General features: G+C 37.0%; 3 protein-coding genes across 6 annotated transcripts; all 3 read right to left on the minus strand.

Annotated features, from left to right (window-relative positions):
- Positions 1 to 1,508: 1,508 nt before the first annotated feature.
- Positions 1,509 to 18,078, minus strand: SLC35E3 (solute carrier family 35 member E3). Of its 2 annotated transcripts, none has more exons than XM_045829918.1 (5): positions 17,472 to 18,078; positions 16,490 to 16,600; positions 12,534 to 12,692; positions 8,108 to 8,190; positions 1,509 to 4,269 (listed from the first exon to the last, which is right to left on the minus strand). In XM_045829918.1, the coding sequence occupies exons 1-5, from the start codon at positions 17,871 to 17,873 to the stop codon at positions 4,239 to 4,241; spliced, it is 786 nt and encodes a 261-aa protein (XP_045685874.1). In that variant the 5' UTR covers positions 17,874 to 18,078; the 3' UTR covers positions 1,509 to 4,238. The 2 variants fall into 2 exon arrangements, with proteins under 2 accessions (XP_045685874.1, XP_045685873.1); XM_045829917.1 differs by having other exon boundaries at positions 1,511 to 4,478.
- A 5,719-nt stretch (positions 18,079 to 23,797) lies between these two features.
- Positions 23,798 to 63,428, minus strand: NUP107 (nucleoporin 107). Of its 2 annotated transcripts, XM_045829380.1 has the most exons (28): positions 63,324 to 63,428; positions 61,605 to 61,696; positions 61,019 to 61,105; positions 60,263 to 60,378; positions 57,983 to 58,127; positions 56,484 to 56,587; positions 53,831 to 53,958; positions 52,920 to 52,968; positions 47,469 to 47,540; positions 46,995 to 47,083; positions 45,054 to 45,132; positions 43,493 to 43,606; positions 40,626 to 40,716; positions 40,406 to 40,482; positions 38,531 to 38,590; positions 37,535 to 37,680; positions 36,704 to 36,752; positions 31,150 to 31,219; positions 30,724 to 30,842; positions 29,966 to 30,004; positions 29,315 to 29,465; positions 28,684 to 28,796; positions 27,978 to 28,080; positions 27,364 to 27,524; positions 26,474 to 26,599; positions 25,300 to 25,413; positions 24,470 to 24,637; positions 23,798 to 24,153 (listed from the first exon to the last, which is right to left on the minus strand). In XM_045829380.1, the coding sequence occupies exons 1-28, from the start codon at positions 63,329 to 63,331 to the stop codon at positions 24,046 to 24,048; spliced, it is 2,778 nt and encodes a 925-aa protein (XP_045685336.1). In that variant the 5' UTR covers positions 63,332 to 63,428; the 3' UTR covers positions 23,798 to 24,045. The 2 variants fall into 2 exon arrangements, with proteins under 2 accessions (XP_045685336.1, XP_045685337.1); XM_045829381.1 differs by lacking the exons at positions 61,605 to 61,696; positions 63,324 to 63,428 and having other exon boundaries at positions 60,263 to 60,405; positions 61,018 to 61,090.
- A 19,794-nt stretch (positions 63,429 to 83,222) lies between these two features.
- On the minus strand, positions 83,223 to 121,465 carry RAP1B (RAP1B, member of RAS oncogene family). 2 transcript variants are annotated; one of them, XM_045829550.1, is made up of 8 exons: positions 121,301 to 121,465; positions 93,196 to 93,278; positions 91,793 to 91,861; positions 90,528 to 90,584; positions 89,809 to 89,949; positions 87,964 to 88,107; positions 87,189 to 87,305; positions 83,223 to 84,544 (listed from the first exon to the last, which is right to left on the minus strand). In XM_045829550.1, exons 2-7 carry the CDS (start codon positions 93,250 to 93,252, stop codon positions 87,219 to 87,221), a joined length of 555 nt encoding a protein of 184 aa, XP_045685506.1. In that variant the 5' UTR covers positions 93,253 to 93,278; positions 121,301 to 121,465; the 3' UTR covers positions 83,223 to 84,544; positions 87,189 to 87,218. The 2 variants fall into 2 exon arrangements, with proteins under 2 accessions (XP_045685506.1, XP_045685507.1); XM_045829551.1 differs by lacking the exon at positions 121,301 to 121,465 and adding an exon at positions 107,283 to 107,309.
- Between the last annotated feature and the right edge of the window lie 22,714 nt (positions 121,466 to 144,179).

A 144,179-nucleotide genomic window follows, 5' to 3' on the forward strand; every position in this document is an offset into this window, starting at 1 on the left:
CATTAGCACCAGAAGTGTCTATACTCTTGGATGCCGCGGCCCACCTCTCACGCAGACAACTCAACCCACTCGAATGCGCTTTTCGCTGTACTAAGGTCAACAGTAAACTGTCAATACAATGGCTATTTTTCTGTCCATCTACTATGGTCTCTCGACAATATTATCACATTTGTCCACTCTTGCTTCCAATATCATCATCCTCATTTTTCTCCTACCCTTTTTGCAGAATTATCTTCCTCTACCAGTATATGCTGGAGCTCCTCCAGGTTGTTATACAATAGACTGTCTTTTTGCTTTATACCAAGCTCATCCTGGTCTGTTTCCATCCTTATTGAGTACACTCCAGTAATTCCCCAAGTTTTATCTCCACTCTAAGTCAAGTTTCCTAACTCCTAGACTTGTACGGTTGTTTGGTGAACGTCTTTAATTGGATGCCTCAAATCAAGATGGCTATGTATGAACTCATCTTCCTTCTCCCTTGTGTTTCCAGAGAGAATGGCATCATTCTCTATCATGCTGTACAACCCAGACACGTGATCGTTGACTTCACCCTGTCTCCTGTGCCTTTCATTTCCAGTCCCTTTCAAGTCCGATGGAGTCCATCTACTAAATTCTCTTCAATGTACCACTTCTTCTGTCACACCACCAGCCTTCCAAAAAATCATATCTCACTACAGTCATTTCCCAGCTGGTCTCCTGGCACCCATCTGGTTCTCCTCCATTTGTTTCAAAACACTGGGGTTGACTGTGACATTGCTCACCACACACCCTCTTGCTCTTCCTAGATTTCTAACATAGCCGACAGGATGGTCTATGGTCCAAAGCCAGTCTGCTTTTCCTGGCTCATGCCATACCCTATCTCCCTGTCCCCTATATCCATTCTTTTTGCATTATTTACACTAGTAATTCCTCCAACCAATGGGCCTTTGTATATGCTACTCCTTTTTACCAGAAATGCAATCCCCTCCTTTTGCTTAGCTCACTTCCACGCTTTCATCAGATTTCAGCCCAACCATCCTTTCCTGATAGACACCTTCACTGACGGCCAGCACTGGGCCAGAGTATTTGGTTATGTGCTCCAGATAACCATGTTCCCTTATTTTATATTTTATTTATTCATTTTTAGAGAGAGGGGAAGGAGAGAGGGAGAGAAACATCAATGTGTGGTTGCCTCTCGCACACCCTCTCCCTGGCCCACAACCCAAGCATGTGCCTTGAGAATTGAATTTGGTTTGCAGGCAACCATGTTCCTTTTAGCATAATAAACTTACTTTGTTTTTATTTAATTAATGTCTATCTCCTGGCTGGCGTAGCTCAGTGGATCGAGCATGGGCTGCGAACCAAAGTGTCGCAGGTTCGATTCCCAGTCAGGGTACATGCCTGGGTTGCAGGCCATGACCCCCAGCAACCGCACATGGATGTTTCTCTCTCTCTTTCTCCCTCCCTTCCCTCTCTAAAAATAAACAAATAAAATCTTTAAAAAATGTCTATCTTTTCTGTTAGACAGATGTCTCTCGGAAACACAGGATTGTCTTGGCACAGTGCCTAGCACAGCACCTGGCACGTAATACACATACAGTAAGCCTCTGCTGGTGAGTGAAATTACTGCATTCCTATTGTTAGCAAGCATAACCCAGTTCCAGTCTGGAAACAGAAATGCAGAACAGGATACTTCTAATACACCTGACCTCCATGCTCTTTATTAGACTTTCGCGTCTGACCATCCTGCACACTCGTTCCCCCGACTACTCACCACTGGGGTCCATGTGGCATGATGGATTAATGCTGCTGCTCTTAAATTTTTTTACAAAGGTGACTAATAACTTACATACAGCGATGTTGAAACAGTATTTTAAAAAATGAAACAGAAGAAAGCTTGGTTCATTTCAGAGAGAGATTTCATTTTTCTGATATTTTAAAAAGGAAACCAGGATTTTGTTTCACTGGATTCCACATATTTAGGAGCTAGACAGGCCAGCGTTTCCCACTGCACGTACACAGAGATGCTACCGTTCTTCCACTGGTCCCCACACAGTACGGAAGTAAAAACATCAGGGTCTCTTTATTTGTAACAGGTAAACACTGAAGTCCAGTCATTTAACATTGGGTGAAAAACGAGTGCAGCTCCTCCTGCAGCAAGTGCAGCTCCTCCAGGCACCGGGCTGGTCGCTGTGGCAGGTCCCGGTCATCTGGCACGTTCTCCTCCAGGAATTTCCTTTTCCCTGGGAAGCTGTCTTCAGGGCCAAGTAGGTTTGTCAGCCTCTAGTTCCAGCAGCACGTATTTTATTCACATACATACATGTATATATATGTATGTATCCCACCCTGTCTTGTTCCAACTTTCTCACTGCCTTCCTACTGATATCAGTCCCTTATTCTAACCCACCCCCCAAGTGGTATTTATAGTCAATGAGCATTTGTACATGGCACAAATTAACTCAGCTGTTGGCGCACAGAAGTCACATAATTCTCACTGTGTTGAAATACTTTTCTCCAGCTTTGGGGAAATAATTACATGTTCATTTAGACACACACACAGAATGCTGTAGACAAACAATGCCTGAGGCCCATCTGTAAGACAAATAAATCATCTTGTACTTCTTAGCACAACAAAATATACTTTTGGAAACTGAGAAGAACCAAAGAATATTTAAAACACAAATAGAAAATGACATATATTAATCATACAACAGAGTGACCAATACAAAATACTGTCAAAATAGATTTTCTTGGAGGCTTTCATTTCAAATAGGTCAGGGAAAAAATCCTACAAAATCCACATGGCTCTTCATCCTCTTAAAAGTTGTTTTCTCATTTAAAGTTTAAAAATAATTTTAGAAAAAGAATTATTTATTACAAGAGGGTTCATCTAATTTATGAGAGGTTATTGACAACTGATTTTGAAGCTCTAATGTCAAGAAGTTGGAAGGCAGAAATAAATTTTGCAATTAAGTATGTGGTACTATTTATTTCCTTAGGTGGGACTCATGTGTTCCCCCTATACCCTAACTTAAAAAAAATTATTCCTTTCAAAATTCATAGAAATAGTTAATTATTAACCATTTTTCTACTTCTCTTTCAAATCTTTCCTAACATTTTCACCAAGTTTCTGCTCCGTGTTTGGACAACATTTGCCCTGACTTGTTGTGTAAGAATTTTCCTCAGCCACCTTAGGGCAGCTGGACACAGTTCACTCCAAGTCCTCAGCGCCAGAGAAGGCTCCACGGATGCCTCAAATGGGGCAGGGGTGGGCAGTGGGAGTAAGAGCAGAGATGGGGAACTAGAAATTACCAGCATGGGCTCAAAGAGGCCAGGAGAACAGTTACCAAGATAATGAGAAACCTTATTTCATCTATAGTCTTTCCTTTGGGACATTTGAATGTGGAGTTAATTTGTTTTTTAAGTAAATGTAGTTTCTAGAATTCACTGAGAGTCTCCTAAAAACTTAGCTTTTTTGGATAACATAAAACTTCTTTTTTTATAGAAAAATCTTAAAAGATTTTATTTTTCTTTATTTTTTGAGAGAGGGGAAAGGAGGGAAAAAGAACGGGAGAGAAACATGGATCATGCCTCTCGCACGCCCCCAGCTGGCATGTGTCCTGACTGGGAATCAAGCCTGCAACCTTCCAGTGTGTGGGACGTCCCAGTCACCCCACCCACTGAACCACACCAGTCGGGGCTGCATCATTTCTGACGTCAATTTTCCATTAGGAGAACGTTACTTTTGGAATTAAATTTTGTTTTATGGTCTTTTGTACTACACTTTGCTTTTTATAAATTATATTTCACTTTCTTGAAATGAAATAAGCAGAAAGTTTTACTAAACCAACTAAGATAGAAATGCTAGATTTAAATTCTGACTTGAACGCTGGCTGAAATCATAATAGAGTTCACACTGAGGACCACCTACCAGTAGGTAGAGGAATCTTCTGCATCCTTCTTTGAACAGTCTGAACACTTAAAGCCTTGACACATTTGTAGTTCAGTGATATGAAGTCCTTTGTCACTACTATGGAACTTTAATTTTATGTACTTCATTTGGTATAAACAAACCATCCTATATAATTCATACCATCATCATCTTTGAAAAGAAGCATGAATTAAGTTTTTGAAAAAAAGGTACACTAAAAAAGTCATTATTTATAAATAAAATTTCCTTTGTGTTACTTCTTGTAAACCATCATTCAATGAATTTTGCAATGTAATTTTTTTCCTTCTTTGAAAGCATCTTGTACATTTCACATTTCATAATCTTCTTGGGGTGACTTTCTTTTCTCCACAAAAAACCCAGTTAAGGTCGTTGTACCAATTTACTTTTACTTCCTTCCTGTTCACTGAGTTTAAAATGGGTATAGGCGAGAATGCCGAATAATGTACACAACATGCCAAGACCCTGGTTAACTGACAGTGGGTCCTTAAATAAAACATAGCCGCCGAACAGAGTAATGCAGAACTTGAAGTGTCCGAACATGTTATAGCTGATGTTTTGGATAAGGATAAAAAGGAGTAACAAGTCAGATGTTACATTCATACTCACAATGCATGCGCGCGCACGCACACACACAGCCATGGCTCCCCGGGGCTGGAAAGAGCTGCATGACGCACTGACTGAAGGCAGGGTCTCCTCCCCCAACGTAAAGAACAACAGGAACTTCAGTGAAGCGCTGGGTCAATCCCACTTTCCACAGGTAGGTTTTAGCAAGTAATAAGTGACAGGAGACTGCTTCAAGTCTCCCCACTGGTCTCTCCAAAGAAGAGGAAAGGCGCTACAATATAAGGCAGGGAAAGGAGTTCAGAGGGAGGTACAGGGAAGATACTTTGCACAGCAATGTATGGTTCTGTTTTAGACTGCCAATTCTAATAATAACTCCCCTTGGCAAGTGAGGTGAGATGTGTAAGGCACCAGAGAGCTGACTCAAGGTAAGCACACCCAGTATGCTTACATTTAGGAGGGAAGGAGGAAGGGGGAGAAAGTAATAGTGTGCACCAATGACACGCCAGGCACTAAGCACCACGTGTATCAGCTCTAATAATAGTTATCAATACCAGTATTTACGCCTAATAAACATCTGCCAGGTGCTTGACACATATTCTCTCAAACACTCGTAACAACCAACATCGTAGGTACTATTTCCCCCATTTCATAACTGATGAGAGTCGGGGCCGAGCTCACAGGTAGGGAGGCAGAGTGGGCATGCGCACCTGGATCTGCCTGATGCAAAGCCTGGGCTCTTTCCTCGGCTCTGAGGCCGACTGCGCAGCCTGGAAGAGCCTTCTGGGCAGGAAAGCGCGGGCCCTGTACAGGGGGCCCTGAGCTTGGCTGACCTGACGGAGGTCATTTCCTGAGAGACAGAGGATCTTCCCAAGGATGTTCAATAGAACCATAACCAAAAGTGCTTTATTTTCAATTGTGAGCTATCTTCAAGTGCACTGGCTCTAACACTCCGGCACTTCTTTACTCCTCAGCCTCTTTCAAGTAGCTCATGATGTGTTAAAGATATTTACACCAGAGGGAAGGCACATGTAAAGAAATTCTAGAAAAGGAGCGGTCTATACTTGGTACGTACAATTCTCTTTAAATTTCTACCATTCCAGTTAAACTTTCACTTCAACACTTTGAAACCTCCTGTCAAAACCACCAGCACCCCCACCTTGTGAAACCCCTTCATCCATGACCAGTCTTCTCGCACCTGGCCTGGCAGTGGTATTCCCCCACATTCGGCTCCTGCGCCACTCTCCTTCCTTTCTGTCTGATTGCTGCTTTCCTGCCTCTTCTGCCTGGCTCCTCTCATCTCTCCGATCTCCAAACACTGAATGACCCAGGACTCAATCTTTGGGCCTCTTTTCTTCTACTTGTTCGCTTAGCTATTTCAACCAGTCTCTCTGCTTTCAATACCTACGCACCACTGATTCTCTCAGGACTGCCCCAGCTGAGACCCTGAGCTCTCAGACTTGTCACCCAAAACTGAGCACGTGCTCTTCCTCCCCACCCCTAAACCTCAGCCTCAGGGCTGTCCCACCCCCGCTGATGGCAACTCCATTCTCCCAGGTACTCAGGCAAAAACCATCTGAGTTGCCCTCTCATATTCTCCACAACCAATTTGTCAGAAAAACCTGTTGGCTCTACTTGAAAATATATCCAGAATCCAATCCCTTCTCACTATGTCTGCTGCTACCATCCTGGTTCCAAATCACCATTATTTCTAAATTAGAATAGTACAATGGCCTCTTGACGGTTTCCCTTCCTGCCTTGCCTCATTCAGTCCAGTGGTTCTCAAACAGGGTTTACTTTGCCACCTGGGCAAGATCTAGACACACTGTTGGTTTTCATGATTGGGGAAAGGGAGAGCTACTGGATCTAATGGGTGGAGGCCAGGGATGCTGCTGAATATACTACAAGGTACAGGACAGGCCCCTGCAACAAAGAATCGTCTGGCCAAAAATGTCAATTGCATGGATTTGGGAAAGCTCTTAACACAGTAGACCGAGTGACCTTATTAGGACTTAAGTAAAATCACACCATTTTTCTGCTCGAAACTCCAATGGTTTCCCTGCTCACTCGGAGTCATCAATCACCCTTAAGTGAGGGCTCTGCTCTGCCGGCCCCCTGTCGGCACTCAAGAGCCCATGGCGCCCCACCCTCAGTGCTCTGCTCCAACCACACTGGCTCCCTGCAGTCCCCCAGGGCCCCTCACCCACCCTTCCCTCGCCCACCCGGAATGCCGTCCACCCCGATCTGCATGGAGTAACCTCTTTTTCTTCGGGTTTTTACTCAAAAGTCTTCTTACAGAGAGGACTTCCTGCCTTCTCTCCCTAAAATTTCGACTCTGTCCCCAACATTTCATATCCTCTTCCCTGCTTTATTTTTTTCTCCTTGGCAATTAACACTATCTAATGCTAATATGTATATTATCTATTTTTTTGTTTATAGTCTGTTTAAGCCTGTGAGAGCAAAGATTTTTGTCTATTTCACTAGATCTCCAGTGTTTGACATATAGCAGATATTCAATATGTAAGTACTAAGTCAATGAACAGTTTATATTGCGTGTTCAGTGTCTGTTGAATGGATCAATGTTAGTAAGGGCACACACTTGGATGCCCTGACTTGGCAGCATGGTGCAGAAGTTTTGGGATCATACTGCATGGTTTGAAATCTGGATACAACCCTTCTCAGCTGCACAACCTTGAGTTATTCAAACTCTCTGCACCTCCATTTCCTCCTCTGGAAAGTAAAGTAATAAAGTGTTCCTCGCAGAGCTGCTGTGGGGATTAAATGCCTAATATACCAGGTGATTCAAAGAGTGCCTGGCACAAAATAAATATTAAGTGTTATTATGTAAAAATAACTATTATCATTGTTATTTGTTGATAGTTGTCAAATATGCTGCATTCTTAGCCTTTGATGACATCAGTGTTCACTCATTTGTATAAATCAGAACCCTATGACATCACACTGCTGAACTACCTCTCTGATTTGCAGAAATCCATTCTCTGCATTTGCCTAAGAGTGGAGCAAAGTGAAATGAGAAGAGAAACAGAATGATGAGCAGAATGTTAAGAACAGACACTTGAGTTTGATTCAGGCCTTCATTGTATGACTTCATTTTGTGAAGTAATACTGAAAAAAACAGGCACACCCACCTTCACATAAGTACAAAAACATCCTAAAATTCAGAGGTCACTTAGGTCAATTTCAGAGGTCTGATCATCTTCTGCTGTGTGGATAACCACACCTCTATTAATACAGATAACTGAGAACTGACTGACAACCCAAGCACCCATCCCATTATTCACTCTACAAATATTCATCAGACCCCACTATGTGCAAGAAATGGTTCTCTATGTTCATTCTGATAAGGAAGATGACCATCTATCACTTAAAAAATTCAAAACGGTTCATGATATAAAAAGCTAATTCTTTCCGAGTTCATATTTCTTCAAATTTTTATAGACTCTAGTGTGGAATGAGATGACTAAATATTAAAAACAGCTCACTCTACTTAATTTAGGCCATGCAGTAGTAATTGTGAGACTCAAGGAATTGATGTGATGGACTTTTAGAAAATATGAAAGAGCATGCATTCGTAAGCCATCAGGAAAAGGATACGTGACTGGTGAAGTGTTCCCAATGATCCAGTAAATCGACAAGTTCACCATGAAAGCTGTTACTCCAGACAGCAGCACCATGAACTACGAGTGAACCAAAAGAATCATTAACGCAGCTTCAATCAGTACAATCAAGTACAAATACATTTCATTAGGCATTTCTAAAAACTCGAATATCAACCATTAGGAACAAGATTTTAAAAAGAATCAATTTGAAAGACAACAAAATTTGAGAGTAAAGGGCAGAATAAATAATATTCTGAAATGTAATTTTGTCTACAAAACTCAAAGAAAAATTCCCCAATAATATCCTGCCTCTGAATGTGCATTTCCAGTTTTACTTTTCTTATTTATCTGAAAAACTACTTTTTAAATAAAACACATGTTCATTATAGAAAAATCAGAAAATAAAGATAAGCAAACAGAATATAAGAACTTCCTATAATCTCAACCACCCACCACTATTAATATCTTAGCGTATATCCTTCAAGATCTTTCTTCTATTGAATTTCCCATATTTGTTCTTATTTAAATTGAATCAATGCGTAGTCATTGGATATCTACAAAAGCAGGCCACGCCACGTGAGGAACACGACACGTTCTTGCCCTCGAAGAGCTTAGATACCACTTACAGACGTAATCAAAGTCATGATAATCACAGCTGACACTTCCATAGTACTTATTATGTACCAAGGATTGTTCTAAAGCTTTCCATATATTACTTTATTTAATCCTCACAAGCACCATGAGGTAGTACATACTATCCCACTTTACAGATGAGAAAACAGAGCACAGTGAAGCAGAGTGACTTGCCCGAGATCACACAGCCAGGAAGCAGCAGGGCGGAGATTAAAACCGAGCAATCTGGTTCTGGAGTCCCTGCTCCTAACCCGCTCGGTTACACTACCTCTCAACACACGAAAGTGAGAGTGCAATGCACGATTTCTGGCTCAGGCAATAAAGGAAAATGAGCTCCTTCATTTACAGGCAAACAAACAATAAGTTCTGTATGAATGTCTAGGCAGGACATGTCATTTTGGGCTGGGATAGTGAAAAAAGTCTTTGGATTTCAAATGTAAACATTAAGGGAAAAGGAGGGGGCAGGATTCCAAGCAGAGGGAACTACGGGCCAAAGCACGGAGGCGTGAGAACACGGAGTGGGCACACGGACAGTGAACAAGAGGACCTGGCCGAGGAAGGGGCGACAAAGTGGGCTGCACCACGGTATACACACGCCACACTCTCTTCAAACCCACCTCACAATTATTATCTAAAAAGTTATGATGTCATTTTCTACTTCTAAAGTGAGAGTTAAGATAAAATATTAGCTATGATCTGAATTAATGATAAGTTTAAATTCCAAAGAGATCGGTAAGTCACATTTCAAGATTCTTTCTGTCCCATGTGAGTTTTATCGGTTTTTGGATCAGTGCAGTTACAAGTTGGAGTTGTGTCCTATTTAGGTGAAAAGAGTAACATGTCATTTGTTTTATAAAAGTCAGGCCCATTAAATGTTCAACGAAAAGAAACTTGCTCCTTAAAGATTTTTAAAAACTGTTTCCAGCCCTGGACAGTGTGGCTCAGTTGGTTGGGCATCGTCCTGCAAAGTGAAAGGTCACCGGTTCTATTCCCGGTCGGGCACAGGCCTGGGTTGTGGGTTCACTCCCTGGTTCGGGTGTACGAGAGGCAACCGATGTTTCTCTTTCACATCGGTATTTCTCTCCCTCCATCTCTCCCTCCATCTCTCCCTCCCTTCCTCTCTCTAAAATAAATAAAAAATAAAAGAAAAATTTAAAAAAAATTTAAATTGTTTCTAGAAATATATCATTACTAATTTTGAGTTCACAGAATATTACATACCAATTTCTTGATGACTTAGCATTACAAATACAATTACAAGCTCTACTTTGAGACAATGATGCCCCCTAGGGAAATTAAAGGGACTTTCCCTTATTTAAATGGCCTCAGATAGCTGGGCACTAAGTTTCTTCGATTTTTTTTTAACGAGCTTTCTGCTGCTCACCTTTTTCAAATCTGTCAGGGGTCCTATCACAAAAAACTTCTTCCTTTCCAATTTAAGTAAGGCGTCTAAGCTGCAATGGTTTGAAAACCGGACAACCAAGATAACTATAACTTTTGTAAAATTAGAGGAAATATCATCTAACAGTTGGCCCAGTGGTTTCTACTTTGGAAAAAAAAGGCTTATGTCAAAGCATGTGAACTTGAAACAGCTATCGACCTGTTCATAGGCAGCACAGTGGGGTGTTTGAGGATATGGACCTCACGGCCAGAATGCATGGGTCCCACCTCCAGCTCTGCCTGCTAGCGGTGGGATCTTCAGTCAGCTACTTAACTCTCCCTGTCCTCGTCAGTAAGTACAGGGAGAAGAATAGTATGTACCCACACAATGAAGCTGTTATTGGGATTAAGTAAGTTAATATTTGCAAAGCACTTAGAACAGTGCCTAGAACAGACCAAGAGCTATGTAAATTTGATAAGTTACCAGCAACAGAAAAGACATCCCCACTGACTGTGTTCCAAAGGTTACAGTTACGGGAAGCAGACATTCCTTCCCTATGTTGGCGATTACACTTTGTATCTTAAAATGTCCCCCAAATACATAGCCCTTTGGTCTGGCAATTCCATTCTTAGGATTCTACTTCACAGAAAAAAGTACCGGTTCATGAGGACACACATACAGAATGCTTATTGCAACACTGGTCATAGTGGTCAAGAACCAGAACTAGTATTTACATATACAGGCATTGAAAAGAACGACATAAAAAGACTTTCATGAGATATTAAGTGAGAAAAGCCAGATACAGAAAATCATGTGATATGATCCCATTTTTCTAACAGAATCAACCGTTTACCTTATGTCTATATTCACATGTGTGTCATCTATGTTGGTATATGGGCATGTGCACCATGGAGAGAATATGGAAGAACAAACACTAAAATGCTGACATGACTGACTTTAAAGGGCAGGGAAGGGGTAACGAGATGTGGAAATGTGTGGGAGTAGGAGGGCTGGGGAAAAGGAACCCATGATAAAAACAGCATTTACAATAACACTCCATGTAAATAAAATTACACATACATACAAACCACATGCATGCATGGATCTGTGTATCTGAAAAAGAGATCCATGAAAGAATCACAAAAATGATAAAGGTGATTGTCTTAGTTTGGCAGGATTCTGGGAGGCCGTCACTTTCTTTATATTTTTTTTTTTTAAAGGACTCTTATTTTTTTTAAGATTTTTTATTTATTTATTTTTAGGGAGGGATGGGAGGGGGGGAGAGAGAGGGAGAGAGGGGGAGAGAGAGAGAGAGAGAGAGAGAGAGAGAGAGAGAGAGAGAGACAGACATTAATGTGCGGTTGCTGGGGGTTATGGCCTGCAACCCAGGAATGTACCCTGGCTGGGAATCGAACCTGGGACACTTTGGTTCCCAGCCCGCGCTCAATCCACTGAGCTACGCCAGCCAGGGCTAACTTTCTTTATATTTTTATGTATGTTCAAAATCTCTACAATGACCATGTACTATTTATATTATTAAAACAAAATTGAGCACCAGGAGAGACAGTTACCTATAAAAGGGAGCTACCATAAGACTGTTGGCTGATTTCTCAACAGAAACACTACAGGCCAGAAGAGATTGGCACCCAATTTTCAAAGTGACGAAAAGCAAGGAGCTACAATCAAGATTACTCTATCCGCCTGGCTGGCGTAGCTCAGTGGATTGAGCACGGGCTGTGAACCAAAGTGTTGCAGGTTCGATTCCCAGTCAGGGTACATGCCTGGGTTACAGGCCATGACCCTCAGCAACCACACATTGATGTTTCTCTCTCTCTCTCTCTCTTCCTCCCTTCCCTCTCTAAAAATAAAGAAATAAAATCTTAAAAAAAAAAGATTACTCTATCCTTCAAGGCTCTCACTTAAAACTGGAGAAGTAAAGAGCTTCCCAGAAGAAAAACTAAAGGAGTTCATTACCATCAAACCAGCATTACAAGAAATGTTAATGGGACTTCTTTAAGAAGAAAGAAGGAAATAAACCCCAAAACAAAACAAAACATGTAAGCCTGTATTTTTATTGTAAAAAAGTAAAGCAAAAATAAATGCCCAAATTATCTGTGAGCTGTAGCTTGGAATGGTCGGAGCAGTAACTGGGCATCAGCAGACCTGAATTTTAGGCCTGGTTTTGCCACTGACTACCTGCCTGACTTTAGGTGAGTCCCTTAACCTTTCTGTGCCTCAGTTTCCTTATCTAAAAAAAAATAACCCTTACCCTGCCTCCCTTACAGGCTAATTATGAGTATTAACTGTGAGACTAGATCTGAAATAGTGCTCTGCAAGTTCAAACTGCATTAATAATGGAGGGATTAATATTATTTTGTTTCTTGACACTGAAACAATTAGAACTCACCAGAGCAGAAACTGACCAGGGACCAAACAGTCCTCCTTCTTCAAACAGGGGCTCAAAGAAGGGCACAGCGACCAGCAGCATGGCGGATGACATTGGAGCCTGGTAGTACAGCAGCTGCATTGAGTTAACTTGCAATTCATGCTGTTTGGCTCCTACCCACTGAAAATCAGGAGATGAAACCAGTTAGGCAGACAACAAACAGCATTGCTTACTAAAGGAATGATGCAATTCTAGCCACAGAGGTGGGAATGTGGGGCCCAGGGCTGGGGGAAGCCGATATGTCTAATTATTCTACAGGATTTCAGATATCAACAATATGTACAAATGTTCTTTAAGCACTTTGGATGAAAAAAGTTTTATATAGTCAATGCCTGATCATATGTTGTTTTCTGAGTTATAAAGACGGAGAAAAAAAAATCCATTCTTCCCTCTTGGTCCTAGTAAATGGAGGAAGTCCATGCATACATGAGCCCACAAGCATAAGAGATCTCAGGAAAATATGGCAGGAATGGAAATTTCGATCATTAGGAGGAACACAGATGCTGTGTCAGACTTCATTTCTTTCTAAAAATGCGCCCCCACAAAAGACTGGGTGGGGGGCAGGGCACCCTAGTTAGAGACTGACAGGAACCTCAGTTGTCCCAGGTGGCTACCAATGTATGTGGCTAGAAAGTTATGTGAGGTCTTCTCATTCACTTAAAACAACCCAGTCAATGGTAAAAGGAATTTTCCTCTTTATGGATGACTTTTCTGTGGGTAATTTCCCACCAATACACCTCAACAAATCGGATGATCACCCTAAACAACTATACAACTATAGTTGTATAGTTAAACCCTAAACAACTATATCATCTAGTAAAACCAATACCTCAAAGCCTCCAATCCCATCAGCCCTCAAAATGCTTCACCAGTCTGTTTAAAGAAAGCTCAATAGGACTGTTTGCATAAAATCTGGCAAGAACAGCCAGGCCTTTGAATCACTGCTCCTCCATAATTTTCTTTCCTGTAGGTCTGGGTGTCCTGTTACACATACTCCAAGTCTACAGACATTCACCAAGACAGAAATAGAAGAGCAGGAAATCTGACACATGCTCCTACCAGCCTTAACCAAGGGTCTTCTGTCAATATGAAGGACAAAGAATTGATTCTTCTGCTGCTGGCTCCTTGGGCACTGCAGTGAGCAAGACGAATGCAGAGAGTACTCCTGCTCTTCTGCCCCTTTAGCGGCCTCCCCCGGCAGCTGCGTTTCTCCGACACAGAACCACCTGGAGTCGTGGTGAGACAGGGCCTCCACCTTCCCTTCCTGCAGTGCAGCCTGGCTTCTGCCCACCACCCCTCTAAGGAAACTGCTCCCCCAAAGGGCACCATCACCTCCGAGAGTCCCACCTGAAGGGCTCCCTCCACCCTCCTCCTGCTGGAGATTTCTGCACAATCTGCAATTTCCCTTGGGAGCACTTGACCTCTGGTGTGCACTGTTTCCTCGCTCACCTCTTCCTTCGCTTACTATTTTTAAGGCAGATATCCGGCCTTCCTCATTATCCTCGTAACTGATTTCTTTTACTATCCGCTGACGTCGATAGCTCTGACCTCTTTCCTCGAGCATCCTTAAACTCACATCTTTAACAGTCTACTGGCCATCTTCACTGAGATAATCTATAGGGACTTGTTCAAAATCAAGCTCATTACTTCCATCCCAAATTAATTCCTCCTGTGTTGTTCCAGTGATTGATAAAATCTCCTTCAAGGATCAGACTCCTTACTTTTCTCACTCCCACATTTAGTCAAATCCCATGAATTCTTTCTCCAATAGGTTTCCGGAGTGTTTTTCCTTACCTGCTTCACTACCTCTGTCCTTGGTCAGCGCCTTCCTGTCTTCCCCTGGGACCACGGAGAGCTTCCTAACTGCGCTGCCTGTTACCCTTTCTTCCCTCTCCCATTCACTCTTCATTGCCACCCAAGTCTACACTCCTTTCCTGGTGCCTGCAGGATGGAGAGCATACTTCCCCAGCATGATGTTTAAGACTCTGCCATCTGGTCTCACCCAGCCCAAAGCCTTGTCCTTCCAGAATGCCACTCTAGTCTCACCAAACAAATCAAGTTCTCCGAAAATCCTGCATACACCAATGCAAAGAAAGACCTCTGCTATATTTCTATGCTAAGCAAATTCATGTGCGTCCTTCAATTTAAATTGCTAACTTTTTCAGGAAGGCTTATCTCACCACCCTCTGGTAGGGTGACACTTCCTCCCTGGTGTACCACAGAACTTCCTTATACCCTGAGCTATCCTGCTAATGATTAGCTGTTTACATGTGTTTTTGCACTACTGGACTGTAGCTGCTTTTCCTCTTTGTAACCTCAAGCCTGAGCATGAAGCAGAAATGTCTGCTGACTGAATGAATGAGTCCACACTCTTTCTACAACTAACTCTAATACCTGATCACTCATCTTTTAACTCCTTTTAATGCCCCAGCAGAAATAACTTAGAAATTATACCTGCATCCAATGGGAAATACAACTTTTTTTAAAACGAATTTTTGTGGAATATACCTATTTTGTAACATTACTTTTACCATTTGCTAATAATGGAGAACTCTGTGAGTTTGCTAGTCTATGATCATTCATTGGTCAATATCATTTCAAATATTTACCTGAGGGATATAGAATCCTTTGATTCTAATTTGTAACAGTGTTGAGACTTGTGTGAACAAAAATGGTCACACTGGCATGAACAATGAGTACTCTGAATTTAAATTATATAAAATGAATACAAGAAAGTCTCATGTTCAACAAATAAAATTTCTTGCTATATTTAATAAATATTTAATCCATACTGGGAAAGAAAAAGTTCATTTAGCAAAAAAGAATGTTCACTTACTAGTAACAAAATTTAAATTCACTGAAGTACACCCAAATATAATTTCCTGAAGCTCAGAGCTGAGCTTCCTCCGATTACTCTCTGCAGTAAAGGACAGTGTCTGGGAATCAAGTGACAAGAGTGAGTGAGTGCTCCATCCTCTCGTGCCACTGTCTTTTTTAGACTGCTTCTCTGCCACTAAAATAGGTCTTCAACCTCAGAATTTTCACATAACAATGTTTCTAAAATGACCAGTATTATGAAGTTTAAGATGTTAAGGCTGTATGACTAAACTCCTAACACTTAACAAGAAAGTCTCAGTTTACAACCAGTGGATGTTAGCAAAAAAAGTAAAATTGGTTACACATTTGGACTCTAATTTCCCCATGCAGGCACACCCAGAATTTTCAGTCCAAGGTTTTCAGTATAGAGAAAATACTGTTTCATTGTACCCTACCAAGTTACTTTTCCCAACTATATAAAACACAAAATATATACTTGTCCAGATTTTATGGTAATGAAGTAAGTGGATCCATGAACAAATTTTTAATCAATGCCTGCTATATAGACAAGGCACTGTGCTAGTGCAAGAAGTGAAACACCCATTTTATTCAAATATAAAATATTCATATAGACATAGTATTCAAAGCCAATGTATAAGTTGTAACACCAGAATATTTTTTAAGGTAAAGGTTTAGAAATCTGTAATATTCCTTTTCCACCCAAATTTTTGAAAGTGTACTCACTCTTTCACAATACTGTTATAATTGAAGAGTAAAGGACAAACATAACCAATGAACTCAGTTCTCAAGTAAAAAGTCTTACTACTCATTTTGTGAAGACTTCCCCAAAAATCATAACACCACCCCACACTCAGACTGTTAAGCATGGGTGTTATACACTTACGAACAGGGAGGGAGGCATTTGCTGGGCATGAAGTTTGTCTCCTTTCTTCTCTTCAGCTTGAGTCAGCCAATTTAGTCAATTATGTTTTCTTCCTAACAGTTTATTGTCTCTATACTGTATTTTCTAAACCTTGGGATACAGCTTCAAAATTTATGAACTCTGCTAAAAAGGCAAATAAAGAAAAAAAATTACCAACCACTTGATAAAGGGATGTAACTAAAACACCAAGAGCGGCAAACACCATTCCAAGGAAATTAAACTTCACATCGTAATAAGAATTTAGGATTACACCTAAAGTTATAGGAATCTGTAAAGAAAAAGAGGTAAATGTTGTTCAGATTAAATTCAAGAGTATGCCATTACAGGGTTAATTAAAAAAAATCACTGGGAAACAATGAACCTCTATAAATTTTTCTTCTTTTCTATTTGAAAACAGTTAATCCTGTTTCCTCAAAGTTAAATATGATAGTCCTAATTATGTTCATTTAATGAACATAAGTATTTAATTCTCATTTAATTGTATTTAAGATAGAATTAATTCCATTTAAAATTTGGGGTAAAGTAATGAGCCAATGCACTACACTTTGCAAGAAATGAATACCACGTACATGGACACAGGAGTAAAAGAACCCCAAAACTAGTGGCTAAACAACATACAAACATATAATGAAAGCATTCGGATCTTTAATATTGTAAGTTATTAACTGCTAAAATTATTTGTTTATATCCTCATATTTAAAGATACAGAAACATCCACAAAATGTCACTGCTGACATAGTCTGAAACATATTTTACCATAGACCTTTAAAGTTTATATTACAAGTTTGGTTCCCCTGGGGGAGGCGGGCTTTTTTCAGTTTGAGATTTTGCAGATAATCTGATAGACTGAATTGCACCACCCAATATAGCTTTCTTTTCTTACAGATCACAGCATTAAAGGCTATCTAACAGCAGTTATTAAAAACACGCAAGTACACTCTTGGGGTAAGAACCCAATGGAGTGCCAGGGTGGTTTTTTTCCATATCCCCCAAATAAGCCTGAAGTTCACATGCTAACAGGTGACACAAGTGTGGATTTTAAGATGATGGGAAGGAGTATGCAGCAAGGTTAAACATTCAAATTTCCCGGTGAAAAAGACGGTCCGGGAGGTGCGTCTTGCGAAGCTGAAGCTACTCACCAGCGTGAGCTGTATTTTGATAGAAATGGTTTTCTTGTAGCAGAGGGTCTGGATAACTATGATCACCGGCGTGGTCATGGCCTTGGCCAGCTGATAGGTACCTATGGTGTTGTTCTGCAGAGAAAGATTGGTGAAGACCACGAAGCCACAGAAGCTGAGAGCCAGGAGGAGGAGCTTAGAAGGCGGCAGACTTTTGGGGGCAAAGATGTTCAGCTTCTGGCAGAGGAACAAGCCCAGCCAGGTAACCACAAAGTGCACCAGGGTCAGGCTCATGTTGGGGAAGCCATGGTGCACATAGATCCATTTGTTGAGGAACACGATGCAGATGGACACCAGCAGGTTGACCAGAAGCCCGGCGGCGATGCGCCCATTGCCCCGCACTCGGTCTACCAGCGATGCCATGACCCGCACGAGGACAAGGCCGTTCAGCTTCGGAGAGGGACGCCCGACCTGTCTCCGGCCGTCCTTGCCCTCCTCCTCCTCCTCTGCTGCGGTGTTGGCGCAAGGGCTAGTTTCAGCTCCTGTCGCAGCAGAGGGTCCCAGGCGAGTAACAGCCGCGTACACATGCTCTGCCACCGCCCATTGAGTCCGCGACTACGCGGCAGCGTCCCTTGCGCCCCGCCTCCTGACACGTGACTCGGGGCGCCGGCGATTCCGCCAGCAGCTGGTAGCAGAGCCGCCTTTATCCTGCGCAGGCGCATTGGGCTTTATCTGCGGAAAGCTACTTCCTAGGTCCCTTCCCCTTAGTCGCCTAACCTCTACCTTGGCGGGGCCCTTCTGGGACCCTTTTCATGTTTGACGTTTCCTTTGTTACTCGACTTACTAGACTGCTGCTCTCAAGCTGATGGAATGGGCTGTGCAAACACTGTTGGTCAATTTTACGTACGAGGGGGGTACTGAGCATTTTTAGTCTTCCAAACATACAGAAGAGTAGAAATAATGATGGACTTTTATGTACTTATGGTTAGTAAACTATTCAGATTTTCTTTTTGAATTGATGTTTGACCTTTTATTGTTCTAGAAGTGTCCATTTTACTTAAATGTTCTAATATACTTGGTTAGAGTGGGACATAGTGTTCTATGATGTTTTAAATTTATTTCATCTGTTTACCACTTTATATTCTAAACATTATGCATTTGGGCTGTCTTTGTTCCTTGCTTAGCCTTACCAGTAATTTTTCTATTTTATGGGGCTTTTCAAAGATCACTTCTACTGATTTTCATTACTTTTTTCCTTCCGACTTTTACCCCTAATTTCTTGAATACAATGTTCAGTTTGTTTATTTAAAGGATTTAAAGCTGTGAGTTTCCTCCCTGAGAATAGCTTTGCCCATGGTCCTGAAGACAGTGTAATTCTCATTGTCCTTAATTGCTAAGTAGTCTGAGAGTTTTAATTTCCTCTTTGATGCAAATATTGTTTAAATATTGAGTACCTGCTTTGTGCAAGGCACTGTATTTGGCACCTGGTAAATAATGGAGAATAAAACCATCTGGACCCTCTCTCATAGAACTTAGAGAAGACTGGTACTAAACAATTATAAACCATAACAAAATAAATGTTCTGAAGCAACAAAATATGGTCCTGTGAATGAGAGAATAAGAGAACCTGATCTAAACTTGGGGACAGGAGGTTAAGAGCTTCCCCAAGAAATGACTCAAACTAACATTTGAATGACTGACTATAAGTTTGTTTTTTTGAAGGTTTAAATCAGCCTTTTAAAAAAGTAATCTTTATTATATTTTTTTTCATTACCATTTAGTCCCCTTATACCTGCCTCCCCCCAGCAATCATCACACTGTTGTCCATGTCCGTGAGTCCTTTTTCCTTTTGGCTCAACCTCTCCTCTCATGAACCCCTCCCCCACCTTTAGCTGTCATCTGCTCTCTGAGTCTGTGTTCTGCTTGTTACTTCAGTTTGTTCATTAGATTCCACATGAATGGAATCATATGGTATTTGTCTTTCTTTGACTGGCTTACTTCACTTAGCATAATGCTCCCCAGGTCCATCCATACTGTTGCAAAGGGTAAAATTTCCTTTAGGGACAAGTAGTATTCCATTGTAAATGTCCTGTAGTTGTTTTATCCACCGTCTACAGATGGGCACTTGGGCTGCTTCCATATCTTGGTGATTGTAAATAACGCTGCAATGAACCTGGGGGTGCTTATGTTCTTTCGAATTAAGTGTTTTGGGTTCCTTTGGATATATTCCCAGAAATGGGATCACTGGGTGAAAAGGCTGTTCCATTTTTAATTTTTTGAGGTATCTCCACACTGCTTTTCACAGGGGCTGCACCAGTCTGCATTCCCACCAACAGTGCAAAAGGGTTCCCCTTTCTCCACAACCTTGTCAGCACTTCGTTTTTTACTAATTGATGATAGCCATTCTGACAGGTGTGAGATGGTATCTCATTGTGGTTTTAATTTGCATTTCTTTGATGATTAGAGATATTGAGCATCTTTTCATATTGGCCATCTGCCTGTCTTCTTTGCAGGAAGTGTCTGTTCAGGTCCTTTGCCCATTTTTTACTTGGGTTGTTTGTTTTTTTGGTGTTGAGTTTTTTTAAAGTATTTTATAAATTTTGTATATTAACCCCTTATCAGATGTACCAGCAAACATGTTCTCCTGTTCTGTGAAGGTTTTTTTTTATTTTGTTGATTTGTCTTTGCTATGCAAAAACTATTTAGTTTAATGAAGTCCCATTTGTTTATTTTTTATTTTATATCCAATAAAAAATTTCTACAAGCAACGCCCAAGATTTTGCTGCTGTTTTCTTCTAGGATTTTTATGGTTGTGGGCCTAACATTTAAGTCTTTCATCCATTTTGAATTTATTCTTTTTTTAAAAAAAGATTTTATTTATTTATTTTTAGAGAGAAGGGAAGGGAAGGAGAGAAGGCAACCCAAGCATGTGCCCTGACTGGAAATCGAACCAGCAGCTCTTTGGTTAGCAGGCCTGTACTCAATCTACTGAGCTACACCAGTCAGGGCTGAACTTACTCTTGTGTGTGGTATAAGAAGGTGGTCTAGTTTCATTTTTCTGCGCATATCTGCTCAATTTTCCCAAAACCATTTATTGAATAAACTATTTTAGCCCATTGTATGTGTTTTCTTCCTCTTTTGAATGTTAATTGACTATAAAGCCGTGGGTTTATTTCTGGGCTCCCTTAATCTGTTCCATTGATCTGTGTGTCTGTTATTAGGCAAAGTCTAGCTTTCTTAACATGCTCTTTCTGATACGCTTTTCTTCTGTCATGCCACCAAACCCTACCATTGTACTGTACTGTGTGCCTTTTCCATTGTGTATTTATATTGCCATCCTCCCTTCCAGTTTCGAGCTACAGAACCCTACCTGCTCAAAACTTGATGTTTACTCTCACTACTCCCCAGTTAAGAGCATGTTTTCATTAGCCTATCTTCATTGTCTCCTTGTGATTACAGATTTGGACTGATAATCTCAGCAAGGATAAGTTCTATTTTTACTATTCCTCTATTTCTCTTTATATTTGAAAATATTTAACATATGAACTCAAATTTGGGTTAAAAGTTAAAAATATCCAGCTAACCCATTTTAACACATTCAACAAGTTCCATGCCCTTCTCACACCCCAAGTAAATGCTAGTTTATAAGAACCAGTGTGTTTCGCAGCAAAGTCCTCTGTGTCATCAGGCTAAAAATAATAATAAATTTAAAAGTCCACTTATTTGTTCTGCTCTTAGTGCAATATTATTGTATGTTTCTAAGTTATCTATTAACAATATATGTAACTTGATATCATAAAAAAAAGTTAAAGCCCTGGCTAGGTAGCTCAGTTGGTTAGAGTGTTGTCCTGATATGCCAAGGTTGCAGGTTTGATCCTTGGTCAGGGCACATATGAGAAGCAACCGATGAATGCAGAAATAAGTGGAACAACAAATTGATGTTTCTCTCCCATGCCCCCACTCCCTTCCTGTCATTCAAGGCCTCCCTCAGTCTGACCCCATCTTTGACATCCATCCAGTTTCCTACTGTTCCAGAACCTGTACTGGCCATGCTGCTTTAGTTGAAGTAGCTTCTGTACCCCCTTCAACAAAGCACAGGAGCCTTAACCCTTACTCTTCCTGAAATGTAATTATCTTACTCTCATTTTCACATGTTGAAAATAGAGGTGCACCGGTGTTATACAGCTAAAATGGATGAAAATAAGATTCAAACCCAAATTTCTCCAACTCCCTAGCCCATTTCCTTCCTTTTCATTATGGAAAAAATGCAAAGTTAAAAAAAAAACAGTATGGTAAACCCTCTTGTACTCATCACCTGGTTTCATCAACTGCCATTCTCGTTTCATGTATACCCACTGTCCACCCTTCCACTCAATTTTCAGAAGCTAAATTTATAAATAAGCCCTATATAACCCACACCCCTGTTAAGATACATTTCTATCACCCCACAAAATTCCCTAGGAAAGCCCGCCTACCTCCAAGAGGAAGCCACTGTTCTAATTTTTTTCACCATGTAGTTCTAGAACTTTATATAAATGGATCACACTGTATGTACTCTTTGTGTGTGTAAATTCTTGTTGAGTAGATAATTCTTTCCTCTTTATACTGCCAGGTAGTAATGTTTTGTATGAGCATTCCAGTTTGTTTAACCACTTATATTGACAGTATATGGTATAAAGAGGGGGTTGTTTATCTTCCATATAGATATTCTGTTGTTCTGTCACAATTTATCAAACTCCACCCAAATATTTTATTTTGAAAAAGTTTAAATCTATAGAAAAGTGGAGAGACTAGTATAATAAATACTCTGTGCTCTTTCTATAGATTCACTAGTTAATATTTTGCCATACTTGCTTATCTTTGTAGACTTTTATTTTAAAAGCTGAACCATTTCAAAATAAAGTGCAGATTTCATGACGGTTTGTTTCAAGTATTTCATGCATCTTCTAAGAATAAGGACATTCTCCTACCTAGCCACAATACCATTATCATACCTAAGAAAATTAATATTAATTCAGTCATCCCAACTAATATGCAATCCATTTTTCTGCTGAAACATTGATAGGAATGGTGTTAAACATGAATATCAATTTGAGAAGGGACATCTTTACCATGTTGTCTTCCAGTTAATGAACAAGGCGTGTCTCTCCATTTATTTTACTCTTCTTTGGTTTCTTTCATCAGTATTTTGTAGTTTTCAACATACAAATCCCATACATGTTTTGTTAGATTTACTCTTATCAGTTCATATGGCTCTACCTCACTTTAAAATGGATACATGGGAAGAGATAAAAATTAAAGAGGTTTTGATGAAAAATTACTTCATCTTTGATCACTTTAGCCAGAATAAAAACAAGGCAGAGTCCATTGTCTCTACACCTCTTCCTGTTTGATGCCAAGAAGACTGCATTATGATCAACTACTGCTATCTGCTTTAGGTACAGGAGGAGTACCAATACCCATCTCTGATTTAAGCCAGAATGGCTCAAATTTAGCTATTCAGAAATTATCCATTGCTTCTTCTATTTAAAAATACAAATTCTATGACCCCATTCCAGGCCTCCTGAGCATAACATCTCTAGAGGTGGCATCTGTAAATACATATATTTAACAAATTCCTCGGGAGATCCAGAAGCTAGTTTCAGTAGTTACTAACCTAGACCATGTTTTCTATTAGACTCACATTCTCTCTCCACTTTTTCCATTTATAAATCCTACACTCTAGTCAGTGTGGTATATTGGTTGAATCATAAATATGCAGTTCTATTTCTCGGCCTTAATCACACTGATTTCCTAATCTGTAGTGCCTCACCCTTCTTCTTTGTGCTTTATCTTTGCCTTTGCAAATTTAGTGCATTATTCAAACCCCAGCCCAAATGCTACTTCCTCAGAGACCTTTTAGCTGGAAATAGCTTCTTCCTGCTTAAGATTGCTTGTATTTTGTAATGGCATTTATAATATATATTTATTGTATTTCCCCTGCCAGAAGGGCTGCATTAGATTTTACTCACTTTGTATTCAGAGTTCACTGTGTTCCAGGTCCTACACTATGTCTTTACATGCTACATTTTAGTAGCAGGTTTGCCGAATGAGTTAATAAACTAGAAATGTCTTCAAAATAAAGAAAATAATAGCTTAATATTATTTTAGATAACATTCTTCCTAAATTTACCTTATCTGTAATGTTTAAAAAATACTAAGTTTTACAATGAGAAATTACATACCTGGCTTAAATCTACTTTCCACCCTCTTCATAATTTTAAGATACCAGAGCACTTATGATCATAGGAAAAATGTAGAATAAGAATTTTAATTTCTTACTACACAACAGAGAAACAAGCCTGGAATTTGTAGGAAAAGAAAATTTTTATTTTTATATAATTTTATTAATAAACACAGGGAAATAGTCATATAATACACTATAATTTCAGTATCACCATAATATTCTGAAAAGTATAAAATTCAAATGTCTAAGTTTTAAAAAAATTTTTCCCCACAATAATTCAAAAGAAAAACCCAGTAATTACAAATATGTATATTTTACAAAAGACTCCATTTATCATGGAAATTAGTGAAATTACAAAGAACAGGTGATTTATGACTGAATTTCATACCCTAACGGATCAAGTCCCTGGTCTAGGAGCATCAGAGAGGATTCTCTTAACTTCTGTAGCAATTTCCTTAGTTCCTCCTTAGAAAACACCTGATTTTTGAAAGAGAAAAAAGTTGAAAATGAGAACAAAGAAGAGTAAGAACTTATATTCACATAATCAACCTGATCAGCTTAACGTAAGAAAAAAATGCCCTCTTAATATTTATGTAGCCAGAGGCCAGTGTGTTAGCATGGCTAGGATTTCTCTGAGCCAATCTATATACTTCTAACTGCTTAGGAAGCACGTATATATTTTTGGGGGGAATGGGGGGCCACAATCATTAAAATGGGATTATTACTTCGAGAAAATCTAAGTAGAGCTTACCAAATCACTAAAATCTAACAGTGCAAATGCTCCAGAACTTACCAGATACAGTTTGTGGCGCTCAGAGGACACCATGTCTGCTAACTGCAGGCATTCCTGGTACTGACCGGTGCTGTGCAGTATGGTGTGAAGCAGAAAACACAACATTGGCAGACAAAGCTTTCTCAGTAAAACCATTTGATGTGTTCTTTCAGGGTCTTCTTCAGCATCCTACAGAGAGACATCAGGTGGTTATCAAATTGTTAAAATGACTACCTTTCAAGCATCCTGTCCGCATCTCTTCTAGAAAGAGCAACCTTTCTATTTCTTGAACTTACAGAATTCTTAATTTGTGTGTTTCTTATGGTATTTAGTACTTTCGTAACTGCTGTTCAAACCAGCCTATACATTAAAGCTCTCTAGGCAATTAAAAAAAGGACAGCCAAGCAAGCGCCCTCCCTGAGACTAATTAAACTAGACACTCTGGGGGTGGAACCCAGTATTTTTTAAACGCTTTCCAGGTCTTTTAAGTGGAGACCTAGAGGCAAGAGTTACTGCTTTACATATCTCATTCATACTACTAAGACTTATCTTTGTATCTTTTAAACTGAGTTGAATATATGTATAATTTTTTTTTTAAATTTAGGTCCAGAATTAAAAAAAAAAGATTTTAGTATTCTGAGTGAACATACTAAATCTAAAGAAATAGTTTACCCAAGTAGAATATTCCCATTCCTAGCTGGTATTTTTACTTTAGTCTTAAATTAAGGGATGTTCAGTTGTAAGTATAAAGGTTATATAAGAACTACACATGCTCCTATTCAGAGCAAAACAAAACAGATTATTTTGTTGGTATTTTTTGCTTGTAACTCTAAATAATACACACAGCTTACCTCTCTAACATCTACCATCCAGCCTCCATCAACAAACAACAAGACATTATACATTTTCTCCTTCACATCAGCAGTTAAGGCATCCAAATGCCCTTTCCAAATACTATAATCCATCTGCAAAACAAACATAAGGGAGATATCATAGATGAAAACCAATAAATAATGTATTTGTAAAGTACAGTCAGGAATATATATATGGAACATCATTCTAAAACAGCAATTTCTACCCTGGCCAGTGTGGCTCAGTTGGTTGGAGCATTGTCCTGTAAACCAAGTTTGCAGGTTCGATTCCCAGTCAGGGTACATACCTAGGTTCACTAGGGTGTGTATGAGAAGCAACTGATGTATATTTCTCTCTCACATCAATGTTTCTGTCTCTCCCTCCCTTCTCCTCTCTCTAAAAATCAATAAGCATGTCCTCAGGTGAGGATTAACAAACAAAGCAAGCCAGCTTTAAAAAAAAGGCAACATTTTTTAACCCTGTTCATCTCATGGCACACATAAACTAATTACTAACATTCTGCATCACACCAAAAAATATATTTTTTGTTGATCGGATACATAGGTATAACTTTGACTGTCTTACAAAAAAACAAAAAATAACTGCCTACACCTTTTTGCTCCAAAGTGACCTATAATTAACCAATCAGATGCAATCTTATTATGTGACGTGACCAATATGGTACACTATTATATGACCTATACATTTATGGTTCAAGACAAGGCATTCACACTGCAGGGCTATTGTTATGTTGGCTGTTGTCATGTTTTTATTTGGCAATACAAGGAAAAAGAGGTCAGTGCCTCTTACTAAATAGTCAGGCATTGCATGTTTTAAAAATTCTTGCAGCAAACCAGTTGAAAACGGCTGTTCTCAAGTGCTGACATTCAGTCAGCCAAAATAAACATAAACATCAACAGACTGCAGTTAAACAAAACACCAAAATAATAGCTTTGTAAGTGAATACTACTATCATCTGAAGGTATGTTTCAGGTCTAGTTAATTATCTATAGAACAATAACTTAACAGAAGGCTTCCTACCCCTGCAAAGTAGAACATTAACAGCAAGATCACCTATTATAATAGGAATATAGTTATTAAAAAATGACCTTTTATGAATACAGCATGTATTATTAAAATGCAATAGACAGGTTTCATCTATATTCAACTTACTTCATATTTCTTTTCTTTGTGTTCATGAGCCACTTTCTCAGTAAAAGTTGGTTGAGGTATCAAACTAGGTTTTTGTGGAGCTGAATTCATATGCTTAAACCACTCATTAAAGGTTTCATGGGCTTCCTAATATATAAAAGGAAATAGAAAAATACAGAACAAGAAATAAAACTTCACATATGAGTTTTTAAAATTCAGTTCTTAGACATAATTTTGCAGCATCAAAAAATAAAATTTTAATACTTCGCTTTTATGCAAAAAAAAAAAAAAATCATTGTGAATAAATGTTTTGCAAGTGACAAACACCAGCAAAGTTCATACTATTGTGTTTTCTGGCACCTACTCCTTGCTTAGCGCCCTGATCAGACGTGTATCTTCACATTTATCACTGTAATGTCATCACTCTGTGTAGTACACGTGTTTGCCTATCTGTTTTCTTAACTGGTCTACTGGTTTCTAGAAGGGCAGAAAGCCCCCCACAGATTTAGCCCTAGAACCTAGCCCACTGTAATCATTTCATTATTTGTTGAATGGATTTTGAATGATATGTTATTTTAGTCATAACTAATAGAGAATATATTGCTTTTCTCAGTTATTAAAAGCAGAAATTAAAGTTGAGACAAGCATTCAAAGAATCTTAAGAAAACCCAAGTTTCAGACATCACATACACTGTCTGCCATGTGAGATGTTCTTGGTTGGTTGGCATTAAATGGAGGCTCAGCTAATGAGAACCAGGTCATGACTTAGTGCCCTTGGGTCCGTCAGTACCAGAGTCACCAGCGAGATTAGATAATGAGCCAGTCACCGCTTTTGGAAACAGTTTAGAGTCTGAGAGTGAATCAGAAAAATCATCATGAAGGCAGAACATTTGTTTTCTTTACAAACTCACCAAATAAGCTCTAATGCACAAATGTTCTCTGATAGCATTATCATCTTCAGGAGGAAGTGGACTTTCCATTCCTTGTTCTTCCCACTGATTATAGATTTCTGCTATGGAATCCTGAGGAATTTTCACAAATACTTCTTTTGCAGCTTCATGCTTTTTTGATGCTGTGAAAAAGATATAAATTTTTTTAATCTATGTGGATTTCTGTGTAATGGTTTCTAATGGAGTCTAATCACTGGTGTCCAACTTTTACAGCTAGTGGTAACCATTTCAGGTCCCATGTACTTCTGTTAAAGGTCTGGGTGACCTTTCTGCCTGATGGCTGGGCTTTTTCCTTATTTCAATGATATAGTCACAAAAGGATTCACTAAATGCAGTTACTTTTACATACTTCTGCATCTTAAAAAAAGGATTACCTTTTTCTATGCAAAATTAAGTAGGACATGAAAGTTCACTGTAAATATATTTTATTTCATAACATCAAAGTTTGATATAGGAGTGGCTATTTTGTACCCTCCCTTATTGGAAGGGTTAGAAAAACAAACACAAAAAACAAAGTTCAAGAATATATGGACTTGAACAAAAACTTTAAGAAAGAATATAAAAATACAGCATACCCAAGAATTTTCTCATTATAGCATTGCCTTGTTTTAATGCTTCTGCCCTCTGTGCTGGGTCAAACACCAACCAGTCAATTACATCAATTTTCAAACGGTCCTCCTATTCATTTAATTGAAAAATTAAAGAAAAATAACCATCAATTTTATTATTTTCTAAGATATTCTGTAAATTAGTAGAATTGACTTACATTGTCATTTTAGTGAACATCATTTTCCTTCAAGTTATACAAAACTGTGAAAGAATCTAGCTTTCCTGAGTTTATTTTCACATTTGATAGCTTTCCATTAAATTACAGAAAAACTTACTGAACTGTGAATCTGGAATTACATATTCTATGTCCTACCAATTTAATCATTGATTCCTTTAAATGTTACTCTAACATTTTTTCTTTCCCGGATAAAACTTTCATTCCTTTCTGAAAATAGGAATAAATAAACCACATAAGAGTTAGTGACTGACCAAGTATATAGAATAATCTGATGAGCAAAAATCCAATACTCAGGAATTTTTCTACAAAAGAAGTTTTCTTTAACTTAATACTACTGTAAGTAAACCTTTACATGAGACCTTAAGTTTGCTCCCAATTTTTATAATTTAAAAGGTTTGGCTGACAAAGGAAGATTCTTAAAAAAAAGAAGAAGCCAGAGCATTTTAAGGCAGAAGTTCACGAAAGCCCAACATTCCCTCTTCCCCTCATATTACCTCGGTAGTGCCCGTATCTAGGGCTGGGGCCAGGTCATGATGACTGAATTCACCATTATCTCTCTTTCGAATATTCTCAACTACAGTTTTTGTTATAGTAGCAATATCCAAATCTAAAGAATTTTTTGAAGAGACAAAAGCAAGAAGTAATCGTTCACACTAATATTCTCTAAACTGTCACAATAATTTGGTATATTTGAGATCATTTTAATTTATTTATTTAATTTTATTTACTTATTTTTAGAGAGAGAGGAAGGGAGGGTAAGAAAGAGAGGGAGAGAAACATCAATGTGCGAGAGATACATCAGTTGCCTTCTGCATGCCCCCAACTGGCCTGCAACTCAGCCAAGTGCCTTGACTAGGAATTGAACCAAAGACCTTTTGGTTTGCAGGCTGGCACTCAATTTCACTGAGCCACACCAGCTAGGACAGGGATAATAATTTTTAAAAAGTATAACGAAGTATGAAAGACATTGTTTTAAAAATGACAAAATTAAAAGTTACATGAGTGAAAGTACATTTTATTCCTAAAACAGAATTTCACTGAAATTCCCTCAAGAGAAATAAGATTTAAAACTAGAAAGATAAATTTTACTTAAGCCCAATAGATGAAGTTCTTAATCATTTTTACCTGCTTCTTTAGCCAGCTCCAGGCAATGGTGACGCTGTTCAAATTCCGTAACACCTTCCAAAAATAATGCATACTGGGCAACAGCTAGGTCTTGAGGTAAATGACAGGTATAAAATGCTACAAGATTTGTATGTTTCTCATTTATTAAAAGCTAGAAAATAGAAAAAGATCACAGAGTGTCAATAATAAAGTACTTCAAGAATGAGTGGTACTTTTTAAGTTTATTCAAAATTTCAAACATATTTAGAAGAAATTCATACAAACAGATTTGTGCTGCTAAACAGAATAATTTTACACTCTAAAATATGAACTTATGAAATTAAAAGATCTCAGCCCTGGCTGGTGTGGTTCAGTGGATTGAGCACCAGCCTGCAAATTAAGGGTCAGTGGTTCGATTCCCAGTCAGGGCACATGCCTGGGACATGGCCTGGGTCCCCAATAGGGGGTGTGCCAGAAGTAACCACACAATGATGTTTCACTCCCTCTCTTTCTCCTTCCCTTCCCCTCTTTAAACAATAAATAAAATCTTAAAAAAAAAAAAAAAAAAAGAATCTCTGATGAACTTCCTTCTGTTGGGTATTAAAATTATGACCATTCTTTTTCATTAAAATAGTAAAAAAAAAAATTAAATTGTGAATTCTTAACATTTACCTGTATGTATGTCTTTAAAACCTCAATGGAAACTTCTTCCTTCATAGGGAAAAAAGATATAATTCAATTATAAACACAACTGCTTATGTGTACCAGCACTATATCTAATAAAAATTCTACTATTAAATTATTTAATGATTGAAATTCAACATTGAGCAATAACTATATGACAGGCTAAGTGCATAGCACAGCATGCACTATCTGATTTAACCACACCATATTCTTTGTGGATAGTTACTACTATTGTTCACATATTACAGGGGAAGAAACTAAGACCTATGGAGGTTTTATTTACCCAGAATTACGAATTAGAAGTTGTTGGGTAAGGCTGTGAACCAGGAGTCTTACTCTAAAACCCAAGTTTGTAACTATTGTATCATTCTGCCTTCTACATGAATTCTAACCAAAATGATATTCATCACTTAGGGAAAAAAGAAAAAGAAAACAAAGGTTTAAAATCTCACGCAGAATGTAGTGTGGTTCAGTTAGCTTAGCTGGTTGATTCCAAGTTGGGTACTAATAAGGATTAAAGTTACAAATTTACCAGAAACCAGAAAAACATAAGCATTCTGCAGCCACAGATTAGAACTTTAACAAGTTACCCACAGTGAGTTACCATTGAGTGAGCATGTGAGACTGTATACAAGAGTTCTGCACCCCATCAACTACTAGAAAACAACAAACAAGCAGTGTGTTCCTGATGACAGGTATAAAGCATCTGCCTTGCAGAGAAGAGTAAATGGTTCATTTTTGCTTACTTTGGTCTGTAGTCCCAGTGTGCGAAAAAACAAAATGAGATGAGTCATGAAACGGAGGAGGTGTCCAGGTAGATTATTTCTGCTTTTGGAAAGCCATTTGCTAAACTCATCCATCAAACCTACAAGCCATCAAAGCAAAGATGCAATAATAGGGATAAAAATCAAAAGGAGATAAATATACATTACCAGGAACATTTAACCACATCCCTGTAGTGCTATTTAGTTGCTATCTCATTGTTAACAACCATCACAGAAAACAGACTCTGGATGAAATTCAAACTTCAGAACAAGTAGATAGTTGTGTTCAAATAGGCTAATATTTATAAGGATTAAAAGAAATCATATGCATTGCTTTGACAACTTTTTACAAAATTACTGTAAGAAAACCAGGAACTCATATAAAGTAAAATAAAATTATAATTTTACCATCAATATCTCCCAGGATAAGGAATTTTTGAACTGTATGATAATGTTCTTGATTCTCTTCCAGAACTCTCTGAAAAAAATTTTACATTTTCCATAAATCTTCTAGTGGTCATTGTATAGTATGTACTCATTGTTAAACTAAAAATGTCAAGCTTTTGAAGACATATACCTAAAGAAAAAGTTGGAAAGGAAGGATCACAGGAAATCAAAACAAAATAAAATATGGGAAGGATACTGCCTTCGGAATATGCTTAAGCTTACAAATCCAGGACTGAATGCTATCTTTGAAAGCAGAGAACTGTGATAAAACAATTTAGTCTCTATGAATGTTACCAAACTTTAATTTCTTATATTTTACTACTGTTTTCCTTACTACTAATTAGATGAGACAATGAAGATTTCTTTTTTTTTTTAAGATTTTATTTATTTATTTTTTAGAGAGGGAAGGGAGGGAGATAGAGAGAAAGAGAGAAACATCAATGTGCGGTTGCTGGGGGTCATGGCCTGCAACCCAGGCATGTACCCTGGCTGGGAATCGAACCTGCGACACTTCGGTTCGCAGCCCGCGCTCAATCCACTGAGCTATGCCAGCCAGGGCGACAATGAAAATTTCCATCAACATGAACAGCTGTGCTTAAAAGCATGCTCTAAGTATCCTCTTCTGAACATGGCACTGAGAATAATAAAAACGGCATCAAACTAGTGATTAGGCACAGAGTTGAAAAAACCATTTAGAGTAACCTGCAGCTGGACTTCTTGCAGCAAATACCGTATTTTGGACTATAAGACACCCCCCCCCCAAAATCTGGGTGGAAATGAGGGTGCATCTTATAGTCCAACTGTAGCTTACCTGGCTTACTGTGGAGGGATGGAGTGCTGGCCTGTGTTATTTATGTTATTAAATATTGTACCACATCTTCTGCTTCAAAAACTTTTTCCCCTATTTTGCTCCTCTAAAACCTAAGTGCATCTTATGGTCTGTTGCATCTTACAGTCCCCAAAAATTGGTAGTTTATTTTTTGTCCAATGTTTAAAATTTTTATTTAGTTGTCTAAATCTTCCTTTAGCATTTATACTTTTTACATTTGAACCATTGCTTTATCTGGAATTTCTTGTAATACATGGCATGAGGTAGGGATCTAGCTTTGCTTTCTTTCCGGATGAAAAGTCAATTATGCTCACGCCTTGTATCTAACTAAACCATCCCTTTCCCTCTAATAGGAAAGGTTACCTCTTTCATCTAGTAAGTTCTCATCTATTTGGATCTCATATGAACTTTTGAACTTCACTGATCTATTTATTCCTGTGCCAATTCCATACTGTTCTACTGTATTTCTATATTAAAGTTTTATTGTGAAGACAACAATCCCATAACTATCGTTCTTTTACAAATTTTCTTGCCATTCATTTTTACTTATTCTTCTATTTGGAAATTTTCTGTCTAGAAATAATCTAAAGCACTAGGATTTTCTGTTAATTTTGCAATGAATGACATTTACATTCAGTTCTCAGATCTGGGAACGTGGTATATCTATTTACTCATGTTTTCTTTGGGAAGGCTCTCAAACCTTTGGTTAATTTTTATTCCTAGGTATCTTAGTCAATAATTTAAATGGCACTTTTGGGGAGGGCTGTATCTTTTTATAACTAGTGACAAGTATAGAAAGGCTATTGAATAGATTCTTATTAATTCTAGTAATTTACTGAATTTTGAGGTTCTAGATTACACTTCTATCATATGAAAATGTTCCCTCTTTTCTAATTACCTATTCCTTGACTTTCTTGATTTACTTGCATTAACTGGAATCTCCAAAATAATAAACTGGCAATAAACCCTTGACAGAAAAAGCATTAATTTTCTTATTATACAAAGAACTCATTATACAATAAGAAAAATATGAAACTCAAGAGAAAATTGGGTAAAAGATCTGAACAGGGACATTCACAGATGGTCAATAAACAAAGGAGAATTTGCTCAGCCTTATGAATACACAGAAAAATGTGACCAGAACAATGCAGTCCTATTTTCCATTTACTCTGATGGACTGGCAAAAAATTAAAAAGGGTGATATCTGGGACCAGTGAGAATGCAGGGAATTAACACATTAATAAACTTGTGGGAACTCCCGGGCAAAATGGAGGCTTGGTAAACATGGCTCGCCTCCTAGCACCATCACAGCAAAATTTACAACTAAACTACAAAACAACTATCATCCATAATCCTCAGAAAATCGAGCTGTATGGAAGTCCAACAACTAAGGAATTAAAGAAGTCACATTCATCCTGATGGATAGGAGGGGCGGAGATGTGGTGACGTGGAGACATAGAAGGGATAGTCCCACAACCATGTGTGGTGGATAAAAATCGGGAGGGATACCTCCGACGCAAAGATTTCAGCCACAACCCAGACCACCCAGCCTAGGGTTCCAGTGCCAGGAAGGTAAGTCCCCATAACTTCTGGCTATAAAATGCAGTGGGGGGTGGGGCAGCAGAAGAAACTGTGAGATTCTCAGGGGCCTCCTCTTAAAGGCCCACAACAGACTTAGGACTTATACATACTCATCCCCTTTGGGTCTAGCACCAGGGCAGCAGTTGGAAGGGCACCAATGGCATATGGGGAGAAGCTAAAATGTCTGGCATCAGAGCAAGAGTGGGAAGACAGGTCCCTCTCTGACAGAACACCAGAGGCCAGGCAGCAGCACTGTCCCCTTTCTGAGTCCTCCCCGACACAGAGCAACAGGGTGATGACACTATATTAGAGACTCCATCAACCTAGTTTACACAGGTCTGAGGTTCCGCCACATCCCACTTACCAGTGCGCTTTTCTACAATAGGCCAAACTATAAGATGGAGTCCAAGCAGCTCTCCCTAACACACAGAAACAAGCACAGGGAGGCTGCCAAAATGAGAAGACATAGAAACATGGCCCAAATGAAAGGACAGAACTCCAGAAAAAGAACTAAACAAAATGAAGATAAACAATTTATCAGATGCAGAGTTCAAAACACTGGTTATTAGGATGCTCAAGGAACTCACTGAGTACTTCAACAGCATAAAACAAGACCCAGGCAGAAATGAAGAGTAAACTAATTGAAATAAAGAAAAAATTACAGGGAGCCAACAGTGGAATGGATGAAGCCGAAAATCAATGATTTGGAACATACGGAAGAAAAAAAAAAACATTCAATCAGAACAGCAAGAAGAAAAAACAATCAAAATAAAATAAGGATAGGCTAAGGGGCCCCTGGGACAACTCAAATGTACCAGTATTCGAATCATAGTGGTGTCAGAAGGAGAAGAGAAAGAGCAAGAAATTGAAAACTCAATTGAAAAAACTAATGAAACAAAACTTCCCAAATTTGGTGAAGGAAATAGACACACAAGTTCAGGAAGCACAGTGAGTCCAAAACAAGATGCACAAAAGAGGACCATACCAAGACACATAATGATTAAAATGCTAAAGGTTAAAGATAAAGAAAGAATTTTAAAAGCAACAAGAGAAAAGCAGAGTTACCTACAAAGGAAATCCCTAAGACTATCAGCTGATTTCTCAAAAGAAACTTTGTAGGCTAGAAAGGACTGAAAATAAGTATTCAAAGTGCTGAAAAGCAAGGACCTACAACCAAGATTACTCTATCCAGCAAAGCTATCATTTAGAATGGAAGGGTAGATAAAGTGCTTCCTAGACAAGGTAAAGGAGTTCATCACCACTAAGCCATTATTACAGAAAATGTTCATGGGATTTAACAAAAAGAAGATGAAAACTATGAACATTAAAATGGCAACAAATTCATAATGATCAACAACTGAATCAAACTAAGTAAACAAGCAGAAACAGAAATAGAATCACAGATATGAGGATAATTTGGAGGCTTATTAGTTGGGAGCGGGGTAGGTGGAGAATGGTGGAAAAGGCGCAGGGATTAAGAAGTACAAATTGGTAGGTATAGAAGAGATAGGGGGAGTTTAGAACAGTATAGGAAATGGAGTAGCCAAAGAACTTATGTGAAAGACCTGAGGACATGACCAAAGGGGGGACTGCAGGGGGAATGGGGGGTACCAGGTGGAGGGGAGCAAAGGGGGAAAATTGGGACAACTGTAATAGCATAATCAATAAATATATTAAAATAAATAAATAAGTTACTTGTGGGAGTATAAAATAATTGCTATAGCCAGTTAATTAATTTAATATTCATATACCCCTTTACCAGCAACCTCACTTTCAGGAAACCTATCCTAAAGAAAAAGGACTAATAGATGTGTATATGCACCCCCCACCCTGCATTTTTCAGACAATTAGATGCACCCAGGTTTTAAAGAAAAATAGGTAAAAATTTTTTGAAGCAAAAAATGTGGTAAAATATTTACTAACATAAATAACACAGTATTTCACCAATGTAAATGTAAACAGAACTCAACAGCAGCATTAACAACCATTATTCCTCCCAAATTTGGGGGAGAGGAGGGGGGGCAAGTACATCTTCTAGTCCAAAAAAAGGTAAGTATATACATGAAAAATGTTCATTATAGTGCTAGAAACAACCTAGATATCACTAAAAGTGGGATAATTTAAAAATTTTATCTCATTCTACTGAACATTATATACCTTTTAAAAAGAATATCTTAGGATGTTAATTTAACTCTATATCCACTAACTTCGAGTATCATTAAATGAAGACAAAATCCAAGTATATTAGTATGAGGAAAACAAAACCCAAAATCCTACAAAAGAGTATCTATATTATTCCTACAATATTTGCAAGAGTATGGAGAAAGATATGGAAGGGTACTTTTCAATATGCTTTACCATCTCAGGGGAATGAGAATAACCATAAGGTGTTGAGAGGAAATTATTATAAAGGTTTTATTATTGGGTTACTGTATTCCAGGGACATATGCTATTACTTTGGTCATTTAAAAATTTTTAAAGCATACTACTTTTTTTTTTAAAAGATTTTATTTATTTTTAGAGAGGGAAGGGGGGAGGGGGGGAGAGGGGGAGAGAGAGAGAGAGAGAGAGAGAGAGAGAGAGAGAGAGAGAGAGAGAGGGAGGGAGGGAGGGAGGGAGGGAGAGAAACATCAATGTGTGGTTGCTGGGGGTTATGGCCTGCGACCCATGAATGTACCCTGGCTGGGAATCGAACCTGGGACACTTTGGTTCCCAGCCCGTGCTCAATCCACTGAGCTACGCCAGCCAGGGCTTAAAGCATACTACTTTAAGAAACGATAGATTATTTTGAGATCTAGGAAGTCTTTATTATTTTTCATTATGTGTTTTTATTTTTCAAAAGGAAAGGGATAAATTAGGTTATATGCATAACATATATTTAGATGAAACCAATCCTAAACCAAAGAAACAGAAATAATGTATTACTTAAATATGCGATTAGGTTTTTCTTTTCACAGAATGTCTCTTATTCAGATAATAGGTGAGGAAAAGAAGGGAAAGAATAACATGGTTTCACTTTTTTTTGCCTCCCAGCTACAGTGCACAGCGGCATAACATTTACTGTTTACTATTCAGTTATTGTAAAATATTCATATTAATATTTACCTTTTTATCAGTAGCTTGAAGTTCTTCAAAAACCTTTTCTAAGGTCCAACTTCAAAAGAAAGACAGGAAAGGGATAATATTAATAATATGAACAATGAATATAAAATAAAACTTTAGAGTAGGAGGTCCGTCCAGAAGGTATCCAGCCATGTAATATAAAATAGAGACATTTACTGAAGAAGACACAAGATACAAGAAACATTGTACATAGGACACTGATGCCTCAGGCCCCTTCAAAGCAGGCACCTTGGGACCTCACACAGTTCTCCCAATCGCCATCAGCTGCCCCATCATCTTTTCCTGAATCTCATCAATGGTCTGAAATATCTTCCCTTTCAAAGGTGATTTTAGTTTTGGGAACAGCCAGGAGTCACAGGGTGCCAAATCTGAGTCACATGGGTGACTTGATGTTTCGCCAAAAAACCTTGCACAAGATGCAATGGATGTGCATGATGCATGTGTTGTCATGGTGAAGCTGCCAAGCACCACTTGCCCACAGCTATGGCCTTCTGAATCACCAAAATCATGTCCTTGGAGGAATGTTCAGCCTTAACACAAAATTTGATGCAGATTCATTGCTCTACTCGCTCAGTCATTTTGAATGTGATAGCCATGCAGTACACACGATCACTCACCGGTGTCTACTGCCCCTACTGACTAGTACAGTGAAATCATCATCGTTCACACATGTGCATTCCAGTCTAATCTCCACGGCTGCCAGGTCACACGGATGTTGTGTAAACCATTCTCGTTATATTAACAATGGCTAGATTTTTTTCTGGACACACCTTATATACTAAAAATCCCCAAAACTAAAACCAACAAACTCACTTTGCTTCCAAATATTCTCTAGGGAGTTCTTCAGTTTCATCCAGAGTTATTACTGACGTCCGGATCTCCTGTTCTACCAGACTGTCCACCATCACTCGAAAGTAGGCCCACACTGTGTCTTCCCAGGTGTCACAGACAGGAAGAAGCTTTTCGCCATTCCAAAACAGAAACACACAAACATAGTCAACAAAAAAGAAAGTGAAAGCAGTTACATCCATTGATTTGGACTATAAAGTCACTATAATCACAAAATATTGTGGATTATAATGTAAAATATCAAATAACTGACCTACTCCCTGACAAACCACACCTTCTAAGTTTTAACTATTAAGGTTTTTCCATACTGAGTACACAATAACATCAATTTTCCATGCTGATTTATTATGCAGTTTCAACTAATTACTGTAACATACCTCAAAATAGCTGTAAACGGCTGTTAGACAATCCAAACAGTGCTGTGCCTCAGTGATACACTTCTGCATAAAGCTATGCACACCACAGTCATCAATAAATGTATGTTGTAATTAAATTTACAATTCTTAGAAATTAAGTCTGATTTCATGTATTAAATCATCATTTGGTGTATGGGATACATCATATTAAGCAGCTCAAGTCACTATTCTATTTCATGATGATCTTTATCATTGCTACTTCTTTTTTTAAAGATTTTGTTTACTTTTAGAGAGGGGGAGGAGAAGGAGAAAGAGAGGGAGAGAAACAGCAATGTGTAAGAGATAAAACAATTGGTCACCTCCCGCAGGCCCACAAACAAGGACTTGGCCTACAACCCAGGCATGTGCTGTGACTGGGAATTGAACCCATGACCCTTTGGCTCGCAGACCAACAGTCAGTCCCCTGAGCCACACAAGCCAGGGCTCATTGCTACTCTTAAAAAGTAACTTAAGTTTATAAAATTTATTATATACAGTTATTAGAATATTTTATGTTTCAGATCGTTTCACGGGGAATAAAGAATTATTAAAATAGACTGCATACCTGTTTGAGATTCCCACTTAAAGCAGCATAAATTGCTCTCTCATATCTATTAAAAAGTTCCTGAAATACAATAAATATAAATTTGGAAAATCATTTTTCTTAGTATGTCAATTTTTTCCCATCACCTAAAATTTTGCAATGTCTGCTAAACTGAACTTATTTATTTGATAGTTTCTAAACTTAGCAAAAGATCTAGTGGGGTAGTAAGAAGAAAAGATCCCACGGTTTGATGATATATTCCATGCTGAAATCTTCAGGAGAAGTCAAACATCTGAATTTCAAATACAGGGTGAAAGCGGATAGAAGTGTAATGGATTCTTTATTTATAAAAGTCAAATTTTATTTTAGATAGAATTTATACAAGTTTTTTCAGTTACAAAGTTTCTAAATATCTAACACTACCTGATACTGACTTTAAAACATCAAAACAAAGCACTTGGAACCTGTCAGGCATCAGTTTGCATCAAAATCCTAAGTAAAATTAATTATATTCATTAAATTATTCCATTTTACTTCCTGCATCTATAAATGGCACTTTCAGTTTTCTTATCATCCACACACATGACCTAGGGGACTCTTACTGTCCGAGTCCTCATCTACCTTCTCTCTTCAAGTACTTGTCCTGACCGTTCTTGCTCCCTTCCTTTTCACTCTCAATATCACTCTAGGACAGGCCCTTAATTACTTAGTGTCTGAATAATTCTGACAAGCTCCTAACTAGTTTCTTGGCCTTTAGTCCGTTCAATTTTAAGCCTATTTTCTACTGCCAAGCTAATCTTAAAATACTGCTGTCATGTGCCCTGGAGGTTTCAATGGTCACCACCATTAAAAAAAAAAAAACAAAAAAATCCAACCACTTCTCATTCTGTAGAGCAGCACTTGAGGACCACCTCTGTCTGTTCATAATTTACCTCTTTCAATCACCTTTTCCATTAGTCAGTTCTGTTACAGTGTTTATTTTGAAAATGTGAATTTGTTCCAATGCAACTGGTATGTCAAGGAACAATCTGAACATAATGCAAATTTCCCACCTGCTTGTGCATAATTACATCCTCAAGAAACACTAAGTGAATGCAGAAAACTACACCCAGCTGAACTGGTCACTGGAAAATATACAAAGGTAACACACCTCAAACATCTACCAGCTACTTCAATTCATCAGGAGTGTTATAAGCTAAATGAATGCATAGCAAGTATTATAATTTTCTATTTGATCTCAGATAACCTTTTACCACTTCACAGTAATTCATAAGCTGGAACCCTCTGACACCCAATTCCACAAACAAACTTCAGGTCTCTTTCAAGGTAAAGTGCCACACTTATAGTATTTATGCATTTGCTAAGCATTTAACTGTGAAACTGCTGTTTCCATTGTTTTTATCTTTTTATGTATCTCTGATGGTTTGTGAGTCTTGCGCTCTTAACTCCTTTCCCCCCAAAAGTCCTGTGGGTTTTTGTACAATTTTGCATGCTGCAGTGATTTTTAGGAATGCACAAGTTGCATCATAACCTGTGATCCCACCTAGAATTCTTTATTTGCATGCCCAATAGCCCAAATCCTACTAATTTTTAAAAGTTCAATTTAATTCTCTTTCCTGGGAACCAGTTTTAGCCCAATGCTTATTCTCAGAATTCATTGGTACTTCCTTTACATTTTTGCCTTATATTAATGTTTAATTCTGACTACTTAGTGTCTACAGAGTGATTCTGATTAGTCACTAAGTCTGCCAATTCCTATTCCTCAATTTGACTGCAAGTTCTTTGAAAGCAGGGAATTTAGTCTTATACTACTCTGAACATTTCATAGCACCTTCTGCAGGCCTTCAATTAATTAGAATAAAAATCAGTATCAGTAAATATTTCATTTTATCTTACATCTTCTGCCATTCTCCAACAACTTATTTTCCAAATGCATCTATACGGATTCCCTTCAACAGGCTCTAATTCTGTTCCTATAAAACAGTTAAAGAAATAAAATATATAGTTTAAAATGAGATCTTTTATTGATTTTTAAACACAAAAGCTATACCGCACAAACACTGGCATTTAGAGCTAAATATATCCCCAACTCTCAGAATAAAATCTACTAAAATACCTCCATTAACATTAGGGTCGTGATAGAGCTTCCAGCCTTCAAGTGTCGCAGCTCTCCAAGCCTGCCCACAACGTTTACAGAGCCGCTGTGCCTTCGGAAACAAGAAAGAGCAGGTAGTCATATGACGAGTGCAGCGCTGGAAACTTATAGGAAAGTTTAAACAACGTATGACAGGAGCAGATAACTTATGACGCGTTATAAAGAATGATGGCGACAACTAGTAATGACATTTCATTTTATCACCATGTGCATGTCTTACTGTGATCTCCGTCTTTCTTTTCCTAATAATCCCTTTGCTGTGATTTTGGGCTTAACAGGTTCTCATAGAGCCCACAGGCATTTAATTCTGCTAGAGACAAATGGGGTTGAAGAAGTTGAGGACCCTTAATTTATGTAAAAGTATTACAAAACATTGTTAGTTACTAGAATGACAGGGTGCCTCTGCTCATTCACTCTATTTACAGTATTTCTTTATGTTAAGTGTGGCCAATCAAAAAAACTTACTGGGCTAGTAAGACATAAAGATGTCTATTGTTCCATCATCTCTTCAGGAACCATCTCTTCCCCAATGAGTCCATAAGGTTTGTGCAGGCCTAATGCCATCTCTGAACCCTAAGGTTAGGCATGTGGTCTAACAAGAATCACTCCAGGACTCTTGCTGAAGATACTGAGAAAGAGATATAATCCTTTTGCTGGGATTATACTACTACCAAATCCTACTAATTTTAGTGGAAGATGTAAACTGCTGGTGGCCTTTACAGACACAAGGAATGGCTTCTTGAGAATGAAGCCAGAAAAGAAGGCAGAACCAAGCATTTGGGAGAGAGGCAGTAGCCTACTGACACCTTCTGAGTCTCAGGATCCTGCTTAAAGCCGATTTAACCCTCTATACCTCCCTGTTCCATGAGCCAATCAATTCCCTTCTTGTAAGTAACCTGAGCTCAGTTTCTTGAACCAAGAAAACCTAATACATACAATCAGGTATAGACTATCTCAAACACCATTCTGGATTGATGGCTTAAAAAAATTATGAAATAAATAAATTATGAAAGCTATGTAAAAACAGGGAAAATGTTTTGATATGCTATATAAAAAGAGGATAAAAATGGAATGTAGAACCTTGAAAACATTCTAAGTAAAATAAGCCAAACACATAACGACAAATATTGTATGATTCCACTTATATGACATCTAGATGAGGCAAATTCATAGAAAGTGGGTTAGAGGTTACCAGGAGCTGGGGGAAGAGGGAAATGGGGAGTTATTGCGTAATGGGTACAGAGTATCTGTTTGGGGTGATGAAAAGTTTTGGATATAGAGGCAATGGTTTCACAATGTTGTGAATGTTATTAATGCCACTGAAATATACACCTAAAAAGTTAAAATGACCAATTTTGTTATATACATTTTGCTTACATACATAAGAAAAAGTTAATAATACACCGAAATCATTTAAGTGTGTGTGTGTGTGTGTGTATATATATATATATAGTAGTTCCTCAGTACTCAATGTTAATTTGTTCTGGAACTTGTGACAAGTGGGGAGATTGATGAGTACCAAACAATGAAGCATTTTCTCTTCCTGGACAGCATCGTGACTCACACAAATTCTAGTAAGTGCGCCCGTGCCAAGAGCTGAAACATTTTTTCTTATCAACATACAATGAGCACAGGGTTTGACGAGTTCCATTGCTGACAAGTAGTGAGGTATGACTGTACTTTAAATGGGTGAATTGTATGATTATGTGAATTATATGTCAATAAAGATGTTAAAAGAAAAACAAACCCTGAATGTATACTATGATTACAATTATGTTAAAAAGTTATAAAACAAAAAGAGCTTTAAGTAAATAAAAAAGCCCCATTATCTGCAGCAATGTAAAGGTAGCAGGACCTGGAAGTTCTTGGTTTTCGTGCCTTCAGGAATGAGATAATTTTTTGTTTTCTGTTTTAAAAAAATAGAACCTCATTTGTCACTGCAATTCCTAGTATCTTGCACATCACCTGGCAGAGTGGCTGGGACTTAAATATTTTCTGAGTAAATGAATATATATCAACTTCTATTCTTAATTAAAAAGTAAGAATGAGGCTTAGTAACCCAAGACTTACTACTGTAAGAAATTACTTAATACATGCTAATGGTTTTTAAAAAACAGAACAGGTAACAATTTGAATTAATTCTAAAAGAACTGTCACCAAGAGTACAGCACAAGAGGTACAACAGAATACCCAAAGCTTGAGGCTCCTATGCATCAGACTGCCTCATCACAAAAGTCAACAAAACCATCCAGTATAAGCTGTCTGATCAGATACTAAACATTCTGCAGGCAGACCTCACTTTATTGTGCTTCACAGATGTTTACAAATTGAAGGCAAGACGCTCTACCCACAAAAGATTACCTCTCGCTTTATTGCAGTTTTCTGGAAGTGAACCTGAATCTCTCAGAGGCATGTCTGTAGATATAACAGCTTAACTATCACAAAGGAGATCACATCTTAAAGAGGTGAGGTTAAAAGGAAGAAGTCTGAGGGCCATGGTGGTCTTCAAATGCATAGTGTCATCTGAAAGAGCAATCTGGGTCAGATTTAGTCTCAACTCTTAAAAATTGGAACTGGTAATAAGGGAAATATGCCTAGGGTACACAGTGCATAGGGAGGAAAAGTCTGACTTCTTAAAAATTTTTTCTATTAGGTTTGTGCAAACTAGGGTGCACTGCTTTCTGAGGCAACGTGTTTCTTATCAGTGGAAATGGCAGTTAGAGCTCGACACACTGTGAAAGAAGTCACTGCACTGAGAAGGCTTATGAGGTGGGTCATGAAGAGTCTGTGATTTTTTAAAATTGGACAAGCAGGGTGTACATGTTTACCTCTTCTGTCATCCCAGCACGGATTAGAGTGAAAAGATATTTGAGTAATCTAACTTCATCTTCTCTATCCAGATCATCAAGGGGCATTTTCTGTCTTATGGGAGCATCAGGGTCCTATAAAAAAAATCAACTATAAGTCCTTTGTACCCACATACATTTAAATATCAGTAAAAGATGATAAATCTCTCCTGAGTATATTACTGAAACAAATTCATTTACAATTTGGTTAATTAATAAGGGGAACAGAAGTGTCTCAAGCATTCCAAATAGCCACACAACTGCTTGCTGTCCATTCAAAATAGACTCCTTTAGCCCACACAGGTGCATGCCTAGGTCAGGAAAGGTGGAAACACCAGTAGCCCAGCCCAGCGAGGGTAACTCTAGAAATGCTACTCATAATTCAAGATGACTTGATCTTCACCTTGATGTAACAGCAACTGTATGGCCAAGTTAATACTATACAGAATTAGGCCTAGATGAAAAATGAGTACAGAGGAGAAAAGAATCTCAATCTATTCTGTGACTAGAAAGGACTAGTTAGTAGTTTCTGAAACCTATGAGAAGAGAGCCCATTATGGGGTTGATGCTAGATAAAACATACCAACTCCCAATAAAATTCTGTATTTTAAAAACAGATTTTTAATAAATAATGACCTCCTCTCCAAAACAAACAAAACCCAGTTATTCCTACCTACTACCTTTCACAGATAGAAAGAAATATGCTTTTAAACATTTGGGATAACATACTGTTCTTACTTTTCAGCAAAGAGCACACATGATCTGCATGTTGAATTTCAAATGAAAATCTATTTTAATGTGATTTAAGAAAGGAAGTAATTCTTATTCCAATGTTACTGTGTATGGCAATATCAGTATCAGTCCATAAAATGGAATGCACAATAAGTTTGGCTATTTTCACAAATATTTTGCAACAGATACAATCATTCAATTTTGGAACATGATCTCTTTCTGGAAGAAGGAAACGACCACTTTCCAGATGATAAGAGGAAATGACTTTCAGTTGCCTGCTACTGAGCAGTTTATCTACAATGTATTTCAAGCTCTTCTTCCAGTAGTTTCCAAAAATTTTTCATCAAAAACCACTTTTGTTACCAAATGGAATTCTAGTAATTTTTTCAGTTACTTGTTTCCCCCTCTTGTTAAATAAACATTTAAATTACATGCTGCCACCTGTCACAAAGCTCTATGCCTTTATTTACAATTAGACTCCTGTTCTTAGTAAATCCATTGTTACTCATACCCTAGAATGTCCTTCCAACATTAAGAGTCAAATCTTGCTGTAAGACCAAAATTAATTTGTTTTTAATGCTAGCAAATCAGGAACACTTTCTATAACTTCTTTTAAAAATTGTAATTTATGTTACAGATATGTTCAAATACATTGAATCAAATTCAAATACAACCTAGTAGTTTTACAGTATGAGAAAATCTTCAGAAAACAAAAAGAAGCCTTTTTAAAACATCATGTAACTTGGAGAACAGCTGCCCTTAATTTTCTTCTTTTTTTGAAGACAACTTTCATTTCAAAGAGAACACGTACCAATTCAGTGACAAGAGTACGGACGCTTCCTATATAAGAAGACAGCTGCCGCTGTTTCAAGGTATGCAGAGTATTTTCCCTGAAAGAAAAGGTACAATTTATTTTTAAAGGAGCAATTTTAATAGGTTTATTTTAAAAAATAATTATGTTAGCCTTGGCTGGTATGGCTCAGTGGATGGAGTGCCAGCCTGAAAACCAAAGGGTGGCCAGTTCTATCCCAGTCAGGGCACATGCCTGGGGTGGGGGCCAGGTCCCCAGATGGGGGTGTGCAAGAGGGAACCACACATTGATGCTTCTCTCCCTCTCTTTCTCCCTGCCTTCTCCTCTCTGAAAATAAATAAATAAATAAATAAATAAATAAATAAATAAATAAATAAAAATATTTAAAAAGAATTACGTCAAAGTAAAAGGTATGAACTCAGAAAAAAACATGCAGAAATGCTAAGTATAGCATTTCACATAAGAGAACTTCACATTTTAGCACAGATGGCTAATAATGAGCACATTTTCATGTCCTCATTGGCCATTCACTTGTACGCTTTGTGATATTACAAATATGTAACAAATATGTTGAATCTGTGAGCTTTTTATTGGGTTATCTTTTTTTTTTTACTGAATTGTAGTTCTTTCTGAACTTTGGGTTGTATGTTTCTTCCAGCCTGTAGCTCACCACTAATTCATTTTCTTAATGATGTCTTTTAATGAAAAGTTTTTAATTTTGATAGTCACATCAACTTTTATCCTGATTATTGCTTTCTGTGACCTAAGAAAGAATCACTTGCCTATCCTGTAGTGATAAAGATGCCCTCCTTTTTTTCCTGTGAAAGCCTTTTGGTTTAGCTTTTACATTTAGGACTAGGATCCATCTTGAAAAATTGTTGGGTATGATGTAAAAGAGGTGTCAAGATCAATCTTTTTTTTCACATTCCTTTCCTTATTTGATTGCTTTGAATGCTTTGTTGAAAACCAAATGACTATATAAGTGTGGGTCTATTTGGCGGTTCTCTATTTTGTATTCATAAAAAACTTGCAAAAATCTTCACAAGGCATTTTAACTAAAATTCTTTTTTTCTGAAGATGAAAATTCATTTTTTTGCTCAGAAAAACCACAACTATTAAAGATTTAATTTTTAAGAAGATTTCATTTATTTATTTTTAGAGAGAGGGGAAGGGAAGGAGAAAGAGAGGGAGAGAAACATCAATATGTGGCTGCCTCTCGCACGCCCCTTACTGAGGGCCTGGCCTGCAACTCAGGAATCGAACCAGCAACCTTTCAGTCTGCAGGAAGATCCCCAACCCATTGAGCCACACCAGTCAGGGCTGAAGATTTAATTTTTTGTTTCATTTTGAAGATTTAATTTTTAATAAACATTTAGTAACACTAATTTCCTAGTTAAGCAGAGAAAAAATATAATTGACTTGCAGACTTTGTACACGTAATATACTGAATTCAAAGGTGATCTGAATTTCTTCAAGTCTTGAAATAAATTTGTCTCTTTAACCTAGGGGTGCTTTCTGGTTTCAAAGGCTGGGACCTGGCCTACAACCCAGGGATGGTCCTACACTGAGAACTGAACCAGTGACTCTTTGGTTCACAGGTTGGAGTTCAGTCCACAGAGCTACACCAGCCAGGGCAAAAGCCTCTTATTCGTAACTACCTGTTACTTCCTTCAAGAGGCCATCCCTGAGCACCCCTTCTACTTAAAACTGCACTCACTATCATCCTCTATCTAGCAATTCTGATTGTTTTTGCTTAAAGCTGTTAATACCTAATAGGATACATATTTGTTTTTCCTCTCCTAAACAACTGTAACTTCCATAAAGGCAGAGTTTTTATTTGTTTTGCTCACAGACTGAATAAGAAGAAGGGGATAAGTATTTGCTGAAAGATGAATAAACAAAACCAATTTAAGTTTTTGGAATAAAAGTTTAATGACTTACCAATATACTGATTTTGCATAAAACTCAATATTATCAGAAAAATCTCCAATCTCATCTTTGGCAATGCTCTCTAACCAATCTACCACCAGCTAGGAGAGTTAAAAAAAAAAGAGTATTAACTAAAAAATCTGTTAGCATTTTATTTGCAGTACTCCTATACTTAATTTCAAAAAAGTTTCTAGTGTAAAAATACCAAGTAATAATTTTTCCAACCCCTATTTTTTACTTTTTAAAGATATATAAAGATTATGGCAAAAGAACAAAATTTTCTATAGGAATAATACAATTTTCAACAGGCTATTCCTGGAAATACTAGGGCTATTATTTGAAAACCAAAAATAAGGTTCTTAATTCCTTTTAATTACATATAGAAAAAATTAAGGAAAAAATTTTAAATGAAAACAACTTAAGTTCTTTTATTTTATCTTTTCTTTCCATGTTTCATAGAAAGAAATTTAAAAACTCTAGCCATACCTGACTTTGTCGGACAAGTGAATCTCTCTGAAATAACGCCTCCACAACTGCTTTTTCACTAGCATTAAGAGCCTATTAAAAAATATAAATGGAAGGAAAGAAAAAAGATGCTCTAAGAATATTTCAACAGAATGGTAAAAGCAAATCTGAAATAGGTATATTTAGTCACCCATAAACATTTTATCACACAGCAAATTGGTGTATTCATCTAAGAAAATTTTTATAAATAAATTTCAAACTGTTGTATCAATGTGTGGCTGCATTTACTTGATATTTTAATTCTATGGCTACACTTGGAATTTAAAATATCTATTTTCCCAGAGATGTTGTTTTAGGGAAAAATAAGACACAAAACAAAAAAATCATAATAAAGAGATAAATGCAGTCATGTGATATATTAGAAAATTAACATTAAAAACTTTAAAATCTATTTATTTTAAACACAGCAGAAAGTGATAAAACTTAACAATCCAAGGCTCTTAAGACCAACTTTAAGGACAACTTCATAAAATATTAGCAAGTGATATTAAAAGAATAATATGGTAATGGAACCTAATTAATCTATCTTATTCACAGAGTAAGAAAAGCCACAGGAACATCTGGATAGATGCCAAAATGTCATTTGTAGTTATCTTCATAAATTATAAACAGGAAATTATTTTGCTAATATGATACACTATCTAGCTAAAGCCTGTAACAAATATTTCACTTAACTCTAAAAGCAAACAAACAAGCAAAAAAACCCCCCAAACAAAAAACTAAATAGTAATAAATATGGAGAAAGAGTCAAAGTTGTCACTATTTTTAGATAATAGAATTGTCCACCAGAAAACCCAATCAACTGAGAACTATTAAAACCAGTAAGTTCAATAAACAGCCAAATGTAAGATAAATAATCTTCCTAGACATGCATATCACTTGGTTGGAATGATATAAGTATTTGCAGAACAAATATATTAACAGATTGAGAAAGCAATAAATGAATAAACAAGAAAAAAACACAATAACTCATGGACACAGTGTAGTGGTTACCAGGGGAAGGGGGAGGGGGCAGTGAAAGGTACAGGGGGTCAAATACATGGTGACAGGAAAGATGATTTGGAGTGGTGGGGATACAATGCAGTATACAGATGATGTATTACAGAAATATATACTTTAAACCTATAGAATTCTTATTAACCAATGTCACCCCAATAATTATAAATTAAAAAATTAAAAACAAATTGTAAAACCTTAAAAAATAAAAAAATAATAAAAGTGCTGCTGGAAAGCCAAAAAACAATTTTTTTAAAATAAAAGATTGAAAAGACAGTAAAAAGTATTTTAGGTGAAAAAGCAGATTAACAGTCATGTGTGGCTGAAATAATTTATTATAAAAATGTACAATTATTTTTTCCTTTGTTCACTACAGTTGCTTCAAACATGAATTACTTTAGTAATTAGAAAATAAGAAGTAATTAAACTCCAAAGAGCATCTGGTCTTTATGATTCCAAAGGGGTATTTTTACCAAGACTTCAAAGAACAGGTAATTTCTATGTTCTTCAAACAAAGCACAGAAAAATGATGCAAGATTTATGAACTTGTTCTGGAGAGTTAGACAACAGAACTGGACGAGGGTAACTCACACAAAGAAAATGTTTTGAAAAGTTCTAAATAACATTAGTTAAGAAAATTTAGTAGTATATTTAGGAATACATCACAACTCAAGCATTTATTCCATTTGAGGATTATTCAACATTAGGAAAATTGTTAATGCAAGCTATTACAGTAATAAATTAAAGCAGATATCTATAGAAGCTAAAAAAAATCAAAACAAAACATAGAGCTGCATTCAATATCCGTCCCAACTCTCAGCTAGTTAGGAGAAAAAAAAATTCTTAATCTGCAGTAAAACAAAAGCATTCTCAACAAAAGTCAGGAACATGAAAAGAATGCCTACTAACTGATATAACTGTGTGGGTGCCCCTAGTCAATGACATAAGGAAGTAAAAGAAATGAGAGATTAAGAAAGATTAAGGGAATTTATTACTTGAAAATTACTGCCACTACAGAAAATCCAATAAAATCACTGAAAAACTTATTAGAGCTAATAAAAGTTCCAAAAGATGGCAAATGTGAGCTTTACACATAAATCATTAACTTATTTGATAGTAATAGATAATTATAAAATACAATAGGAAAGAGAATCCATTTACAATAGGATTTACAGGGACTTTTATAAAAATTACGAATCTTATTAAACTATAAAAGATCTAAATAATCAAAATAATAAAGATCTAAAAGATATGTTATGATCACAAACAGGAAAATTAAACATAAAAAAGTCATTCCTCCTTATATTAATTTACAAATTCAATATTACTGTCATAAATATCTCAATTAACTTTTTAATAATGGAAATTATAAAGTTCATCTGGAAAACAAAAGTATGCAAAAATAACTAAAACACTTACTATATTCATAGCAGTCCTAAGTGCCCATCAGTGAATAAGTGAATCAAAAAACTGTGGTAGATTTACACAATGGAATACTATGCAGCATAAAGAATAGAAGGAACTTCTACCCTTTGTGATAGTGTGGACTGAACTGGAGAGCATTATGCTAAGCAAAATAAGCCAGTGAAATTTGGTGAAAGACAAATACCATATGATCTCACCTAGAAGAGGAGCCTAATGAACAAAAATAAAGTAACAAACAAAATAGTACCAGAGGCACAGAAACATGGAATAGACTGACAGTGACCAGAAGGTTTGTGGGGAGATAATGTTAGAAAGAAGGCAAGGGATGTTCAAAGAAATGTATGAATGACCCATGGGAATGGACAACAGTGTGCGGACTGACTGGGAGCAGGGGTGGGCTGGGTGGAGGAGGGCAAAGGGGGAAAACTGGGATGACTATAATAGAATAATAGTAAAAAAAAATTGTTAAATAAAAAGAAAGAAAATAAGCTTTAGATTTAGAAGAAAACACTGCAGAATATTTTCTAAATAGTTAGGAAAGGCCTTCCTTAAAAAAAAACAGGAGATCACGAATGACAAAGGAAAACATGACAGATGTGACCTTATATATGGAAATGTCAGCTTTAAAAAGACCCCTTAAACAAAGCTGAAAGACAAGTGACAGAAGATTATCTCTAACACATATGAGGAAAGAATTAAATGGAAAATGAGCAAAAGAAATGAATATAGAATTTATATAAATGCTTAAGAATGACAAATACTCCACCTCACTGACAGTTAATAATAAGCATATTAAAACAATGAGGTACCTTCCTTCCAAACGGCAAATTCAAATGATTAATGTCAGAGTAAACATTTTCACATACTATGAGACTGTATATAAACTGGCACATTCCATTATGAAGGTAATATAAAAATCTCTACCAAACTCTGAACCAACAATTTCACTTCTAGAAATATAGGAAGTACTCAAATATGTAAATAAGTATGAAGAAGAATGCTCCTTGCATTATTGATTGCTACAGTAAAAATACTGGAAACAATCTAAATATATCCAGCCGAATATCTGAAAAAATGACGGTACATTTATGCTCTGGCATACTATGAAAAAATAAGGTAAAATTAAGTAAACTGACATTACAAAACTAAGGAATGCTGATGAATAAAAAACGCTCAGCATAATGTATAAATGAAATTATACCATATGTTAAAAGAAAAAAAACAACTGTGTGTGTACAGAGCCAGGGAGACTAGATGAAAGCCACTGCCATAATCCCTGCAAAAGATGATGATGACGGCTTCATCTGAAGTGGTGGCAACAGAAACAGAGATGAGTGGTCAGAGCTGGGACTGAAGAGACAGGAGAGGGTCAACAAGACTTGATGATGGATTACATTTTGGAGATGAAATGGAGATCAGAGTCTATACCCTTAATACTCAAAGTGTAATATACAGACCAACAGCATCAGCATCACCTGGCAGCTTGTTAAGAAGCACTTAGGCCCCACCCCAGAACTAGTGAATCAGTCTACATTTTAACAAGATCACCAGGTGACTCAGGTGCACCAAATAGATGTGAAGCCCTCCAATACGGTTGTAAACACAAGAGGACAGGTCAAGCTGTGTGATTTTGGAGTTAGCACTTAGCTGGTGAATTCTACAGTTAAGACATGTTGGAATAAATGCTTATATGGCAGTAATCTGAAAAAATATATATTAACCTCTGAAATCATCATATCTGTTTTTATAAAACTTAATCACCCTCCCGATTCTACCTGGTTAGCTGAGATTGCTGAGTCACCTTTGTAATGAACAAAACCCTGCAAAATGTCACAATTTTAGTCTTTGAAAGACTATGAACACTGTGATAAAAAAAACTATAAATGAAACAACTTCCAAACTATCCATCATGTTTTTAGTAGTTTTAAATTGCTCTAGTAATTAACTTGTATTATTAAAGAAATTATTTTTTAAAAAATCTACATTTTAACAAGATCTCCCAGTGACTCATGTGCACAAAAGTTAGAGAAGTCCTGATTTACAGAATGTTCAGGTTCCTGGGAAAGCTGGCTGTGGTGCTATCCAGCAAAAGACAAAATTGGGTTTGGCTTTTGCAGGTTGGAGTTATGGTACTTTAAAGTTATTTTGAGTAGAACAGACTACACTAGACTAGAATAGAATAAAAAACAAAAATAAAAGGTGCTAGCTCTTGAAGTCAGTGAGTTTCCCTGAGTCTGCTAGGAAGGAAGAAAAGAAAAATATGGGAAGAGCATTTACAAAATGAGACAGAGCCAGGGGACACACTCCTTTCAGGTTCTATCTTCTGTTTGGAGTTTCTAGGGGACAAAGACATACATTCCAGCGCTACTGAGACGGCTGCATGATTCAACAACTTTACTGGCATCCGTGCTAAGAACCAAGTCAGAATCCTTCAACACTGTACCCAGGCTGCATAAAAAATTAAGCCCTTGGGCTTCTGCTGAACTGCCTAAGAACCACCCCCTTAAATTTTCTAGAAGTTCAATGTTTTATACAGTAGGGAGTGAAGCATACCACTCTTCACATCTGAGGGCCTCTGTGTGAAGGAAGAGATCTCTAGAGCATCACAGCAGCTCTCTCCGAGGTTTTACCAAGCATTTCACAGTGAAATTCTCATCTTCGTCTTTAAAACTAAACCCCAAAACAGTAACAACAAAAAAGGAAACTATGTGTATATGCATGTATAAAGATGTATAGAAAAATGTCTGGTAGGATACAATACCAAATTGTCAGACTGAACAGTAAGAGATAAAGTGGATTTTTACCTTTTGTTCTACAATGTAAATCAGAATTTGATTTTTTTATCTTTTACTGTATCTTCTACTTGTAAAATTTTAAAGATAAAAAAATTCATGATTGAGGAGCTTCTTCGTTCTTCAAAAATCCAATTCTACTATTAAAAACATTTTAAATTTTGAGCATTTGACCAAAAAATTAATATAAAAAACTTACAGTAACTGCAAACATATTTTCATCTTCTAAGGCAGACTGTATCCTGTCTCTGAGGGAAAATAACACAAAATTAAAAAGCCTTATTTCATATAAAATATAAAATCACCTTTGAAGCTATATGCAAGCACAAACCTACAATCTCAAAAATGAGTTTTAATTAACTTAGCCATCCTGCTTTAAAAACAAGATACAAATTGTAAATGCCTTCTGAATCTGTTACTGACATCTGAACAAAACTGATATTTAAAAAAATTCCAAAGTCTTTAACAGCTACCTGCTAATGCATACACCTTTAATTTTTTGAGAGATGGGAAGGGAAGGAGAAAGAGAGGAAGAGAAACATCATGTGTGGGTGCCTTTCACATGGCCCCCACTAGGGACCTGGCTTGCAACCCAGACATGTACCCTGACTGGGAATTGAACCAGCGACCCTTTGGTTTACAGCCTGTACTCAATCCACTGAGTTACACCAGCCAGGGCACACCTAACTTTTTAATATAACTTTCCACATGGCAAAATTAAAAGCTTATGATTTTCTCATGAGGATGAGAAAGCAACAGAATGAGTCAAAACCACTGAGCATCCGAGAGAAGGAAAACTTGGTTAACTTCTTTTAAACTTCCACATCACATAAATTCTACCTTTCATTTGTTTTTTCTTAATCTATCCTCTCCTAAGTATTGTAGGATTTTTAGCACTTTCCTTATATCTTTTACATATTCAATTTTTGGTAGCTACCAGCTTTAAGACCTCCTCCTAACTCACTCCCAACAACTAAGGAATTAGGAATGATAAGCATCAAAAACAGCAGAACCTATTTCTAAACACATCCTACCCTAACTTTTAAATCAATTTGCCTATTGGCTTGTTACCTTGTGTCTATTTCATTTATGACATCTACACAACTTTACCTATACAAAGAAGCCAGCAGCCTCCATGTGACCATCTCCTGTTGAAGAAGCCAGAGCATGCTGGCTGTTTTTGAAAACTTCTGAAGTCCAGGTGTTGCTCGGTTCACTATTTTACTCAGTATATTCACCTGAATTATAAACACAGATGGAAGGAGATTATCTATAATTTTGAGTAACAACTTTGTATTTGTCAAGTACATTGTACTAAAACTAATTACACATGCATGGGTGGGCAAAGGTAGGTTTACAGTTGTGAGTAGGCAAAAGACCTTCTGGTATCATTATTCATTTATTAATTATTATATATTTTTATTTGTATTATTTGTTGTCTTATTATTATTTCATATCCTTATTTATGATTTACCTTTTAGGTAATGATGATTGACAGCTAAACCAATGACCAACCTACATGTCTTTCTCCATACAAACAACTATAAACCTACTTTTGCCCATCCCTGTATATGTACATATTTATATTATAAATTTGTCCTGCCTATCTCTTGTCTTTTTAAATTGAATGTAATATAACATTCCCACTAGAAATGGCCTTAATTTAAAGTAAGGTGTGTTTGTGTGAGTATACATGTAAAAGTTTAACATAACTTAGACTCAATAGTAACAGCCTTGGGTACATTTTTTCCTCCATGTATATATACCCGGAAGATAAACTAAATCTAACCTATACCTGACAAAACCATAACACAAACCTACAGAGTAGCAATGAAAACTAAAAATATCTTCAAATTATGTCTGAAAAATTTATACCATATTAACAAATCAAGAAAAATATTTTCCTAAGTTAGGGACCAAAACAATGCCATTTCTAGCCAAAACTTCAAAGTCAGTCCCCCCTTGTTCTAAAATAGTTCTTAACCTTTTTGGGACTGGAGCACATGTGAAAATCTAGTGAAAGGTATGCATTTTCTCCCCAGAAACACACATAAAATTGTTTATCAGGAGGTTTACGGACTCAGGTTAAGGGAAACCTTTTTCAAAGGTTATGAATAATAGTACCTCCTTATCTTATCAAAGGGAATAAAGAAACATGATTATTCTCATTCAGAACTTGAAGAATCACCAGCACAACAGGTCTTCCCTCCCTTTGAAAAGCCACGAAGCAATTTTACTTCCATCCTAAGGCCAGTTTTTAATAAAATTGTTATCTGTACTCTCATTCATTTATTAAATTCTCCACTAGAATCCTAACTCTAGTGATTCACTGAAGTGATTATTATTCCTTTTGTTATTTAATGAAGCCAGTACTTTTTATAATGGAATAATCCAGAGACTGATTATTGAAATAATATTAAATGCTCAAAAAATGTTGGCTATTATTTCAACTATTCTTTAATGCAAGTGTCTTGAAGCCCCTTTCCTTCTAATAGACTAATTTATAGTGGTTTTAGGTTCACAGCAGAATCAAGCAGAAAGTGCAGAATTCTCATTACTCTCTGCTCCCACACACCCATAACCTCACCTTCTACTATCAGTGTCCTGCACCAGTGTAGTACCATTGTTATAATCATAGAACCTACCCTGACACATCATTATCGCCCCAAGTCTACAGTTTACATAAGGATTCACTCTTGATTTTGTACATTCTGAGTTTTCACAGATGTATAATGACATGTACCTAACATTATAATACACAAAATAATTTCATCCTCCTAAAAACCCACTGTGTTCCACTTTTCACCCCTCCCTCCTAACCCCTGGCAACAACTGATCTTTCTACGCTCTCCAAGTTTTGCCTTTTCCAGGATGCTTGGATTCATACAGCATGTAGCCTCTTCAGATTGGCTTCTTTCACTTAGTTAACATGCATTTAGGGCACATTCTTGTCTCTTCATAGCATAATAGCTTATTTCTTTTTGGCACTGAATAATATTCCATTGTCTGGATGTACCACAATTGATTTATCCATTCTCCTACTGAGGGAAGGACATCTTGGTTGCTTCCAAGTTAAGCTAATTATGAATAAAGCTGCTACAAATATCTATGTGCAGGTTTTTATGTAAATATAAATTTTTAACTTATGTGAGTAAATACCAAGGAGTATGAATGTTGGATTATATGCTAACGGTATACTTAGATTTGTAAAAAACTGAGAGACTGTATTCCAAAGTGACTACACCATTTTGCATTCCCACCAGCAATGAATGCGAGTTCCGGCTCCTCTACATCCTTACCAGCTTTACCAGCATTTGGTGGTGTCAGCATTTTGGATTTTTGCCATTCCAATAGTATAGTGGCATCACACTGTTTTAATTTGTAATTCCCTAATGATATCTGATGTTGAGTATCTTATCATATGCTTATCTGACATATGTGTATCTTATTTTAGTGAAGCGTCTATTAATATGTTTTGTCCATTTTTAATTGTTCATTTTCTTATTGTTGAGTTTCAAGAGTTCTTTGCATATTTAAAATTTTCATATTTTCAAGCAGAATCCTTTTGTTCCCCAAATAAATCTTACATGGACCCTCCGTATGTAAAAAGCAGAGCTACTCTGGCTGCCCTCCCAACCATGCCACCACTGCCATTATACCTAAGACATCTCCCTTAAATACTGTTCAGAAATTCTCACAGGTTGAAGCCATTCAAATAAACTAAGTACTGATGTTTAACCAACAATGGGGTGAATTAACTTACCTGAACACTACAAATGTTTTCATACTCTTCTACAAGGTCAAAAACTGTAGTTGAAGAGTGCTTCAGAAAAGATTGCAGGAAATCACAAAACATACTCATAGATGCTAGAACACATTAAAAAGAAAAGGAATAAAACATACTAAATGACATACTTCTAGGTAATTGGAAACTTAAAAACATAGCTATGAGCATTCATTTTACTCCTCTAGTTTTTTAAAAAATTGTAACTGTGGTAAAATACACATAACAAAATTTCCCATCATAATCATTTTTAAATGTACAGTTCAGTGGCACTAAGTACATTCACACTGTTGTGCTACCATCATCACCATCCAACTGCAGAAATCTTTTCATCTTGCAAAACTAAAACTCAGGATAGCCAAAGCAACCCTGGGGAAGAAGAACAAAGCTGGAGGCATCACTTCCTGATTTAAAAATATTCTACAAAGTTCTAGTAATCAAAACAGTATGGTACTGGCTTAAAAATGGACACAGACCAATGGAACAGACTAGAGACTCTAGAAATAAACCTCCACATATAAAATCAACTAATATTTGACAAGGGAGCCAAGAATACTCAATGGGGAAAGAAGAGTCTTCTCAATAAATGGTATTGGGAAACTTGGATATCCACATGCAGAAAAATTAAATGTTTACACTCCTACTTTACACCACTCATACAAATGATTTAAAATTAAGGTCTTAAACATAAGACCTGAAAATGTAAAACTTCTAGGAAAAAAATAGGGAAAAAGCTTCTTCTCATTGGTCTTGGCAATGTTTTGGATATGACACAAAAACCATAAGCAACAAAAGCAAAAATCAATAACTGAGGCTCTATCAAACAAAAAAGTCCTACACAGCAAAAGAAATAATCAACAAAATGAAAAGGCAACCTATGAAATGGAGAAAATGTTTATAAACCATATACTTGATAAGGGGTTAATCTCCAAATATATATAGCACCCATGTTAACTCATAATGATGATAAAATAATAAAGAACTTATGTGATAATGTGTAGGTACAGAGATACTAAAAGCAAAATCTTTCTTCCCCCAAAAGAAAATGGTAACAACCAACCTAAAATTAGAAAGATCTCAATACTATTTGAAAACATAGCATCAGCAAACAGGCCAAAGAAAGACAAGTCAACGGTGTTAGATAAAAACTAAATCTAAAGAAAAAGAGAAGCTCTTTCAGCAGCACAGATATGAAAATAATAAAAATATTAGAGACCTGTCTACTAAAAACCTAACAGGTTGCTATTTACACTAAAGGACAAACGGCAACGTGTTCCCCCAACTGAGAACTAAGATGAAGTTCTAAACTTCCAGAGCTACTACCTCAAATGGCTTAGCCACTACCAAGGCTAATTAGCTTAACAACAACAATAACAACAAATTTAATGATGACATTCAAGAACAGGAAGAGGTAGTTTCCCTGACCTTAGTAAAGTGACAACCTCCTCTGTTACAAACAAAGCTCAAAGCCATTTTACCAGCTTCTCCAGGATCATCCTCACGTAACATAACAGCACTGAGAGTTACGTCTTCGGTCACACCGTGGGGCTCTGTGTGTGTGAAGAGCCCTGAACGCTGTGCTGAGAATGCAGCGGTCCAATTACTGTCATCCAAATTAGTTACCTTACAAAAAAGGAACATACAGAAAAGGAATGGAGTTATTGCCATTGAGTGAATAAAGACATTAATACTGTTAAGTTATTTTAACCTTACGTATGTTTTCCATTTTCAAGAGAGAGCCACAGGGGCTATTTTGTTAAAAAAAAAAAAAAAAGTAGGGCTTTTGTGATTGTTTTCTTCTTTGTACTACCTAACCTATTCCATATTAAAAAAAAAGCCAATAAGGATCACATTTTGCAATATTTAAGCTGATATTATTAGGTAAATAAGGAAGTCCTGCTGTTCTAATTTCACATCAGTTTTTCCCTTTGAGGAAATTGTACTGGACTAATGGCCTGGTTTCTTCAATAAATGATAATTTAAAAAGGATGAGGGAGGAACTTAAAAAATATATCAAGCAAATGCAATGTGTTGACCCTGTTTAGTTCCTGATTTGAACCAACTTAAAAAATTTGACAGAACTGAGGAAATATAAACACTTAATGAAATAGATAATAAGAAATACAGTGGATATGTGAAATATTAAAGGGGTTACAGTCTGTGTGTGTATAAGGGTATTTTAAATGTGCTAATAGTTTAACAGAGATACTGTGGGTTTGGTTCCAGACTACCACAATAAAGCAAATATAGTCATAAAGTGAGTCACATGAATTTTGGGGTGTCCCAGTATATATAAAAGTTATGTCTGCACTATGCTGTAGTCTATTAAGTGTGCAATGGCATTATGTCTAAAAAAAAATGCCATATACCTTAGTAAAAAATACTTTATTGCTAAAAATGCTCACCATTATCTGAGCTTTCAGTGAGTCATACTTTTTTTGCTGGTGGAAGGCCTTCAATTTGTATAAAAAAATGCAATTATCTGCAAAGTGCAATAAAACAATGCCTGTACTATGCTTATGTTACAGAAAGTGTCCCTATATCTCAAAGGTATGTACTGAAATATTTATGGATGAAATGGTTATGAAACCTGAAAGTTGTAAAGTAATATAGGGGAAATGCTGAGGGCATAGATGGAACAGGATCAGCCATATATTGGGAACTACTGAAACTGAGGAATAAGCACATGGGACTCAGGCTACTATTCTGCTTTGACGTATTTTTAAATACCTATAATAAAGTTTTAAAAAATTCACTTTTATTTAAAATCCAGGCATGAAGAACAATAAAACTGTATTTTTAAATTAGTCTCCCAAGGAAAAATGCTAAAGACAGGTGCTGGAACCCTATGTATTCATGAGATAGTAACCATGGGCTGAGGAGAACTAACCTTCAGCTGTTAGACACTGATTAATGGTTGAGTCCCTTCTGGGTACTTATCATCATTAATATAAGAATCAAATCCTGATAGGCAGATATGGTAAAATTAATGTAGCAACTTTACTTTCTTCAGGGCAACCTATATATCCAAGACCACCTCTTACAGTCAACTATTAAAACTAGCAAAGCAATCAAGAAAATGCATGTAACTACACAGTAATTCCTAAACATTTTATAATAATCAATACACACTTATTCTACTACTGCCTTTAAGAGAGTAACAATGTTACTATTAATCTTGTAGTTCTGAAGCAGTAAATAATAAAAGTCATCATTTGCTTAAACCCAGAGGCAGTTAATTCACTTATCTTTTAAGTACAAGATACAGCGTACCAAAATAAACCAGTTTCATAAGCAGAGTAAAATTGTTCGATGACCAGACCGTTGTTATGCTCTATAAATCCACCAGTCTACAATAAATATTTTAAAGACTGAGTTAACCTTGTAAGACAAAGAAAGGTTTAACACAGAAAACCACTCTTCAGAAAACACCAAGTTTAGACAATTTCAAATGTATGTAAAAATCTGTGCCTTTTCAATAAGTACAGAGACAAATATAGAATTGTTTTTATCTTGTTTTTGGAATTAAATGTGCCTATTAATACTCTACTTTTCCAACAAAATTCTTCTTTTTCCTTCTCCTCAGTGAGGTGTAATTCTTTCTTTTTCTGTAGTATTTTAAACACCTAGGTCAAATCATTCTACATCACAGTTTATATGTTTCTGCTATTTCAAATAATGTACTCTAGTGATTCCTAAAGATCATCATATCACACTTTTATAAAAGGGAGAGAATTTCAGCACTATTTTCTACTTACCATAGATAGATTTCCCAAGAACCCTGAAGACTGTGTAACCCAGGGAGACCTCCCTCCTGTTCCGAGAATGCAGGAAACATCTGGCTGCCTGGGTAAGCTTCGGTTTGGTGGAGTAACTACAAATGATAAGTTAGCAAAAAGAATCCAGAGTGCATGAGCATTGATTATGAAAAGAGAACAAACAAGCAAATAAACAATAAAGAACAAATAATCTTCAGTTTTCAATTACTTTGATTATAACTAAATAAATACTTTACATATTAACATTTCCACAATAAGAGTATTTTAACTTATTTTGGCACTTTTGAGCCCATCAAGAAAAATTTTACTGCAAATAGAGATGCTTTCCTTGTAACTGAGCAGTAAATCAGCACTAATGAGTCAATGGATTGTTGATCTTCTAATTTTATAAAATGACACACTGAGGAGGCAGTATAGTGTAGAGGGAATGGGCTTTGGAGTAAACTGATCATTATTTGAATTTTGGTTTCATGACTTATATACTTACTTGGCTATGTTATCAGCATTAATTAACTTCTCCAAGTCTCACTTTCAGTTTTGGTAAAACCGAGATAATATCTACATCGTTAATTATTGTATTATTTACATAAAGTATAGAGTTCAACAAATAGCAACTGCAACCATTTTACTTGTTCTTAATTATTGATATTGCAACCAAATATTATTTATTATGTGTATTATGAGTATTAGCTACTACTACTACTACTAAATGCTTTAAAAGCAAAAAAATCTTACAAGGTGGTCGAAACGAGCTGGGAGTTCGAGGGGTAACCTGATTTCTTGGTGTGGTATTAGCAAAAATTTCATCTTGGGATGCCCGAACTGCAGGAAGTTAAGAAAAGTTTTCCATATAGAAAAGACACCATTAATGTTAGAATTAACTATACTTACCCTATATAAAATATATGAGTATGTTTTTCAAGGGCAAGGTATTTTATATCTATCATTTTTTCTATGTGAAGAGTAAATAAGTCTTTCTACCATTTAAGTTCTCAGGTATCAGTCTTAGATTACTACCCACTGAACTAAGAGTTCTTAGTCACATTTCAAATTAATAAAGGATACCTAATCTCAGCAGAAGCTAACCACAGTATGGTAGTAGTAATGGAATATCCTAGTTTTTCAGGAAGACATAAATCTTAATCTCATTGAATTACAGGCTATTTACCAAGTAATATATCTGAGGATTCAAAAAAATTAATTTCTGCAGCACTTTATTATTACACCTAATGTTTAACACTGCTCATAAAAAGAAAATCCTGTAATCCTTATTTCAAACATGCTGCAATTTTTATAATGATGCTTAAAATGCAAAGGATATTTAAAACTCTTTTTTGAGCACTCTGTTTCCGTGCAGTCCGTGTCACCTCTGCCTCCCGGATCACAGGGGATGACATCTCTCCAAAGCCACTCCTAAAACAGCATAACCAAGCTCATGTGAGTGAAACAAGAATGTAGCATTTGCAAAGAACGTTATAAAAATGACTGGAGCAAAGGACCCTCAGTCAGTCAAGGTCTACGTCATTTTAATAGTCACGTCTTTGCTCTTTTTGTTGACAATACCCTTCCAGCTCCAAATCCTGCCTATCCCTCAAAGTCCTGCTTAAATATTGCCTGCACAAAGGCTTCTTTGACTTTCTAGCATTCAGTTTATTTTTCTCCTTTGCAATTATGTTAACACTTGGAATCTATATTAAATAATTGCTTCATGAAGATAAATTTTTCCCGTTAGATTAAGGAATTCCCTAAAATTGTAGGAGCTATCTCTTAAAAGGGTTCTCTGTAGTCTCCAAAATACTTCTAATCATAGTAAGATAGGAGGCTAAGTAAAAAGGAACTGTAGTACACTAAGGGTGTCTCCCATCTCAGCACAATTGTAGTCACAATGCTTCTGATCATCTATCATTCTCAGCTCAAGGTCTAGAAAATAAACTGTGTGAATTAAGAGACCTGTACTTTAAGAAAATAATCTAATGTGCTTTTCTTCCACTTACAGAATCAAGTCCAAATTTCCTACCATGGCTTCTACAATCTGACTCCAGCTTATCAGTTTAGCTTTACAGCCACAAACATCTCTCCCATACAAACACATACATTCAACCATTTACCTACGCAAAGCATGCACTTTCATATCCATACAGCTTTGCACGTATTTTACAGAGAACATTTGATCCCTTGGTGCACCTGAACACTAACTCGTCCGCCAGCCTTCCAGAGTCGGGAGACACACAGATCCAGGTTGGCAACTTGGTTCTTCTATTTATTAGCTTCCTAACTTTGACCAAGTTCTTTAACCCCTTTTAGTTCCAGTGTTATCTATGACAGGACGATCATAACACCTCTCCTTACAGGACTGTTACGAAAATTAAATTAGCTAATAATATATTTAAAGTGTTTAGGGCATTCAATCTTGGATACTATATTATTCAAAGACCGACTAGCAAGTTATCTCCATTGAGAGGTCTTCCCGATACCTCCCTGTGGCAGGGGGACTTAATTGCTTGGATTTCTTTTCCCACAGAGCTGTACAAAACTGCCTGTACGATTCCTCCACTACACAACGAATCCCCCAAGGCCAAGAAACTTGAATAACTCATTTTTGTTGCAGACGGCTACCACAGCGTTAGGGTCATAGAAAAACTCCATTCAATAACTATTTGATGTTGTAACTTGTAATCAGAAAGTCTGAGATGAGAGTCCTAGTTCCGTTATCGACTGGCTTTGTGATCTCCGGCCGGTCATTCAGCATCTCACAAGCCGCGCCACCGCCTACCCCGCCCACCTCAGCAACGAAAAATGTTTTTAAAAGGCTCGATAGATCAGAGCCGCCGTGGGAATGCAGGAAATTATCTTTCCGCATCGCTCTTCCACACAAGCGGTCTTTCTTCTATCAGCTTCAGAGCCTCCCAGCCCTGGAAAAGTCCTAGGAATAAGCACCCACGCCCTCCCTAGCCTTCTCTGGGAGCTCGGTTCCCCTTGTTTCGGTTTGCCAAGTAGGAGGGACAAGTGTCTGAGCCCCGCAGTCACCACCAGAACTGACCTGTCCATGGCCACAGCTTTCTCCACCGAGAACCTTGTAAATTTGGTATTAATTTAGCTACCTCGTTTCAGCCTTCCCGCTCTCCGGAAGCAAACCCTTCGACCCGGAAGTGTGTTCTCGCTAAGTTGCCGTAGAGAAAAGGGCGGGGGGCGGGGGAAGCAGAGGAAGAGACAACTTCCGCCTACAGTCGGAGGTCTGATCTGCGCAAGCGCGAAGGTGTGCACTTTCAGGATCGCGCGGGGCTCGCGGAGCAGGGGGCGGGGCTTGGCAGGGTTTATCCTTGCTGCGGGGCGCCACTTTGCTTGACTGGCATTTGTGCGCGTAGTCCAGGCGCCTGTTTTCCTTCTGTGAAACTTACGTATCCTGGTAGTTTAGAAAAAACGTGAAGTCATTTCCTAGTATTCCATGTGAGAAAGAGCCTACAGTTTTTGAAATTGTTTTCCATAACGGCTATTTGATCCCTACTTGGTTTGTTTCCCTATTAAGGAGAAAAGCATCACATGCCTTAAAAAACGTAAAAGGTGATGAAATTGCCCTGTATTTCAAAGTGCCAATAGACAAAAAATGTAGTATATTCTGGCCTTGAGGGAATCAGTCGAAGTTTTGTCATAGGCATTTACATTCTGCTCTAATCCTGGGAAACTGTTCTGCGAAGGCTTTTTCATACCTTTTTCCCGCTGAGACAACATGGCTTTGGTCTCCTTGTAGGCTCTGCAACCGCAGATTTCTTATCTGTGGAAAGGAGATTATGCCTTTATTTTAGAGCTCTTGTGAGGATTAAAAACTAGATGCCAAAGGACAGTACACAAAGTCGTCATCAAAGTGGTGATTTTTCTCCTCCTTTAGTAACCTGCTGAGCGGTCCCACCCTGGTGCTCTGTCATTCTTCCTGTCTCCTAATTTTCCTGTACAAAAGTGCACTTGTTCTCTATGGAAAGTGAATTGTGAGCCTAATGATTCTTGTCAGTGCCATGACACGTTTATTCAAAGTGTGAGCCAGTGATTCAGGTTCTTGCCATGCGTTTCCTGGCAGTTGAGTTCCAGTGCGTTTTATCCATATAATGCACTTGAAGTGATCGGCCATAATCCACACGATAAAAAGAAAGAGCGGTTTTAGGCGAAGAAGTGGCCCGATGTTCAGTTCATATGCAAAGAGAGAACACTTGCTGAGAAGTACCCTCGGGTTCATTTTTGATACATTCAATGAGTAGGTATAAACATTACACTACCCTAAAGTATTTCAAAATATATTCATTGATTTTTTAAACAAGATTTTATTTATCTCTTTTTAGAGAGGGAAGGGAGGGAGATAGAGACAGAGAAACATCAATGTGCGGTTGCTAGGGGTCATGGCCTGCAACCCAGGCATGTACCCTGACTGGGAATGGAACCTGTGACACTTTGGTTTGCAGCCCGCGCTCAATACACTGAGCTATGCCAGCCAGGGTGGAATTCTTTACAAGTACTTGGAGTAACTTCTTGTGTGGTGCATACTGTATACATTCTAGCTTTATTTTTAGGGTTTTTGGGTTCAGTGACAGGGATTTTACTAGAAGCCTACCAGGAGCTCACAGAATTGTTAAGAAGCTAGAGAAAAGATCTGGGAAAGAACTGTTGCCCTGGTCCTGCCTGGTGTGGCTCCATGGGTTGGGCATCATCCGTGAAACAAAGGGACACTAGTTTGATTCCCAATCAGGGCACATGCCTGGGTTGTGCGCTAGGCAACCCATCATGCTTCTTTCCCATATCATTGTTTATCTCCCTCTCTTTTTCCCTCCCTTCCCCTCTCTAAAAATAAATAAATAAAGTCTTTAAAAAATAAAATAAATTTTTAAAAAAGCAATAGAGAAAAGGGGTCAAAAGCTCAGACTTGAGGGCTGAATTGCCTCGAGTCACAACCCAGCTCGACCACTTACTAGCTATGTGACGTTGGGTGCAAGTGTGTGCCTCAGTTTCTTTTTTGGGTGTAACAATAGTACTAGATCATAAGATTATGGGGAGAAAGGAAATTCACTAAGGAAAAAATAATGTAAGCTTACCTATTCAAACATAATTGACCATAACATGGAATGCATGAATATTTTAAATCACTATTGTAATTACCAAATAAAATTTGGCCATTATGTTCTTAAAATAATTCTTCTTTTTTAAAAAGATTTTATTTATTTATTAGAGATCAGGAAGGGAGGGAGAGAGGGAGAGAAACATCAATGTGTGGTTGCCTCTCGGGCACCCCTACTGGGGACCTGGCCTGCAACCCAGGCATGTGCCCTGACTGGGAATCCATCTGGCAACCCTTTGGTTCACAGGTCAGCACTCAATCCACTGAGCCACATCAGCCAGAGCTCTTTTATTTTTTTTTAATCTGTGGTAACATGAATACAACATAAAACTTACCATTTTAGCCATTTTTTAAGTGTGTGGTTCAGTGACATTAAATACATTCACATTGTTATACAAGGCAATGTTTTAGTCATATGACTATATTTTAGTCATATATGCTATAAATATAACTATATATTTTTATAAATAAGCTATATATATGCACATATATTAGTCACATAGAGGCATATATAATACAAAATTATCCCCAAATTATTTTTTATTTAATTTGGTTTCTGTTCAAGATGTATCAGAGCTTGGTAATGAGAATAAAATTCTGACACACTGTTATGCATAAGTAGCAGTGATATTTCTTCTTTTAAGATTTATTTTTAGTTTATCTTTAGAGAGAGGGGAAGGGAGGAAGAAAAGGAGAGAAACATCTCTATGTGAGAGATACATAGATCAATTACCTCTTGCACACCCCAAACTGGGGATCTGGCTTGCAACCCAGGCATGTGCCCTGACTGTGAGTCCAACCAGTGATCTTCATACTCATAGGCCAGCACTCAATCCACTGAGCCACACCAGCCAGGGCCAGTGATATTTCAAAATGGTTAAACGTCAGTGACGTGAAGCAAAACTGAGCTTTAAATATATTTTAGGAGGAATCTGGAAGATTTGGATTTAATCCAGATCAGGCAGCAAAATGATAGGGAAAAAAAGGTTACATTTCAAGAAGAAGAAGAAGTGTATGAATCACAGAGGAATAAAAATATTTAAGTGTGGAGTGTAAACTGTGTGTGCCCTCCAAGGTATGGATGTTTTACTTGGACTTCATGTATAGGAAAAAGGCTAATGGAAGGACTCATTGAGACACTTACATGACTCTAGGAAAGAATGTAGTTGTGATGATAATAGAAGGAAGCTGTTGATTGAGTACATTGTCTTTTCAGATAGGACTTTTTTCGTGAGGTTGGCAAATGAGAGGGAGGGGTGGTGGTGGTGGTGGGGTCTGGTTTGAGGAGAAATGCCTACTCCAAGGTCAAATGGGGTCAAAGTTAAATGTGGACCCTGGTTGACACATGGTTGTCTATCTTCCCAGTAAAGCACTATAGCGTGGTACAGTGGGTAGGATATTGGTCAGTTCATACTGGGTGAGTTATTTCACCTCTCTGCATTTGTTTCCTCTTCTGTAAAATAGAGATAATAAGAGCATTATCTTCAAAAAGTTTGTATGGGCAAGTAAATAATATTTACACAGTAATTTGAAAGGTGGTACAGACACAAAAACTGCCTGGCTCCGACACTTACTCGGTGGAGCCTTGGACAATTACCTCTTTACTTTTGTATAACAGAAATAATAGTACCTATCTCAAAGATTTATTGTGAGGACTAAGTGAAGTAATATATAAAAATCACTCTGAACAGTGTTTGGTATATAATAATCACTCAGTAAACATTGACTATCATTATAATGCACCACATGTAGTAAATATTCAACGTGTTTGCTCTTTTGTTCAGCTTCAAGAAGGCAGGGGCCACACCTGTTTTATCCACCTCTACCTTTTGTCACTTGGTGGGTGCTCAAATTTTTCTTGAATGAGTAGGTTATTTCCAATCAGCACAACTGCATTTAATTTCTCAAAAAATATTCTAGAAAGAGTATCTACATTTGTATAATCAGATTGAATTTATGTTTATTTATTTTATATTCTACCATATACAGATACTTCAAGTACTCTCTACCACTTTAAAAGGTTTCTTTGTCATCTTAACCTGGTGGATCTTAAAAACAGGAAGAATCCTCAAATAATTTATATTATAGCTTCTTTCTCCTCTTTTTTCAAATTGTGATCAAATTGAAGAGGAAAATAAAATGGTGAAATGTAAAACTGTAATTTCAAGTTACTCTTTTAGTGCTGGATTGTGATTTAAACACTGATATTTGGAAGATTTTCAACATGAACTCTGAAGTATGTTATTGCTTCATAGAAGTCTAACTTAAGTAAGAGCTCAATATAGGTTTCATTGTGGTTTGTGCTTCTAGTATCTTAGCACAGAGTAGTTAATGACATTTTCCAGGTAGTGAGGAATCTGCTGACAAAAAGTTTGCCAGACAAATAAATTAATTCAATGACTACTCTTTACAGACATCTCAGTCCTCATCAATAGTGGAAATGATCTTGGGGCAACTGAAAAACTAAAATCATTATTTTCTGTTGATATAACACATTCTCCAGCTAAACCACAAAACTATTATTGCAGCTTGTGCATTTTACCTTGCTGTTTTCACATATTTCTCTGCTTGGCATAGAAATTCTGTAAATCAAACACACATTTGCATTTCTGAAAAATGATTTATTGGGTCTCTTGTTTTGTTCTGTTTTCGCTAAATAGCACGATTTATACTGTTTAGGTTTTATCATGAAAAGAAGGTAGCTAGCATGTACCTTACCCCATAAATCTGGCTGGGTAAGAAAAGTCACATTAATTTTTTTTATGTAGTCATCATTCTGACTGAGTCCTCATCCTGCGTGGTTTGGTGGGTTGAAGGCAGGAAATTCAACTCACACTTAGTGGGGGTTTTCTCCTCTTTTCTAAGGTTTGGACAAGAATCCAGAAGGGTGGCTTCTGTGATGCTAAGAATACAGATGAAGACATTCATTCTTCAACCCACTTCACCTAATGCAGGTCATGTCCAGACCTCAGTGTGGCTGCAGATGGGAGGCATGTGCTGCTTGCATACCGAGAGAGGTAGAAGAAGGCGGGGGGGGGAAAGAACAAAGGGAAACAAACACACATCATTATCTGGCTAAATAACCTTTTGAGAAGCAATGTAAAAAATCCAAATGGATAATTACCATATATATATAGTTTTGTCTATAAGTAAATACCTTCCTATTAGAGCACAGGTGGCAAACACAAGGCCCACAAGCTGAATCCAGCCCCTCCACCTTGTTTTATCTGGCCCAGCACCTTGTTTCTACTTGGTGCAGAGCTCTCACTTAACTGTGAAGGAGTAGCTTACATTTATACAGTCCTAAAATTACATTTGGCCCTTTTTTAAAAAAAAGATTTTATTTATTTATTTTTAGACAGAGGGGGAGGGAGAGAGAAAGAGAGGGAGAGAAACATCAATGTGTAGTTGCCTCTCACGCGCCCCCGACTGGGGACCTGCCCCGAAACCCAGGCATGTGCCCTGACTGGGAATTAAACCAGTGACCCCCTGATTTTCAGGCTGGCACTCAATCCACTGAACCACACCAGCCAGGGCTACATTTGGCCCTCTTGAAGGCAACCGCCAGCCTGATGTGGGCCCTAGTGAAAATGAATGTGACACCCCTGCATTAGAGGATCTATAAAAATGTATCCTTAAGATGATACAGCATGCATGATGCTATGAACCTATTTTTTAACAACAGAATTTTCAAGGTGTTATTTTAATGATTAAAAATAAAGTATATTTATTTCATAAATAAAGAGCAGAAACTCATTTTTAAAATACTTTGAGTATGTTTGTATTGAGCTATAAACATATTGACATATAAGAGCAAACTATGCAGATTCTATAAATAGAAGTACATTTAAAGTATAAAATCATAGAATGTAAGCATTGACAGTATAACGCCAAGAAAAAGCTGTGTCTGTCTTGAACATTGCCCTTGAAACTTGTCTGGAAGCTTGAGTCTATGCAGCAAAGGGGAATTAGGTAAATATGTGCTTCAAAATCCATCCTGGCTTCCTATTTGCAATTTTTAAATGATTGGGCTTCATCTTTAGGAAACTGGCCTGCCATCCTAGGGGAGTCTTTCTGCATCTTTGTCCTTCACAAGATCCACTGAAGTTTTATAGCTGTATAAAAGGGTTGAATTTCAGGCAATAAAAGAAAGCTAGCTCTGGCTGCTGTGGCTCAGTTGGAGCACCGTCCAATAACTGAAGGGTTTTGGATACGATTCCCAGTCAGGGCACATATCTAGGTTGCAGGTTTGATCCCTGGCCTGGGAACGTATGGGAGGCAACCAATTGATGTTTCTCTCTCACATTGATGTTTCTTTCTCTCTCTTCCTCTCTCTAAGAGCAATGAAAAAATGTCCTTGGGTGAGGACAAAAAATAAGTAAATACATAAATAAAAGAAAGCTAAACTCTTTTGGCTTTTTTAATGATGATTTCTTTTTTCTGATTTAAGTATGAAGTTAAAATGATAAAGACTTAAATTTTGTTAAATTTCTTTTTATGTAAAGATAACACAACAATATTAGGGAAAAATGATTCAAAAGTCATCCACATTACTACTGTTAGCACAGTAATTTTTATAATTGTACACTACCTCCCATGTTTACATTCATATTTTACATACAATAATATTATAGGTATATATAATATAGCTTCTAATATTTATATTTAGTGCTACTGACAATGAAGATTCTCTATAGTTTTTGCTCCTTTTTCCCCTCAATCCCTGTATTTTTGCTTTGCTTCTCCCACCTACTAAAATCTCTCTAAATTCCTCACCCTACCATCCTGTATGACCATACTAAAAAACTGGTACGCATGTTTCCTTCAGTTCTTTCCCAGGTTTGTGTAATACACACACGCACAACACAATTCTCCTCTGTATTTTGCTTTGTTCACTTTCAATACCTCATAGAAATCCCTCTAAGTCAGTGATTTTTACTAGTGTGCTGTAAGAATTTTTAAAACATTCAATATCCGACTTCTGGTCAAGATAGAGGCATAGGTAAATATACTTCACCTCCTCATATAACCACAGAGTGAATTACAACTAAACCTCAAAACAAATAATACCAGAACTGTTAGAAAATCAAACTGTATGGAAGTCTGACAACCAAGGATTTAAAGAAGCCACATTCATCCAGATGGATAGTAGGGGCAGAGACAAGGAGACAGGCAGAGAAGTGAGGAGAAGCAGTGTGGTGAGAGAGGCAGTGGCAGCAGGTTGGATGGTCCCACAATCGTGTGTGGTAGATAAAAATCGGGATACCTTGGGAGTGAGCAATCCCAGTCCCAGGCCAAACCACACAGCACAGGGTTCCAGCACCAGAAACATAAATCCCCATAACATGTGGCTGTAAAAACCAGTGGGTGCTGGGGTACAGGAAGAAACTGCTGGATTTTCGGGAGACTCCACTTAAATGGCCCACGTGGCCTTAGAAGATATGCAAACCCACTCACTCTGGGATTCAGCACCAGGGCAACAGCTGGAAGGGTGCCAGTCACATATGGGGAGTGGGTGAAGTGACTGGAAACAGGGCAAGTGCCAGGCAAACCTCCAGAAGCCAGGTAACAGCACCATCCCCTCTCCAAGGCATCCCCACACACAAAGTGGTGAAGCAGGTTGCCCCTCCCTGTGACTACCTAAGGCTCCACTGCACACAATTTACAGGTGCCTTTTCTACAACAGGTCACCTTCCTAAGACAGGGAGTCAAAGCAGGTCTACCTAATACACAGAAACAAACACAGGGAGGCTGCCAAATTGAAGAGACAAAGAAACAAGGCCCAAAAGAAAAAACAGAACAAAACCCCAGAAAAAGAACTAAATGAATGGAGACAACCTATCTTCAACCTATCACATGCAGAGTTCAAAACACTGGTGATCAAGATACTCAAAGAACTCACTAAGTATGGCAACAATGTAAAGGAAAAAATAAAGGTTACATTAAGTAAAATAAAGAAAAATCTACAGGGAACCAATAGTGAAGGGCAGGAAGCTGGGATTCAAATCAACAATTTGGAACACATGGAAGAAAGAAGCATTCAACTAGAATAGCAAGAAAAAAGGAATTAAAAAAAAAGAAGATAGTATAGAAAGTCTCTGGGGTATCACCAAATGTACCAACATCTGAATCTCTGGGATGCCAGAAGGAAAAGAGGAAGAGCAAGAAATAGAAAACTTATTTGAAAAGATAATAAAAGAAAACTTCCCTAATTTGGCAAAGGAGATAAACATATAAGTGCAAGAAGCACAGAGAATCCCCAACAAGTTGGACCCAAAGAAGACCACACCAAGACACATCATAATTAAAATGCCGAAGGTTAAAGGTAAAGAGAGAATCTTAACTATAGCAAGAGAAAAGCAGATAGTTACGTACAAAGGAGTTCCCATAAGACAATCAACTGATTTCTCAAAACAAACTTTTTAAAGTAAAGATTTTATTTATTTATTTTTAGAGAGAGGGGAAAGGAGGGAGAGACAGAGAGAAACACTGATGTGAGAAACATCAATAGGCTGCCTCTTGTATGTGCCCAACAAGGGACCAACCCCACAACCCAGGCATGTGCCCTGATGAGGAATTGAACCGGCGACATTATGCTTTGTAGGATGATGCCCAACCAACTGAGCCACACCAGCCAGGCAGTACCTGATTTTTTCAAAAAGTCACTTTGAAGCAAAAAGGGTAGGTAATTACTACTACTACTACTATTAAAATCAGTCAAAATTATACCTATTTTTGGCAGATAGCCATAAAATATACTTTTGGTGTGCTGCAGAATTTTAGTAATTAGGTTATGTGTGCCATTAGGTTAAAACGTTGAAAATCGGGCACAAGCCTGGGTTGCAGGCCATGGCCCCCAGCAACCGCACATTGATGTTTCTCTCTCTCTCTTTCTCCCTCCTTTCCCTCTCTAAAAATAAACAAATAAAATCTTAAAAAAATAATGGAATCTCTCAATTCCCTCACCAAAGCTTTAAAAAAAAAAGTTGAAAATCACTGCTGTAAGTCAATAATTAAACATGAACGTAATTTTTAAAAAGTTTCACCTGAGCATACGTTGTTATTGATTTTAGAGAGGCAGAATGGGAGATGTATCTATATCTATCTATCTTATTGAGAGAGAAACATCAACTGATTGCCTCCCATTTGTACCCCTTCCAGGGATGGAACCTGCAACCTAGGTATGTGCCCTGACTGGGAATCAACTGGCAGCCTTTTGGTGTATGGGATGGTGCTCCAACCAACTGACTCACCCTGCCAGGGCAACGTGAAAGTCATTTTTAATGGCTGCATAATGTTCTATGAATCATAATTTATTCAATCATTCTTTATTGATAGTCATTTATCCTATTTCTGCGTTTGCTTGTACAGTGTGTCACTAAATAGTCTTGAGTATATATCCTTTCATTTCTTTGGTCTCTTATCAGGTATAGGATAACTGGATCAGATTTGCTTATTCTGAATTTTAATAGACATTAGCAGATAGCAACCAGCAGCAATATATGACTCATTTCTTGCCCTCCAAGCTCCCTTCTGGGATTGTACTGGATCCTTTGCAATGTTTGCCTGTGTATTGGTTCTTTGGTGCTTTTTGCATCTTTCTTGTGACTAGTTAATTTGAGCATCTTTTTATGTTTATGGGTCATCTAGAATTGCTTCTCTCTGAACTGCTTAGTTATCTCTTTCTTTCATTTTTTGGGGGGAGGGGTATTGTTTTCAATTTCTAAGAACCATTTGTATTTTATAGATATTAATCCTATTTTATTTGTTTTCCAAAATCTTTTTGTTTTCCCAAACAAGTTTTAAATCTATATTCTTTAATTTTAGCAATTTAACTCATATAAAATATTTTAATTTTAAAATAGCTTGACTGTCTTGAATTAACTAAGGTCTACCCTATTTCTAGACTTCTCTTCCAGTCTTAGACTTGCTTCTATGATTTTTGCTTTACTTATAGCTTGAACTTTTTCAATGTATCTGCATTTTTGTATGATATAGGAATTGAACTTTTTCTTCAGATTGATAACTATACAAGCATCATTTACAAAATACTATTATATTGCTATATATTTTTGTTTTGTAGTAACTTCTGTTATACAATGGCATCTGCTTCTGGGCTCAATTCTGCTCTACTGGTTAATGCCATTTCTTCTTATCCTTGAACTTTAAGTTCATTTAGTACAATTTCAATTTCAAAACCTTACCCAGTTGAAATTCAAACTGGTATATTACATTAAATGTTAACTTGATGGAATTGCTATTTTATATTGTCTTCCCATTTAAGAATATATTTGTTCAGATCTTGATTTATATCATTTAATAAGATTATATAAATAGCTTTGTTGGCTTTATTCCTTGAGACATTTATAGTTTTTGCCTGTCATAAATATTTTTCCCTGTATCAACTTGTGCTTATTGTGGATAGAGAAAAAGAGCTATTGATTTTTGGCATATTTACCTTGTATCAAGCCACATTCTAAGTTCCTGAATGATTCTTACAGATTTTTTTGAGGTTTTGAAGTATTCACTTATATCAGCCAAAAACAAACAAAAACCCCCCCAAAAACCTCACTTTTCCAGTGTTTATAATGAATATTTCATTCTATTGCTTGATGTACCCATTAGCACTATTAAAGGACACTATTAGTGTCCTAAAAAAGCCCCTAGTTCATAGCATTGTTTTGGAGGCTAAGACAAACACATAAGCGCTTAGTGCAGTGGATGGCATAAAGTAGGGGGTCCAAGATATGGTAACTAGTATTATTACTTCCTAGCCATCAGAGCCTGTGAATTGTTCAATCTAGAAATGTCTTTTTCATAGATACATCATGCTGAAGAGCCAAGAATTAAGCTACCATTTAGTGGTTTTTCTTCTTTCATCATTCCCTATTTTAATTGGTCTTGGGGAACCTGGGTGACACCTTTCTTAAACTTTCATGATTCTCTTCCTTGATAGGATAGCAGGAGAGGAGAGCAGAGAAACAGTCTGTGTATGGAAATGATACCACAGATTGTTACTGTGTAATAACAACAGGTTAGTAATTATGTAACAATTACTAGTATTCCACAGACTGTTTTGCTTTAGAAAAGAGGTTAGAGTCAAACCAGGTTTAAGGCTAGATAATGAATATATTTTGGTCCAACTCATATGGTGTTTTATGGTTCATCTGTACTGATCAAGACCTGTCAAAATCTTTTGCTTGCTAAATTTTTTTCTTTCTTCAAAATGATATAAAGAAGTTGAGTCAATTGTGACTAATTCTACTGCTCCTCTGAGTTTTATGAACAAGGGAGTTAAAAATTCCTTCCTTGCACTGCAATAGCCTTGGGTAGATGACTCTTGGGGAGATGCAGCTCTGAGCACTGCAAATTGTGTTCCCTTTCAAGGGCAAATTACACCTATCCTGTTTGGATGACATCCTGAGACCTGCCCTCTGTACTGTCCCTGAATGAGAGCCTTGGCAGGAGGCCTAGAGTAACAAAATCATTAATTCTCTATTCTGTATTAGCTACGTCTTGCCAAGGGGAGAATGCCCTGACCACAGGACTATGCTGTACTGATTCGGAGTGGAAGGATGAAGGGATGTGTAGTGGGTACCACTTCCTTCTTTAGGGACATCCTTTATGACAGCATTGGTGAATGAAGTGTCTTGGTGGCGACTGTTTCTGAAAAACTAAGAGTCCGGCATTGAATATTACCAGCTCGTCCAGTTTCTACAAGGAGTCCAAGATGTAGTTCAGGAATTATTTTTTGTCTAATAAAAAAAATACTCTTAACTCTTCAGTTAAGTCTTGTACAATCCAAGTCATATTTTATTGAAGTCAGAAAACTCAAGGGAATGAATGAGTGAAGAGGTGAAAACTATTTCCAGAATAGTTCTAGGACAGGATGGCTGAACCGACTTCTGGGAACATGTGTCTTAGACCTGAAAACCACACAGATGATCACCATCTCCTTATATCAAGGCCACTTTGGAGATGATCCAATGACAGAAACCTCACCTCCTAGGGTGTAGGGCGTACTCACAAATATTAAAAAAACACTTCACACCCATTGTGTTGAATTAATCAATTTGATTGAATGTTCAATGTACTTCATTCTAACCAAATGCAATTTTATCATTTAATTTTTGTGCCTGTCCATTACTCCCATTTCTAAAATAAAAACCAGAGTAATAAAACATTCAATTCACTGCAGAAGTTAAGTAAAATCTAAATCATGACACTGGTTTCACAGCACTTATTTTCTTTTAATATAAATCACATGTCTGTTTAAAGGTGGGGGGTGAGTGGAGGAAAAGCCCGCTTGTCTGAAGATGAAAAACAAATAAAGTTTGATATTTATATCACTCAGCAGGAGGAAATTTGTGTCATCGCTGAAAAATAGAAAATATTCATGGTAGACAGGATGTATGCTAACACACATGGAAGGTAATTCAGTAGGATAATGGTTACCATCGCATTCCTTGGACACTGATTCTGGAATTGTGGAACTAGCCCAGACTGGACCTCTGTTGACTCCTGAAGTTTTACCCGATTCTAGCTTCCCTCAGAAGAATCTCTGAAGAGTAGCTTAATACTGAGGGTTTCCTACCTAGGTGGAATCTCTTTAGGGAACCCACTAGGTCTGATTCAATTCAGCATGTTTTAGGTTATTCTAGTGTAGACTTACATTATTAGTCTTTGTTACTGCAAAATTAGTAGAATACCATGTGGTGGGCTGATGTCCCCCAAAGGTATGTCCACATCCTAGTGCCCAAACCTATGAATGTTACTTTTATTTTAAAAAGGGTCTTAGCAGGTGTGGTTAAGGTTCTTGAGAAGACCCTGGATTGCCCTGAGGGGCCCTACCTGCCATAACTAATGTCCTTAGACCTGAGAGATAAAACACACACAGATAGGAAGAGAGGCAGAGCTTGGAGTGACTGTGGCCTAATGCCAAGAAAAGCAGCAGCAAGGAATGGATTGTCTGAGAGCCGCTGGAGGGAGCAAGGCCTCGCCGACACTTCCATTTAAGAAAAATGAGAGGACCAAAAATATTCATATTATTGGAAAGGTATGTGGAGAAATGTTTCAATGACATGTATTTGAAAGATGTCTTGTGGCCTTGGTGCAGCTGAATTTGAAGTTTGTCAACACTGGCACTGAAACAGACTTTCTAGTCCCTACAGATATCCATAGACTTGGTACTAATTAGAGGGCAGTATTTCCAAAGCTATCCTTTTATCTTAGATTAGCAGCCAGTTCTCCACTAAGAAGTATATACAGGGACAGATATTCATTATGACATGTCAGGAGAATGAAATTACTGCTGGCCGATAGCATGTAAGAGGGGAACATTATCTTGCTCCTTGCTATCAAAGATGCTGTATTCTCAGGCTTCAGAAGGCTATCTGCTGCCTTGTCTGCCCTTGCCTTTGTACTATCAGTCCTCATTCTATAACCCTCACCTCCCCACTCCCAGCCCACTTAGGCCAGGCTGTACTATTTTTTTCTCCATGCTTAATCCTTATAAAAATAGTTTCACTCACATTCGTGGTTTCAGTTGCCACCTGTATATATCAGTGACTTCAAGTTCCAACTAACTGTTAACATAGCCTCTCCCCCGAAAGATACTCATAAAAATATTTCCCTTAACATAGACTTTGTCTTACCAAAAAATTTGTTCAATCATGCAGTAAAAACTGATTCCTTCCAGGCTTTTTTATCATCGCCGATGCTCAATCTCTCTGGTTCTAATAAAATCAGATTATTTCACCTTTTCCTTCAGCCCCTGCATCTAAGCCATTAACCAATTTTCCAGTTATTTCTTTTAAAAATTTCTTGGGCTCTCCCTCTCATCACAGCTCCAACCCTATTTACTTCATGGTTCCAGACCCAAGCAACCTACGAGCTGGCTTGGTTAACTCTAGTTCTACCATTACTCCTTCCTGGGATATTGTTTATTACCGTTGGCAAAGTGTTACTTTAATATTATGCACTTCATTTTCAGTAGGGAAAGATACTCATTTTTTTCCTGCCAGCCATGTAGCTCTCCATCACTGGTTGATTTGCTCAAAGAACCTAACGTTGACCTGAGAAAAACTAATAGAAGTATAAATCAACAATCCATACATTTTAAAGCAAAACACAATTTTTTTTTTGCAAAATACAATTTTTACTGTTAGTTGCTTGGGCAGTATGGACAACAGAGAATGGTCTGTTATTAGAATATTCTATTAGATTTTCACTTGATACTTTTTGACTCGTCTTTTCCACCATTGGTAACATTGAGCACCTTGCCTGCAGGGACTGGGGTTTATCATGTACTCTTTGCTACTTTCCTTTGCCCCCAAACACAGCAGGTTGCATTAAAATTTGACAGTAAAGTCATCAGCAACTTAATGGGGATACACTGAGAAATGTGTTGTTATATGATTTGTTATGTGAACATCACAGGTTGCACTTACACAAACCTAGACTATATATGTGGTCCATCGTTTATGGAAACATTATGTGGCTCTCAACTGTAAGAGTTTCCTGTCCTGAACTTAGTGCTCACAGGGGACATAAACTACTACACTATAAATAGAAATTTTAATGGGTAATAATGGCAGATGACAAAAACATTAAAGGCTTTGATTTCTGCCTCCTTAAAAACTGCTATAAACTGGAAGTTTTAGCCACAGCGATCAGACAAGAAAAGGAAATAAAAGGCATCCAAATCAGAAAGGAGGAAACAAAACTGTCATTGTTTGCAGATGACATGATAGTGTATGTAGAAAATCCTATAGACTCTGCCAAAAAACTGCTCGACCTAATATACAAATTTGGCAAAATAGCGGGATACAAAGTCAATATCCAGAAATCAAAGGCATTTTTGTATACCAACAATGAAACAGCAGAGGAAGAAATAGAGAAAAAAAATACCATTCGATATAGCAAAAAGAAAAATAAAATACCTAGGAATAAATCTAACCAAGGAGGTAAAAGACCTGTATGCAGAAAACTACAGAACACTGAAGAAAGAAATCAAGGAAGACACAAACAAATGGAAACATATACCATGTTCATGGATCAGAAGAATTAACATCATCAAAACGTCCATACTACCCAAAGCAATTGACTTTAATACCTATTAAAGTACCAATGGCATATTTCACAGACATAGAACAAACATTTCCAAAATTTAGATGGAACCATAAATGACTGCGAATAGCTGCTGCAATTCTGAGAAAGAAAAGCAAAGTAGGAGGGATCACAATACCTGATACCAAACTGTATTACAAAGGCCACTGTAATCAAAACAGCCTGGTACTGGCATAAAAACAGGCACATGGACCAATGGAACAGAACAGAGAGCCCACAAATAAACCCAAGTCTCTACAGTCAGTTAATATTTGACCAAAGGGGCAGCAACATAAAATGGGGTAACAATAGCCTCTTCAACAAATGGTGTTGGGAGAACTGGACAGCTACATGCAAAAAAAAAAAAGAGAAAAAAGAAACCCGAGCACCAACTTACACCATACATAAAAATAAATTCAAGGTGGATAAAAGATTTAAATATAAGCCGTGACACTAAAGTCCTAGAGGAAAACATAGGCAGGAAAATCTCAGATATTTCACACAGCAACATTTTTACTGATATATCCCCAGAGCAAAGACATAAAGGAAAGCATAAACAAATGGGATCTCATCAAAATAAAAAGTTTCTGCACAGCTAAAGAAAACAGTATTAAAATGAGAACCAACTGTATGGGAAATCATATTTGCCAATGATACCTCAGATAAGGGTTTCATCTCCAAAATATATAAAGAACTTACATGACTCCACTCTAAGAAGACAAGCAACCCAATTAAAAAATGGGCAAAGGACTTGACCAGACACTTCTCCAAGGAGGACATACAGAAGATCCAGAGACACATGAAAAGATGCTCAATATTGCTAGCTATCAGAGAGATACAAATTAAAACCCCAATGAGATACCACTTCACATGAGTCAGAATGGCCATCATAAACAAAGCAACAAACAAGTGTTGGAGAAGTTGTGGAGAAAAAGGGACCCTAGTGCACTGTTGGTGGGACTGCAGACTGGTACAACCACTATGGAAAACAGTATGGAACTTCCTCAGAAAACTAAAAACGGATCTGCCTTTTGACCCAGCAATTCCACTGCTGGGACTATATCCTAAGAACACTAAAACACGAATACAAAAGAACCTTTGCACCCTGATGTTCATAGCAGCACAATTTACAATAGCCAAGTGTTGGAAGCAACCTAGGTGCCCATCAGTAAATGAATGGATCAAAAAACTATGGTACATTTACACAGTGGAATTCTATGCAGCAGAAAGGAGCTCCTAGCCTTTGGGACAGCATGGATGGAGCTGGAAAACATTATGCTAAGCGAAAAAAGCCAGGCAGTGAAAGACAAATTCCATGTGATCTCACCTTTAACAGGAATCTAAACAACAAAACAAACAAGCAAAATATAGCCAAAGACACTGAAATAGAGAACAGGCTGACAGTGTCCAGAGGGGATAGGGGAGGGAATTTCAGGGGAAAAGGGGAAGGGTTTACAGGAACAAGTATAAAGGACACAGGGACAAAAACCAGGGGTGGGTGAAAATGGGAGGGAGGTGCGGAGGGCTGGGTGGGTGGGCTGGGATGGGAGTAAAAGATAGAAAATTGTACTTGAACAATAATTAAAATTAAATTTAAAAAACTGCTATAAACCTTTTAACTTAGGTAAACATTATTCACATGAAAATCCTGTAAGATCTATGTGCTATTTAGTTTTCAAATAAAAAATCCTGCACTTTGACCTAAATGCTGAATCTGCATATTATTTCATTATGTCACTATATAAAGAGAACTGGGTTAAACTAGATTCATAAAACAGTAAAAACTGTCTCCACATATTTTTAAAGATTTTTTTATTTGAGGGAAAGCTAGGGAGAAAGGGAGAGAAAGAAACATCAATCATGCCTCTCACACTCCCCAAGCAATCATCTGGCTGGCAAGCCAGGAATGTGCCCTGACCCCAGTCCAATTGGCAACCCTTCGGTTTGTGGGGCGATGCCCAACCCAGAGACACACCATCAGGGCCAAATCAGAAATTACTGATTGCCTATAAATGGTAAAACAAGGTAGACATGCAATGTTGAATACATCTGTTGATCCTTAGATACAAAAATCAGGTAGCTTTCACTAATATTGGGGAAAATCTTTTAATTTTTAAGGTCAGTAATATATAGGCCACTAACAATGATGTTTTAAGGGGGTAAGTTCAGCCCTGGCTGAGGGCAGGCTACAGGAAACAACTGGTCGATGTTTTTCTCTCGAATCGATGTTTCTTTCCTTTCCTCTCTCTAAAATCAATAGACATGCCCTTGGGTGAGGATTTAAAAAAAGAGCAAGTTCAAGGTATGTACGACATGAAATATATTATTTTTTAAATCTGAAAAATACTTGCAGTATTAGAAAAAAGGAGCTATTTAGTAGCATTTTATTTCCACCTTTCAAAGATAATATCAAACCTACAAACTTAGTTTTTCCATTAATAGGTTTAGTAGCCAACTTTGACAAGTATCAATATCCCAACAAAGGCTCATGCGGCATATTTGTCTTCATGGTCAGTTAAGGTACCCTTACTTCTAACTCAACCTAATACACTTCTCCCATGCATTTGTAAAATACCAGCTGTATTGATGGTCTGCAACAAATTAATTTTTAAAAGAGAGTCCTATAAATCACAATTTGTTAAGGTTCAATGAGGGGTTAAGAGAGACAGGCCTGCAAACACTAAGATTTCTAAGGTAAGGTTGTAGTAATATTAATTATAAAATACTATAACTCCTCCCTATATTTTCAAGATTTAATACAGAGGAGACAGAACAGATGGGGATTCAATTCAATGAAGACAGATTGAGGTAAACTAAAGACAGATTGCAACGATGAATTTTGATTTTTTTGTTGCCCCAACATCTAAAGTCAAGATGATTAAAAAGCAAAGCAAAACTTTCATACATAAATGGAGGTTTTAAAACTTTCTGGGCATAATATCCACGTGGTAAACATATTTAAGAAAAAAGTTGAGTCACCATAAAAGTCAAAATAGGGTTTTTATACTTTTTAGAAAAATTCAGTGAAATATCCTTCTGGTTTTCTCCTAAAATTCAAGTTTCTCCAAGTGTCCTAGGGGACATGAAAAGGAACTCATGAGTTTTCTGATTGAATTACTTAAGCACTTTTCCAGTTAAGTGCTTAAGTCCTTCTACATATGACTTGCATTTCTAAGGTGCAGTAACTGTTTTGTATGGGAGACAATAGTGCTTTCTGTGTAACTATAGCCCTATTTATATCAGCAAAATACAAAATTAAAACAAAAATATACTGACCTACAGGATGGCACTTCATTTATTTCACTCTTTAACTCCTACGAAGTAGGTGCCATCATCATTCCCATTCTATAGGTAAGGAACTCGAGGCATCTAACCAGGGCCAAAAGCTATGAAGTGGCAAAGCTGGGATTACAGACCCTAAAATCTGGTTCCAGAGCCTACATTCTCATTCACTATACTAAACCGTCCATTCTGTACCCCTAACACTCACCTGTAATTAATGTATTTCCCACCTGATGAGTGGTTTCTAAACAGTGATTTTGCCCTTCAGTATCTGCTCTTCCCCAGAACCCACCCTAAATCGAACCGGAGGACACTTGGCAATGCCTGGAGATAACTTTGGTTGTCACAACTTGAGGCTGGGGATGGCATTACTGGCCTATAGTGGATGGAAACCAGGGATGCTGCAAAATCCTATAATGCACGGGGCAGCACAAAACATCTATAGTACTGAGGCTGAGAAACCCTACAATGGAGTATAAATTATAGGTGGGGAGTGTCCTAAGTTGATCTCAGTCACTGCTTTATCCTCAGACCTAGAGCTATGCTTGACATGGAGATATTTATCTGTTGAATATTTGCCTGTTTTTAAGAGCCTAGAATTCAGCCTGATACATAGTTAGTGGGCAACAAACATTTGAATTAATGAGGGCACTCTCAGAGGATCAAATGAATGCAACAAGATGTAGTAAACTGAAGTAACTTCAGTGCTCCACAGTCCCATGTCTTCTGGGTTCAGTTCTGCCAAAATAAGTCTCTTAGTTAAGTGGGGCTACTGCAACAAAAACATTTTTTTAATAGATACATGTAACTTTTAAATAAATGGAATTCTGTGAGTTAAATATGTAAGCAATAAGAACTTTTCTTTCTTATGTGAAAGCCTTTAAATTATTCCATTCAGATAGCATGTATTTAGGGGATTAGCAGACACCCCTAAATTAGATGGTATCCCTAATTAATTGATGATGTGCTCCAGTGACTGACAAATACTTTGAGAAAGTTTGAGTTAAGATTTGTTTACAAGTATCAAAAGCCCCCCAGAAATGAATTATAGTACACATAAGACAAACACAGATGTTATCTAAAAAGAAAGTAGTACCTCAGTCCACTTCATTCAAAAAATTTTATAACTATAATGGTCTAGGTATAACTTCATCCTATATTTTAAAAAAATCCATAGCCATAACATCTATCCAAAGTATTTTCAAGTCTTCCTCCTATACCTCAAAGAGGTACTGAACATGATGCAGAAAACATATGTTTATAAGTAATATTGCTTGATTTACAAAATTCTTTCCCAAGGAAAAATTCAAAAGGTGGTTATATGGCTATTCAAACAATACTAGGGAAAAAAACCCTGACATCTTTCATTCATCATTTCTGAACTTAATGAGTCTGGCTTGCCCAAACATTAAATTATGAAACCACACTATGTAAAATGCATCTATCACATTTAAAAAGAAGTTAAATCTATATTTATTTACTAGCACTGTTAAACATTACATGAAACACATTCAAGTGGCAAGTAATTATAATGCAAGCCCTTGCATGGCAATCCAAATTTATTGAACTACTGATGCTAAGTTATACAAAATTGCACCACTTTAATTAAGGCTTTTAGTTTACATTTGGCCACCTCTAAGTAGTTGTAACATTAGGTTGGTCAATTTAAATACTGTGGCTCCATGTTGGATAGACACACAATCTTTACACCCAAACGTTAATGCATACAAAGCAACAAGGCATTGTTAAATAAAACAGCAATAGTTACTGCAACTTAGGCCTTGTGACCAATTACACATGATTAAAATTACTTCCCACATTCACATCCACAGTACTCGTCCACCATTTAACATCTCAACCAAAACGTTACACATGTGAAACAATCACTAACAGGCAAAAATACTAAACCTGTATATTTGGTATTGCAAATACACTTATGCATGAGCAAGCAAGGGATTCACAGTGAGAATCTACAGCTGCAGAAGCCTGAAAATGATTTACAAAAATTGTTAAATCATTAAAAAATTGTTTGAAAATATACACTTCTTGTTGTAGACCCCCACTGTACATACAACTATAAACACTGTTCCCTATGTAAACAAAAAAGGAAACATATAATAAGAGATTTGAAAAATCTGGACATTTCCTTCCCAACAGATATTAAAGGCAATGTCTTTAATCTAAGACATTATAATGAAAGGACTATTGTATTTTAAAGACAAGATCACTGTCTCCACAGGTTTTTTTAAAATTAAAAAAACTATATAGCTGTGTTAATCAAAGCGCTTATTTGTACAATACAATGATAATGACCTTGATTTTCTTAAAAAAAATTACAATAAGCTACAAGTATCAAAGAAGCGAAGTTATCTGGAGTAGTCTATATAGGAGCTCTTTGGACTTTCTTTTATTATGCTAAAATAGTGGTGCTTTTAGGATTTACATTATTGTACTCTCCAATACAAAGTACGGGGCTTGTTAAAGTATACAGTACACCATTTTCATACATGTACAACATTGGTGGGTGAAAATGTCTCTTAGCAGTAATACTGGATTGTAGCCTCTGGTTTTACCAGTTGCATACTCTAGGACTATTATATAAGTAAAAATCTCTCTTGTGATACTGGAAAGTGATTAGAATGTGCAAACTGATGTAGTAGCTTTCATCTGCCTCTTAAAGGGTACCACCACAGAAAGTCCATTTAAGATGTTGGTAGGTTTAACAAAGTTGGAATGCTGGCACTGTTGAATTGGGCAACAGTTCTTCAGACCTGTCAAAAGAAAAAAATAAATTGAAAACAAGGGTAGAAAACTGCACACATGAGAGTCAAAGGAACACATTAAGATAACAGTGTTCAAGTGTTACAAATGAATAGAACGTATCACAACTCATAGCAAAGTAAAGCAAGGGTAGACATTTTCATCTTTTTGGAATGACTTCATCTATTCTGCTGCCCTTTTGAAAGTCAGTCAAATGAAAGTTTTAGATAAAAAAGAGAGTGTCCCCTTAGTGCAAATTTCTGTTTATTACCTTCCAAAGATTAAAAGCGAGGGGAAAAAAAACACATCCAAATTTTACGTCAGGTCAACTTCATTACAATTAATAAAATGGGTGATGCTATAAAAGTGTTTACAATCCTAGAATTACATTTCACTAGGGTTTCTAGTATTAGAAAATCAAGACCATTCTTCCTCCCTCTTCCAATGAGAGTGGTTAAGAAGTACACAAAACAATTTACTTCACGATGGCCTGTAAGTTCAGTTATATACTTTCAAATTCCACATTTAAACAGATTCCATCAACTTTTACATGCAAGTCAGAAAGTTGGTATTACACTAAAATCATGAAATTAAACTTTAAAAAACTGTGAGCAATGTACATAAAAGAAGTAAAATAAGAACATACTGTCTATCAAGTATGTATTTACTTTGGATGATTTTCTGCATACATGCCTGAGCTAAAAAATGTTTCCCTTGCTGCTGTTTTTCTGGGGACCAGACTTACTGCAAGCTCCAAAAATGCTGTTAATATATATGGTTGCTGATTTCCACATGTCTTGAACTTTCAGCCCTCATTCAGAGTCTGAGTTTGCTAAGTTTTCCTAGCAGATGGAATGTAGGAAAGGACAAGAGGGAATGTGTGAATTTAGGCACGTGTGTGTTAAAAATGGGCATGTATGTGGTCAGGAATGAGAGCATATATGAGGGGGGAAACCTGAAAAATAGGACTTATCTTCAGGAGGGCAGGAAGCCCTTGTAGTACAGGCTTCTCCCATTAGGTGAGTGTTCTAGGAACCCACTGTATCCACGTACCAACTGGCACTGTTGTGAGCTGCTGTGTTCAGCTTCAGTGATTTTTTGGAAGCCTCTTTCAATGTTTTTGTTCATTTCATGATGGGTGATTTATGAGCCCACCTGCCCACATCATACTGAGTGTTCAGCAGTTTTTGACCCAAAACGGTGTGCCCCACCCTCCCTAATCAACTGATCTCACTCTGAGTGACTTTTGTTTTCCTGGATGAAAAAAGTCCTCAAAGGGAAATGTTTTGCTGATGTGGAAAAGGTGAAACAAAAAACAGCAGAAGCGCTACAATGCATCAAAATCGACAAGTTCTATAACTGCTTGGGCAGTAGAAAAAAAGGTCCTGACAGGTATATTGCATCAAATGTAGAGTACTTTGAAGGTGAAGTATAAACATGTAAGAATACACAATTTTTTGTAAATAAATTCCATTTTTGGGGGGTCCCCCTTGTATCTCTAAACAGAAAGCTGGGTAAAAAACCCCAAAGAGATAAAGGATCAGAGTCCTATGGTAGAACAAGGCCATCTAACATAGGAAGCAGAACCATGAACATCAAAAGAGCTCCAAGGTAAGAGTACAGTGCAATATAATTTAATGAACAGAGCAGGAAACCACTGGTGTTGGCAAACAGCAGTAGCTAGTGAATGGTTGAGGATTTATCACATTCCAGGCACTGATGTAATTGCTTTATAAGAATTAACTCATTTAATACAACTATTTTCAAAAACTATATAAAAATGTCACATGCTTAATTTCTTTTGCTGTCTCTTCTGTGGGTTGTATTTGTGGTTCTCTCTGCCTGCAGCTCTTCATCCCCTACACAATTTCTACTTAACCTTAATATCTCAGCTTAGATGTCTCTTACTCTGACAGACTTTTCCTGAATCCACAGTTCACATGTAACATACCTAGTTTGGTGTCACATTTACATGTGCTCCTATACTATTCATAATAACTTGGGAGCCAGTCCATGGCTTAAATTTGGAGCCATGTACTCAAGATCACTGGATTCAAATTCTGACTCTGTATTTACTAACTGCAGAGCTCGAAAAAGTAACAATCTTTTTGTGTCTCAGTTCACTCATTTGTAGTATGGGAATAATAATAGTTCCTGCCTCATAGGATTGTTGTGAGAATTCAATTAATATCAGACAATACTTAATAGTGACTGCCATAGAACAAATGTGTCAGGAATTCTTATTATCAGTACTATGCTGAATTTATTCTATAATAGCATTTATCATAATTTGCAGTTGTTTGTCTAACTCTTGCACTAGATCTTAATTAGCTTACTAAGGCAATGAAGAGGCAAAGAAGTCAGTTTTGTTCATCACTGTACTGTAAGCACCAACCAGTATCCCACTGGGGCATAAATATATATTACATGAACTAGAATATTCACTTATGTGGAATACTTCTGGTGATGATATTGAAATGAATTATTTTAATCACTAGGATATACTAACTCTTGGTTATCTTAAAAGAGAAGTAACCATTTCTTTCTTGGAACAACAAAAAATTCTGTACTTGCTTTCTTAACAAGAGTGCCCAAATCAAGTTGAGGTTAAAAGTTAGAGAGAAAGATGAAAAAAGGGGTAAAAAGTGAACATACCTGGCTCAGAGCTACAATGCATTTAGTATATTAAAGCAGCTGACATGACGACTTTTTGCGGGCCTTCCCAGGAACTGGAGTTTTTCTGTTGATTTGCCGCACTAGGTCATAAAAGATCTGCAAATACATTATTTTTTAATTTACAGAAGGAAAAAACTTAACACAGAAAAGTAAAATAAAAATGTGAACTTTCCATGGATATAAATGAACCCCAGAAAGCAAATATTTTATTCAGTTAAATGAAAGTAAAACCAGTAAGTAAATGCCAAGTTCTCTTCTATTTTTTGGGAGGGCCAAAACTGTTCTCCTTAAAATGAGTACTAAGTTGAAGGACCCACAGAGCTCTTAACCTTAGTTCAGTTAGAACATTTATCATTGTACAATGAAAACAATCCTTACTCTTCTTCAAATCTTTCTATGTATCTGTACAGGACTTTAAGCCCCTTTAAGGCAGGACCCATGCATGCCTTTCTGACTTTGCTCTTTTACACAGCATCCTTCATACATCTGAAGACTTAACTTGTCCTCCCCATACCTATGATTTTGAGTCCAGCCTTCCTTCTTTTCATGGGTAATTCTACTTTAATAAAGAAGCTAAAATATCACTGTTGCTTATCAACATGCATATATTTAACATAAGATTTCTGCCTACAAGGATGAACAAAGCACCCCGAATTCACATTAACCTGTAGATGGGTTAATAGACACACATTATTTTCCATTATTTCTGAATGCTGAATTCCTAACAGAGTTTTTAAAGTATATTTTACCATACCTCATTAACATTTATTTTTGATTTTGCAGAGGATTCTAAGAATGCACAGTTGTTCCACTGTCTTGCTAGATTTTGACCTTGTTCCTTTCCTACAACTCTTTCATCTTCCAAGTCACACTTATTACCAACCAGAATCATTGGAACCTAAAAATACATTTGTGAGGGTAAAAACAAGTAAGTAAATAAATACATGATATAAATTCAAACTGAAAGAATTCTAAGAATCAACTCTAAGGATTATATTTTATATTATGTCAGAGAAAAATACTAAATTATCAGAGTGTAATAAAATTTAGTTAAATATGAAAACTTAATGTTAATTTAAGAATCTTTCACGTGAAATTTTTAGAAAACAAGCTATGATCTATTTATAAAAGGGGAAATAACCCTTAAAATTGTATCACAATGGACTTATAACTGATTACAGCAAACAAAATACAAAGCCTTTTCAAAAAAGAAGTACAAAAGGGTATTGCTGTAAAAAGCCATTATATTATCAAAAAGGAGAAATTTGGAGTCCCTAAAGTAGAATATTTAGTTTCTCATGTAGTCTGTATTTAAATGCCAGAAGGTAAAATCATCTTAATTTACTAAAGATCTAGACCATGTTCATCATGTGTCTGGATACATGTGATGTTGGGACACTATGGAAAAACAGAACTTGAAAACCAAAGTGTCGCAGGTTTGATTCCCAGTCAGGGTACATGCCTGGGTTGTAGGCCATGACCCCCAGCAACCGCACACTCATGTTTCTCTCTCTCTCTTTCTCCCTCCCTTTCCTCTCTGAAAATAAATAAATAAAATCTTAAAAAAAAAAAGAAAGAAAAGAAAGAAAAGCAGAATTTATTCTGCAAAACTCCCATTAATTATTTAGAGACTGACTTTCTAAAGAAGTTTTTGGAAAAAATCCAAAATCAAGAATTTTGGTTTTTTCGGAACAGATATAATAGAGTATTATATTAATAAACAGTTATTTAATGCAACTCACAGAAGGAAACTACAGTAGTTACTAGAGATAGTACAAAACAGATTTACCAATTAAGAAATGCTCATTGAGGTTGATGTAAATATGTAGGGTACCCCAAAGTTCTTGTTTCAGAAGTCTGGGAAACAACAGCATTTCTTAGAAATCTCATAATATTTGCTATAATTAAACCATAGATAATACAGTGGTTCTTCAAAGTGAGGGGACAGACCAACAGCATCAACACCATCTGGAAACCTGTTAGAAATGCAAATTCTTGAGCTCAATCCCAGACCTACTGAATCAGAAATTCTGGGACTGGGGCCTGGCAATCTGTTTTAACCACTTTTAACTGGTGATTCTGATGCAAGATCAATTTTGAGAACCATTGCTATATATAGTAAGGTGAAGAATTAAAAGTAATCCTTTTGAAGTTTCCTATAGGGATTAAACTCCATTATGATGTACTTTGAAGGGGCAAGTAAATTAACACTGCAGTCTAATATATTTGTTGGTTTCCTTTAACAATTATTATTATGTCCCTTTTCTGTCGTAGTGGCTTCTGATGGGTTCATATATCGTACTGACTCTCATTAAACAGGCTCTTGAATTTACCAGTAATGTGACCAAAACATCATTTGCTGTATTAGTAACATTTATTGCACACATCACTCTTTCCTCCCTATCAAGCACATGATTTAAAAATAGAAGGGTATAAATTTTATTTTATACAGATTAAGGGAAGAGAAGAGTGTTCCTTATTTTACATACTATATATATTTGAAATATGTATGAGGATTAAAGATATATTTTGGCCTTTCAAGGAAAAAGCTTTTGAAAAACAAGCCTCAAAATACAACTTTAACAGGAAGTCAGCTTACATCATCAGTGTCTTTAACTCGAAGAATCTGTTCTCTCAGATCTTGTAAATCATTAAATGTGGACTGTGCTGTGATGGAATAAACTAATGCAAATCCTTGTCCATTTTTCATGTACAAATCTCTCATTGCTGTAAATTGTTCCTACAATGGAAAGAATTATTAAAGAACAATGTAACATAATTTGACAATTTTCAAAGTCTATAATTAGAGCTCAATGAAGAATATCGTGGTATTATGCAACATATCTTAAAATTACAGTCCGTGGCAAGATGCTGTTTGAAAAAAGTTGGTATCTCAAAAAGTAAGTTTTTAATTTGAAAATGATACACCATTTTTTAAAAATTCAACATTATTGAATTTTAATAAATTTTATAAATTATTTATTTAAAAATTTTAATAAATTTTATTAAAATTTACTCAACATTATTTAAACATTTATTTAAAAATTTTAATAAATTTTAACTTGTTGTAAAAGTATTAGCGAGACTGAAAATTTTCATCCAAACATGAAATTTCTTATTTTTTAAATAATTGACCCCCTATAATGACAAAAGACATACACACAAAAGTAGAATTTGAGAACAAGAAAAACAGCTTTAAGATTTAATCCAAGTAGCACTTTTAGGCTAATGTTTGTCTATAGAGTACTAGCATTTGCAAGGTCAATATTGCACAAGTTGTGCACATATATATATACTTTGGTACTTCATCTTACATACCGTTCCTGCAGTATCCAAGATTTCAAGCATACACTGTTGTGCATCTACTTCAACTTGCTGGGGGGAAAAATCAAAATATACCATTTTTTAAATGTAGACAACACTATCTTAATATACACAAAAGCTAGTACAATATTTAAATCAGAGACACAGATTACAGTAACTCTAGGCTCAAGCAACACTTTAACAGAAGAAAATAGATAGATAACTGAGGGCCACCAACTCCAAATTGTATTAGGTGCAAAAAACCATGTATTCTGACCCAACACACAGACCTACAAGATATAAGCTCAATATGAATCACTCAGCATTTAATTCTAGAAAGGAAATTTCAAAATAGATCAAAAAATTAAAACCAGTAATAGTTCCAATAATATCAGAAGTGATTCTGTCTACCTCAATTCTGCCCTACTTTAGAAAGATCTATTCTCTAGGTAACCATATCTCCTTCATTGTACTGGAACAAAATTTCTGGTAGCAAGAAAGTAGAAGATAGCTACAATATATTATGTGTTACCCCCTTTCACCTAACATTTTCTAAGAAATAAGTTATTTAAAATTAGCTGAGGGAAAATTAAGAGTTATGGTGCCACATAGCTGGGGTGCAGGAAGGGCTCTCCAATTCTGTTTTGTTTTATTTTTGTAGACTGTGGACAGAAGGACAAATGAAACACAGTATCTGCATATCGACAGAGGCCATGCTGACTATATTACATAAGGTGAAAGATAACTCTCTCCCTGTTACATTAAACATGTTTGCATATTAAGCTTTATTGTCATATGTTGTGTTAGCAAACATCAAAATAAACTTTTCTATTATTAGCAGTTGCACTTTCTCAAGGAGTTATTAGAAGGAAGGTCAGGGAGACTTCTGCATTTAAACCTTTACGTTAAAAAGGGAGCCTTAGAGTACTTATCGTCTTGGGGTTGGAGGTGGAGTGGAACATGGAATTACCACTTCGAATGGATGGCCTCGTTCTTAAATTTGCTTGCTAAATTACAATGTTGGGGTCAGGATAAACTTAAAATTTTCAGAGAGAAAGAGAGTAACAGAGACGGACAGTGAGAGCAAGTACTTAAGATTCTCATAAACATGCAATGCCAAGAAATAACCAAGTGTGAACTTTTCCCATTAATTCTATAAGTAATTAACTCTGCTTCTTTGTCCTACTTTGTAAACAACATTCAATAATTATAAAGCTAAAAACAATAATTTATATTTATAGTAAAGTCAAAAGCAAAAGGCCTTTTAAAGTAACATATACCTTTCTATAAGAATCTTCTATCGTAGGATCATACTTTTCAACAAAAATTCCTTGAACAAACTGTACAGTCTGAAAAAAATTAACATACCATTAAATTTCTAAAGAAAATAACAAATCCAAATCTGTACATTAAAAAAATTATTTTAAGATTTTATTTATTTATTTTTAGAGAGGGGGGAAGGGAGAGAGAAAGAGAGGAAGAGAAACATCAATATGTGGTTGCCTCTCATGTGCCCCCTACTGGGGACCTGGCCCACAACCCAGGCATGTGCCCTGACTGGGAATCGGACTGGAGACCCTTTGCTTCGTAGTCCTGCACTCGATCCACTGAGCCACACCAGCCAGGGCCAAATCTGTACATTTTTAAGTACTGATTTCAAATAGGTAGTTATGCCATTGATAAAAAACACAACCACTACATTTGAATGCATGAGTTTGGTGAGATTACCTTAAAAAAGCCCCTTTAAAAAAAGCAGTCTTTATGCTTTTTATTACATAATTCTAAATTTAGAGGTAATACAGGGCGGGGCAAAAGTAGGTTTACAGTCGTGAGTATGTGAAACACAGAGTTTATTCTTGTATTATTATTTACTGTATTTTTCCCCATAGGAACACCTGTAAACCTTCTTTTGCCCCACCCTGCACATTTAAATTTTAAAAAATGTTTCCAGTTTGTCTTAAGGGGTTAAATTTTGAATTTTAATTAGAAAATGGTAATGGTTTTGTGTACACACACATGTGCACACTCAAGATACCTCCCCATTACTCTGGATATAATTATAAATGAAAAAGCAGCTCATGATCTGTTGTACACACTTCCAGCATATCAAGTTCCGAGCTAGGTGGTCACTCTAAATAGTTGAATGAAGGGGCCAGTCTATCTTATTGTGGGGCTTTGCTAAACTCTCAATTATTCATTAAGTTATTTTCCTTAAGTTCTTCCTTTCCCCAACCACCATTAAGCTGTCTTTTTTTCTTGCTATATATTCCTTGAGAAAACAGTCAAATGTATTATTTTAAAGAGGTTTTTAAATAAGCTTTATTTAATATTTTCTGACATAAAAAATATATAAGCCAACTCTCAATAAGAAAGACCAAGATTAATCCCTATCTGGCTCTGAAATGCAGACAAACACATGTTATTATATGTTCTCACCCCCTTTGTGCTTAGCTCAAACTGTATTCTGGCATATCTCATGTTGGCCTGAAACCAATGTTCCAAAGAGAATATAATCTACCCAGATACAACTAAAGTTGACTAAAATTACAAGAAAAATATTATACTGCTTCTAAAATCACTATGAGATTTCACTTTAATAAATAAATGAAAACAATCAAAACTGAAACTCAAAGGAAGAACATGTTTTGGAACGAATAGTTTAGGTACAGTGAGAATGACTTACCAGTGCAGATTTTCCAACACCTCCTGAACCAAGAACGACTAGCTTATACTCACGCATGTTGCAAACTTGTCAAAAGCTAGTACCTATTAAAGAAAAAAAAAAAAAAAAAAAAGGAATCTTAGGAATATCTTTGCATTCATGTGGTTCTTATATAAGGCATTCAAACAAGTAGGTTTATATAAAAATGAATACTATACTATTGGGTTGGCCAAAAAGTTTGTTTTTTTTCCATATGATAGCTCTAGCAGCACTTAGTTGTCTTTAACTTCATTCGAAACAATTTTGTTAGATTGTATTGTTAATAGCTGTCATGTCAGCATGCATTTAGAAAAAACTTATCAAAGCTGGTGAATTTTTGTGCAGCCATTTTAATACTGAAAATGGAAAAAGATACGCAACATTTTTGGCATATTATGCTTTATTATTTCAGAAAGGTAAAAATACAACTGAAACATACAAAAAATTTGTGCAGTGTATGGACAAGGTGCAATGACTGATTTAACGTGTCAGAAGTTGTTTGTGAAGTTTCTTGGTAGTATGGACATTTTGGTCAAATAATTCTTTGCTGTGGGGCTGGCTGTCCTTTACATTAGAAGATGTTTAGCAGTACCCCTGGCCTCTATCCACTAGAAACCAATAGGGGTAGATAGCTGATATACTCAAAATATCCAAATCAATGAAGTTATTCATGAAAATGAAAAAATGTGCCTCTTATTTTACAGAAAAAAATAAGCTTTTGGCCAACCCAACATAACGAAGCATTCTATAAACAGACTTACTAAAGAATGCTACTGACAGGACTCTTTTGTAACACATCAGATGTAGAAAGAAACTGCAGATTTACAGACACGACTTTTAGCGAATTCCAAATTCAATCAGAAATATTTAATAAGAAAAAATGGGAGGGGATGCTGAAGAAAAGCATGAAGGGGTATTCTGCTGTCTACAAGATGGCAACAACAGACATATATATTCCCCTTTCCTGAATCATCTGTAACCTCGAGTCACAAATAGTTGAATGCCTACTAAGTAAAAGAATATACCCAATTGGGAAAAGTGCTGCCTTGATTGAGCTAATATTGTGGAAAGATGAAGAGGATAGGAGAGAAGTCTATAAACAAATCTAACCCATCACCTGTTTCTGTACATAAAGTTTTCCTGAAATACAGCCCATTCATTTGGTATCTTCTGTGGTTGCTATCTTGCTGTGATGACAGAGTTAAGAAGTTATAGCACAGACCATCTGGTCTGCAAAGCCTAAAATATTTACCCTGGCGTTTACAGAAAAAACCCTGCTGACCCCTGAGATATATGAATGGTAAATCATTTAGCAGAAAAAGCAGACCAAATATCCATTACTAATGTGGGAGAGGTACAAAGAGTCTGAAAATGGTCAGGAATCAATGGCAGAACTGAAGAATATAAATGCCCAGACTCAAAAATTCTACTGAGTGTTCAGTGTTCAATATAATGAAATAGTGGAAATCAATAATAAAACAAAAAAGAAGCCAACCATACCAAGGATTATCGTTATAAAATATCAGTATACTAAGGACAGAGAAAGAAGATCCTAAAAGTTTCCAGAGTGGGGGATATCATGAGAACTCAAAGCTCCCACACTCCTACAAAAAAAAAAAAAATTATTGGTCAGTGTCCAAGGTGTGAAAGTAGCCACCAGAACAGGCTTTAAACATTCTTAATCAAGAAATGACAGTTTGTTAGTCATAATAACAACTAACACTACCAGACCGGGCTAAACACATTTAATCAAACAATACCCATTTGCTTCAGTGAATATGTTTCTGCAAACTAGTCAATCATTGATAACCCTGTGCTTCTGAAAATCAATCACAAAGGGACTCATTTTGTGTTAAATCTAAATGTTCTTTCCTTACTCTTAGAAAAAATATCCTTTGTTTTACCTATCTCTCTGTGACATTCCTTTATTTCTCCTTAGTATGCCCAGGTCTATTGTCATAGGCTCCCTTACAAAACTTTCTCCTTCACTTCTGCCTTTAAATACACGAAGGACTATCTACTATACATATTTTTTCCTTTCCTGAATGGGGGCCCCTCCTCCAGACCCACAAAAAGTTAGCTGCTAACTTTCCCATGTATTAGTTCCTTTATTTTATTTCTAAACTTGAACCCATCATTCCCACAGATTTTCATGGTTCTTACCAGATTATAATTTTAGGAATGAAGATATGCAATGAAAGATGAAATCAACTTTCAGCTTTAGGAAAGCACATAAATTTGGGACAATAAAATTACTCCTTGTAAAAATTTAACCAAGGTCAGGGTTATTTCATGTAAAAAATTATTTAAAAATAGAATTACTTAGGTAACATTTCTATTATCAGTGCCATGCAAACATTACCTAACCACATAGATCTGTAATTATCTATTTGAGGAATATTTTTTTAAAAACTTAGGATTCTAATGAAAAATGCCTCCAAATTGTGTTTCTGAACCCAACTAGAAGAGAGTGTGGTGATGCTGAGACAAGAATTTCCTAAACATCCCAAAGAGCAAACCAACTACTTTACCATAAATAAGACTCACCTCCTGGGCTATGTCGCTTTTTTTTTTTTAATGACTTATTTGCTATTTTTCTTTATCTACAATTTACAAAAACACCTCACTTCAATGAACACTCATCAAAATGCCAACCAATCAACAACTGTCTTGCTTGAGTGGCAGTGCTTCTACAGCTGACATAAATTCACTCCTGCCTTTCAAAGTGTGTCGCTCTTTGGACTCTAATTCCCTAAAACCATGTTAAGACTAGCAGTCTGCTCTGCTCAGGGGAGGCAGTGTCTGACTAGGATAGCTGTTCCTTAAGTACTGTATTTTGGGACTATAAGATGCACTTTTTTTTTTAACCACATTTTTTGCTTCAAACCCACCCCCCCATTTTCCTCCTCTAAAACCTAGGTGTGTCTTATGTTGTGGACCCCAGACACACCTAGGTTTTAGAGGAGGAAAATAGGGGGGGAAATTTTGAAGCAAAAAATGTGGTTAAAAAAAAAAAGTGCATCTCATAGTCCAAAAATACGGTAATCAATAACGTCAGCTTTGTTTTTTGTTTCAGATATGAATGGTCTCTCTTATTCTTTGACAGTTGACTTAAGACCTTCATTGGCATCATTCCAAACGATGCCCTTAGACAAACAAGTGTACTGAATGGGCTGCTTGTGACCCACTTCTGTTTGTGCTTTTAACTTGCTACTAGATGAGTCAGTTTCAACAATGATGGGAGTTCCAATCTGTTCCTTGAGCTTTCATGACTAAATTTATTTTGTTATCCTAGGACATGCAACAAATATCGGGTTGGCCAAAAAGTTTGTTTGGTGTTTCCCTAACATGCTGTAGTAGTGCTCAGTTGTCTTTAACTTCACTGGACACAATTTTGTTGGACTCTATTGTGACAGCTGTCATATCAGCTTGCATTAAAAAAAAAACTTATCAAAACTGGTGAGTTTTTGTGTAGCAATTTTAATACTGAAGATGGAAGAAAATAAGTAACATTTCTGGCATGTCATGTTTTATTATTTCAAGAATGATAAAAACACAATTGAAATGCAAAAAAAGAGATTTGTGTAGTGTATGGTAAAGGCACTATGACTGATCAAACACGTGAAAAGTGGTTTGTGAAGTTTTGTGCTGGACATTTCTCACTGCACAATGGATGCTCCATGGTTGGGTAGCTGATAGCGATTAAATTGAGACATTGAGAACAACCAATGCTATACCATGTGGGAGATAGTTGACACTCAAAATATCCAAATCAATGAAGTTATTGGTTGAAAATGAAAATTGTGTTTTTTATTCTACGGAAAAAACTAAATGGACTTTTTGGACAACCCAAAATGTTGTCTTTAAAAGCTTACATGTTAAGCATTATCATCATTTACTACATGCAGAGTGGCACTTATTTATTTATTTGCTCTTATTTATTTATTTTGGTGTCCTCTATTTGGTCTAGAAATGTTTGCTGAATAAATGAATGACTAATTAAAGACTAACAATTAATTTCCAGCAAAGGAAATAATTATTTAAAAATTTAAAAGACCGCTAACAAATTATCTTTCATAGGTAAATTGTCATTTAAATTCAATTCACATCAATCATTGACAGATGTCACAAATCCCAATTGAAAATGAAATACACAAATCTTGGCATTAAAAAAAAGTTCTAGCCCTGGCTGGCATAGCTCAGTGGATTGAGTGTGGGCTGCGAATCAAAGTCGAAGGTTCGATTCCCAGTCAGGGTACATGCCTAGGTTGCAGGCCATGATGCCCAGCAACAGCACATTGATGTCTCTCTCTCTCTCTCTCTCTCTCTCTCTCTCTCCCTTCCTTCCCTCTCTAAAAAAGTTCTTATACTTGCCCTGTAGGACCTGTGATCTCAGTAGAAAAGAAAATGCTGTACAGTAAGAACAGTGTTAAAACCAGCAATTCCTGGGTTCCAGTGACACTTGCTCTTAACATCATAATCTATTTTTAAATTAATCTCATTAATAAATGTAAAAAGTAGGTTTTGACAAGGCTCAAATCCTTGAAAGGTGATATGTGACATTGAAAAAGTACAATTCCTTTCCACTGAGATATTATGTCAAGGGGTCTCCAAAGAGCGATAAATTAAAACTTTCCTAAAACACCTGTAACCCAAGCAATTCTCCTATTCTCAAGTTGTGTAACTACAACACTCTCCACCAACCAAATTGAAATTCTTTGATCTGAAATTGTAAAGAAAGAGGTAAGTAAAAACATTTTACTACTGGTTTCCAAAGTGAAGTGACATTACTTCTCTCACTAAACACTTGCAGGAAGAGATGATATTTGGTTGCTCCTTTCTGACTCCAACTCCAAAGTAGCATTTTAGCAGCTAAAGAGAATTACTGTGTTCTCTTCTCAGTCCCAAATAAAATGAACTAATTCAATGTTAGAAGAACCTGGTTAATCTGTTGGATGCAACGAGAGAATTCAAAACTTCTGAGATTTAAAAATTATTATTGGAGGAAGAAATGAGATCTAAATACTACCTTTCATAGCCTCTTTTAAAAATAAAACTTCTAACAGGGAACTACAAAACAAACAGAAAGCTACTAAAATGAATATTGCTTACCATATTTACTTTCTGAGTTGCCTGTCTTTTTCATAATAAAGACAAATGAGAAATGTTTCAATCTTATAGTCTGCTGAGACTTTTCCGTGTACTAAATTTCTAAGTCTAGTTAACATAGAATTCATAGATTATCAAATTGTTTATAGCATTTTCTCTATTTTTGATCAGTTATAATATCTCAAGTAGGAAACAATTTTTCCCTTGTCCTTTCCATGGATTAATATTGCCAGTAAATAAAGATTATTCCAATATACACTGTCACATGCAACTGAAGGTCATGTTTTTCAGTTTTATCACCCGAGTTATAACTGTTGTTACCTTTCAGTTCAGTACTTGATCACATCTCTGAAAGAGTGTATTAGCTAGAGTATAACAATTTATCAGCAATATGACAAATGCAGAAGCATTTTCTTAATAGATTTCTCAGCCAAATCAATAGATTAGCAAGGTAGTTAAGTGATCCCCCACCCCAAAATAAGTAAATAAAGATTCCGACAATCTTTTAAAAGCAGGCAGGAAGAAATAATGTGGGCTCAAGATCACCTCATTAGTTCCTAGTAGATCCCTCCAAATAGGCTGGATTTGTGTAGAACTCTACCATGCTCCTAAGATATTTCTGGACATGACCTAAAAACCTGTTGGTTTTTCCCACATGTCAGATATAGCTGTTAATTCTCTAGACATACATACTAACTCAAAGATCTGCTGTATCTTTTAAACATAATTTAGGTAGCCTGAGTATAGACATTATAACTTTATTATTTGCTATCTTAGAATCTGATATACATGTATACATGCACTTTAACTAAATTTTAAATTTAAAAAGTAATAAAAATAAAACAGTTACAAGCACAAACTTTTAGATCTGATTTCCCAGGTTAGAATACCAGTTCTAACACAGATTGTCTAAGTGACTTTGGTCATGTTAATTTAACCTCTGTGTACCTTATTACCTGATCTGAAAATGGGAATAGTATCTGCTGCTTAAAGTTTTTAAGATTCAAATGAAATAACTTATCCTACAGAAAATATTTAACATCAGTCAGTAACATATAAGCAGTCTATTTTAAAAATAAATTTAGATTTTTAAAAGATGATGAACAAGTCACCCTTCATAGGTAAACTGCCATTTTAGTTCACACAAAATATTGGACAGATGTCACAAATCCCAACTGAAAACAAACTACATAAATTTTGGCATTAAAAAAAAGTTCTTATACTTGCTCTGTAGATTATAATTCCAGAAGAATTATAACTGACACTAAAAAGAAGAAGAAAACTCATCTATTTTGTTATTCTTACAGGGCCTAAAATCTGAAGCACCCAAAGGACTTCAAAAGCATGCTATACTACATTATACTACACTACACTACACTACACTACACTGAACTATATACCTGGGGGAGTTGTAATCAATTTGTCTCTCTCCTTCGCCCTGTTACCAGGTCTAATTCATTCTATCTTGGTATCTCTGGAATCAATTTCATTCTCTCCATTCCATTACCTTGTAAGGGCCCTCATTATTTCTCACACAGGAAAAGGGGGATCAAGACACAAGTATGAAGGGAAAACATTAAATGTTCACAGTGTTTATGTTAGCTCACAATCAAGCAGGGTCTACAGAAAAAACTCCTATTGGTGCAGAGAAGAGAGTTCTCTGTCTGTAAGGATACGCCAGGCAATGCTTCTTGCCTAAGTCAATACTTAAACCAGACCAGTGGATATTTAAAGGAAAAGAAACTCTCACTAGGAGATGAAGATTTTCTGGGCAAAAGCACTAACATGAGAGAATTCATCACATCATGAATGCACAGAGGCAGGTAGAAAAGGAAGGAGAGATCGCCTTCGCTTAAGAGTTTGACCTGGCCCTGACAGGTGTGGCTCAGTTGGTTAAAGTGTCGTCCTGTAAGGGAAAGGTTGCGGATTCGATCCCTGGTCTTGGGCACAGGCATGGGCAACCCCCAGTACTAATGCAGACTATTCCCTGTGCCAGCACAGATCCCCAGTCTGGGTGCAAATGGAGGCAACCAATTGATGCTTCTCTTTTCCTAAAAGCAATGAAAAAAAAAAATGTCCTCAGGTAAAGATTAAAAAAAAAAAAGAAGGGAAAAGAAAAAGAAAAGGAGGATTTCCAGTCATGACAGTGGCATAAACACAGCTCACCTCCTTGCGCAACCACATCAAAATTACAACTAAAACATAGAACAACCATTACTCAGAACCATCAGAAATCGAGTTGAATGGAAGTGTGACTGACAAGTACAGAATTAAAGATACCATATCCATCCAGACTGGTAGGAGGGGCAGAGACATGGAATAGGCTGGTCCCACATCCACATGAAATGTCTGGCATCAAGGTGGAAGCTGGAGGACAGTTTTTTCTTAGATAGAAAGGAGGGCAGAGGTCATTATCCCTTTTCTGAGCTCTCTTCACACAAAGCCACAGAGCCAGCAAGCCAGTGTCATATCTGAGACTCTATGAAACTGGCTAACACAATTTGTCCTGCTCAGGAGATCCCCTGAAACTCCAGACATCCAACTTATGGACCCACCCAAAATGTTAACTGAAACTTTTCCGTATGAATAGCTGGTCTTGGCTCATGCTTCACAACTTCTTAAATTCAATGAAACAAGCAACACTTGGCCTCAGAGTGTGGCCACGGTCCCCATACCTCTTGCTAAGTGGCCCCAGCAGCAGCCAGCCTAGATTCACAGCTTTACTTTGGGAATCCCCAAGCCCAGCACAAGTAGCAGGCATCTCAGACTGCTTTATAGCTCAGCCACGGTGGCCTCAGGAAGAACAAGGGTGGTGGCTAACCTTGGCCTGAACCACCTGGGAAATCCCAGAGCCTGCATGCCCAGTGGACAGCTACAGACTACGTTGGAGGACCATCTCCCTGCCCCTGCACAGCTGATCCTCCACAGAGGGCAGAGGTTAATGGTATGCGGTCACAGTCAATCCTTGCAGCTCACTGGCCTGGATAAATCCCTTCCCACTTAAACATATATGAATGTTTATTGTCAATAGAAAATTAATAAAATTACCACGAACAGACTAGATAACAGAAGGGATAAAAGTATTTCGAAGTTTAGTTCAGTGCATTATTCAGTCATTTTGCCCATGTGAACCTTCATCACAAAATCTTATCCATTCTTCAGAGCTAGTCGTCATGATTACAATGACAATTAAAATTGTAAGCCAATTTTTTTCAGTGAGGATGAAATTTTTAAAAAATTGTTGTTCAAGTAGTTTTCTACTTTCCCCCCCCACCCCACCCTCCCCTGATTCCACACCCCCTTTGTTTTGTCCATGTGTCTTTTCTAGTTATTCCTTGAAAACCCTTCACCAGTTCCCCCCCATCATCCCCTCCCATCTCCCCTCTGGTTACTGTCTGTCTGTTCTTAATTTCAATGTCTCTGGTTACATTTTTTGCTTGCTTGCTTGTTTTGTTGATTAGGTTCTACTTAAAGGTGAGATCATATGGTATTTGTCTTTCACTGCCTGGCTTATTTCACTTAGCATAAAACTCTCCAGTTCTATCCATGCTGTTGCAAAGGGTATAAATCCCTCCCACTGATCTGCCAACAGCAATCAAGGTTCAACTACAAGAGGAGGGTATACTCAGCCCACATGAAGGGCATACCTTGAGTATCCAGCTTGGGTGATAGGGGAGGCTATGCCACTGGACCCTATAGAACACCTACTATATTAGGAAATACTACCAAGACACGGAGTCAAAGCAGCTCTACTACACAGAAACAAACATAGGGAGGCTGCCAAACCAGACAAAGAAACATGGCCCAAATAAAAGAATAGATCAAAACTGCAGAAAAAGAGCTAAACAAAATGAAGATAAGCAACCTATCAGATGCAGAGTTCAAAACATTGGTTATAAGGATGCTCAAAACACTTAGTGAGGACCTCAGCAGCATAAAAAAAAAATCCAGTCAGAAAAGAAGGATACACTAATTGAAATAAAGAAAAATTTCCAGGGAAACAACAGTAGAGTGGATGAAGCTGAGAAATCAATGATTTGGAACATAAGGAACCAAAACAAAAAACAAAAACAAACAAACAAAAAACAAACCACAGGTCTAACATCCACATCACAGGAGTACCAGAAGGAGAAGAGACAAAAGAATGGAAATCTATTTGAAAAGGCAGTGAAAGTAAACTTCCTTAATTTGGTGATAGAAATAGACATGCAAGTCCAGGAAGCAGAGAGTCCCAAACAAGATGGATGCGAAAACCTGTCCACTCCAAAACACATCATAATTAAAATGCCAATGGTTAAAAATAGAGAATCTTAAATGTAGCAAGAGAAAAGCAGTTACCTACAGGGGAGTTCCCATGAGACTCTCAGCTGACTTCTCAAAAGAAACTTTTAGTGTAGAAAGGACTGGCAAGACATATTCAAAATCATGAAAAGCAGGGATCCACAGCCAAGATTGCTCTACCCAGCAAAGCTATCATTTAGAATCTAAGGGGAGATAAAGAGCTTCCCAGATGAGAAGAAACTAGAGGAGTTCATCATTACCAAACCATCATTATATGAAATGTGAAAGGGACTTATTTAAGAAAAAGATCAAAACTATTAACAATGAAATGGCAATAAATATGTATCTATCAACAACTGAATCTAAAACTAAGCAAACAAGAACAGAGACAGAATCATGGATAGAGCGAGAGTTTTGATGGATGTCAAATGGGAGGGGTTGTGGGGAAATTGGTCAAGAGGTGATACGATTAAGAAGTACAAATTGATAGTTACTGAATATCTATGGGGATGTAAAGTACCGTATGGGACGTGGGAGCGCCAAAGAACTTAAGCACATGAACAATGGTATGGGGACTGCCTGGCGGAGTGGGGATCACAGGTGGATGGAGGCAAAAGGGGGGAAATTGGGACAACTGTAATAGTATAATCAGGAAAATAAAAGTTTGATCTGTATTTTACAAGAAACTGAGAGATAAAGAGTTTTCAAGTTTGGAAATAATATGAACTTGATTTTAGTTCATCTGTTTCAGTAAGATCACAGAAACCAAATATTAAGATTTCTGAATTTTGGAAATTCAGTAAAAGTTTACCACAGATGAGAGCTGATGACCTGAGTCAGGCAGTGACAGAAGGAATAACCAGATGGTATATTTGAGAAATGTGTAAGTCATAATCAAGAGAACATGGTGACTGACTAGATGGGTGTAAAAAGAACAATAAGATGCACCATGATCAAACAGGTGGATAGTGAGGCCATTAAACCAGATAAGTTGCCTAAGAAGAACTGACTCAGTTTAGTAGGTATCTTTTATCTTTTGGATAAATGATATGGGCAAGGCAGTAGCGTCTTTTATTCCTAAAGAGATTAGAAGGAAGATGCTCACTGCCTGTGTCAAAAGGCTTCAGGCATATAAAGAACACTTATTTGTTTAGTGAGATTATGAATGTACCATGTGTAATTTGTTTTACTCAGTATTTCTGGCTTATCAATTTGAAATACATAATTTATTTAGATGATTACAAATCCCAATTATAAGGTTTTATTGTTTTAGTTGTAAGGCTTCGTCAAATGAATTTTGATGAACTTTTGCCAGTTTATGAGAAATAAAAACATGAACAGAGATAATTATCATACAAAACCAAAAACCTTTCTAGGCTTAATGAGTTTCTCAGTGTAAAACGCTCTGTGACTAGCTTGTGTTGCACAATAAACCAAAACATAAAAATCACTTGCCCACACAGTGCCTGTGGACTCGGTCCTTTTCCTCATCTGAAGCCCTTTGTAAACAGGGGAGTAGCATATTACATACTATCTTTTATTTCTCTAGGAATAACCAGACACTACTGGCATGACGACACCACTGTCAGTGTTTACTTCACGTTCTTCTAAGGTCTAGTCTTTAAAAAATATCTAGTAAAAGTCAACCAAAACTATTGTAAGCAAAGAAGTAGATTTCCTCCTTCTTTTATGAAAAGGGCATTATTCTTTTTCAACTTCAAATTTTCCATTTTGTCTTCTCAAGTCTTTTCATCACCCAAATCTTATCTTTATATTTCCACACAGGAATATAATATGTTGGAAACGTATACTTAAAAGCCACAAGTAATTTTTCTGCAACAATGTGGTCCAGGATATTAGGTATCAAGTTCCACGAGGTGGCAAAAAGAACCATAAAGCCCAAATACTATCAAAAGGACTATTCACATTCTTAAAACCAAAAAAAGCAATGAAAGAGTAACCACCAAACAAGCCACCCCTGAAGAGCTTATTTTAGTCAACAGATCAATCAGATTAAGGATACAATTATTATTCCACCTAGCCCCATCAGGCATGTTAAAATTTAATGATTACAAAATGGAAGAAACTATAAGGACGGAGAGGGGGAAAGAAGGAACCAGGTTTTTAATGTCTTTTTTGGTACAAAGTATCAATTTTTAATGGCTGTTTTCCAACAATATCATTGAACACAGTGCATGTTCCAGAATACTTTATGTCCCGCCATGGCCTGACTGCTGATAAAATTTGCAAGGATTTTTAGTAGGCACTTTAAGTTACATGAAGTCTGTCCAGAAAGTCACCAGCCATGTAATATGAAAAGAAGAGATATTTATTAAAGAAGACAGAAGAAACATTGTACATAGGACAATGACGCCTCAATCCCTTAAGGTAGGCACCTTGGGACCTCACACAGTTCTCTCAGCATCTCTTCCACTGTTCAAAGCACTGCAGAATCCTCTGTTGGAATCTCTATCAGCTGCCCCGTAGTATTTTCCTGAATCTTATTGATGGTCTGAAATGTCTTCCCTTTTAAAGGTGATTTTAGTTTTGGGAAAAGGCAGAAGTTGCAGGGTGCCAAATCTAGGTTATAGGGGGGCTGAGTTCAACATTCATAGGTATTCTGCTTGCTGTAGGCCTTGCAGTACATGGATCACTTTCAACAAATTCCTGACCATCTTTGAAGTGTTTGTGCCACACTTTTTTTTTTGCACTGCATTGTCCCTGAAAGCCTTCTGAATCATCCCAATAGTTTCCGTGGAGGAATGTTCAAGCTTAACACAAAATTTGATGCAGATTCATTGCTCTACTCACTCAGTCATTTTGAATATGACGGCCACACAGTACACATGCTCACTCAATGGCATCTACTGCCCCCACTGACTAGTACAGTGAAGTTGTCATTGTTCCTGCAAGCGCATTCCGGTCCACCCTCCTTGGCTGCCAGGCTACATTGATGTCACCCTTCTTATTATATTAACAATTGCTGGACTTTATCCAGACAGACCTTGTTATACTTGCTATTACAGAGATCTCAGCCATGGAGTTCACCCAATTTATATAACATTAACACATACAAATGCTAATTCCAGCAAAGGAATGGTAAGGTACAGACTACTGATATTTCTTGACTAAAGCTTAAACCACTTTAAAAGGAATTAAGGAAAATATCAGGCGACCTCAGACTTTGCTATAGTTAATAAAATACATTTAAATAAGTATTAATCATCTGAGAGATTATGAAATTCTTAATTAAAAATCCGAGTAGCACCACCTTCTGATAAGACCACCATGCTATGTCATACACAAATATATCCTTAAATAGATGAATTAATCAAACACCTTTGTATTTTCATCTGAACATTAAAGAAGGTCTAAAACAATATTCAAAAACTTAATAAAAACCCAAGTGCCCCTAATAATCCTCCCCTACACCAAATCAATCACCTAGATATCAGGCATTTATTACACTTCCATGAAACTGTCTAGCACAGTGATATGCAAAGAAAATGGCTACACTGTTAAGATGAATCAGGGTGAATAACAGTCCTTGTTTTAGTGCTGAAAAGTCTTGTGTCCCAGAAAATCCTTCATTGTGAGCAAATCGAAATAGTTTGTCATCTTGGGTAGATACATCTTGATAGAAATTTGCTCCCTCTCATGTTTCATAATCTTAAAGATGTGGAACTGTGAAGGCATAAAAATCATCTAGCAATCATTTTGGGTACCACATAGCTTATCATTCTTTCACAATAGAATGATATTCTTTTCTGAAATAAAACATGGAAATTAAAAACCAAATTGTGGCCAGCAGTTAGCATTGTGAAACAAGTTTGAGTGTTTTTGGAAACAGACATTATTTGTATAGCCTTTACAATGTATGGTGTATACTGACGAGTGCTTTCTCGTTTGGATACAAGTCCAAGGATGCTCATCGAGGAACACTTAATTAGAAATGTGTACCTTTCATCTACTTAATATTTGAATATGCATTAAGATAAGTCACCAGAAGGTTAAAAAATTGAACAAAACACACTTGCTGTCAAGAAGCTTAGAGTTTTGCAGAAAAGATGAGACATAAAAATATGGAAGATATCATGAGACAGAAAAACACTCTGGAAATTCAGGAGAAATCAGGAACAGATTCATGAAGAAGGTGGCAAATGAATAAAAGTTACAGCATTTGAATTGGAAAGAAAATAACAGAGAAAAGAGAAGTGACAGCAAAGGTGCAGAAGGCAGCAAAATGTAGAAATAAGGTTAGACTACCCTAGAAAGCAAGGTCTGACTGCATCTCAGTGTACAAAAGAACAGGAAAATAAAAATAGCAAGAGATAAAGTTAACAGACCCCTGAGTATTGGTTAAGAGCCTTGACTCATTTGGCTAGATACAGTACTGGACATTTTGAAGAGAAACATACAATATTGAGAAAAGTAAAGGGACTTTACAAAATGAAACTTAGGTTCCCTATTTTCACAACAGGATGTTAACTGATACCACAGCACCTGGTATCTAAAACAAACACAGATTACTTTTAGTTAATATCAGTACCATAGACACAGCACTTAGGGTATCTACCTAAGATCTCACAAATGAGGCTGATGTATGGCCACATTCCCCCCCCCAAACTCCTTTGGATCTAACATGTGCATTATAAAATACTCAGTTAAGGCTTAAATACCTCATGGTCAGAGATGTATGTAACTGCTGCATAACCAACACTTAACACAGTGCCTGGAATACAAAAGACAATTATTTGTTGAATGAATCAAAACCAGTTTCTTGCCTAGGGCAGGGGCTGGCAAACTCTAGCCTTCAGGCAATCCCTGTGCTGCCTGTATTTTTGTAAATAAAGTTTTGTTCAAACACAGCCATTCAACTGCATATTGCCTATGGTTACTCATAATATTGGGTTGGTCAAAAAGTTCTTTTGTATGTTTTTAAAGATTTTATTTATTTATCTTTAGAGGGGAAGGGAGACAAAGAGGGAGAGAAATATCAATGCATGGTTGCCTCTTGTGTGCCCCCTACTGGGGACCTGGCTCTCAACCCAGGCATGTGCTCTAGAATGGGAATCGAATGGGCAACCCTTTGATTTGCAGCCTGGTTGCTCAATCCACTGAGCCACACCAGCCAGGGTTCTTTTGTTTTTGTTTTCTGTAAACTGGTTCTAGTAGCGTTTAGTTTTTAACGTCATTCAAAACAATTTTGTTAGATTGTATTCAGTTGTCATATCAGCATGCATCAAAAAACCTTATTAAAATTGGTGAATTTTTGCATCTCTATTTTAATACTAAAGATAGAAGAAAACACACATTTCCAGCATATTATGCTTTATTATTTCAAGAAAGGTAAAAATGCAACTGAAATGCAAAAAAAAAAAAAAAGAAAAAAGAAAAAAGAAAAAAAGAAAAAAGATTTGTGCAATGTATTCATAAGGTGCTGTGACTGATTAAACGTGTCAAAATTGGTTTGTGAAGTTCTGTGCTGGAAATTTCTCACTGGATGATGCTCCACGGTTGGGCAGAGCAGCTGAAGTTCATAGCAATCAAATCAAAACATTAATTGAGAACAATCAACATTATGCCATGAGGGAGATAGCCAACATACTCAAAATATCCAAAACAACAACGTTATTGTTGAAAATGAAAAATGTATCTTTTATTTTATGGAAAAAAACCATATGGATTTTTGGCCAACCCAACACAATGGCACAGGTTAGCCCTGCTGGTGGTGTTCATTGGGCATTGTCCTACAAAGTAAAAATGGTTGCCGGTTCAATTATTGGTCGGTACACATGACTGGGTTGCAGTTAGGTCCCCTCGTTGGGGTCTGTATGAGAGATGAGAGGCAACCTGTTAATGTTTCTCTCTCTTTCTCCTTCCCCCTCTCTCCAAAAATAAAAATAAAACCTTTAAATAGCAGAGTTTAGTGGTTGTGACGGAGAGGCCCACAAAGCCTAAAATATTCATTGTCTCACTGTTTACCGGAAGAGTTTGCTGATACCTGTTCTGCCCTATGGGCTACAGCCTGGGAGAGATAAGGAGATCTTGCCCATTAACTCACTGGTCACAAATGGGGTTTAGCTCACAACACAAATTCAAAACACTGAGTTACCTAGACTACAAAGTTAAGAACAACTCTTGAGACCAACTCTGGACTCAAAAGGAAAGAATACAGTTCTCAGTTATCAATGTCTACTGTGGTCTGGGGAAAGGAGAAACAGGGTTGTAACTCTGAAGGTAAGCCTCCAACATACAAATATTCAGAAACCTGCCAGCTTTACAGATAAAACGGACAGAAGGACATCTTGGGTAAAGTATGTTTTTGTATATAAAGCTGAATCTGATCTATTAAATACACCCACTTTGACTCTGGAAGTAGTTAATATAACAAGCAGTCTAACATTAAAGCATTCATACCATTGGGGCTCTGCAAAGTTTCCCTTCAGAGTTTGTTTGTCAGACCTATGTCAAGTACTTGCAACTCTACCTGCAGAGAGACTGAGAGCGCTAGTACTTAACATTTGCATTTTCATAGTAAGGTGTTCCACCAAGACTCATTTAAGTTTGTGTCTTTTCAGACACTGTGAGTCTCTACAGATAAATGTGAACACTATATAATGAGACATTTTTAGCCAGATGTTATGTTTCCGGTATATGTAGCCTGGCCCATATGGGTCACACCCTGGCATGACAGGAAGGAACCATGCATGGCGTACTTTAAGAGGTGGCAAAGCAAAGTCACTGCTGGGAATGGTGGCAGGAGATGTCTCAAGATGAGATCAAATTTAAATCTGAAGACCCAGAAGCCTAGTTAAATGACGAGAGTAGCGGTCATTACTAACATTTCTCATTACAGTAGGGAGTGTGTGTGTGTGTGTGTGTGTTTAAGTTTTTAAAAGCACCTCTGGAGACTCTCATGACATCTTCCTTCCTATGAAAGACCCTAAGACCTCTATCTCTAGCAAAAAAAAGGTCAGGTTCAACCAGAGACCATCTTATTGTCTCCAAATTAGGTGTCCTTGAATTTAATAAGGAGGTTCTCTTGTTCCTCAAGCCTGCAGAAATCAGATTCTTCAATAATTCAGTAATTCTTAAATAATCTGCTCTTAATGTGTTAGCTTCCATAATCATAGAAGGGAAAAAAATAAATAAAAAAAGAGATCCCACCACTCCAAAGGGATGACCATTACTGGGTTTAAGAAGACTAGATAGTTTTCTATGTTCCTAGCTGAAGCCACATCTTTTCCAAGTCTCCTGAATTTGATTCCAGAATTCAACACAAACACCAAATACGCTCAATAATGTTTGCTGAACAGCTAGCAGAATAAGATAACTGCACTGACCACAAAGATATCCCCATTAGGGGAAATATCTGTTTTCCTGTATTTTAAGCAAATATTAAACTAAGTATAGTTTATGAGCTGTTGGGGCAGAGGAGTAAGAAATCAGAGGTAAAGCACTTAAGAACTAACAGATTAATTAGAATTCAAGTTAAGGGTAAGAATTCCAGAACAAATCATGACAGTTTTCATGAATGAAAGAACACCACAAATATTTCTTTTAATATAAATTCTCAGATTTTACAATATACCTCCCTCCACAAGGATGGGAGAACATTTTTTAAAACATACAGTCTGTTGCAACATAAGGCTGAATTCAGAAATAAATGAAATTAGGGTCTTCCATGAGAGAAGAAACAGATGACTACAAAAAATATTTTATTTCATTATACTGTTAACCTAACCAGGATTAAATGACAAAGCTTACTGCCCCCAAATGCACTTGAAAGCATAATAAAAATGCCATGATTTTAGATTGTGGGTTCATCATTTGCATGATTACATTACATTCTAAATAAAATTTCAAGACCAGGACATTCCTAGTGGAAAATCCCCTCGTAGACCTGCCAAAAGTTCAGAGGAGAAAAATTAACCAACTAACAAAAAACAGGGGAAGCTCAGGTACTTCCCACAATTTTCTCAAACACTTTTAATATCTCAATTTAAGTAGCAGTTTATGCTAGGTGCTTAATGCCCACACTGGCTTATGCAGTTAATTTGTTTTATGAAGTTGTTTTAATTAATTTAACAGTTCTTCCTTTTATACTGTACCTTCCTCAGTTTATTCAAAGATGTGCTTAGTGTCAGGCAAATAAAGACCACTTAGAAAAATAAAAAAATCATGCCTTACTTTAGAAGTCATAAATGATGCTTACATTTATTTGGCTTTCTCATACATTATTCCACTTATTTGATTAATTGTTAGGTCAGTAAGAACAGCAGCACAGGCACATTTGCATTCCTGGACATTAATATACACCAAATAAACAGAAAAAGGCAAAGGGATCCGACGTTCTGAGTGTTTATTAGGATCAGCAGAACATGTGGGGAAAACAAAACGGGAACAGGCACTTCTTGTAATCATTCTCAGTTTCAGAGCGGCATCTTCAGATACTTCTTTCTTTCCTGTCAATACCAGGTGATTCCATCATGGATTTTTAAACAGAGATTATGTTAGTCTTAGAATATTCCTATTCTAATCTTCTATTGTACTTGTACATCACAATTAAATGTATTATATAATTCTTAGAAACCGTATCAGTTGGGAGAAAAATGGCATAGTATCTTGTAAGACTTTAAAAATCCATCAAGAAGAAACTGTGGCTAAAACATGAGCTCTCAATTTTTGAACTTTTTTTTTTTTTAACACTTTGTATTTTCAAAGCACCAATATGTATAGATGAATCTTCACCATTTTTGGACATTTAACTGGACTATAAGGAATTAGGTGATTCTCCCATACCTTTAAAAAGTCATCACCCTCAGCAGGGCATTCTAATTCTACCCTGAGTCAGTGTCAAAAGGAATTCCTTGGTAGAGACTGTTTCTAAGCTAAATGTAATGTTACTTTAAAGTAACATTTTTCAGGCCTTGATGTTCTCCCTGCAAAGACACAAAGTAATGATTTCAGGCCTCAAAGAAATTCTGAAATACTAAAATCTTTGAATCCTGGAAGTTCCTCAGCTAGTTTGGTGGCAAAACCTGACCTGATCAATTTTTTACAAAGAAAAACTTCACCTAAGAACTGATATGTGGCTATTGTTAGTTTTTACTTACCTATTTAGTGTGACTGACTATTCATGTTTCACCTTAGAAATAAAAAGCTTGATTAATCTTGCTAAAATTAAAAACACGTTTCAAAAAAACTCTGAATTCCAAAATACCTGGCACCAATGGTTATAGGAGGGGGATTATGGACCTTATGAGTATAATCCATTTCACAGACATGTAATACAGAAAAACATTTCCTTGTACACTCATACTTTGCACTTCCCAATTTCTGCATTCCCGCCTACCTCTGGGATTTCCCATTAACCTAAAATTTACATACCCCTTTAATATCATGGAGATCCCACTTCAGTTTTAATGTCTTACTCTGACTCTATAAGCACTTATCAATAGTACTCATTTGGGTATCTATTATTATTTTGAACTGTTACATTTCACATTGACTAATTTTTCATGTCCTTGCCAAAAGCCTTTTGTCCATAGTTATTTAATTTAACCCTAACACAGTAACTGAGAACAATTAGCTCTCAATAACATGCAGTCAGATGAACAAGTCCTTAAGAGACAGATGCCCTAAATGAGGAATTATAGTTGGAAATAGGTACGACACTTTAAAATTATGTAAAGGGTCTTTGCTGGTGTGGTTCAGTGGACTGAGTGCTGGCCTGTGAGCTGAAAAGTCGCCAGTTTGATACCCAGTCAGGGCACATGCCTGGGTTGCAGGCTGGGTATCCAGTTGGGGGTGTGCAAGAGGCAACCTACTGATGTATCTCTCACACATCAATGTTTCTCTCCCTTTCGTTCTCCCTTCTCCTCTCTCTGAAAATAGACTTTAAAAAAATTTCAAGAAATTTAAAAATAAAATAAAATTATGTAAAGGTAACCTATGATGGGAACTGATAAGGACAAATCATTGAACACTTCATGTATTCTTTCAATTAAAATAACTTTTGAGCATTTACTATGTGCCCGTTATTGGGCTAACCATTTGAGACTGTGGTGGGAAAGTGACATAGTATTCCTTTCCTCTTGAGACAAATCATTTAAAGAGGAAGAGAGGATAAATATAATTATTGATTGTGATTAAGAACTATGAAGGTAATGAAGAGGGAATGCTCCTTATATAAGGTCAGGAAAAACTCTTGTAGATATGACTGACATCTGAGGTAAGATCCAATGTTGAGACTGAGGCAGAACTGCAGACAGCTGAGGAAAGATCATGATGGAAAGTATCAATAGCTGTAAGCACCAAAAATCAGAAGGTGATAACTTGTTGGGTCAAGATCAGAAAGAAGTGACAAGTCCAGTACTGTGTGTCAACTATACTTAATGAAAAATAAAAGTCCAATATAGCTAGAGCTTAGTGAAAGGAGGTAAACTTGTGAAGTAGTAAGTATGAATTAAATCTGGTTTTTATTTTAAGTCACTGGGTGAAGAATTGGGACTGGAGAGTGTTACCTGATCTGATTTACATTTTTTAAAGATGACTGTCTTCTAGGTGAAGACTGAGGGAAAAGGACAAAAATGGAAACAAGTCAAGAAAGCTCCTGTAGGAGTCCAGATGATTGTGGTTTCAACAAAGGCAGTGTCACAGAAACAGGATTTTAGAGCTCAAAAAGGCCTTAACAGCCATTCAATCAAACTTTTTCTACATAAAGAAAGGAGTTGTTCAAGGTTTCATGGCCAATGCCAGAGTGAGAACTGCAGCTTAGGGCACCCAGGTCAAAGCTATCACAACTAACCACGCTACATTTAAGACAACAGGGTATAATCAAAGGTCTAGCAACTAATCAAAATTAGCACATGACTTTTCAGATTTACCCCTCATGCTCAAAGGAATCAGCTAGAACTTATGAATAAAATGAAATGTGTCCAATTTGTGCAGTGAAAAGTGCTTAAGGGTCTGCTGGGGAGTAAAAAGAACAAACATACTCTCAATTCACTGCTTGGTGACGAAACTTGAACATAATTTCTAACTGATAAGTAATACCAATTTATCCTCTCCACAGAACCCCCTAGTGGACAAGCTCTATATCACAAAAGCATCACAAGTGCTTTTCAAAGTCAAGTTCATCATTTCTGTTCAAACCAGGTAACAGTTGCCCTGCTCATGAGAATGAGATCCTCTTATTCACCATCCTCACTTTCTTTTCTGCTGTACTCACTGCCCTCCCACCTCTTCCACCTTGCCTATTTATCACCATCATCACTTTTACCCAAACAATAGAAAAATGTTATAAATGCTCTTCTGCCTTTGAAAGCTTGCAAATTGTCTTCTTTGTTGAAGGATGATTAAGTATGAAAAACTTAAAAATAGATAAAATGTCACATAATTAAAAAAAAACTAGCAACTAAAACTATATAAGCAATAGCCAGGTAACTTGGTGACTAATTTGGATGTCCTGGACATAAATGATGACCTCAGTATGTTTCCTAATTCAGACTGGGTAGAATAGCTGACCAGTTAATTATTTAATATAGGGAGAACTAAAGCTGCTTATTAAACCCCCTCCCTTTATTGTGGGATTAAGCTCCAGTAGGCAGCCGTTCTATGATGTTTAATCCCTGAAGAACCCTAAAATTAGCAGTTATCCCTCTTTACACCACTCCACACCCCTTTTTCTTCCTCTGAAGTTGACTCTATTCTTTCAAATAGTGATGCCCAGACTCAATACTCTCTTCACAGAACACACCAATTTTATAACTTTTAGGGAGATAAATGGCACTAAATTTCCATGAAATTGAGTAGAGTATAATTTACCTTTTTTCTTTCATAATCTGAAACTTACTACTTAATCAAATACAGGTTGGTCTAAAAATCCTTTAAAACTTGGAACTGTCCTATGACAGAAGGTTTATAAAAACAATTGTTTAACAATAATTGCTACAACTGTTTTTAAACAAACATGAAAAAGACACAGCTTTCTCCAGGAAGATGAGAACACTATCCACTATCATTTGTTTTGGAAAAGTATCTACTGAAGGCAGTTAACACACCAACTTTTCAGGTCAAGGAGACTATTAAACTTGAAATGGGAAAGAAACCTCAGCTTCATTATAAGAAAGTTACTACATATCCTAAAATTGTGAAAAGTCAACTATTATCATAAAATCTGGTCTTTTAAAGTTATGCCAAACTTGGACACACATGCAGTCTGAGTAACCAGGTGTATAAAGCAAGAATCAAAACAAAAAATACACTTAAAAAATAATAATTACCCATCCATTACTGTGATTAAAATTGGACACCCAAAAGACTGCAAAAAAAGGGAAACCTAAAATGATTCAATATTAGTAAGAGATTTCAACCTAAAGCACATGAAAACACTGCCTCACATTTATCTTTTTCTCTTCCCCTTACCAAAAAAAAAAAGTCAAAAGTGATATAAAACACTCGGAGCACATCATGGGACAATCATGGAAAATGAGTAATAAAGTGAATATCCAGATAGACAGTGGGAATATTTTAATAGCCTTTTCAGATAAGTATGGTTATTTTCCTTTACGACTACACCAAAACTTGACAATTGGTTGCAATATATCAAAATAAAAAACCTTTATCCATAAACTTTATGTTCTATTTAACATTAAAATCCACTGGTCTAACTAGATCTTTGGAAAAATTTCTTACCCATGCATGATTTTGTAACATCATGCATTAGCCACTTAGAAAATACTGGTTTACAGTTATGCAGATCTTCAAATACTGACCCATTTCATTACATGTTATTTAAAAAAATGTTAATTAACACCAATCTCATCAGAAAAGTATTATAAATACTGGGAATCTGTTGAGAGTACAATGGCTGATACAAGTTTTCCAAAATTCTAATTTTCACTTGAAAACTAGAGCTTTATCGATGACTACGAATAGTGTTAATCTGTTCCTTAAAGCAACAGGCTCACTTTATTTTTGAGAAAAATGTCAGCCTAATACCCAATTCTGAAGAACCACAGTTTGTCAGGGATTGTTTGAAGTTTATGAAAAAGTGGCTGGTCCAACTTGCAATTCAAATAATCACACAAATGCTTTTCCTAGAGACAACCATGGCAGCAAAGAGTGTTTTAAGCATTCTTCCCATTTTGTCACAATACATTAAAATTATGTGTAGAAGAGTGGAGATTTGATTTTAAAAAACTGTTTTTTAAAGATTTTTTTAAAGATTAAAAAATATCTTTAAAAAGACTTTTTATTTAAAATGAAAGGCTTTTCCTCTGCAAGTGTGGGCCAAAAATGTGAGTGTGTGTCCATTATACATGAGAGCTCATTATACACAGCAAAATACAGTAATACTACTTTAGCATATTCTTTTACAAACATTTTATGAATAATACTCCATTTAATCCTCAACAACTCTAAGTAGTACAATATATGCCCATCTTTCCCACTGAGGAAGTAGGAAAGATTCAGAAAAGGAAGTACAAATTGTGCCTAAAAATTCACTGTCCTGACAAGATTAGTACAATGACATTAATTTCTTCTTTGTACTTTTCATGTTCTAAACATTTTAATAGTAATATACTTTCTCTCACTGCAATCTTAAAACACAAGATAACAGTTGGATGCAATGTGCATATCTCTCTTTGATACCTAAAAAGCTATCAATGAAGAGAAGTTATATTAATAGTTTTTATTCATAGTCTCAAGTCCCATTAACTAAGACCTTTTACAAAGTCACCCACCCTTTTTTAAAGAAATAAAGTGGTTTGAAAAATATATTTCAATGAGGATAAATTTTAGAAGATATAGATAATTAGAATTTTATTTTGTGTAACATTTTCCATTTCCTTTCCAGAAGCTTTTGCCAAAAATTGCTATTAAATGGACAAAACAGATTTTCTTTCCTCTTTTTTCCCTTCCCACAAGACAAAGAAAGCAACAGATAGAGGTAATCTACCAATGGATTACCAATGAAGCAATCAGTTCACTGTATATTTTCAAAATAAAATTACTTAACGAAATGCTAAAAGAACATACTCACTAAAATAATTTTTCAAACCAAGTACTGAAATCTTAGCAATAGCTCTGTGATGTAGTAAAAGTGATGATTCTAAGTCACTTTAAAGTGATCAAAATTATTTATAACTGCTTTAAATAGATGTTCTCTTGCTTCAACATCTTTATTCAGTCTAGTGGTACAACATTAAAAAACTTTCAATCCCCAACCGCCTGAAAAGATTACTTAGCAAGTTATTTCATGAGATCAAAATCCAATTTAAATTTAAAAGGTCTTGCTGATACAATGTGTATGTAGTAACATAACTACAAAATCATAAAACAGAGTAACTAAAAGAGTAACCTTAAGGAACCAGCTCATGGTAAAATTCAAAATCAGAACATTAGATAATTACTCTCTATGGTCAGAGACTAAGATTCTTAACTTAAAGGTGAATATCTTTCTTTATTGTACTTTTCCATTACCATAAAAATAAAAGTGAATATATTTTTAGTACTCAAGCACCTCATATACAATCAATTTTAAGAATAGTAACACTGTAGAATATTATTCTGCATAACAAAAATGATATGGAAATCCAGCAGTTCATGTTGCATGTATTTTTCTTTTGGTAAGTAATTTAAAAGTCATTTAAAAACCTGATATACATTCATGCCCCTGCATTTTCACTTCCTTCTTTTATAAGTTTTAAGGTTCTCTGGAAACAGAGCTAAAACTTTTTTTGATCTTCTACTGATACAAAGCAATAATTCTTTCTAAATTGCTACTGGAATAATAATCAGTTGCTGTGTACCCTGAATTTGACTAACATCAGTAATACACACACCAGAGTGAGGATGTATTGTTTTTGTTAGTGGTACATTTAAAAAAGTGATTTCAATTTTTTTAAAGGTAGTGCAAAAAAAATTCTTCATAACCTTTCTTCTTTAAAATAGAAATGTATGACTAAAGGGATTAGCTTTATATTCCAGTGCTCCAACTAGGTTCAAACGAAGTACAACAGATCACACAGTTGTTTGAATGGAAAAATAGTAAAATAATAATACAAGAATAAATTCAGTGTTTCCCATACTCACAACTGTAAATCTATTTATGCCTTACCCTGTACCTATGTATCAAGCCAGTCTTCACCGCAAAATTCACTGCATAAATTCACTTTATGTAGCTATTGATTCCATTGGGTTCAAGACATTTCCAAAGAACTAATAAATTAAAAAACTTAAGTCCTCATAAGGTAATTAGTACCTTCCAATTCTATTGCAAAATATCTAAGACACTGGAAAACATTAGGTTTTCAGCACAAGGGTAAGCCATGGGACAATACTCTTGTTTACTGTTCAATGTTACAATACAACGAATCATTGCATCAGCCAAAATGCCTGTTTCTTAATTTCTAAAAGAAATTCAATTCGGAAAGGTAAACAGTAAAACTGAAGCTTAATCTCTAACACTGAGCAGAGTTCTCAAAACTGATAGGAGGGGGATAATCAAAGCATGGTTTTAGTCACAACCTTGTACAGTCTTAAAAAGTTTAAGAAAGATCAACCAATATTACGTTTTTCAAGACTGAACATGTGACATCATTGTCCTAATGGAAAAAACAGCTTTTGAATACTTAGTTCATAAATACTGAACTATTCCTGGTGCCCCAGTCAAATCTAGACACTAGAGATCAATACCCACCCTCTTACCAATACACAGAGGAAAATATTTTAAGTCTTTAGGAAAGTGATACATGCATGTCAGTAACATCTTGATAGTCCATAATAAAACTGCCTATTTAAACTTTTTGGGAAAAAAAAAAAAAGAGAAATGAAACCTTTGTAAAAGCAGCCAAACTCTCTCTGTATCAGATTGAATTCCACTGATTAATTTCACTCCCTTTAGAGATACTCATCAAATACCTACATCTAAAGACAAAGGAAAATAAACATGAGCAGTTTCTCATCCAATTCTTAAGACTATGTTTGTTTATTTTTAAATTTTATTGTTGTTCAATTATAGTTGTCTATATTTTCTCCCCACCCCTTCCAAACCTACCTCCAAGACTTTGCATTTAAAACATGCATAATTATTTGCCATGTTATCAGTCTCTACATAGACCTACCAATCTTGAGTTATATTTTGAAAGACACATTTGATTAGATCCTTATGTACACGGATCAAGGTTTTTTATGATCAATTCTTTATTACACCTGGCTAGGCCCTCCTTACAAGATAGCTGCTTACCATGAGGGGCTCACCTCCCTTTATATAACTAAGAGAAAACACTGAAATTCTATAGTAAAGGATTGCTTTGAAGATAAAATGGAAATCGATTTGTAATGTTAAAGATTCCAAAGCCAATATGGAAATGTTTCTTTTTGAAGGAATACAAGTTTCTCTTTCAAATGTCCTCTTTTTAAATATTCATTACAGTTAACCTCTAAATCTAAATGCTAAACACTTGCTATGTGCACAGGCAAGGTTCTAGAACTAAGAATATAGTGGAGAATGAAAGGAATCAAGTCCCTACCCTCATGGAGCTTACACTTAACAAGCTGGTACTGTTTACATGCAAGGTACCATGCCAATGCTTTGGGGTATACAAAGAACACTTCCTGTCCTTGGAGTTTACAAGTTAGTGGAATACATAACAAAAATACGTATAAAGATAACAGAAGACAGGAAGTGATATGTGTCATAGACAGGAAAAGAGATGACTTTCATGGGGGGGGGGCAAAAGACAACAGCATCCCTTTTCATGGCCCATACCATATTTTAAAATTCTGCCAACTTATTATTGGGCTCTTCAGTTATATCCTAAAACCTGGTATGTTAAAACCAAAGTGGCTACATGTATTTCAAAGATTTACTTTGGGGATTCCTCAGATAAGGCAGCCTCAAAATTCATTATGAATGCCAAACAAGTAAATGCAGGTGAAAACACTGTGTAGTTCAGAAACTGGAAGTGCAGATGGGCTCAAATAAAACTATCATTCAGAACTCTGTGTCCTTAAAGTTATTTAATGTCGTCAGTAGCAATGTTCTCTCTTAAAACCTGGAATTGAACTACCCAAGTGGTTCATCCACACCTTTTCTTGAATATAATGGGAATACTATCCTGTATACAAAAACATTCTTTCTTCCTCTAGATTCCGTATTATAGAATAGATTACTGTCCTAAAAGTCAGCAGGACTACTAACTACAGTAGTTATCTTTTCTAGGCCTCAGTTTCCTCCTCCACAAAATGAGAGGGTGGGACTGGATGATCTCAATAGTCCTTTCCGGGCCTTAAAAAGTCCCATGACTCCATTATGACTCAAATACTAATCAAGAGCCAGCTTTGGGGAGTAATCTGAGCTTGAAGTTAAATGAACGGCTTCCCTTTTTATAAGTTACTTCTTGCTAAGATAAAAGTTCTGTTGAACAAGTCCGAACAGCATTTTAATTACCAAAATAAGAGGATTAAAAATAAGTTTACGAAAAGCTCTCAGTTATAACACTCAAAATGTATATACTACATGCTAGTAGCGAAACAAAAATCCAATTTGAATTAATTTTAAAATATTAAAATCAACCTTCATGTAAACTTTCTACCCCATTAAAAATCTGATTTCCCGTTACCGCAAAACAGAACTACTTATGTTCCTAAGAAACAGGAGAAGCAGGGCAAAACGTTTTTCCAAACTCACAGTAAGTCTGCTTAAACTACCAATGATGACCTTTTCTCCGAAAACCATCAGTTTTCTTCAGAAGAAGAATCCGGATGGCCCGATTTACTGGGGGTAGTTTTAAATAAAACTCAAGGCGCTGACAGTCAATTTTAGCATTAGACACATCGAGATGGCGAAAAAGACGATAAACTTCCTGGATTACTCTCTCACTGAAAGAGAGATTTCCTCTTGCTGACGAAGGGAAAGGCCCCTTTAACAGTTTTTCTCTACGCGGTGGTTGCTGCCAGACTAGGTGGGGCTCCCTCCGCTGCCGTCCTCCTGCCACTTCCCTCAACAACTGGAGCAAACCAGCCCGGATTCAGAAAAACTTTTTCCCTGTCAGGCTCGAGCCTTCAGGGCGCCGGGGAGTGGTTTGCCCCAAAGGTTCCTCGCCCTGGATCAAGGCTGGGGGAAGCTGGGTCTTCGTAAAAGACAACTTTCTGGTTTCCGTTCTAACTTCCACCCACACCCGGGAGGGAACCGAGGCGGACAGCGAGGGGGCTCTGGGGCGGGGACGAGTCCTCCAGGAAGCCGGGGGGGGGGGATGACGGGCAAGGAAAGAGGCTGCGGCGGCCGGCGGCCGCAGGCAAGAGGGAGAAGGAGCAAGGGGGGTTGGGGGGGGGTCCTCGGGCTCTCACTTCCTCCGCCATATTTCAGACATTTGACCCCTTCCGCAAAGCGCGCTGTTTCCCCGCGGCGACGGTGGCGGTAGCAGCAGCAGCAGCAACAGCAGCTCGCCCCCGCCGGCTGAGAGGCAGCGCGCTCGCCGGCTGGGCGCCGAGCCTTTGCACCACCTGCCGCGCCCCGAGACCCTGCCTTCGTCGCCGCTACCGGGGCCCCTGACCGCTGCGCGCGCCCCGCCCGGTCCCCGACGCACCCCACCCGCTCCCCTCAGCCGGCGCCTGGGCCCCCGCCCCGTGTGGCTGCTGCTGCCGCCGCCCTCCTCATCGTCCACGAACGCACTCTGCGAACCTCTCACGCTGTCACCGGGTCCCCGTAGCCAGCGTCGCCCTGCGCCTCGCACTCCCTCTAGGTAGCTGCTCCCGGCGCCACGGCGGTCCTGGGCTGCCGCCGCTCCGGCTGGTTTACACGCCTGACTCTGGGCGAGGTTTGGCGGTGTCGCCTTGACGTCAGGCGTTCTGCCTCGCTCTCGCTTCCGTCCGCAGGCGGGGCGCGCGGGTACGCGAACAGGGAAGGGGCGGGGTCCAGGGGCGGAGCGTGAGGGCCGGGGGCGGATCTTTCTGCGTGGCCCCACCGCGGGCGGGACACGCGCGCCGTTTCCTCGTCGATGTTTCTCTACTGCCGCTACTACCCGTTTTACCTTGCTTCTGTCCTCTGGGGCGGAGAATGTTTGCATGCCAGCTTCCGGACGCCAGGTGTTTTTACAGGAGTGCTAAGGGCTTAGCAGCCCTCCAGAACTCAAAAGCTGTCGTTAATGCAAACTGTAGTTCATTCACCAACGCCACCAGTTGGTGTTCGCGTATTCCTTTATTCTGGGGAAAGGGGCTGGAGAAGTAACTGAGAGCGCACAGTTTCCTAACCTAGCGATCAGTGAAGGAGCCTAGGCCGCGGTAGTCTTTTTCATTTTTGAAATGTTTTTTTCTCTTGAATTGACAAGTATTTTATCCACTGGTGTCTTAACCTGGGTGAACTCTTCAAATTGCTTGGCTAAACTCAGTTAACAAATCGATGATCCCAAACAACTTTCTACTCTACCTAAATCACTGTTTACATGAATAAAATAAATTGCATAGTTAAATGCATTACTTGGGCACTTCGAAAGGATTACCTATAGGAAGATTTATGATGTGACTACTGGGCAACAGAAAGCACTTTCTGTTCCAAAAATGCCTTGTTCCAAAAAGGGTGGGAACTTAGCAAGGGAACGTAAGCTTTATTAGAGAAAAGCCTAAAAATACAACTACTCATACATAAGACATTGGCTTTTTTATGAAACAAGGTTTTGATGGGCGAAGAGATGCAAAGAGAGCAAAGTGCAGGGATGAGTAGGGGTTGGGGTGTCATTGAAGACAAACTTGATTAGTTCATAGTTTAACTGAGCCCTGTGTTATTCTTGAAGCAATTTTTTAAAATATATTTTATTGATTATGCTATTATAGTTGTCCCATTTTCCCCCTTCCCTCCACCCTGTACCCCCTCTCCCACCCATATCCCCCCCTTTAGTCATGTCCATGTGTCATACTTATAAGTTCTTTAGCTTCTACATTTCCTGTACTATTCTTGCCCTCCCCCTATCTATTTTCAGCCTACATTCTATGCTACTTATTCTCTGTACCTTTTCCCCCTCTCTCCTCCTCCCACTCCCCTGTTGCTAACCCTCCATGTGATCTCCATTTCTGTGGTTCTGTTCCTGCTCTAGTTGTTTGCTTAGTTTCTTTTGGTTTTGTTTTAGGCGTGGTTGTTAATAATTGTGAGTTTGCTGTCCTTTTACTATACATGTTTTTTTCTTTATCTTCTTTTCTTAGGTAAGTCCCTTTAACATTTCATAAAATAAGGGCTTGGTGATGATGAACTCCTTTAACTTGACCTTATCTGAGAAGCACTTTATCTGACCTTCCATTCTAAATGAAAGCTTTGCTGGATAGAGTAATCTGGGATATAGGTCCTTGTCTTTCATGACTTGGAATATTTCTTTCCAGCCCCATCTTGCCTGGAAGGTCTCTTTTGAGAAATCAGCTGACATTCTGATGGGAACTCCTTTGTAGGTTACTGTCCCCTTATCTCTTGCTGCTTCTAGGGTTCTCTCCTTCATTTTTACCTTGGCTAATGTAATTATGATGTGCCTTGGTGTGTTTCTTCTTGGGTCCAACTTCTTTGGTGCTCTCTGAGCTTCCTGGATTTCCTGGAAATCTATTTCCTTTGCCACAATGGGGAATTTCTCCTTTATTATTTGTTCAAATACGTGTTCAATCTGTTGCTTTTCCTCTCCCCCTTCTGCTACCCCTATAATTTGGATGTTGGAACGTTTAAAGATGTCCTGGAGGTTCCTAAGCTTCTCCTCGTTTTTTTTTTTGAATTCTTATTTCTTCATTCTTTCCTGTTTGATTGTTTTTTTCTTCCTTCTGGTCCACTGTATTGTTTTGAGACCCAGTTTCCTTCCCATCACTATTGGTTCTCTGTGCATCTTCCTTCACCTCTTTTATGGTAACCTGCATTTTTTTCATATAATTTGTGCCCCAAATCAACCAATTTTGTGAGCTTCCTGATCACCAGTGTTTTGAACTGTGCATCTGATAGATTGGCTATCTCTTAGTCGCTCAAAAGGATGAGCCCTGGGGCATTGATCTGTTTTTCTGTTTGAGACAAGTCTCTCTCTCTCTCTCTCTCTTTTTTTTTTGGTCTGGTCACTCCTGTTATGGTGAGGGGCAGAGCCATAGGTGTTCACTGGGGCTGGGCAACCCAGTTGCTAGATTGTGATGTTGTATGTGGGGGCAGGGGCGGGAGGGAACACTGGCGGTAGCTCTGGTCTCCTGGGACCACAGTCCCTTCCCTGGGATCCTGGGCTGTGCACTCTGTCCCGGTCCACAATCGCCACCTCACTGGGTCCGCCAGCTGCCGCTCGCATACTCAGGGTCCACCCACTGTGATCCTGTGCACCCCGGATGCCCCACGCGCTCCCAGTTGCCCTATGCGCCCACTGCTCTCTGCTCTCCGTGCCAAGACCCTTGCTGCAACCCACAACCGGCTGCTCCTCTCCTCCCCTCCTACCAGTCTGGATGAACGGGTCTACTTCAACTTCTTGGCTGTCCAACTTCTATTCAGATAAATTCTCTATCAGTTCTGGGTGTTATTCTGCCTCTAAATTGTTATTGTTTTAATCTTGGTTGTGCGTGGAGGTACGGTGCATCCACCTATGCTTCCATCTTGCCGGAAGTCCCTATTCTTTTTTTTTTTAAAGATTTTATTTATTTTATTTTTGAGAGGGAAGGGGGGAGATAGAGAGAGAGAGAGAGAGAGAAACATCAATGTGCTGTTGCTGGGGGTCACGGCCTGCAACCCAGGCATGTACCCTGACTGGGAATCGAACCTGCGACACTTTGGTTCACAGCCCAAGCTCAATCCACTGAGCTACACCAGCCAGGGCTAGAAGTCCTTATTCTTGAAGCAATTTTTATGAACTTTGATAAATTTGGAAGATTAATGAAAAGTATGACTAATTTTACTCCTTTTGAGAATACTAGTAATTGAAAACTAACCTAAGTTAAAGGAATAGTAAAGAATGAATTATAATTATCCTAAGTTTTCTGTATGTAAGCTCTTTCAAGGTGTTCTACAATTTAGGTTAATTGAACATGTTACATATTTCAATAATTTCTGTTTCTTTAGAAAACTTTTTTAGTGGAACTTTCAAAGGCAAATTCCAGAGCAGCTGGTTGGAATTATTATAAATTCTGAATGAATGAATTGCAAATAAATTCAGCCTTACTGACTTTAATTTTGCGTGAAACTTTGAGAAGTCTGAAAGCTTGAAAGTCTTAGGTCATGGAAGCAGATGTTACCTGGGTACACTGTTTTATCTTTCTTTTCTTTTTGAACTCTATGACCTTTGGACAACAGTTTTTTTGTTGTTGTTTTTCTTTTCCTTTCAGAAAGTCAGTTTTAGAAGATTGGAACTAAGATTATTTAGAATTTGAGAAAATGTGTAGAATTGTTTAATTTAAAATATATTTGTTTCTTTCTGTTGTATTGGAAATCATTACACTTGTATTAAACTATTATCTCTTTGTAGAGAATGCCAGAATCTGCATCACTTAGCATTTAGTCACTTTGGGGGGTGAGCCTGTTGTTCCTATCTTCTTGAAATCTTCACCAGAATGTTCCACTTGCAACTTGAACTGGTCATGTGTGCAAACTGAATTCATCATCTTTGTGACCAAACAAGTTTCCTCTCCTTTCTTTTGTTAATTGTATCACCATTTTTAAAATTACCTAGTCTTCAAGCTTGATGCTGTCGTCTGCCTTTTTTCAAACCATCAGTCAGTTGGGCCTTCTGTTAGATAGTAATTCATTTCTACTATGACCACACTTGTTTAGGATGGCACTACTTCTCACCAATTAGACTTAAGCCACACCTTCCTACCTTGCTTTGCCATCTCTGGTCTGTTCCTGCTAGGTTCAATTCTACACACTGTTGCCAGTTGAGTTATCTTAAAACTTTCTGAGCAAGACACACTCTTCCTCAAAGAGCCTACCAAAGTAAAGTTAAAATTCTTGTGTCTTACTTTTTTCCCTTTCACTTGAAACTATTTTGCAATCAGAGTGGACTTTTCATCCTGCCCAAATGTAGTGCTTTCCCTGCTCCCTGGTATGCAGGGGTGATTCCTCTGCCTCTAATGCCTCTTCTCACCCCCTCTGCCCATTATGCAAAGTCACCTTACTTGCTCTAAGAAGGAGCATCTTTTTTGATATTTCCAATCTAATGTAGTTTCTTCTCTTTTGAATCTGCATACCACTCTAGTGCTACTTTCTTTTATGACTTGTTTTCTGCCTTCTTGCTAGAACAGAGATTTGCAAACTTTTTCTGTGAAGAACCAGATACTAAGTATTTAAGACTTTGTGGGCCTGTCAGATGGTCTTTGTTGCAAATATTCAACTCTGCCTTTCTTGTGCGAAAACAGCCATAGGATACATTTAAAAAATTGAGTATAGCTGTTATTCTAATAAAGCTTTATTTATAGACACTAAAATGTGAATATTGTATAATTTTCACATCACAAATATTCTTTTTCTTTTTATTAACTATTCAGAAATGTGAAAAATATTCTTATCTTATAGCTGAACAAAAAGAGGCAGTGGGCTGGCTTTGGCCAATGCCCTTGTTTGCCCTCCTGTGCTCAGGGCTAGCTTCATGGGCTTGTGACAAGGCCCTGTGCTTAAAAAGGCCCCATAATCAGTTAGCTTTAATACCACCATCTTGAAATTTTTAATGATTTTTGAAAAGAGGCCTGCTTTTTCATTTTGCACTGAATCCCTCAAATTATGTAGCTGGGCCTGCGTCTACTAGAAGATGAAACCTCTAAAGTTAAAATGTACATTTTTTATGTTTGGCATGGTGCTTTTCACATAACAGGCCTTCAAAATGTGCTTGTTGAATTTTCTATTCCTGAGGTATTGTAAAATTGTGGAGAGTACTAGAGTCAGTGTTCAGCTCCACCACTTACTAGCTGAGTGCTCTTGATCAAATTCCTTAACCATGCTGAGACTTAGTTTTCTCATCTATAACACAGGGATAATAACCTCTGCCGTACAGAACTGTTTTAACATAAAATATAGAAAATAGCCATGTATTAGCCCCTGGGGCTAGAAGAAGCTCAACATTATTTTTTTCTCTTTGGAAAATAAAGGAAGTAAATTAATAGTATGTTCACCCATATCTGGTACAGTATTTAACCTGATACAGTATTTCTGATTTTTACTGTTATTTGCCTCCTTGAGAGTTTTACTTTGAATAACATCTGTACCTTGTTAGTATCATTTCAAAAGTCCAGGTAGGTAAAGGTCTTATTGCACATCCAAAATTAGATTTAAAAACCCCAAATTTACAATTTTTCTAATTAACAATGAATGATTATTAGCATTAACAAGAATCATGCTGTTTAGCTTTCAGTTGAGCATGGTGATTAGTAGCATTGATAGTCATTAACCTTAAATATATTATTTCATTCACAAAACAATACTGAAAATTGATCCTTTCAAGGCACTTTCTTACTGGTTTTCTGTTGTGTGTGTGCATATGTGTGTATGCATGTATGTATGTGTGCATATACATTATCTGCATTTATCATTGTGATAAATATATGTACATGTGTATGTAAATAGTATATAGTATATAGTATATAGTATATAAATATAGTTCTATTCATTTGCAGCAGCATGCAGAGCTGGAATTGGAAGTTGAGAAGGATAAGAAGGCTGCTTGTTGATGCAAAAAAAGGAAAAGCCGTAGCTTAAATCCCCAGTTAGATTCATTCTGTTTTCTTGGTCAGAGACCGTGTTCAGACTTTATATAGTTATTTTATAAATTCTAGCACTAAATCATTTGAGAGACCAGGTAAGAGCATATTAGACCATCGCTGTTATAGGAAAACAACTCAGAACTCATACTCTCCTAGGGTAGTTTGTATTCCTTTAAGATTTCTGTCTTGGGGAAACCAAGTACTTACATATAAGAAAAATGAGGCAATGTGGTATGTTTTCTACTCTGTGTAATAACTGCTTGTTTGTCTCAAAATATATGTCAAATTCTGTTTCAGCAGTTGCAGGCTTGACCACCAAACCTGCCTACATCACATTAAATAAATCTTGCAGTTCTATAATTTTGTCATTGCTAATGTCTGTGATGTAAGGAACAGATTATACTTAAAATTCCTCCTTTCTTAAGCTGTAGCTGAGAAAAACCATACAAATGAAAATGACGTTCCCAGAGCCATCACGTAAATGAATGTTAAAGCAGAAAACCACTGGAAGAAGCAGCCTGATGAAAATACCCCTTGTCATGAAATTGTCAAAGGAAATTTAAATGAAGAAGAATCTTCAAAAACCCTGTAAACATAGTTTTGGAATCTGGCCTGTCCCTAAATCAGCAGCCACTACAACTAGGCCAGAGTTACTCCAGGTTTGGCATCCCCTCAGACTTTATCATTGTGATAGTATTTAGCTTGTAGTTCCAGTTACCTGTGCCAAGTCCTGTGTGTGAATCACATACCTCAATCATAATGACCAGATTTCAAGAGGTAGGTTTTAAGGAGAACACTAAAACTTAGAAAGGCGAAGTGACAAAGGCAATACATACATAAATAAATAAATAAATAAATAAATGTGTATATATATATATATAAATCAATAAATATGGGCAGAATTGAAATGTGTACTTTAATCTGTCTGCCTTCTTTTGGTACCATGCTGCCCTGTTATTCCTTTATAAATGCTATCTGGTAGCCATAAAACCTCTCCTGTCTCTTTTGTATTTATTTAAATCTTAGTAATTGTTCAAGACCCAGTGGTTTCTTTGCTTCTCAAAATTTCCCTAATAATAACTGTTTGTACTACACATTTGGCACTTACCAGACTTGTCTTACGTAAACTGTTTTTATCTTCCCTCCATCCTGAGATCCTTGAGAACAAAAACCATATTTTAGGTTTCTTTGTACCTGTCATACTGCCTGGAATATTAGAAGTAAAGGTAGTTTAGAGGGTCTTGCTAATATTAGTTAGATTCTCCAAGCTGACTATAGTGGATTTGTGACCTTTGGCAGTTTTTTTTAACCTTTCCAAGTTTCTTTTACTAATACTTAAAATAAGTGAACATAACAACATCTATAGTATAGGGCTTTAATTTTTTTTTTTAAATAAGAGACCAGGTATAAAAATGGAAGTAATCAGAGTAGCTATTAAGTGGATTGGCCCTGGAATCAAATTGCAAGTGTTCAAATACAGGCTCCATTCATCTTAGGGAATTTACTTCTGGCCCCTGTTTCCTCATTTGTAAAATGAGTACAATAATAGAACCTACATTATGGGATTATTGTGAGGATTAGAAGAGTTAACGATGCAAATATTGGGACAGAAGAGTGCCCACCACAAAGTAAGCACTCTACAAATGTTAGCTGTCGTCATCTAAAAGGTTTTCGATAAATATTGCTTCTTTTACATCCTTTGGCTCAATAAAACTGTGCAAACATAGTAAACATTAAACAAATGTTTGTTAAACTTTCCTTTTGCTTTGCTTGTGGCAGCCTTCAATTAAAGTTTGGTTGTGTTCTAAAGCTTGTATCTTGAAAATATTTATGCAATGGAAACAATGTTATAAAGTTTATAGCATGGGTATCTTAAAACATGGCTTGATTACTAGGGATGCTAAAAAAAGCCTATTGTAGTTCATTGATACTAGAAAGTATTATTTCAACTACTACTAATCAGTATTTATAAAACTGTTCTCTCAGTTTTCACAGCACCTTATTCTTATGGTTTTCTTCTTCTCTCTCTGGCTGTTTATCCCTACTCTCCTTGAGGCTATCTCTTCTTCCTGCCACCCCTTAAGGGTTGGAGTGCCTCAGGGCTTGGCTGGGGCCCTTTCTTTGTAGTATACTTTCTTCTGGGCAATTCTAGTCTTCCCCTTGCCTTTATGTGCCATTTGAATGCCAGTGGGTCACAGATCTCTATCGGCAGTTTAGACTTCTTTGCTGAGCTCCAGATGTTTAGAGCCAGTTGCCTCCTGGAAAGCTTTCCTTGTTTGACCACCCCCAAACCTTCTCTTCCTCCAGGAACTCTCATCTCAATGAACAGTACCAGCTCTTTAAAATGGAAACCTAACACTTCCCTTTACCTTATTCCACATATCAAATTCTTTACCAAATCCTATTGATTCTACTTCCAAATTCACTAAAATATGACCACTTCTTCATTCCTTTGTCTGGTTGGTTTATATACCTGTACTTTTGTCCCTCCTCCCATCCATTCTTTAAATGCTGTTCTTAATTTGTTTTTGAAAGAACTTTTTTTGGTGGAAAATTTTAAATGTACATAAGATAATTTAATGAGCTCCCATGTACCCATAATTCAGTTGCAACATGTCTCCTAAATTTTGCTTCTCTTATTTCATCTGTCTTTCCTTCCCTCTACTCCCCTGCTCCCTGTTGGAGTAGTTTAAGGAAAATCCTATAACTACTTTAGTATACATCTCCCACAGATAAGAACATTTTAAAAAATGTAACCACAATGCTATTATCATACCTAAGAAAATTTAAAATGATTACTTAACAAAATATAATACCCAGTTCATATTTTAAATTTCTGTATCAAAGATGGCTTTTTACTGTTGGTTTGTTCAATTCATTGTTCAAATAAGTCCAAATCATATTTAACTATTATGTCTCTTAAATCTCTTTCAATTTTGAATAGTTCCTCCTTTTGCTGAGTGAATGATTATTTGTATATTTTCTTTGGCAGTGTGCCTTTCCTTATCTTTCAGCCTCTGTATAAATGACATCACTTTTGGTCGATGCCTTCATAAGCATTCTGCAGCAAGAATCCTATAGTTTTTACACTGCATGTCTGTATACATACAAGGCTAGGAAAGTAAGGACCTTTCTTTCAGATATTTACATTATGTGAAGAAAATATGGAAGGTGGATTGAAAACTATTAATTCATCCCAAGATTCAAATAAGAAGGGAAGTTATTATTTTCTCAATCCTCACCTGAGGATATGTTTATCAATTTTAGGGAGAGAGAAAGGGGGAGAGAGAGAGAGAGAAAACATTGATGTGAGAGACAAACATCGATCCGTTTCCTCCTGTATGCACCTAATCAGAATTCGAACCTGAGATCTAGGTATGCGCCCTGACCTGGGGCAACCTTTTGTTGTATGGGACAATGCTCCAACCAACTGAGCAACTAGGCCAGGGCAAGTGCAGTTGTTAAGCATATGTTATGTAGTAGGATCTTATCACTTATGATATTTTTTAAAATTTTTAGAGTTGGGTATTTTTATTTCAGTTTTCAGATTAGGAAACAGATTAAGAGAGTCTTAAGTAAAAAATATGAGACAATAATGTCAGTCTGAGGCAGGGCCAGGATGGAAGCCCAGATGCCTCTTTTCCAAAGGTGCATGGTCTGTCTACCCTGACATGCTGCCGTAGTAATGGTGATGAAGTAATGAAGGATTGTTTAAATAAGGGAAAAACTACCAAAGGACATTTCTGGTATATGCTTGATTCAGACAAAAAAGAAAGAAAAGAGTCCTCCCCAGGTGTATGTCAGGGGCAGTAAGTTATTTTGGCTTCAAGTAGATATATTTGAGAAAAGAATTACTTATTGTGATTCTGATTAAAACTGGTAAAAGTTTGAGAAAAGTTTAACAGTGGCAGAAGCAGCCTCCTAAGGGCATTTATCTCTTAGTACCCTGCTGTAGCTGATTCTATTTTTTTCTTTTTAAGTTACATCTTTTTGCTTTTTTAAAGATGCCTTTAACACCACTAATGTGCTTATACATTTCCTTCCTGCTCTGCAGTAGACCTCAGAACCACAACTGTTTTTTTTTTAACTAGGATCCCTTTCCCCTTCATACTGTTTCTATCTAAATTTTTCAGTGACTTGTCATGTCCTTAATGCCTAAAAAAGCATGTTAAAATGTCATGTTAGCCAAGGGGGAGAAATTATATTTAAAATATATTTGGCCTGAAAAATTCTGTCTGCTTCACCAGGCGGCCTGCAGGTGCTTATGTTTATCCCAGCTATGAGCCAACCCAGCCTTCTCCTGCTGTTCTCCATGCTTCTGGCTTAAGAGGACACTAGAATCTCCCTAGATATTATACATTTGTAATTGCTTCATACATGGAGACATTTAAAAAAATATTTATTTTTAGAGAGAGGGTAAGGGAGGGAGAAAGTGAGAGAGAGAAACAGCAATGTGTGGTTGCCTCTCATGCGCTGCACCCCACCCCCCAGGATCTGGCCCGCAACTCAGTCATATGCCCTGACTGGGAATCGAACTGGCGACCCTTTGGTTTGTAGGCCAGTGCTCAATCCACTGAACCCTACCAGCCAGGGCACATGGAGACATTTATAAAAAGCAAACAAAACACGAAGAATAACTGGCCAATAGCAAAGAGAAGAAATGTATTGAAAATATCTTGGTTAATGGGTATGTTTCCAAAAGAATTGAAAGCAGAGACTAGAACAGATATTCTTTACATTCATGCTCATGGCCCCATTATTCACAAGAGCCAAAAGGTAGAAGCAACCCAAGTCTTCATCTATGAATAAGTGGATAAACAAAATGTGGTATATACATACAACATACTATAAACCTTAGAAAAGAAGGACTTTCTGATATATGCTACAACATGGATGAATCTTGAAGCCATTATGCTAAGTGAAATAAGGCAGCCACAGAAAGGAAAAATATTGTATCATTTCACTTATATGAGGTACCTAGAGCAGTCAAATTCATGGAGACAGAAAGGAGAATGGTGGTTGTGAGGGACTGGGGGTAGTGGGGGACTTAGTGTTTAATGGGTACAGAAATTCACTTTTGGGAAGGTGAAAGTGTTCTAGAGATAGATGATGGGAATGGTTATAAAGGAATGTAAATGTACTTAATGCCACAAAACTGTACACTTAAAGATGGTTAAATTGGTGCATTTTAGGTTTTGTATATTTTATTACAATGGACAACAGTGTGGTGGTTGAGGTGGGGAGGGAAGCATAAGGGGGGTAATTGTTGAAGGAAAAAATACAATAAAAACATAAAAAAAATGTCTTCATTAAGAACTTGGGTTCTGGGTCAGAAAGCCCAAGTTCAAATTCTGACTCCATAACTTATTAGCTATGAGAACCCACATTATTTCCACATCCTAAATTTAAGTTTATTTACCTAAAAAATTAGAATAAAAATAGTATGTACCTTATAGACTTGTGATAATTAAATTTAAAAATCTATTTAAAATCCTTTGCATATTGCCTTGAACGTAGTCAGCACTCAAATATTAGCCACTATGCTTTTATTATCATTTATTTACATCTGGATGCTCTTTTAAAAGTTAAATTGGTAGATTTTTCTGTGGGTTTTTAGGCATTCACTCCAGATTTAAATCTCTTTATTATGTGGTTTTAGATGATTTCAGTATCCACATCAGCTATAAAGGTAGCTGGTTTAGAAATACTAGTGAATGGCATTAAGTTCTGGTGAGTTTGTGAAGTTTGGGATACACACACACACACACACACACACACACACATACAGAGAGAAAGAGACAAAAGTATTGAAAAAAATTTTAAAAATCCCTTTATGTTTGGAAAATGAAATTTTTAGCCACTTTCTTGTAACTGTTGGAAAATAAGTAGCAAGTAAAAGAATACTGATTTTTGAATATTCTGAAACTTTAGATAGCTTTTCAAATGTTTGGTAACATTTGCTGAATAATCCAACAGATACTTGCCAGGTTGCAACTACAGGGAAATTTCCTTTAGCCTAGATTAGGTTTTTTTTAGGAAGTTGGCACTGAGTATGTATTGGCTGACTTGAATAATTACACAAACCTGCTTATGAAATGTCTCAGTTTTACACTAAGAATTATGATTCTTTTGTGAATTGTGCTTGTGTGTGTGTGAGAGAGAGAGAGAAACAATAGAAGTAGCTGTGGAGTTGCTGCTTTTGGAAGGGGTAAACCTGAATAATTACGGGACACAGTGCACCAGGCTTTTTACAAATGAATCCTGAACCCTTCAACTGTATTTTAAAGTTGAGAAAATAAGCCCAGAAGTTGCCCGTGTGTGCAGTGAGCTGGAATTTGAAGACAGGTTGGTTTGGCTCCAATGCCTACACTCTCTCAAATCACATGCCCCAAGCAGAACTTCTTGTCACTTGTTAGTGTCATTTTTGGAGCTGCCACAGGTTTCGAAGTCACTCTCTGGAACTGTGGCTGTCAGTGGTCGAACTTAGTGATGGCGCTTTGCTCACCAGCTCACCTTTGGCTAAAAGGAAAGAAGTTGCTGCTCAGAGGAAGCCAGTGGAGGGGTACAAGAAAGCCCCTATTGCCCAGAAATATTCCTCTCTTTTCTGAGCTAAAATAGCTGCTGTTAAAGCCACTTGGTTTAGAAAACAATTGTGTCATTGTCTTCAGAAATCTCTTGTCACAGTATACACCTGCTACCTGGGAGTAGGAAGGAGGGACTGAGGTCTCTTCCAACTCTCTCTCATTAGCACAGTTTAGTTTATCAGATAAGCTATGTCTCCCAGAAAGCCTAGAAAGATCATCTCAGTGAAGACTTAGCTGACAAGCAAGTGTCACCAGTGCTCAGGGAGGTAAGGACTGCAGGTCTGCAGAGGGGTTCTGAAACCCATGTCGTGATGGGGCAGCCTGCTGACCCTGGACAGGCGGAGTGAGCCTTGCCATGGCTGCCTTTAGTAGTGATGGTTTGGAGTGTTATACACTCCAAAAATAACAGATACCAACCTGGGGTCATATTAGAAGAATACAGAGGTATCTCAGGGAACTATGGGATTACAGGACAACTGGGCCTTAGCAAAGGAGAAGCCAAGGAAAGTCCTGGGACTGCAGTGGGAGTTGGTAGAAGTCCCAGCATCTAGCAATCCAGTGACTTAACTTGGCTCCCAATTCCAGTATTTCTTAAGTCTCAAGCAAGAGTGACACTATGATATGCTCAGCTTAGGTTATTGTTCACAGTTGGCTTAATCAGCAATGGCTGTGTGTGGGGAGGGGAAGGGATGTGTGCAGTGGGAAGTTCACACGGCTGAAACAGGAACCCTCCTCATGGACAGATCAGGTAGTTTGCAGAGAAGAGGGGCTGGGGTGACACTGTGTTAGACACCCATCATATACCCCCACAGAAGCAGATCTTATTTGGGGAATCATATTCTGTAGGGGAAGTTTCTTAGAGGCAGTGAGTGCAGGGTTAGGAGCTGAATTGCCTGAGCTCCAATCCCAGCTCTGCCAATTTCTGGGCAACTTACTGAAATATTCTGTGTGTCTATTTGCTCACCTCAGAGTGGTGATAATACTAGTACTTACTACATGACAGCATTAGGACTGAATGAGTTCATACCAGTGAAGAGCTTAAAACAGTACCTGGCACAAGGTAAGCCCTTGATAAAGCACTATTATTACCTGGCCTTTGAGGCATCAAAATATGTATTGAAATTGTCAAATGGGTTCACCTCAGTTTAAAAATTCCCAGTGGGGCTCTTTTAACATGTAATTTTATGAAAGAGGAGCATAATCATATAAATACTTTGTTATGAAATACCTATTAAGTTTAATTTAGACAAGTATAGGTACAATTTTAAAAATAGATGTATATAAAATATAAAGAAGCAAAAGTAAAATATAAAGAAAATAAAAATCAAGCTGAAAAAGGAAAAAATATTGATGCAATAAGAGAAGCACAGTTCATAAAAGAAAAATAAATGATAAATTGGACTTTATCAAAATAAAAAACTTTTGCTCTTCAAAATGTGCCTTTAAGAGAATGAACAGACAAGCCACAGACTAGGGAAAATATTTATAAATCATATATCTGACAAAGGACTTGTGTGCAGGAAAAAAGAACACCTACAATTTATTAAGATGACAAACTGCCTAATTTAAAAATGGACAAAAGATATAAAGACAGCTTACCAAAAAGCCATCTGAATGGCTAATAAACACATGAAAAGATGCTCACCCATCTTTGGTTTGGGAAATGCAAGTTAAAAGTCACAAGGAGATTTCACTATAAACTCACTAGAATTACTGTGCTCCAAAAGACTGACTCCGTCAAGTATCGGAGATGTGGGAAACTGGAACACACACAGTACTGGCGAGAGTGTAAAATGGTGCATCCACTTGTGCAAATAGTTTGGCAATGTCTTAAAAAGTAAAACATAAATTTAGCACATAACCCAGAAATTCCATTCCTAAGTATATACCGAAGAGAAATAAATAATAGATGTTCACAAAAAGACTTGTATAAAAATGTTCATAGACTTGTTTACAATAGCTAAAAAAATGGACACAGTCTAAATGCTATTGATGGGTTAAACAAAATGGGTATTACACAAGGGAATACTATTCAGAAATAAAAGAAACAAATTATTCATAAATGCCCAACATAAGTGAACCTCAAAAAACATCATGCAATGTGTAGGAAGACAGACACAAAAGACCATACCTGGCATGATCCTATTTATATTAAATTTCTGAAAATACAAATCTACAGAAACAGAAACACAGAAGAGTAATTGCCTGTGCTAGACCTGAGAATGGGGATTGACTGCAAATGGGAATAACAACATCTTGGGAGTGATAGAAATGTTCCAAACTAGATTGTAGTGATGGATGTACACCTGCATGAGTTTACTATGAAATTAAAACGTAAAATTGTTAACAGGTAAATTCTGTGGTATGTAAATTATACTACAATGAGCTGTTTCTGTCCTATAAGCATTTCACCTGAGTTACCAGTATAAGACTACAGCTAAAAATAATTAAGAGTAAATTTCTCTCAGTCCAACACTATTTGCTGAACCTCTTTTGTTTCATAATGTTTTACACTCAGCCTGTCCTATCTCCCCCACTGATCCACCCTAGAGTAGACACTTTCTATTTTCAGGGTTGATAAATTACGTATAGACAATGGAGTATAAGCATACTCTGCACTGAGGTTCTGAGTAGGAGTCTTTATGAACTGTATTTATATAGCTCTAGCTATTTCCATGCCTATTTGCTATTGTATAGATTCATGCATTACTGGTGTACAAGAAATCATTCTCCAAAGAAAGTTCTATGCTGATTTCTATAGCTGCCTGCTGATACCCAGGAATTTCTCTTCTCTCTCTTCAATGTGTTATACTGCCCTAACTTCACAGGAAGAAAACAACTTTCAGGTTAAGTGCTACATCAAAAAGCCTTCTCCTTTAAAAACAATCAAACAAAAAACCACGTGCTTGATAGTTACTTTCTGTGTCAAACTATCTAATGTTTTGCCTGATTGCAGCCATCTGTGGGTTTCTTATTCATTACATGCCTACATGTTAACATATAGCACTTGGAGGGAACATTATTCATTCATTTGTTCACCTGCCTATCCATTCATCATCTACAAATTCAACAGTGATTTCTTTAACATTTTTTAAAAAAATTATTGATTGACTTTTAGAGAGTAGGGGGAGAGAGAAATTTGTTGCTTCACTTATTTATGCATTCATTGGTTGATTCTTGTATGTGCCCTGACCAGGCATCAAACCTACAACCTTGGTATATCAGGATGACACTCTAACCAACTGAGCTACCCAGCCAGGACAACAGTGATATCTTGAGTACCAAATATTTACCATATACTCTGCTAGATATTGAGGATGCAAAGATGAGCAAGAAAGTTGTGGTCACCACCCTCACAGGGCTTAGAGTCTTTTATGGATGATAGCAAAAGGCCAGTACTGAAGACCCATTTTTCCACTTTCCAGGGTTTTCTGAGCTCTTCTAGAGGCCACACTGGTGGCATTGCAGGTGACCCGGTGACTATGTGGTATCTCTGATAATGGAGGCAAGGGGCTCTCAGCTGCTGGTTATGGTTTGGATCCATTGGCAATGGTCATTTTGGCAAGCTCCAAAAGGACAGACTTTGAAAACAGCCTCCTTTTTAATGACGAGCACAAAGGTTTTACAGGTGGCCGTAAGAACTTCGGCAGTGGTAGCTATGGCTCTGCCATTGTCAGAGGTGCCTCTACAACCTCTGCAAATTAGACAGAAGAAACATGCAAGTTATGAGTCTTTTTGTGAATATGTGCCCACTGTACTTGTTTGGAAGCACATCAGATCTGTAAGGTAGAGAAGAGAAAAATTCATTAGTTTCTCAAATATTTTACATTTCTGTGAATACATAGTAAATCAAGTTCGCTTGATTTCAACTCTTGCAGTATTTTCAGTTCAGTGGTATGTGGTAGCTGGGCAATGACATCAGATAACATTGACTTTAGAAAGGGAAATTAAAAATCGTATGTCCAGTGGGGACTCAACAGAGAAAAAAATGACAGTGAGAAGTAGCCAATTTATAACTAGGACCAAGAGGTAGAGTTCCAAACTTTACTTTTTAATGAGACAGTAAAAATACTTGAAACAAAAATAAATGAATGAAACGAACACAAATCCTCCAGTGCTTTAGACAATATAAGTGAGTTAAAACCTCATAAGAACATTATATCTGCTGGATAGCATTTCTGGCTTAAACTGACCCATAATTTGCAGAATGCCACAGGCTGATCTACTTACGTACATCAGTCATACTGGACAGCTATGACAGTTCCTCTCCTCCTGCCTCTCTGTAGATTCCTACCATTGAAAGCACTTCCTGTGAGGTCAGGGATGATGACTACATGGCAGACAAGCCCAGACCACCAACTATCTATTAAACTCTCTTCACCACTGAGCCCAGGTATGGCCTCAGCATCCCTATCAGCTCAGCATCCTCTGCCCCACTACCAGTCTTTTGCAATTAATACAGGAGATGAAACCTACTTGTCACCCTTGGATTAGAGAATGAAAACAGGCATTAACTTTTAAAAGGCTATAGTTAAATGAAAACATGTTTCTTGGCTAGGAAGTGATTGCCTTGACCAAGAGTAAGAGCTTCTCTCTTAGGAATTTAATACTTTGTCCTAAAGAATTCAGCAGAGACAGTTTGAGTAAGAGGAAGACAAGGATGGTAGTGAGCAGGCCTGGCAGCCTGAGGGGCAGGCAGGCCAGGGAGGCAGCACAGAGAACAGGGTGGGAATGAGAGAAAAGTCAAAGTGGCTTATTTTAAAATTCCCTGGGGTCATGATGTTCTCTGGCTTAGTGTTTTTCTTAGCATCATCTTGAGGAGTTTGGTGGAGAATGACTCAGAATGAAGGCCACTAACAGTGAGTCACTTGCTACTTCCTGCATTACCTGGTCTTTTTGGGAAGTCTTTCACCAAATGCTGGTTAGAGCACCCCAGCCACATCCACCTTGTGACAATTGATAACGTCGTGTTTTGAGGCAAATCTGAAAAAATAAAGTCCAACATCCCTGTGAAACTGGAAATAAAGCTTTTTGTGACCTCAGAGGTTTGTGGCTTTACAATGAATGACCTGAAGTCATGTAAGTGCAGCCAAATCTGGGAACTTCACTGATAAAGTAAATTAATGATGAGGATTTTTAAAGACTTTATTTTTATTTATTTTTAAAGAGAGGGGAAGGGAGAGAGAGAAGGAGAGAAACATCAGTGCATGGTTGCCTCTCACACGCCTCTTCCTGGGGACCTGGCCCACAACCCAGCCATGTGTCCTTACTGGGAATCTAACAGGAGACCCTTTGGTTCACAGTCTGGTGCTCAATCCACTGAGCTATACCAGCCAGAGCTATTGGCCCATTTAATAGAATGACTAAAACCATGAAGCAACCTTGCAAATTGTCACTTTCTCCTTTACTAGCTGTATGACCTTGGGCAAGTCTTGTTATTTTTCAGTGTTCTTATCTATAAATTAGGATAATCTCCTTTGTAAAAAGAAAAATGATAGCAAAATGTATTGAGTGTACACTGTCTGCAGAACACTGAGGTTGGCCCTGGGCAGTAATGAAAGCTGGAGTAAGCATAGACAGTGCTCTCAAGGAACTTAAGACTTAACAAAGGAGAACACAGACAAGTAGAACAGTAACAACTCAAGGCAGACAAAGAGATGGGTCTTAAGAGAAATGGAAGAATTGAAATGTTGCGGGATAGACCACTGGCGACGTCCCAGTCATTTGACTTATTCTCGTTGGAAAGATGTTCTGTAAGGGCTGGTATAGGGTTTTTTCATTTTCATTTTTGTTTTTGGTGGTGGAGAAAAAAGAAGCTGGTACCATTTGTTTTATTCTCTTATGCATTATTCATGAAAGAAAAAAAATAGTGAGTTGGTAAATAGTTTGAAATTAATACACGTGAGGTTGTGGTATATGTTTTAAAATTGTAAGGAGTTTGACCACAACACATTAACACTGGGAAAGGTAACACTTCCTCTGAGAGAAGCCAGGGGCTTGGGAACTCATTGGGGGTGTACAACAAGGAAGAGAACACACCTGGTGTCTTCAAATCAAACTCTCTGTTCATTAGAACAAAGCTGCCAGTGTGAAAGAAGCTTTAACCTTTTGTTACTTTAAAAAGCATTTTCTCTTCTTTTGACTGCAATCTGAAAGAAGCACAGGAGAACTTTATAGCAACTATCTAAAAATAAACTAACCTTCTCCTTTTAGCAGTAGGATTCTAATCCAATCAACAAACTGATTTAAATGAAAAAAAAAATTGTGATCAGTTTGGTTGTTTTCTCCTTCCTGCTGCTGAGTTCTACAGTAATCGGTATTTTTATTTTTTAATATCTAAGTTCAGTCAAGAAAACAAAATTGAGCCCTGGCTGGTGTGGCTTAGTGGACTGAGTGCCAGCCTGCCAAGCAAAAGGTCACTGGTTTGATTCTCAGTCAGGGCACATGCCTGGGTTATGGGTCAGAGGTAACCAATCAATGTATCTCTTGCACATCGATGTGAATTTAATTAAAATGTTTCTCTTCCCCTCTTTTTCCCTCCCTTCCCCTCTCCCTAAAAATAAATACAATCTTTAAAAAAATCTAAAAATAAATTTAAAAAAAGAAAACAAAGTTAAGGATGTAGGCAATTTTTTAGAGCTTTAATTTTATTCTTTTAAATTAAAAAAATTATTGAATTTAGAGAGAGAGAGGAAGAGAGAGAGAGAGAAAAACATCAGTTCCTTGTCCCACTTATTGATGAATTCATTCGTTGCTCCTTGTATGTGCCCTGACCTGGGATCAAACTGCAACCTTGGTGTATCTGGATGCCGCTCTAACCAACTGAGCTACCCAGCCAGGTCTAATAATTTTGTTCTTGATCAACACCCCCAACCCTGTCCAGTGGTCTTCATATTTTCTCACAGTTTTTTCCTAGAATATGAAGAATAACCCCAAGAGAAGAATCCATTTGCAAGAATTCTCTATCTACATCTCTTCTTATTCATCTTAAATATGGAGCAAGCCACCATATCTGAAAGATACATATTCAACCTCAACTTACCTTAAGTACTTTGAAAACAAACTTAGTCAAATGAAATGGAAAACCATGGCACTATTTCATTTAAACTGCTTTTGTAAATTGAGTTTCAAATGGACTATATAGCTTAATTGTGGTTGTATCATCATTTCTGATGCATTAAAAGATTTTAAATAATTTACTATAAACCACATTAAAACTTAAATAGTAGGGCTGAAACAGAGCCCAGAACTGGTGATTTCTAACTAGAAGGGACACCTCTGACTTTCTACATATGACATCACATTGCATTGCTTGTCTAATTGTCCACATCCATAAGCCTGCAGACTCTGTTCCCAGTTCCTACTAAGTGATGCATTTTGTTGCCAATGAAACCACTTCCTGTTCTCATTTGCAGGACTAGACTTGTTCTCTCATCATCAGACCTGCAGAATATATACCTGAATTTTAGTATACAGGATAAATATATGAGCTGTGTGTTTTTGTCTCAGTAAAGTATTTCATTTATTTTTATCTTTATATGATGAACATCTTTATGTATTTATCTGTTTAATTTATTTTTGAAATATTTTCCTATAGGAACTTGGATGTTTATGGCTATATTCTTTTGCCTTAGTTTTAAGCTCTTTTGTTTTCTTCTTCCTTTCTTCTCTGCCCTCTTCTTCCTTCCCTCCCTTTCTCCCTCCCTTCTTTTCTTTCCTTTGTGGGATTGTATCACTTGATAAAAATCAAGTTACAAAATTAGAAATTTAATAAGGGTCTTAGATGCCTAAATATTATTTACTAAAATATGACCTTGATTCATACTGTGTTCAAGCTCAAGGGTCAAAGTTCAGACTAAATTATTTGGTATCGAAGACAAAAGCAGTAACAAAAGTCTATTTACCAAATGTTAGAAGAACAAATCAGTGGGTGAGATACCCTTTCTCTCTCTCTCAAACTCTTTCTTTCTTACATACACACTGCTAGCTCACTTGATAAATGGTTGGCAATTTTTGTGGTGAGTACTCTAGGGTGTGCTATTTAAAACAGACCTTATTTAAAGCTTCTTTGCTTAAAGTAGGTCATTCTATATTTTCCAACATTCCAATACACTATTCTCTACAAAATCTAGGACTTTTAAGTCTAGAAATTAAGTTCATTTTTTCAAATAATGTGTTGGCCAGTTTCTTATTACAAAGCTCTTTAAATATTTATATGGGTGAAAGAAATATACCTTTATCAAGTTCCTCTTCTATTTCAGGCAACTTACTTTAAGTCTAGGCCCTGAAGATATATTGAAATCTGGATGCTCCCGCATGTGACCAGAACAGCAGATATCTTAGGTGTGTCTCCTTGCCAAATGTGTCTACCTTGACTTAGGTAGTTTCCATCTTGAATCAAAGTGTCATGGCTGACTGGGAGCCATCTTGGTTGACATGAGTGGCTCTACTTTGTTTTATATACTTTATGCTGTCTTGACCAGACCAATGCCATTTTATTGGTCCTGCTCTCCACAGTGATGCACACCAGACCATCACTTGCCTTTTCAGAATGGACTGTGCTCATCTACACTTAGACAACTTGTCAACTTCCTCCTTTGATCTCTTTGTTCTGTTCCCCTCTCTTTCTTATAAAAACCTCTGCCTTCATCGAGATGGTAGAGATGGGACTTTGAGATGTGAGCCCCTCATCTTCTAGATGGCTGACACCTTCAAATAAACCACTTTCCTTTACATCAGCACCTGCCTCTCAAGTATTGACTTTTGTAGGGGCAAGCAGCTGGACCTGAGTTTAATGACACCTTAAATCCTTATTATTACTTTATGAGGTAGGCATTATTGCATCTTTTTAATAGATGAGTAAACTCATAACCAGTGAAATTAGTAACTCATCCCAACTCATAGAGCTTTTGACCAGCAGAGCTGGTATTTAAGCTTCATCTCTCTAATTCCAAAGCTTATGCATCACACTGCACTGACTTCTTTCTCTGCATATAAATTATTATAGGACATTTTCTGTATAATTGTTGACTTTTAAGATAAATCAATAAATTTAAATATATCATATATTTAACAAGCAATCAATTCCAGTAACAGGAATATTTGTAGATGCTCAAGTTTTTATTTTATGAGAAAGAGACAGATAATAAAAAAAGTTAATTTAGCCCTAGCTAGTGTGGCTTAGTAGATTGATCTCTGGCCTACAAACTAGAAGGTCGCAGGTTCAATTTCCTGTCAGGCATATGCCTGAGTTGCAGGCCAAGTCCCCAGTTGGGAATGTGTGAGAAGCAACTGATCAATGTTCTCTCTGTCTCTTTCTCCCTCCCTTCCCCTGTCTCTAAAAAAAAATTAAAATAAAAAAATACTCTTTTTATAAAAAGTTAATTTATTGGAAATTTTAGCTGAATAAGAATGAGGAAAAGAAAGAAGAAGGAGGATGAGGAAAAATGCACACACACAAACACATACACACAAGTCTCAAGGTGTATTTCCAGTCTGAGACAGATTCGAACCGATCTCTTACCCTATTTACATTATGCAAAAATTATTTTGGAGATATCACAATGTGACTTGAAGAACACAGCCTTTGGAGTCAGAGTTCAGTTATTTGAATCCCAGCTCTGCTGACTTTGAGAACCTGAGCTTATTTTCTTATCTCTAAAATCAGAGAGCATTAGTATATTTGTTAAGAAGATTAAATGAGACCTTGTTTGTGCAATGCCTGAAATAGCACCTAGGACAGATACGAGGCCCAGTGAATGGCAGGCTATCATTACATAGGTAGTTTTTAGAATAATTTTTGAGGTTGTGTAAGTCTCTTCAATAATATTAAAGAATGTTCAATATTAGTATAATCACAACATTGAAGAATTTTAGAGATGAATGGTAAATTAGAGAGCTTTTTAGTTCAATTACTTCATTTTATGTTTGAGGAAGTTGAGGCCCAAAGAGACAAAGGGAACTGACCAAAATCACGTAGCTAATTATGATTAGAGTTGGGATTAGAACCTGGCCTGTTAATTAATGGTTCCCCTAATTTTTTTAAAGTTGTGAGTGAATGATTACACCACTTGAGCAATAAATTATGAAATGAGTGTGAACAGAGTTTAGAATTCCAATCAAATAACACCTGTAATGAAGTTAGACATATATTTAATGATAGCCATAATTATTATTATGCATCATGATAACAAGGCATAAATAGTAAGTAGCACATATTAAGGGTCATTGTAATTATTTTGTACAACCAAGCCACAAAAGGGAAAAATAAAATGAAGAAGAGCAGGAAAC

This window comes from Phyllostomus hastatus, unplaced genomic scaffold (assembly GCF_019186645.2).
Source record: "Phyllostomus hastatus isolate PE091 unplaced genomic scaffold, TTU_PhHast_1.1 phas_scaffold_93, whole genome shotgun sequence".
NCBI classification, from domain to species: domain Eukaryota; kingdom Metazoa; phylum Chordata; class Mammalia; order Chiroptera; family Phyllostomidae; genus Phyllostomus; species Phyllostomus hastatus.

Coding starts and splice junctions, on each gene's coding strand:
- SLC35E3 (XM_045829917.1), bottom strand. CDS start 17,873: ATGGCATCGCTGGTAGACCGAGTGCGGGGCAATGGGCGCATCGCCGCC. Junction 12,693..16,489: donor TTACATCCCTTTATCAAGTG/GTTGGTAATTTT, acceptor CCTGATTTTCAG/TGGGTAGGAGCCAAACAGCA. Junction 8,191..12,533: donor CCTGGTCAGTTTCTGCTCTG/GTGAGTTCTAAT, acceptor GTTCACTCGTAG/TTCATGGTGCTGCTGTCTGG.
- NUP107 (XM_045829380.1), bottom strand. Junction 56,588..57,982: donor GGATGATCCTGGAGAAGCTG/GTAAAATGGCTT, acceptor AATGTGTTCTAG/CATCTATGAGTATGTTTTGT. Junction 47,084..47,468: donor CACTTGTCCGACAAAGTCAG/GTATGGCTAGAG, acceptor TAACTCTCCTAG/CTGGTGGTAGATTGGTTAGA.
- RAP1B (XM_045829550.1), bottom strand. CDS start 93,252: ATGCGTGAGTATAAGCTAGTCGTTCTTGGTTCAGGAGGTGTTGGAAAA. Junction 90,585..91,792: donor TAGAAGATTCTTATAGAAAG/GTATATGTTACT, acceptor TTTTCCCCCCAG/CAAGTTGAAGTAGATGCACA. Junction 88,108..89,808: donor GAGTTAAAGACACTGATGAT/GTAAGCTGACTT, acceptor ATGTATTTTTAG/GTTCCAATGATTCTGGTTGG.